The sequence below is a fragment of the Aedes aegypti genome, chromosome 3 (genome assembly GCF_002204515.2).
Source record: "Aedes aegypti strain LVP_AGWG chromosome 3, AaegL5.0 Primary Assembly, whole genome shotgun sequence".
NCBI lineage: Eukaryota > Metazoa > Arthropoda > Insecta > Diptera > Culicidae > Aedes > Aedes aegypti.
This window is the reverse complement of record NC_035109.1, coordinates 65,432,400-65,551,800: the sequence shown is the minus strand read 5'-3', so window position 1 is coordinate 65,551,800 and position 119,401 is coordinate 65,432,400. Positions and strand designations below refer to the sequence as shown.

Sequence of the window (119,401 nt, the reverse complement as noted above, 5' to 3'; positions counted from 1 at the left end):
GACCCACGATCATGGCGGATTTCAATTAGTCAAGTTTTCATCGAACTCTGAAGCTTTTTTGGATTCTCTCGATCCTGCATTGGTTGCTGATCGAGTCGGAAGCAGAACCCGTGTGCTTGGTATCGACTGGGACCTTCAGACCGACGAACTGGTGTTTTCCTTGGACTTTCCGAAATTGATTGAAAAGTTCCGAACCGGTGAAAGTGTGCCTACAAAACGACAACTCTTGAAGTTCATGATGGGCATATTCGATCCACTAGGTTTCCTGAGTCCCATCACCATACACCTGAAGATCATTTTTCAAGAACTGTGGCGATTGCAATCCGGCTGGGATGACGAGATTCCAGATGGTTTGGTTCCGAGATGGGTAGAGTGGTTAAATGAAACTGCTAGGCTGAAAGAAATTCGATTGCCGAGATACTATTTTCCGGAGATTCCGTCGTTCGCTGATGCTGAGTTCCATGCCTTTTCTGACGCGAGTGACAAGGCTTTCGCTTGTGTAATTTATATGGTTCATCGGCAAAGGATACGTCACATGTTGCCTTGGTTTATGCTAAGTCAAGGGTCGCTCCACTGAAGTCTTCAACTGTGCCACGTCTGGAACTTCAAGGTTGTGTGCTTGCTAGTCAGATGATGAAGACGCTTCAAGACGAGATGAAAATAGAGGTGACGAAATTGTTCTTCTGGACTGACTCCAAAATTTGCCTGAGTTGGTTGAAGACGAGTCAGAAGCTTACGTCGTATGTCGGATCTCGCATTATGAAGATCAAGGAGAACGGTCACAGCGTTGATTTGTGGCATTGGGTACCATCACAGTTGAACGTTGCCGATCTTGGAACAAAGTCGAGCAAATTTAGTAATATGCAAGAGTGGATGAAAGGTCCGGATTTTCTACTTCATGTCAGCACCCGCTGGCCCATCGACGGACCGCTTGAATTGACGCCTGCCGAGTTGGTAAATTTTCACTCCGAACTGACTGTCGATGCCACCGCTGATTCGTTGTGCTGCACTGTATCTGAGGAGTACCCTATTGATTTACCCGATATCGAGCGATTCTCCGATTTCAATCGACTTATTAGGTCGACAGCGTATTACCTGAGGATGAAAAAGATATTAGCATTACCAAAAAATGAAAAGCCAAAACGTTTATTCATCACTGTGCACGACATGACTGACGCAAGAAATGCATGGTATAGGAAAGTACAGTCGGAGGTGTTTGGAGATGAATTGCGTAGCTTAAAGTAGACCGGGTATGTTAAGAACAGTAGTCGCTTGAAAACCTATTCGCCGTTTATCCACAACGGAATAGTCCGTATGCGAGAACGTGTGCAAGACAACAGTAAGCCGTTTGATGTTAACAACCCCGTCATTCTCCCCGATAATCATCCATTTTCGATGCTACTGATCCGCATGTGCTTCGGGCTCTTCCGACTGTTCCGCAAATCGGTAATCTTCCTCCGGAAAGAACAACACCGTTTGCATTCCCGTTCACCAATACCGGAATAGATTATTTTGGACCGTTGGTTGTTAAGGTTGGACGTCGCTTAGAAAAAAGATGGGTGGTTCTTTTTACGTGTCTGACTTCTAGAGCTATACATCTTGAAGTAGTACCTTCGCTGGACACAAATAGCTGCATTATGGCCATCCGTCGCTTTATGTCAATCCGTGGGTTACCGCAATGCATTATGACAGACTATGGGACAAATTTTACTGGCGCAGATCAAGAACTAAAAAGGCTAGTAAAAACATTAGATCAACCGCAGATCGAGGATTCGATGAGTGTTAGAGGTGTACAGTGGAAATTCTGGCGTAAATGGTTATCGTCTTACCGTCCAGAACTGATAAGAAGCCGCAAGTGGCCTGATAACAGAAAATACCACGAATATCATGTTGGTGATTTTGTAATGATAGTAGATGAGAATTTACATCGAGGATGCTGGCCGAAAGGAGTTGTCGAGAAGATTTACAAAGGACCAGATGGAAAAATTAGAACGGTGTCCGTGAAGACTTCAAAATCATCGTTCACAAGACCTGTTAGCAAAATTGTATTGCTACAAGCGAACATCTCGTTTCCGGGCTCGGAGAATGTTGCCAACACTGGTAGCAACTGATTATGTTGCTCGGATATCGTTGGCGCCATAGCAACCGGATAACAAATCTAAGTAAGCTGCGGCTGAAAAAAAAAGATTCTGAACGAAAAATTCAAGCGATCAAGACGTGCGAGAAGAAAAACTTATCAAACTTGTTAAAATTAGAAAACTTAATGTTAAATTAGTTCTAATCCTAAATGTAAAATAAATTAGTTAAAATTACTTTGAAGCATTTCATTTGAGTTTGGCTGGTAAAATCCTACAAATAGTATTTGTAGCAGCTGTTGCAGGTGAGTGCTGACGGTGGCCTTCAATCTGTGGCCATTCCGTTCCGCCGACTGGATTTTACCTTGGCCCTTCTTCTCCGGCAGGTGAGTGCTGACGGTGGCCTTCAATCTGTGGCCATTCCGTTCCGCCGACTGGATTTTACCTTGGCCCTTCTTCTCCGGCAGGTGAGTGAGTGCTGACGGTGGCCTTCAATCTGTGGCCATTCCGTTCCGCCGACTGGATTTTACCTTGGCCCTTCTTCTCCGGCAGGTGAGTGCTGACGGTGGCCTTCAATCTGTGGCCATTCCGTTCCGCCGACTGGATTTTACCTTGGCCCTTCTTCTCCGGCAGGTGAGTGCTGACGGTGGCCTTCAATCTGTGGCCATTCCGTTCCGCCGACTGGATTTTACAGTTAAACTTGACAGCTCGAAAGTTATTTTCTGCTCCCGTGAATTTGAGAATAACTAACCATCTGTCTGATATGACTAGTGACCGAGAGGTATTTTAGAGTTTTCAGGTATAACGAGTAATGAAACACGTCTAGTTTCAGTGGTAGTCACAAAACTTCTGCTTACTGTATTTCTCCTGTTCCTTACATAGGCTCTGTTTCTCCCTAGTTCTCTTTTTCATTTCTTCTCACTCTCTTTCTAACTCTGAGCGAGTTCTCAAGCGTTCGCACTACTACAACTCCTCCATCCTTTAGTTCGAAAATAGTTCATTTTACTTCAAACAGATTATCTTTAAATTCACTACTTATTAAAAATCTTCGAATGCACTTTATGCTTAATAATCAAAAATCGAAATATACAAATATATACAATTAGAAAATACTAGTTAATTTGAATCTACTAATAGTAGAGAAAATCACTCCTCCTACGCTTCTTGCTTCTTCTCTTTGATCTTCTTATCGAAACCACTGGGAGTGGATCTGATTCCTGATTAACGTCAGGATCATCGTTTGAAAATATGAAAGAATCGGCCGGATAGCCATAGAATTCAAAATCTGGATTTGAAACATTTCCGAAATCTTTCTCTTCTTCTTCTTCTCTTCTTCGTTTTCTTGCAGTAGGAACTTCACTATTGCTTCTTACAGGAGACGATGACAAAACATGTACAGATGACGAAATTGGTGCTTGACTTGCTAAAGATGACGAAATTGGTGCTGCTTCCGGATTTGGCGACAAAATGGGTGCTGGATCGTTAACTGGGGCATTCGCACTCTCAATTGGGAAAACTAAGATTCCCCTGCGATGAGTGCCTGTCGATAGCTTAAGCTGACGCTTATGCGCCAACACTATCCTTCCCCCAAGAGAAATCTGGAAAGTAGCATCAGAAACTTGTCTTAAAAATGTGGCTGGCAACCAACGTCTGATGTCTGTGGTGTTTATGTTTTTGTAGTAAATCAGATCTCCATTTTTGAGTGTGGTAAATGCATCAGGCTTTTTATTACCTTTTACTGTGTGTAAATTAGGTTCATCATGCGAGTTAGTCAAATGGTTTTTAAAATTATTCTTGGGATTAATTAAGTCCAACATAGTCTTTGGTTTATAAGAGAGTAATCTTTCTGAAGGGAATTGGCCTTTGTTATCTAGGCAAATGTTGCGGTAGTTTGACAAAAAATATGCTATTTGTTCTTCAACGTCCAAACTCCTCATTTCCGGGTCAAGGAAAAACTTCTTCAAAACATCTTTGACTAACCGTACAGTTCTCTCTGCTTGCCCGTTGCTTTCAGGATGATATGGTGGACTTTTCATCACCAAAATCCCCTGGTTTTCCAAAAATGTCACAAATTTGTCAGAGTTGAACGGTGGCCCTCCGTCCGTGACAACAACGTCTGGCAAACCGTATCTGGCAAATATTCCCAAAAGAACCTTCAAAACCTTATTGCAATCTGTTCCGTTCCGCATGTACTCCAACTCGATCCACTTGGTAAAGCTGTCAACGACAACCAGGAAAACTTTTCTGTCAAAGTGGAAAAAATCAGCATGAATCCTGCTGAAGGGTTTCGTCGTTGGAATCCATCGGGAGTAGGCAGGTTTCTTGGTGGTCGCAGTCATCTGATGGCATATCACGCAGCTCTTCACGTAGTCCTCCACGTCCTTGTTCAGTCCGAACCAGTAGACTGTCCTCCGCGCTAGTTGCTTGATTTTGCTTATCCCTGAGTGATTCATATGAAGCATTTTAAGTACTTTGTTCTTCATACTCTCAGGAATCACTACTCGATCCTGGAACAAAACGCAACCTTCGATTTGCTCAAGCTCCTGGTAGTGGGAGTACACGTCGACAAAACGCTTTTCCAACCTTTGTGGCCAACCTTCTTTCAGGTATTTTAAAATCTTAAGTAAAAAGTCGTCATTTAAAGTTTCTTTAGCCACCTCTTTGTAATCGATTGGAAATTCGTTGGAAAAATTCAAATTCTTGACATATTCCCGTGCCAACTCTCTGGGAACTTCTTCAGTCAAAGGAAAACGACTGCAAAAATCGGCATTACCCATCCTTGAAGAAGGTCGATAAACAATATCGTAATCGTAAATAGAAAGCTCCATAACGTATCTCTGTAAACGCGTCACTGAAATAGAATTCTTACCCTCTTTACCAAAAATACCGATTAGAGGCTTGTGATCGGTAAAAATTGTAAAATGTTTTCCGTAAAGAAATTTATGAAACTTCTTCACAGTGCTCACAACTGCTAGCGCCTCGAGATGCAAAATTGGGTAGTTTTTCTGGGCGTTATTCAAAGAAAATGAGGTGAAGCTTATTGGTTTTTCTTCGTCGTCAACCAAATGAGCGATTACACCTCCTAAACCATAGCTACAGGCATCTGTTACTACAACTATAGGCTTATACGGGTCAAAATATTCCAAAAGGTTTGGGTTTAAAAGAAATCCTTTACAATCGTTAAAAGCTTTCTCACAGTTGTCAGTCCAACAATACGTCACGTTTTTCTTTAAAAGATTGTAAAGGCAGCTGATGCGAGTGGACAAATTAGGAATGAACTTTGAGTAATAAGTTACAAGTCCTAAAAATGCCTTCAATTCCGACACGTTCCGTGGAGCTTTCGCTTCGCGGATTGTTCTCACTTTGTCGGGGCAGGGAAGCAATCCCTTGTCTGTCAAAACATGCCCCAGGTAAGGCAACTGCGTAACAAAAAATTTGCATTTTTTTAAATTTACTTTTATGTTGGCTTTGGCAAGTCTTTCCAAAACCAAAAAAAGTTTCTTCCTGCAGTCATTAAAGTCCTTACCCGCTATCAGCACATCGTCCAAATAAACTGAAACGTTCTCCAAACCACAAAGAACTTGGTCCATGACCTTCTGAAATATAGCTGCGCTAGATGAGGCTCCTTGAGGGAGTCTATGGTAGGTATAGAGGCCCTTTATGGTATTGATTACCATGAACCTCTTGGAACGGTCGGTCAAAAGCAGCTGGGTATAAGCACCCTCTAGGTCCAAGGAACAAAAAACCGTTGAACCCGAAAGTGTAGCGAAAAGATCCTGTGCTACAGGTAAAGGATACGTATTTTGAAGCAAAACTTTATTGATGGAGACTTTGCAGTCTATCACCAAACGAATACTTTGATCCTTCTTCACGATGGCAATAACCGGTGAAGCCCATTCGCTGGCTTCAACGGGTGTGATGACTCCTTGTTTCTCCAAGTCTGCCAAATAGTCAATTACTTGTTGTCTCAAACGTAATGGAACTTCGTAGGCCTTTTTAAAAATGGGTGTGTCTTCCTTCAAGATTAAATCTCCCTTATAACCAACTATTGGACTAGAAAAATCTTTGGTAAAAATTGTCGGAAACTTACTTTTAACTTCCTCAACAGCTTTTTGTTCGCCAGTCAGGTCAATGTTCCCCACAGTCAACGGAGGGTTGGTAAACGTATTTCTCCAACCGGTGTAAAACTCGTCCAACCATGTGCGGCCAACCAGCGAAATAAAATCGTTTTTGCAACGTAAAACAACCATGCTGAGCTGTTTTCGATTCCCAGCGAGCTGTACCTCCACCAAAATTTTTCCAACAACTTTGAGTTTGTTGCCGTCAATCACAACAAGTTTTTTGTTGCAATGCTGCAGTTCACAGCTTGCGAAATTTCGAAGGTACAACTCCTCTGAAATCACACTCTCCGCTGAACCGCAGTCGATCTCCATGGTCAAACGTTTCCGGTTTACTAAAGCCTCAACATAGCAAGGATCACTGATCTTGTTGACGGACGAAATCATAAGACATGGCATGCCGTCAGAATCATCTGAATTGTAGTCTAAGTCTACCTTCAACCTTTTGAAAAGTCCTGAATCTTTGGATGCTTTGGAGCTAGAAGATGGCTTTGGAGTGTCTACAAACTTTACACTGGCTTGACTTTTACGCGGGCTTCTGCCATGTAAACGGTAGCAAAACTTTCTAGTATGTCCAGCTTTCTTGCAAAAAGAACAAACGTAAGTTGGTTTATCACCTGAACCTCTTTTGCCTTGGTATTTGTTGTTATTCCTACTTCTGGACGAAAATGATCGGTTCCTGTCAAAACTACGACTCCTGCTTCGGAATCTGTTCCTAGAACGCGAAACTTCCGGTCGGGGACCTAATCTTGCTACTACGCTTACACGCCTGTCATCATCATGCTTCAGTTTTTGTGTTCTATTTGCTGAAATCTCGGAATTCAAAATCAGCCTTTCCGCTTTTGCAGCAGACAAATCTTCCTCATCACACAATCGCTTTTGTAACTGAGGGTCATTTACTCCTATTACAAGTATGTCGCGAATAGCCCTGTCTTTAAAATCTCCAAAGTCACATCGTTCCGCTAAATTCTTAACGGTTATTACAAAATCTTCCAAAGATTCATTCCGGCCCTGCCTCTTCGTCCAAAATTTATAGCTGTGCACAACAGCTGAGTCATTTTTATCATAGCGTTTCTTCAATTCATCAGTTAGTTGTTTGTAAGTTAACTCATTAAAATCTTTTCCAGGAAAAAGCCTTTTTAGTTCGGTAAAAACTTCTTTACCGCAAACCGCTAGGAAAGATGTTTTGTATCTATCCTCTGGAAAATCATTGTGCTTAAAAATCCATTCCAGCTGTTCCTGATACTGGCTGAATGGCATAGAAAATGGCACGTAAGCATCCGCAATCGATGTTAAAGTCATCCTTTCCAAAGGAATGCACAAGAAAACAACACAAAAACAAAATTAAAATGGGACTAAACCGATAGTCAATTCAAAATAAAATAAAAAAATCTCGCAGAAAAAAAAATATCCCAAAAAGGTAAACAAAACCACGTACCTGATGACAAAAAACGATCCGTGAACAGCCCTGTAGGCCAAAAGTCGCACTCCAAACAAAATCCAATTGGAATCCTTCCCAAAAGCAGCAGCAGCAGTCAAAAGCATACAAAACCTTCAGATGCGCTTGTGCATCCACAATCCAACGGCGAGTTCAACGGCAACAGCAGCAACAAAACGATGATGGCGAATCCAGCTGTAGCACAATCACCACAATCACAATGGCAAATTCTTTTTCTCCTCCGACGAATGGCTCCAGCAGTAGCAGCACAATACACACAATCCCGGTCGGCTAACCACAAAAATCAAACGGCGTCAACTCTGGCGACGGCGATTCGATGGTTTTCGGAGGAAACACCCGAGATCGATGACCTCCGATGCACTTTCGATGCACTTTTTGTTGACACTTTCGCTTTCACCAACCTGCCGACTTGCTCCGTCGTTCGTCGTTCGGGTTGTCGGTATTGGTGTGTTCGGTCGTCTCTGCTTTCCACTCTGCTTCTTCGGACTTGTCAAAAATCAGCTTGAAATTCCCCTTTGCGTTCCCGGTCGCTGGGATCTTCTGGGGAGCTGGTACGCACACTGAGAAACTTGTTGCTGGTGGTTGTAGTCGTCGATAAAAATTTGGCCGCTCCTTGGATAAAATTCGTGGCAATTCTTTCCGAATCCACTAAAATTGCACTAAATTCACACGCGAAAAAAAATTAAACTTTCTAAAAAATTCTATCTTCGTACGTCACTGATATGACTAGTGACCGAGAGGTATTTTAGAGTTTTCAGGTATAACGAGTAATGAAACACGTCTAGTTTCAGTGGTAGTCACAAAACTTCTGCTTACTGTATTTCTCCTGTTCCTTACATAGGCTCTGTTTCTCCCTAGTTCCCTTTTTCATTTCTTCTCACTCTCTTTCTAACTCTGAGCGAGTTCTCAAGCGTTCGCACTACTACACTGTCAACTTTGTTCTGAAATAACTACTCGAATGTCAAAGCTCAAATGGGTCGACCGCGATGTTCAATTTAACCATTTAAGGGGAAAATAACTATCGAAATGTCAAATTTTAACTAATAGTTAAACAAACTGGTGAAACGGTTCACAGCCTAAGTGAGGCAAGTCAGGAGGCAGTGTGGCTTCGGAAGCTGCTCGAAGATTTTGGCGAACCACAATTGGAACTTGTGGAGATATCGGAAGACAACCAAAGTTGTATTAAGTTCGTCGAATCGGAGAGAGTCAGTCGGCGATCGAAGCACATAGAAACCCGAGAGGCCTACGTGAAGGAACTGTGCGACCAAAGGGTGCTGAAGCTGGTGTACCGTCCCACCGAAGAGATGGTAGCTGACGCACTTACCAAACCGCTAGGCAGGATCAAGTTGCAGAAGTTTTCTTCAATGCTTGGTCTTGTAGCTGGCAATCGTTGAGGAGGAGTATTGAGGCCGACAACAATTGCTAGATCATCGGCCAAACTGAACGAACCCCCAATCGGCCGAACCCCTTCACGCGTGCTGACAGATGGAGGTAGCAAAACGGAATGGAAAATATTTCGGCGCGCAATCGCACCGACTGCTGTGATCATTCTTTTTCATCTCTTTTTTATTATCTAGTTACCTCTCGTCGAGTAAAGACACGTTGCGTAAATAAGTATTTTATGTTCAAATCTAATTCTGGCGTTATTATTCCATTGAGAACTCTGCCCAATACGAGAGGGGGTGTAAACATAGTAGCCGTTAGTTTACTGACGTGAGCGCCCGCACAATCTTTTCAACCCCATTCCACATCAAGACACCAAAGTGTACAGACCGTTTCCTGTTAATAAACATTATTCGTTATTGTTAGAACCCGTGTCCTGGTCATTTCTCCCAGCCCTGTCCGCCTCAGATTCCATCAGTTATGAAATTTGTGAATGGGCCCTTTGTTGTTTTAATATGAGATAACTGCTTTATCAGTTTTGACTTTTGTGCCATTTTTCCTTGCGCCTTAGGGTGATCAAAGTAATTGTTACAAATTGTTTGCAACGAAATACAGTTAACTCTCCCTTACTCGATATTCCGTATCTCGATATCGAGTTAGAGAACCATAGTAAAAGTTGGTTTTCATGGCTAACTCGATGGTCCCTTGGATCGCAGTTGCATTGGTTTTGTGTTCTGTAACTCGATACCTCCCTAACTCGATGGTCCCTTCAATATCGAGTAAGGGAGAGATGACTGTATAATAAAATCACTGCAGCACGCAACACTGCCACAGCATCATGAAAATCATTAAGATTGTTGCCATCAGAGCAACTCTACACATGCCAAAACTGTACGAAAACTCTCGCACTCTCACGCTCTCGAAAAAGAGAATCGAACATTTACGACGACTAAGCTCACGAACTTGTAAGTTGCTGATCATTCGTTTTCTGCTGGCTTAAAAAGTGGACGTACTGGAGGTGCATGACTTGCGAAGCTAGTGCACAGATTGAGTGTGAAAAAATCAAATCTCGGCTCAAAGAAAAATCATCAGGTAATTCGTCACGACGTAGTCCAGAATTGGACGTAGTGCTAAAATCACCATTTATGCTAGCAGGTGTCCGACGACTCCGATTCGACCATCAATCGGAAAGACACGCTCAACCCGCATGGAAAACGGTGAAACGACGCTCACCAGTATTCCAAAAGGTAAAATGGCGTCATATTACAAAGAAACCTAGACGATAATGTCCTTTCACCAACAGAACCCGTCCACACGCACTCGTTGTAGTGCTAGCCAACACTTCGATTTGCAACCGAACGACGTTCATCTAAGGTAATGGCAGCATATTTCCTCATATAGGACTTCTAACTATAGCGTTTAAATTCAGCCAGCAGAAACAAATGCCAAATTAACTTGGACAGATCGGCAAACCGGTTGGAAATTACCAGGCCGCGCATCACGGAGACGAGAAAATCGAAAGGCTCTCTACGGAGGTAATTTCAACCAAAAATTCCAATTGGAATGTGATTATAATTCCTGTTTTGTCAAACAGGGAGTTTTGTTCGGAATCCTCAAGCGTGATCGCCATCGGCCGAGGGCATAGTTACGCCGCGCGTCAAGCGATGCGCAACGCGACGCGTTTGCGTCTGAACAGTTCTGGCAGGCGTCAATGCAAAACGCATGGTGCAGCGCGTATACATGGCAAAGTGAACGCGATGCGCGTGCAGTCGCGTCGAACCATTCCGTGAAGTGGTTTCACGAGCGTCCGATGCTGTTTAATTTTGTTTAGATTGGCGTTCGTTGCCAAAACTTTAAGTTTATAGTTTTTGTTAGCTAAAAAGCTTATCGTGAAGTATGTGTATATAAGCAGGACCATCGTGTACAATTTCTGGAGACAGGTTTCAGCGGAATTCGGTACTACTGCAGGTTCCATTATGGAAGAATCATGGGACACCAAGTGGCGCATCAGCTACAAGTGACTGAAACTTTGATAAAGTTTTATGGGACAGACCCCCCTGTTGTTAGTTGATAGGTCATACTCGGCACTATTTTTTATTTTCGTACAAAAATCTTACCATGGGAGAATAGTCAAAATAGTCGTAAGTACGAGAATTATGACCGGTCTGAATTCTATTTTTATTTAGTTTAAATGTTGTTAATGATAAAAAAAATGTTGAGCTAGCTTGCTAAGACATTTATTCCTTTGATTTTTCTGGCGGATATTCGATTATGTAGCTGTGCCCGAAGCGATTCAAAACGCGTCACTATGTCATACCTCGCGTCACACAACGCCTATTTGAAAATCTTACAAAAGCGCGTCACGTATTGCTTGACGCATCGCGTCACTATACCATCGGCCATCGGCTACGAAGAGTGTGCGAGAGCAAGAAGCACACACCAACACCATTAGCGCTATCGAATCGCACGACGGTCACCGAGTCACACACACACGAACATCCATGTCAAAGCTCTCAACGAGCGTGCAATCTCGAGCCGCAAGATAACGACGCAGCTACGGGAGCGGGAGAAGCAACAGGGTGTGACTGTGTTTAGAACATCAGCGTGATCACACGCAAGTGAAGGGAGTGATCGGTGTTGAAGAGCGAGAAAAACGTTTGAGTGTGCGTCGAACAGTACAAGTGGCCGGAGAGCGATCAGCGTAGTGAAGACCGACAGGACCGTTGGTGTGTCGGCGTGCATCCCCGGTTGCAAGTGGTATCAGGTGAATGCATCGCATAGTGAGGTCGGCTTGCAGTTAGTGGCAGTGTGTGAGTGCATGTGCAGTTGAATCTGCTCGAATAGTGAGCGCTCGAGAAAAGCGCGTTCTGAAAAGCAGTTGAGAAGAGAGAAGAAGAATATCATCATCATCGCATCGATGCGGGGCCCCGGCAGGTGCATCATCATCAACAGCATCGGTGCAGCAACGTCAGCATGTGAGAAAGGCACAGGTGTAGTACCTGATATATAAGGTAGGACAGTATATAAGACCTATTGAGCACAAATAGATTGTGATGCTGAGAATGAATATGCTTATGCTTGTTTACTTTATTGTTTATGGCCACCTATTGGCTGAGCGAGAATTTCAAATCCTTTAAGAGCGCCATTCAAATGTTACAAATCTCAATCACCCAATTGTGTTGGACCGTGAACATGAGTTGACTTATGCGAGTTGAGCACTTGGTGGGAAAATCATTTATTATTGAGCCCCAAATAATAAAGTTAGTAATATAATTTGGACAGACCGTTACGCGTATATAATTTGGCCATTTACGGCAAAATCAATTGAAGGTGGCCAAATTATATACGCGTAACGCTCTGTCCAAATTACATAAAACACCCCAATACCGTGGTGAATCAAAATCCGGACGGCACCAATATCCAGTCCCTCTGATTTTATATATCGAATTATATATGGAATATATTAATAAATGTAGGAAATCCTACATTTATTTGTTTCTAAGTAAATGAACGGTCCAGGATGAAAACTATCACCACTGGGAGATAAAGGAGGATCTTCTCTTCATCGTAGCATTGTTGAATAACGTGTAAATCCATTTGTTTCCTCGGTAACATCAAGTTACACTCGTTTACCAATGGCTTTTAGGGCGAGATCACAGGTCATGCGAGAACTGTATACAGTTATAACTTTTTCATAGCTAAACAACTCAATTGGCTTGTTTAACGGTACCAAGTTTTTTTTACAAATCCTGATTCTACGTTAAAAATTGAAGTAGGGTGATCAAAGTAATTTGGACAGAGCGTTACGCGTATATAATTTGGCCATTTACGGCAAAATCAAATGGAAGTGGCCAAATTATAAACGCGTAACGCTCTGTCCAAATTACATAAAACACCCTAGAACCCAAAGTTTCAAAATCCGGAAGATTGCGCTCTAGAGGAATATACTCAATTCAACCTCATAAATTGTTAGCAAATACCTACCGGAACTAGGTGCATTAGAGTGATGCAAATTTTTAAATTTTGGCTCCCCTATGCTTAAACGATTTTTATTATGGTAAATAGCATCCTCCCAAAATATGAAATGATTCGGAAGAAATTTGACTGTGCACACGCCATTTGAAGTTTATATGGAGATTACTATAGTAGTCCACCTCGAACAAATTTGCAAAAAAAAAAGATCTAGTGGTCCGGAAGGTATATGGTACGATAGGAGTGACGTCACATGTTTACAATGAAACTTGATATTTACATCAGTAAAGAGACTGCCTTGTATTTTATGCCGTGGCTAACCGTGAAGAGAACTTTGACGTAATTAATGAAGAAAATCATCGTGCCTTCCACAGTGCTCATCTTTGCAAAAGAGTCCGCCTTCTCATTGCCATAAATTAAGCAATGCGAGGGGACCCATACAAAGGTAATCTTATATGTGCACACATCTGCTTTCTTATTATTCTAAGAAAGTAAGATGCTTGCTTTACAGGTTTCATCGAACGGAGTGCGTCAATGGAACTGATACTATTCGAGAAGATGAAGAGGGGATCTGATAGTGGAATCGGCCGAAAGCAAATTGATATAATTGATACTATATTCCCCAAAGCGAAGTTGATTGCTGCCAGCTCAGCAACGTACTGCCGTGAATCGCAAGTCAGTCCCATCTATAGAAAGTAGGCATTGAGAAAATGGCCTGTGAAGTTTCTAAACTCGTTTTCCATACAAATATTACGAGAATTCCAGCAAATTCGAACACGATCGAATCTTAATGAAACTTTCACAATTTGCTTTTCACTACTATATATTTCCAAAAATATATAAAAGTGATTAAAACACGTTTCATTTCTGTGTTATACAGTGCGGAAATCTGAAGTGGGACTGATATGCGGTTACTTTTCATTATAGGACAGTTTAACTTGCTGTTTTTTCCTATTTTTTCAAACATATCCGATTATCTCATTAGTGCAGCTGAAAGGGTATTGAAAGATATGTTGAAAACTGATCGCAACTCAATTTCGACAAAAATGCAGATGGGACTGACTTGCGATTCACGGCAGCGTAAACCGTGCAACTTTCCTGAAGTTTTCGGAAGGCGTCAAAGTTTTCATTGAAGACACCGAAGCCAGTGGATCCATTGATCAGTGAAATATCACCTGTAGAAATCGACATTCTGGTACTTTGTGTTGAAAATTCGTAAAATAGTTATACATCGAAGTTGATCAGAAATTCCTTGAATGGCTTGTTTCATTGGCAGTTGATGTTTCACCTTAAGATGAAACAGTTTGGAATCAACTTCTAAGATTGCACTAAATCTTCTAAGGCACAAATCTCGCGAAAAAAGCATCCAACAACAGTGCACTTTTTATTTTGGCTCTGTGCACTAGCAGAAAGCTTAAAATAAGAAGATCAGAATCGTTTGCCAACTATTTCTCCAGTTTTGTGCCTTTGAAAACGTGAGTAGGGGCACAAGTCGGCCATCTTCGGATTCCGAGATGTTTCACCTTATCAACTCTAAAAGAAATAACTACCGAAAAGCTAAACATTACATATAATTTGCAATTGGATTAGTTGGACAAATTGATGTGAAGATTTGCGAAAAAGTTACACGTCTTCTCAGTGAGAATCGAACTCACGACTCCCCGATCTCTAGTTGGGGCGCGTTAACCACTACGCCATGAGAGGACTCATAAACGCAGAAGTTAACCTGAATTCGATTTCAGCTCAATACTCACGTGGTCCTCTTTCGCAAAGTGCACCTCTTTCGGAAGAATTAGATGCCCATCCAAACACAACGCTTTCTATATATATCCAATGCCTAGCCCGAGAGCGCATTGTTTTTTAGATATAGGAATAGCACACTACACTAGCCAGCAACTGCGCTGGCTGAGGTTTCTATTGTGTGGGCTTCCAATGGGTCGCGACGTTCTCAAACGACCGGTTACGGAACATGAGTCCGTTGCTCGATAAATACTTGTTTTAATTATGAATCGTGGTTTACGGCCAACCAGCCGAGTGGAAGTTTAACAACTACCGAAAAGCTAAACATTACATATAATTTGCAATTGGATTAGTTGGACAAATTGATGTGAAGATTTGCGAAAAAGTTACACGTCTTCTCAGTGAGAATCGAACTCACGACTCCCCGATCTCTAGTTGGGGCGCGTTAACCACTACGCCATGAGAGGACTCATAAACGCAGAAGTTAACCTGAATTCGATTTCAGCTCAATACTCACGTGGTCCTCTTTCGCAAAGTGCACCTCTTTCGGAAGAATTAGATGCCCATCCAAACACAACGCTTTCTATATATATCCAATGCCTAGCCCGAGAGCGCATTGTTTTTTAGATATAGGAATAGCACACTACACTAGCCAGCAACTGCGCTGGCTGAGGTTTCTATTGTGTGGGCTTCCAATGGGTCGCGACGTTCTCAAACGACCGGTTACGGAACATGAGTCCGTTGCTCGATAAATACTTGTTTTAATTATGAATCGTGGTTTACGGCCAACCAGCCGAGTGGAAGTTTAACAACTACCGAAAAGCTAAACATTACATATAATTTGCAATTGGATTAGTTGGACAAATTGATGTGAAGATTTGCGAAAAAGTTACACGTCTTCTCAGTGAGAATCGAACTCACGACTCCCCGATCTCTAGTTGGGGCGCGTTAACCACTACGCCATGAGAGGACTCATAAACGCAGAAGTTAACCTGAATTCGATTTCAGCTCAATACTCACGTGGTCCTCTTTCGCAAAGTGCACCTCTTTCGGAAGAATTAGATGCCCATCCAAACACAACGCTTTCTATATATATCCAATGCCTAGCCCGAGAGCGCATTGTTTTTTAGATATAGGAATAGCACACTACACTAGCCAGCAACTGCGCTGGCTGAGGTTTCTATTGTGTGGGCTTCCAATGGGTCGCGACGTTCTCAAACGACCGGTTACGGAACATGAGTCCGTTGCTCGATAAATACTTGTTTTAATTATGAATCGTGGTTTACGGCCAACCAGCCGAGTGGAAGTTTAACAACTACCGAAAAGCTAAACATTACATATAATTTGCAATTGGATTAGTTGGACAAATTGATGTGAAGATTTGCGAAAAAGTTACACGTCTTCTCAGTGAGAATCGAACTCACGACTCCCCGATCTCTAGTTGGGGCGCGTTAACCACTACGCCATGAGAGGACTCATAAACGCAGAAGTTAACCTGAATTCGATTTCAGCTCAATACTCACGTGGTCCTCTTTCGCAAAGTGCACCTCTTTCGGAAGAATTAGATGCCCATCCAAACACAACGCTTTCTATATATATCCAATGCCTAGCCCGAGAGCGCATTGTTTTTTAGATATAGGAATAGCACACTACACTAGCCAGCAACTGCGCTGGCTGAGGTTTCTATTGTGTGGGCTTCCAATGGGTCGCGACGTTCTCAAACGACCGGTTACGGAACATGAGTCCGTTGCTCGATAAATACTTGTTTTAATTATGAATCGTGGTTTACGGCCAACCAGCCGAGTGGAAGTTTAACAACTACCGAAAAGCTAAACATTACATATAATTTGCAATTGGATTAGTTGGACAAATTGATGTGAAGATTTGCGAAAAAGTTACACGTCTTCTCAGTGAGAATCGAACTCACGACTCCCCGATCTCTAGTTGGGGCGCGTTAACCACTACGCCATGAGAGGACTCATAAACGCAGAAGTTAACCTGAATTCGATTTCAGCTCAATACTCACGTGGTCCTCTTTCGCAAAGTGCACCTCTTTCGGAAGAATTAGATGCCCATCCAAACACAACGCTTTCTATATATATCCAATGCCTAGCCCGAGAGCGCATTGTTTTTTAGATATAGGAATAGCACACTACACTAGCCAGCAACTGCGCTGGCTGAGGTTTCTATTGTGTGGGCTTCCAATGGGTCGCGACGTTCTCAAACGACCGGTTACGGAACATGAGTCCGTTGCTCGATAAATACTTGTTTTAATTATGAATCGTGGTTTACGGCCAACCAGCCGAGTGGAAGTTTAACAACTACCGAAAAGCTAAACATTACATATAATTTGCAATTGGATTAGTTGGACAAATTGATGTGAAGATTTGCGAAAAAGTTACACGTCTTCTCAGTGAGAATCGAACTCACGACTCCCCGATCTCTAGTTGGGGCGCGTTAACCACTACGCCATGAGAGGACTCATAAACGCAGAAGTTAACCTGAATTCGATTTCAGCTCAATACTCACGTGGTCCTCTTTCGCAAAGTGCACCTCTTTCGGAAGAATTAGATGCCCATCCAAACACAACGCTTTCTATATATATCCAATGCCTAGCCCGAGAGCGCATTGTTTTTTAGATATAGGAATAGCACACTACACTAGCCAGCAACTGCGCTGGCTGAGGTTTCTATTGTGTGGGCTTCCAATGGGTCGCGACGTTCTCAAACGACCGGTTACGGAACATGAGTCCGTTGCTCGATAAATACTTGTTTTAATTATGAATCGTGGTTTACGGCCAACCAGCCGAGTGGAAGTTTAACAACTACCGAAAAGCTAAACATTACATATAATTTGCAATTGGATTAGTTGGACAAATTGATGTGAAGATTTGCGAAAAAGTTACACGTCTTCTCAGTGAGAATCGAACTCACGACTCCCCGATCTCTAGTTGGGGCGCGTTAACCACTACGCCATGAGAGGACTCATAAACGCAGAAGTTAACCTGAATTCGATTTCAGCTCAATACTAGCTAGTGTAGTGTGCTATTCCTATATCTAAAAAACAATGCGCTCTCGGGCTAGGCATTGGATATATATAGAAAGCGTTGTGTTTGGATGGGCATCTAATTCTTCCGAAAGAGGTGCACTTTGCGAAAGAGGACCACGTGAGTATTGAGCTGAAATCGAATTCAGGTTAACTTCTGCGTTTATGAGTCCTCTCATGGCGTAGTGGTTAACGCGCCCCAACTAGAGATCGGGGAGTCGTGAGTTCGATTCTCACTGAGAAGACGTGTAACTTTTTCGCAAATCTTCACATCAATTTGTCCAACTAATCCAATTGCAAATTATATGTAATGTTTAGCTTTTCGGTAGTTGTTAAACTTCCACTCGGCTGGTTGGCCGTAAACCACGATTCATAATTAAAACAAGTATTTATCGAGCAACGGACTCATGTTCCGTAACCGGTCGTTTGAGAACGTCGCGACCCATTGGAAGCCCACACAATAGAAACCTCAGCCAGCGCAGTTGCTGGCTAGTGTAGTGTGCTATTCCTATATCTAAAAAACAATGCGCTCTCGGGCTAGGCATTGGATATATATAGAAAGCGTTGTGTTTGGATGGGCATCTAATTCTTCCGAAAGAGGTGCACTTTGCGAAAGAGGACCACGTGAGTATTGAGCTGAAATCGAATTCAGGTTAACTTCTGCGTTTATGAGTCCTCTCATGGCGTAGTGGTTAACGCGCCCCAACTAGAGATCGGGGAGTCGTGAGTTCGATTCTCACTGAGAAGACGTGTAACTTTTTCGCAAATCTTCACATCAATTTGTCCAACTAATCCAATTGCAAATTATATGTAATGTTTAGCTTTTCGGTAGTTGTTAAACTTCCACTCGGCTGGTTGGCCGTAAACCACGATTCATAATTAAAACAAGTATTTATCGAGCAACGGACTCATGTTCCGTAACCGGTCGTTTGAGAACGTCGCGACCCATTGGAAGCCCACACAATAGAAACCTCAGCCAGCGCAGTTGCTGGCTAGTGTAGTGTGCTATTCCTATATCTAAAAAACAATGCGCTCTCGGGCTAGGCATTGGATATATATAGAAAGCGTTGTGTTTGGATGGGCATCTAATTCTTCCGAAAGAGGTGCACTTTGCGAAAGAGGACCACGTGAGTATTGAGCTGAAATCGAATTCAGGTTAACTTCTGCGTTTATGAGTCCTCTCATGGCGTAGTGGTTAACGCGCCCCAACTAGAGATCGGGGAGTCGTGAGTTCGATTCTCACTGAGAAGACGTGTAACTTTTTCGCAAATCTTCACATCAATTTGTCCAACTAATCCAATTGCAAATTATATGTAATGTTTAGCTTTTCGGTAGTTGTTAAACTTCCACTCGGCTGGTTGGCCGTAAACCACGATTCATAATTAAAACAAGTATTTATCGAGCAACGGACTCATGTTCCGTAACCGGTCGTTTGAGAACGTCGCGACCCATTGGAAGCCCACACAATAGAAACCTCAGCCAGCGCAGTTGCTGGCTAGTGTAGTGTGCTATTCCTATATCTAAAAAACAATGCGCTCTCGGGCTAGGCATTGGATATATATAGAAAGCGTTGTGTTTGGATGGGCATCTAATTCTTCCGAAAGAGGTGCACTTTGCGAAAGAGGACCACGTGAGTATTGAGCTGAAATCGAATTCAGGTTAACTTCTGCGTTTATGAGTCCTCTCATGGCGTAGTGGTTAACGCGCCCCAACTAGAGATCGGGGAGTCGTGAGTTCGATTCTCACTGAGAAGACGTGTAACTTTTTCGCAAATCTTCACATCAATTTGTCCAACTAATCCAATTGCAAATTATATGTAATGTTTAGCTTTTCGGTAGTTGTTAAACTTCCACTCGGCTGGTTGGCCGTAAACCACGATTCATAATTAAAACAAGTATTTATCGAGCAACGGACTCATGTTCCGTAACCGGTCGTTTGAGAACGTCGCGACCCATTGGAAGCCCACACAATAGAAACCTCAGCCAGCGCAGTTGCTGGCTAGTGTAGTGTGCTATTCCTATATCTAAAAAACAATGCGCTCTCGGGCTAGGCATTGGATATATATAGAAAGCGTTGTGTTTGGATGGGCATCTAATTCTTCCGAAAGAGGTGCACTTTGCGAAAGAGGACCACGTGAGTATTGAGCTGAAATCGAATTCAGGTTAACTTCTGCGTTTATGAGTCCTCTCATGGCGTAGTGGTTAACGCGCCCCAACTAGAGATCGGGGAGTCGTGAGTTCGATTCTCACTGAGAAGACGTGTAACTTTTTCGCAAATCTTCACATCAATTTGTCCAACTAATCCAATTGCAAATTATATGTAATGTTTAGCTTTTCGGTAGTTGTTAAACTTCCACTCGGCTGGTTGGCCGTAAACCACGATTCATAATTAAAACAAGTATCTAAAAGAAATATTTGAAGAATTTCGTGGAAGGAATCTTGTAAGAATCCTTTAGAAGATCGGCTAGATCTGGTGGAAAAACCTCTGGGAAAAATCCTGGAATATGAGAAATCCACTAAATGCCGAATTACAAGGATTCTCTGCCAATTTTCATACTTTCATACAAAGTTGGTCATAATTGTATGAATGGAAGGAAAACTGGTGACGATCGAAACAAGTGCTCTAACCTTATTATCTGAAAAAAACAGTAATCCCTGTGAAAATTAGTGAGATAATTTGTTAGAAATCTCTAAATTGATTTCATGAGGGATGCAAAGAGTAGTTCCTAAAAATATTCCAGAAGAAATGTTTGCATGAGTCAATCTTCTTCCTGAAGCTTTCTCTCGAGGAATCTGGAAAGAAATTTCAGAAGGAGAGTAATCGCATATCAGTCTCGAGGGCCTTTAGAATTTTGCACCAGAACTCATTCCAATGAGAAAAGGAAATATTGCACCTAAATTTCAAAATACTAATCTCACAAAGGAAGCATTCAACAACAATGTATGTTTTATTTTGGCTTTGTGCACTACACTGTAGGATCAAAGTACCCTTTAAAGGGTAAAAAAGTACCCTCTTTGAAAGAAACTAGTTTAACTCATAAAAAGAGTAAAGGGCCTTTACTCATTAAAGAGTAAACGGCTTGTACGTCAGATTAACGAGTGAATTTTACCCATTATCCAGAAACATTTTTTCTAAGAAACAGAGTAAAATTTACTCTTTTTGAAATATATAAAATGCAAATCGATTTTAATGTTTCATTTCTAAGATAAATAATCAATAGAAAACTATGACCATAAAACATTTTATTGAATAATATAATAACACATAATTTAGTCCGATGCGGGAGCATTATTTATTAAAGGCTGACTTGCTGGCCTAGTACTGCTGCTACCGGAGGTTATGTGCAGCGGGACAAGCATACGAGACTTGGCATCAGAAGTCTCGGGCAAACATCCTGTGAAATTTGATTGTTTTCATAGTAAGAACACGATAGGAAAATAATTTGAATGCACATACCTTGAAATTACTGGCTATTCTGGTTTTTATTAAATTGTTACGGGTTTGTGTACATAAACTATTATATCTTGTGCAGGGTCTGAGAGAGAAGTTAAATCTATTTTTAAATTGCAAGGAAATTTTCACCCATTAAAGAGTAAATGGCCGGAATATATAAAAGGGTACTAAACACCCATTATTCGAAAAAATAATTTACCCTTTATTTTGACGTCTTCATATATCAGAAAATAATGGGTATTTTTTCCACATTAAAGGGTAATGACGAGTTTACAGTGTAGTAGAAAGCTTAAAATAAGAAGCTCGAGAACGTATCCCCACTATTTCTTTCAGTTTAATGCATTTGAAAACGCGAAAAGGTGCACAAGTCGACCTTTGTGGCGCCAACTTAGAATTCCGAGATGTTTCCTTAAACAAATCTTTGAATCAATATATAGTAAATAGTGCGTTTTCGGTTGGGCATATACAATAGAAAGCGTTGAGTTTGGATGAGCACCTAAACCGAAAGAGGTGCTTTTTGCGAAAGAGCACCACGTTGTTGAGTTGAAATCGAATTCAGGTTAACTTCGAATGGATTATTTGCTTTGCTCTTGTTCACAGGTGATCAGCAGTAGTTTTCTCATTTTATTTTGCATGGGGAAAGGCACCTAACTTCAAATATCTTGTGAATGAAAGCTTTAATCGAAAAAAAAAAAAAAAATATTTGGTAGGCGTGATAGCCATTATCATCCCGTACCTACAAATAATTTTCGGTTTACCTTTTAGCGAATTTTCGTGCATAGCTAGCGCATGTGCGTTACGGTGTGGCGAGTAGCGAATAGGCCTATTCACATGACGTCTCAAATCAGCTGATCGGGAAGAACTTTGACAGTTCTTCTATGAAAATGACAGGCCCGTGTTAGCACCGGTCCTCCACCGATGTAAACAAATCCATAGACGGATCTGTCACATGAAAAGGCCTATCAGGGCATGCATGTAACCCATTGGAAGTCGACGTGTAACTTTTTCGAACTGCTAAGCCATAGCTGGTACAGCAGTGGAGATCGTTTGATTTGAATAAACTATCAGTTTGTTAATCTACTGACTGCACACCAGATCAAACGCGCGTTTTATTCTATCGTTTCACCGTATCACAAGTCTCAGTCAAAAAAGTAATCAATTACCGTGTAGAACCCAATCTCCCACCAGATATTACAGTACCTAAAGACTTGAGAAAGGAATATTTCGGATCGATCAACAATTTCGAACAGTGCGCACTTTAGTACAATCCAATTGCTTTTTTTTCATCTATCCGCCTTCCTTTTTTCACTTACACATGTAATGACTTTGTCCAAAAATACTTTGTAGTTAACATTAGCAAACTTAAAATCACAATGGCATCACGTGGCCTATATAAAAAACAGCTCTTGTTGCAAGATCATTCAAATATGGTTGCTTGAGTGTAAAACAGCAGAAAAAGACTTACTTTTTGTGCATCTAATTGTGTATGTTTGTTTCAAATTGATTGTTAACAGTTGCAATCCACTCGTTGCTTTCCGGGGGATTAGCGAGATAAGTCATGGAACGCTTCCAGTGCTTGTTTCATTCAAAGTACGGGTTCTGTCCTCATCGGTTGCTTCTCTTCCTCACTGTGAGCAAGTTGACCATTGTGCCGCTTCTGGTTGATCGCGATAGGTTGCATTTCTTTTTCGATATCATCGGGAAGCTTGTTCGGGTCGTCTATAAAGCCACTGTAGGGGGGAGGTCCCACGAGGCTAAGGATGACTGGTAGTAGGACAAGTCCGTGGAACAGGCCAAGCAAAATAACTAGAAGGAATATCTTGAAGAAGGTGCGATAGGTGTACGCCTGAGATCCAGAGAGAACACTGAGCGATAGAATGGTTGATCCTCCCCCGTAAAGTACGGCGGCGCCTATGTGAAGAACGGTTTCCAGCGACCGACGGTTGCGATTGCCATGACTAATGGTTAGGAACGTGTGACCGATATGGGCCGCATAGTCTACGCAGAGACCAACTGCTAGCTGAAGCGCAATACAAGAGCATATGTCCAGGGTCAGACCCCACCGTTGCATAAATCCACCTACGTTGACCAGCGTCAGAAGGACACATATGAAAATCCAGAAACAAATCTGTGGATTGACGATCAGCACAGCCGAGCAGAACATTACACCGACCATGGCCAAGGCGATGTTTCTGTAGATCTCCGTATCGATGATTTCGTCGGTGACCCAGTTACCGAAGATCTTCGCCCAGAGCGTATTGAACGGTTCTCCCGTTGTAAAGTTGCTCTCGGCGAGCAGAACTTCGACTGTGTACTTGGCGGGGATGTATTCTTCTCGTTCACTGAACGGGCGGAATTTGAAGTCGATCGTAGTGACGGTAATGTTCGGCGCCGGTTCTCCACACTGCAGCTTGGATGCGAACTTGAAGTTCATTTGATATCGGCCTCCCTCGTGACTGAATAGGAACTTCGATAGGTATTTGCGGAAATCTGATTCACTCAGCACGACTTCACCGATATCTGTGAACAAAAGGATTTGTTAGATTACGATTTGAGATAGAATAAATGTGTTTTACCTTGATCATAGTTAGAGTACACAAAGTCTTGGAAGGGTTCAAGCCAAGAGTCCACGCTATGCAGTATATCAGTTCTGTTCTCCAGCTTATGAGTTATCGTGAGTAATTCCTTTAACTCTGCGGTGTAGTTGTAGTTGCCGAAAAGTAGCATTGCTTCGTACCCATTATTAGGGTAATGTTCGCGATTTTTTACTATAAATTGGTTATAGTAAGTTTCCTCCGGGATGAACCAGTTCGGGTCGAACTTTTGACGAAGTTTCATCAAACTTTGAATGTTCAGACCTGTCATGCAGATGACTGCAAAAATGATGAGCGTTTTTCCAATGTTCGTAAGAATAATGTTTGAATAAATAAATTCGATGAAGCGATGCATAAGGTTATACTGGCACCATAACTGCGTTGATTTCTCGTCATGGATCTTCCATGGAACGAATGAATTTCTACGGGCGGCAATTCTACGCTCGTCAAGGGTGAATATAGCGACGTAGAACGTGATGACGAAAAAGAACATCATCAGCACACCGAATGCTGCGTAGATGCAGAACGATTGCAGCGAAGGCAGCACGGTAATCGAACCAACGGCGAATGCTACGATATCGGTGAGGGACGTCACCGTGATAGATGCCCCAGCGTGCTTCAACATGAGACCCATCCGTTCGGGCAACGGTAGATTTGCGTGAGTTTCGTGAATCTTACGATAGCAAGCCATCATAACGAACATATCGTCTACTCCCAGTCCCATCAGCAGAAACGGTAGACACGTGTGCACGGGACCGTACGAGACGCCTAGAATCGAAACAATGCCACTGCCAGCTATGAAACCCATCCCAACACTGAGCAGGCCAACGGATCCTAGTATTATCTGGAAATTAAAAAAAAAAATTACATGAGACATTGGTCTGGGATATTTGGTATAAAGGATTTTGACATGAAGGACATTTGACGTAATATTCAGTCTCTAATGGTTATTTGGTATGAGATTGTTTCATCGAGATGCCTTCAAAAACATGGTTATTCGTAGCACCTGCGTTCAGTAGAGCCTCCCGTATCGGTACACCTGGAAATCACCACAGCAGACGGAATCACAAATCGACCACGTTTTGATCGACGCCCGCAATACAACTAGCGCGACTTACACAACCGAACGTCGCCACCTAATACGCGCAGCATCTCGAGGTAGCGTTGCCGGAAGAGAGCGTGCTTGACGAAGGACTGCTGGCGTACAACAAAAGCAGCCATCGTCGGGTACGTCAAAAAGAGAACATGTAACGATTGGCTTGGGGACGGTTCAAATATGACGTCCATCGTTTTTCGGGATTCCTAGACCCCCCCTCCCCCCTGTGTCACGCTTTTTCCAATACCTAATACACGCACTGTCACACTTTCATAGACCCCCCCCCCCTCCCCTAAATGATGGACGTCATTTTTGGATGACCCCTTGACGAAGAATGCAGGTAGGTTTTGGAGGAGAAGGATGCAGTGCGGGCTGCAATGCTGCAGCAAGGAACACGACAAAACGTGGAGCGATATAAAAGGAAGCGAAAGCAACAAACCCGCCTATTCCGGGACAAAAAGCGCCGCCTGGAAGAAGCGGAACGTGAAGAAATGAAGCAGCTGCATCGATCACAAGAAACGCGAAGTTCAACGCATTCCGGAAAGGCTTCGTGTCGCTTCGAAGCCGAAATGTGTAGGGATAAGGAGGGGAGCATCTTGACGGATCGACGCGAGGTAATCGAAAGGTGGAATGCATGACTACGATAGACAGCTGAATGGCACAGAGAACACAGGCGCTGAGGATCACAACAGCGGAGGAAATGACTACGTCAGCACGACGGATGAAGGGAACCAATTTGTTCCCACATTGAAGGACCCCAGCAACCAGCTCAAGAAGAACAAGGCAGCTGGTAAAGATGGTATTGGAGCTGATCCCATCAAAATGGGACCGGAGAGGTTGGTTTCCTGTCTGCACCGCCTGATTGACAGAATCTTGGAAACAGAACAGCTGCCTGAGGAGTGGAAGCAAAGGGTCAAATGCCCCATCTAACAAAAGAGCGCGACAAGCTGGAATGTGAAAACTACAGGGGATAGGCAAAATGATTGAGATAGGCAAAATTTTGCCCAAATTCAAATGCTTATAACTTTATGAAAAATGGATGAAATTGGATGCATCTGGAAGCAGTCGACGGCAAATTTGGTCCAGTTTTAGGAACTTACTTGGCCATGCATATTGGCCACTGGACACCGGAGATGTTCCGGATTTTCTGAGGTCATGTCCAAATGTCATTTTTTCTGTCGCTTGTATTTTTGTGTGGTGTAAAGTTAGATAGATGTTTGCAATTTTCCTAGAAACTAGAACTAATAGGAAGTTGAATGCCACCGGACGCATTAAGATTGGTTGGAAATCTTCAAGGACAATCTTTTTTTTCCGGCTGCTTGGGCACGTCAGGAGTTAATCATCAATATTAACCTCCTTTTCCCGAGCAGCCTAGATAGCCGCGTAGTGTCGGTAGCGGTTGTTTCAACTGGCTAAGAATTAACACTACGGACTGCCTGTTCCGGTGGTAAAAGTCCACCTCACAGGTGACCCCTAATTTATGGTGTGATGCGTACCGTGCCTAAGAATGAATGGTTAGGGGGGTCTAAATCAAACCTAACCGCAAACGGAGCCTGTGGGGTACCAGGGCGCCCTCCACAGTATTGAGTCCTTCCTGTGCTACCCGGAGCAATGGTGCAGGTGACCTTGTGTTTCTCCGAGATAATCGGCTGCCCTTCTTCAGTCTCTATCCTGAGGCTTAATAAGGGTGGGATTATGAATATGTTGACATTTAATTTAAATTATCACCTATATGGATTCGCATTATGCGTTTTACACAGTGTATTCTGTGCTCTTTCGCCTTTGGCGACTTTAAATAGATACCGATCTGGTTTTTTCGTTGCTGGTCTTTTTCGTGCTGAGATTGCAAAAAGCTTAATCCTGCCTAGTTTGGGTAGTGGCTACGGTTAGGTTAGCTCAGATCAATCTTCAGCATAAAAGAACAGCAACGATCAATCTTTGCAGACTCATGCAAAATGGTGCAGCCCAAGTGGCGCTAGTTCAAGAACCCTACTTTCGTAGAGGGAACTTCTATCTAGGTAACCTTGTGGAACCAGTTTTTGCTACTTTCAGCAAACTTGAAATGGCAAATTCGCGCTCCATGCCCCGCGCATGCGTGCTCGTTAATGAAGCAATCGTTGCTACACTCATTTCCGAGCTAACTACCAGAGATGTATGTGCTGTCACAATCGATGTTTCTGTTGGTGACCTCAACAGGAAATACGTCTATTGTTCGGTATATTTACCACATGATGAACCATCCCCAACGGATGACTTCAAACAAGTTGTCGCACACTGCGTAACAAAAGGCCTTCCGCTGATTGTGGGCAATGACGCCAATGCTTATCACATCATCTGGGGCAGCTCAGATATCAATTTGAGAGGCTCCTGAGCAGCACAGATGTTATATTTGAGCATTATTACTAATATATAACCTGATCGGGTCTTATATCTATCTATCTATCTTCTATATAAATAAAAATGGAATGGTGTTTGTATGTCACGAAATGACTTACGAACGGGTCAACGGATTTGAATGATTATTTCTCCGTTTTGTTCGTCAAGGGTTCCGACGTGTTTGTGTGTATAAAAATCCCAGGATGTTCACCGAGAAAGTCGGAAAAACATGCTTGAACGGAACTGTCTTTTCGTATGAGACGATCCACAGCGTTTTTCAACAGCCTACTTGATGGCAAGACAAAGTTTGCCGGGACCACTAGTATGTTAATAATACTCAATTATAACATCTGTGTTGCTTGGGTCCAGTCTGATGGAATACTTAGGTAGTACAGATCTTGGATTACTTAACATAGGCAATCGCCCAACCTTCATGGTATCTAATAGAGAAGAAGTGTTAGACATAACGCTCTGCTCGAATAGAATGTCACGAGTTGACTAATTGGCATGTATCAGATGAGGAATCACTTTGCGACTTAGCGTTTTAGGAATCGACGGTCAACAAACTGGGAACTCTACACTGAATTGGTTGCGACCAAATTTCATGGATATTCTCCGTCCATTGAAAATCCAAGTGATTTGGATGATGCCGTTGATACTACAACATTCCTAATTATGGAAGCTTTTGAAGAAGCATGTCCTCTGCGCATGTCTGTGAAGACTACATAAGGGACCACATGGTGGAATTCCGATCTGCCTAGACTCAGGAAACAATGTAGAAGAAGTTGGAACAGACGCCGTTCAGCTGGATCAGAGTGGTTCAAGTTGGCTCGCAAGACTTACAAGAAGGCTATTCGTTCTGCAGAACGATCCGACTGGAAAAACCTTTGTACAAAAGTTTCCAGTTTGAGTGAAGTCAGTCGGCTGAACAAAATCCTTGCAAAATCTAAGGATTTCCAAGTGAACGAAATTCGCTTACCTAATGGTGACTTTACTTCTTCCGATGACGAAGTTTTAGAATGTTTATTCAATACACCAAATGCCTTTTCATGTACCATCTATAGTCTCTGGCCTCGGCTCGCAGTATCGTAGCTACTGAATCGATTCAATGGGCACTTAATAGTTTTGCTCCTTTCAAATCTCCAGGAGCGGATGGGATTTATCCTGTTCTGCTTTAAAAGGGATTTGAGTTTATCAAACATGTTTTGAAAAAGCTACTTGTAAGCAGTTTTACTACCGGGTATATTCCCAGATCCTGGCGTTATATTACTGTAAAGTTTATTCCGAAAAAAGGACGTGCGTCGTATGAAGAAGCGAAGAGTTTTAGACCAATCAGTCTGACCTCTTTTCTTCTGAAATGTCTGGAACGCATTATTGATCAGCACATCCGTAATGTTTATTTGGCAAACATGCCTCTTCATGTGAATCAACATGCTTGCCAATCTGGAAAGTCCACTGTGACTCATTTACACAAAGTTGTATACGATATTGAGAAAGCATTCGCTCAGAAGCAATCCTGCTTGGGTGTTTTTTTGGATATTGAGGGTGCTTTTGATAACGTGTCTTTCGATGCCATATTGGAAGCCGCACAAAACCATGGGCTACCTGCAATGATTACCAATTGGATTCATCAAATGCTCAAAAACCGACATCTCTTCTCGACATTGCGTCAAGCAGCGATTCGAAAATTGAGTGTTTGCAGATGCCCCCAAGGGGGAGTCTTGTCACCACTTTTATGGAATCTCGTAGCAGATACGCTATTAAGGCAACTCAATAATAGCGGTTTTCCAACTTATGGATTTGCCGACGACTATCTAGCTTTGATAGTTGGTATGTGCATAAGCACCCTATTCGACCTGATGCAATGTGCTCTTCAGGTAGTCGAGGGTCGGTGTCGCCAATATGGCCTTTCGGTTAACCCGTATAGGCCTGAGTGAAAACAAAAATTCTAATACCTTCATCGCTCAGCGAATTTTTAATGGATTCAAATGATTTTTTGTCAGTGTACTGGCCCACATATCTAGTTTCTATAAATGGACAGGAGAACGCGGAAATATCCCTTTGATCGGAGTTATTCGGGTGGACCACTGGGTCAGGTCGGGTAAGAAGGGCACTGTGCGTTTGTGCCCCTGGAGGTAGGCAAATTTCAAGTCAATTTCAATTCTATAGCCGGTTCTTCCGGACATTACGTCCGAATGTCCACATACGGTGTATTTTAAACGGTGCAAAACTCTTCATTTATAATGTTGAATATCAGATCTTAATGACTTATGCAAATTAAAATGACTGTCATTGCAAATAAATAGAGGTAACTTGGCATGTCCCAAAAAATAGTTCTTTTTTACCCGACTTGACCCAGTAACCTACCAGAATAACTCCGGCCACAGGAATATTTCCGAGTTCCTATGGCCACTTCTAGAAACTAGATATGTGGCCAATGAACTAACAAAAATTCATTTGCATCCGTTAAGAATTCTCTAAGCGGTACTCAGGCCTATACGGGCTAACCTGAATAAAACATCTATTGTTCTTTTTACGGAAAGACGAAACCGCGATGGAATTCGACCTTTACGTATTTTTGGCACTGAGATTAATGTAACTGATCAGGTAAAGTATGACGGAGTCGTTCTAGATTCCAAACTTTCATGGACACCTCACATTGATTCCAGAGTCAAAAAAGCTTGCATGGCCTTCGGTCAATGCCGGCAAACTTTGGTAAAACTTGGGGCCTCAAACCTAAGTATATCAAATGGATTTACACAACAGTTGTTCGACCAATCTTGGCATATGGATGTCTCGTGTGGTGGTAAAAGGGCGAAGTGAGAACAATCCAATCAAAATTGGGCCATCTCCAAAGGATGTGCTTGATGGCGATGTCTGGTGCGTTCTCTACAACTCCCACAGCAGCGCTCGAGGCCCTTTTCGACGTTGCGCCACTACACATACATCTTAAACAAGAAGCACTTTCTTGCTCTTACCGTTTATGGGTACTGGATCTACTCGAGAAAAATACAGTGAATCGTAGATCTACACACACTTCGTTGTTCCCACTTTTGGTGAATTGGGACAAAATTGTCCTTGCTCCAAGTGATCTCATTATTGCTTGTCACTTTCCTTACAGGACATTTACCACACAATTCCCGTCACGAGAAGAGTAGACGTCGGGCTATTTGGAAAGAAGTATATCAAACAATATAGTATGTTACACTGGTGGCTCCCTTCTTGAAGGTAGAGCTGGTGCAGGAGTATATTCTCGTGAGCTAAGGCTGAATCAGTTTTACTCACTTGGTAGAAACTGCACCGTTTTTCAGGCGGAAATATTTGCTCTTATGTGTGGAGTGCAATCAGCACTTCAACAGCGCGTAATAGGTAAAGTCATATACTTCTGTTCAGATAGTCAGGCTGTTATAAAAGCTCTTGCTTCGGCCAACTCAAGGTCGAAGCTTGTTATCGCATGTCGAACTCAAATTGAGGAACTGAATTCAGTTAACTCTGTAAACCTTGTATGGGTACCTGGCCATTCTTCCATCGCTGGAAATGAATTGGCCGATGAGCTAGCTCGCGATGGAGCATCGCATGACTTCATTGGCCCTGAGCCAGCTATTCCAATTTCGAAGCGCTGGGTGAAGCTTCAGATAAATTCTTGGGCGGCAACTCAGCACAGCCAATATTGGAATAGTTTGGAGTCGTGTCGTCAAACAAAATTGTACATTACTGAGCCATCTCCAAGGGTGGCGAAGTATTTAACAAATCTGTCAAAGCAGAATTGGCTATATTCAGCGTGCTGATTCATTTGTGTGCGATAGTTGTGACTCTGATTATGGAACTTCGTATCACCTGATATGTAACTGTCCAGTTTTGCGCAAATGCGATTCCAATTACTTGGTAAACACTTATTAGGTGAAACTGAATTCAGAAGCCTGAGTCTTCAGGACATTCTGTTATTCTTAACCCGCTGAGGTAATGAGCTATAGGCTCTCTTTACGCTCATGCGTTTTGCAGTGCCCTTTTTAGGGCGCTGTTCGAACCCATTGTGGTATGATTACTCTTTTTCTATTTATGATTCAACAAAAACATTTTCAATAGTTGGAGTACAGAACTTATTGGTTACCTCCATGATGGAATCAGGGTTTTTTATCGACTCAATTATCTGAAAGTCGGCCGTAAGGTGCAATTGACGGAGCATGATTTTATTGCAAAATATGAGCCCTGTCGCTCGAAAAAAAGAACTTTGCCGAGATTAACAGGTGTTCAGTAAAAAATAAAAATAATTTCAATACATTTCTGTAATTAAGGTGAAGATGCATTGAAGCGAAACCTCAAATTTTCAAAAGCATAAATCCAGTGAACTAAACAGTCGCTCAAGCTGAAAACCTGATCGATTGGTCATCATTAGCGTGTGACCAATCGATTCGGTTTTCAGCTCAATCCACTGTCTGGTTCTCTAGATTTGTGCTCTTGAAAATTTGAGCATTGGCTTCGATGCATCTTTACCTTAAAGTAAAGAGCGTATTTTTTCTCTCAAAGAGAATTGCTGGACTTCCTAAAAATGGATCGCATGTTCCTTTTCGCTCGGGTGCTAACAATTCAATCGAAGATGGCGTCGAAACAGCAAGCACTCCGTGAGCGTGTTGTATGGTTTTACGAAACGCATGGTCATCGTGGAAAAAAATTCTCGGCAGACCACAGTTTACGCGATCCTGACATCCCTGAGCGTGAAGCGGTAGGCCGGTAGCGGCTGTCTGGTGAAGATAATGACGTAAAAGAAGAAGAAGAATAAAGCGTTGCCTTATCGGACAGAGAGATTTTAAAGCTGTGGTTCAACACTAGCGGTCTGTCCATCAATAAACTGGTGTACCAGGAGGAGTGCCTTGAGGAAATTCCTTTGCCAGGTGAAACTCCTTTGAATCCACTAATAACTGTATAAAAGTAGTGGTACACAAAAAATATTCTCCTATTTGTTGGTGATAGTGAAATTATAATTGATAAGATGTTGTTGCCAGTAATCGCTACCTCAATTTGAGTATTTTCCCCTTCGACTAAATAAGATTGGTTGATGTCGTACGTAACCATCAACGTATCTGACAGCCCTGCAAGCGAGCAGCCGGCGTAAAATTAGAAAAATAAAAAAAGCGAAATGCTGTGATCAAGTGATTGTTTTTAGCACGGTTTGGTGAAATTTTAAGTTGTTTTCATCAGAAATCCACCAGTAATTGTTCTTCAATTAACAAGTAGTGAAAGTAAACTGTGTTGAAGGTTCTACGTTTAGTGAAAGTGGTAAAATTCGGCGAAAAGTGTTCTTCGTTCGCTGGCGGATAAGTGTAAACAATTGTACCAAAGTTAAACGTCCGCGTTGGAAATTAGCACGGTTCATGAAATTTCCACCAGCTACTAGTGTTAAAACTACGGAAATCGTGAGGCAATAGTGTTCTGATGTCTCGTTAGCAATTTGGGAGTGAACTTAGTGTAGGTAAGTGAAATATTTTGAGAAATAATGTGGACTTCCAGAAATGTGTTTTTATATGTGAGGAAGCCATTATCACTGCCATGACAGGGATTCCTTCCTATATGTCCTTAAAGGTGCATCATGCGAATAGGCAAATTTAATGCGACACCAGCATAGAGGTCGCTAGGTAAGAAGGAGAGAAATGTCATTGAAAATGTTTGTTTACGTCCAAAATTCAATTTTGCGACCCAAAAATTAGCTCATAATCAATTAATTATTAAACTATTTTCCATTGGCATAATCATTTTGACCCTTTATTCTTGCGATACGCATGATTTCACAACAAATTTAGCCACAAGCAAAGAATCCGGATGTTTATAACCTATGTTGCCAAACACCAATTTTCCAATTTTATCCAACAAATCGTACATGAGCACTGACCGGATCTGTACATTTAGGAAGGAAAAAAAGTTTATCATGTTTTTCAATGCTCTCTGATCATCTACAACATAACTATTTCGAGAAAAAGTGTAATATGTGTGCTCCTTCCTATGCTGCACACGGTGCGTTCTCAACCCAACCTCTTTTATGACGGTTCTCCTACTAGCCACCAGATGTCGAAGTGATCGTTCAGCTTTGAAAATATTAGCCTATGGGAAGTATACGTATACGTCTTCTGGCCGGACTCTCCCATTACGCCTAGAAAACGCTGGAGTATCTTGAGCGAAAAAGATACCGTACGTGCCGAAAGAAAAACACCCGAAGAAGAAGAAAAAAAAAACAGCACAGGAATATTTTTTTAGTATGTGTAAAAATTCCACCAATTTTGTGTTGGTCCAGAAGAGCCTGATTTGATGTGAGTTGTACTCATTCCTGTGTAAATTTTTTGAAGCGTGTTTGTTTTGATTCATCATCGTTTTGTAATTGCACGATGATTTTAATTTAGTCCAAAATAATGTTTACGCGCTTTTTACTCAACAGATGGCAGTAGCGTTACTTGAATAGCGTGTCGTCGGCAAAATGCATGGCAAAATAAAGAGTCGATCATCTTTTTCCTTTTAACCATCTTTGGTTCGGCGCTCTTGTGAGAGCAACACGTTTAAGTTGCGTCGTACGGCTGACCAGCTCCCCTTCTCCGATATTCATAGACGTTTTGTTTAGAAAAAAACAATATGTTTTTTTATCAAAAATGCTAGTTCCCGAACTTTTTTTTTATTTAAACGTTTTATTCGATAAACAAGTTCAAACAGTATCATTGTTCTATTACGCGACTTTGCATGTACACAATAATTGAAATACTTGCATGACAATTTCGCTATAGGAGTTTAAGATTATTCCTCTATCCTGCTCGCGTATAATCTTTTTTTTTATTCCATGATCCCATTTCCACGAAGAGCACGGAAAATACTGTATGAAAATACAAAAAAAAAATCAATGAATCGATATTCCTCAACTCGATATGAACTCATGTAACCATACTATCGAACAAGCTTACTTATGTGCTCCCGCAAACAAATTTCTGAGGTATGTTTGATCTATAATTTGATAAGTTGATTTCTTCAATGTTGACTCATGTAGGTTTGATTTAAATGAAATCCATCACACCTAGTTTAGACTGATATGTTGAGAAAAACTTCTGGTAGGTAGTTCATTCATCTTATGATTACTACTTTTACAAGAACAGTACCCAACATTTCGAGATACATGCGAGAGATTGTGAAGATCCCTGCAAGCCTATTAAAACACTATCCAACCAAACATCTTCCCATTCCTCAACTAACACAAACGAATGTCGAATCGACTACCAAAGAATGCATAAATACTTGTGTGATTCCAAAGCACTGTTTTTGTAAAAAAAAAAAACGGGAACAGTACAGGCCTTACAATATCATTTTAAACTGTAAAACTTGTGCATTCTAATAATGTTTACAATGATATTTCTGGAATTCCCAGGAATATCGAAAAACATTCCGAGATCCGGAGTTTTTCAGATCCCGGGAAATCCCGCGATTTTTTTGTGAGCGAGGAAGTGTTCATCTTGTGTCCGCTCTAAATCAGTATTTTTGTATCATTACAAAGTCCAGTCAAAGTCAATACATCACAGCCAGTAGCAATGTCAATACATCATAACTAACAACGCCGTTGTCAACGGGATTACCTCATTATCCTACCCAGCCCTGAAACATTTGTTATCTCTAATTGCGGTCAAATGCTCCGTAATGCTTGACACGTTGCATGAGCCTAATAAATAGACGTTTAAGTAAAAAAGACTATTCTGCCCAATACCCTTCAGGGGACGGACCTGGTGTAGTGGTTAGAAAACACGCCTCTCACGCCGAGGACCTGGGATCGAATCCCATCCCCGACATAGTCTCTGAAAATTGCACTGATGACTTCCTTCGGAAGTGAAGGTAAAGCCGTTGGTCCCGAGATGAATCAGCCCAGGGCTAAAAATCTCGTTAATAAAGATAGAAAAAAAACTCTTCATGCCAAATAGCAAATTCCCGTGAGAAATAAGGTTAACTAAAACCATTTGAACTTCTTACCCTGAATTCAGTCCAGCTGAACTTTGATAGCACCAACTGCATGTAGATGAACATAACCACTCCTCCGAACACCAGCTTATCAATGTCCTTGAACATCGAATCGGCACTGATATCTCCGTAGCTACGCCCCGCGGCGTAGAACATCTTCGTCTCATCATCGGTATAGTTCTCACCCATTTCTCCAAGTTTTTCCAAAAACTTGCCCTCCCATAGCATTGCCTCCTCCGTAACCCAATCTTCCGTTCCGGCAGCATTCCCACTGACATCGGAGTCGACTTCGGAGTAGTTGACGTGTATCATCCAGTTCGAGTACAGGGCCGTCGCCGAGACAATCCGCCCCGTCCAGTCGCGCTGTACTCCGCCGAGCAGTTCGGAGAAGTCGATCGTGTGCCCCGTGACGGGACTGATCTTGGTGCTGTTCAGTTTATCGACTATCTGCTCTTTGGTGAGGTTAGAAATGGCTTCCCGGTCGAACTTCCAAAGTTCTAGGATGCTACGTTCCAGGCAACCAACTGGAAGTCTGTTGATCAGTGGACAGTACATGAAGCTCGGTAGATCAACGCTGGGGTTGAAGAAAGGCTTTTGCTTCTTCGGACGTTTTGTAGTTGCTAGAGATTGAGAGTCTTCCCGTTTTGTGCGTTCATTCGCGGTGTATTCAGCTATCAGTGGAACTCTGGAAGAACGAATAACAATATTTGAAATGTTCTAATAGCGTTATGATTTTGATGATCCTCACTTGAAGCAGACTTCATTCCAGTCAACCATTTTACCATGACTATTGATTACAGTCAAGCTCACAATTTCTTCCGTGATCTCGGCAAGCTGTAAGATACAGAAAATAAGATAAGAATCCATTCTCAAATCCCAACGGAATAACTACCTTTTGTAATACTTCCGGCGTAAGTACATCCGGTGCGGTCAACATGACCGTTTCGATACGATTGCCCTCCTTGAAGTTGTCGATCACCCAGTTGGTATCGTGCAGGAATTTTGAGTTTTGCGGCACCCACAGCTTCATGGGGCTTTTCTCCTGGTGGAATCGCAAGAATCCCAAACTACAGAAGGCGACGATCAACCAACAGGCAATGATCGTGCGCCACGGGTTGTTAGCTATGAATCGGCCCAATCTGCGAAGAAGAAGAATGTAAGCGTGGGTTAACTAGCTGCTGTGGTAATTATTTGTACAATTATGAATTTCAGGGCTGTTAATGACTGTGTGTCTTGCAAATGGGAACTTAAGAGACCTTTTGCCTGAAAAAGAGATTAAACAGGATCCAAAAAGTGACCAAGGAAACAAAAAGTAACAGTAATCATACGATAAGAGTTTGATTTTCCATAGAATCTGGCCAAAATTTTTTCTAAGAATATGTTTGAGACTTTTCTTAAGGAGTTCAATTAGTATTTTTATGGGATTCCTAGATATTTTTCCAACATTTTTGTTGTTGATACCTTCAATAATTCAAATTAGAGTTTTTTCTATGGATTACCACAGCAATTCCATCACGAATTCTTCCAAGGATTCCATCATATTTTTTTATTAAAATCCTAAGTCCTCTAGGAATTTGTCCAGTGATTCTTCTATCGAATTCTCTAGGACTTACTGGCATTTAGAACAGACATCAACCAGCAATTTCTCTAGAGATTCCTTCGGAGATAATATAATATGATAATATGGATAGTATTAACTGATATGAAAGTTCAAGTGAACTTTTGAATAATCAAAGGAGATTTTACTTGAGTAACTAGTCGAGGAATGTTTGTAAGAATTGCAGAAAAATTCCTTGGATGAAATGCTAGGAAAAAGCGACCTCAAAAGTTCGTTCACGAATTTTACGCAAAAACGATCATTATACATAGCCTCTGCATTATTTTTGCTATGGAGCTTTGAACTATGAACGATATCCACCTCACTTGTTACAATAATTCCAGAATTTTCCCAGACATCATTTCAAGAATTTTTTGAAGTTTTTCTTCAAGGACAACAAGATAAATTTCTCCAGAAAGTTGTTTGTAGTACTCCTGATTTCTTGGTGGATACTACCAATGTTTCCTTTGGAATTTCTCAGGAGATTCATACTACAATGATTACAAGGATTTCTTAGAAAGATTTTTCAGAGGGGTATTCATGAAAACCTCCAAAATTCTCATCTAGAATTTCTTCTAGAAATTCTTCTGGACATGTTTTTAGAACATTCATTTGGAATTAACACTAAAAACTACTCAAGAATCTAAGTACTCCTAGATCAATGATATTACTACAGAGGATTCTTACGATTTATTTGAGAAATTCTCCAAAATGGCAACATCAATTTCCTCGTGAGCTTTTCTTGGAATGGATCATTAAAATAACCGAAACGGCCGCTTTCTATGCTTTCCATAGATAGCGCCACCGTAGCCTTGTGTGTTTGACAGAACAGCAATGCTGTCACAATGTTAAATCTCATATTCAGTGGCGCCGTTGTTTTGATGCGGTGAGCATTGACAAAAACTACCTTCAATGATCCATTTCTTCAATCAAAAATAAAGAAATTCTTCTAGATATTGCTAATTTATGTAAAATAAATATTTTTCCCAATTTTTATTTCATTCATAAAAGGTTTCGAAATATTTAGTGTACAAAATTTACAGGAACTCAATCAAGTTCTTATGGAGGATTTTTTTTCAGAAACTTCTTGCAGTAATTCGTAAATTCAAGAAGTAATACATTCAGAAATCACTGTTGCGACCGAAATGACGAACCAGCCTAACACCAGTCATCGAGGTTGGTGCTATCGGTCATCAGCAATCCATCCACAGTACAAATATTACGTAACTCTTATATAAATTGAATTCATTGTTCTTTTGCTCATCATCTTCTCAAACACCCCATGCTACCGGTTGAAATATCAGTATTGTTGAATTCGTCTAGTAAGACACGTGTTTTTACTGAAAATCTACTCCGAAAAACTACCATCTCTCCGTCGGTCAGAATCACGATTTTTTTGGACCCTTGCGCTAACATATGGTCCTTCGGTAGCCGGATAGCGAGAAATTCGCCGCGAATCGCGTCCTAAGTGATCATCAGTGTCCGTACGGTGGCCTCGTCGCAGTAGTGTCAACTCCAGTGCTTCTGCCAACCCAGACAATAGTGATCAAAAGGACAGTGTGAACCAAAAAATAGTGACTGACTCTATCAAAGTTCGTGAAATCCGCAAACATGGAAAAGCTTTTTCGTGAGCGCAAGTCGCTTGAACCGCGGCTGACGCGAATTTCTGGAGTAGTGACAAAGTTAAGGCCTGAAGAAGCCGAAGAAATTGATGTGCAAAGTGAGATTGATGCACTAAGCGAAGTGTGGTCTAGCTACGGTGTCGTGCACCGCAGAATAATAGATGCATGTTCTGATGACGAAACGTATGATAAAGCTGTGAAACATCAGGAGATCTTTGAGGGAAATTACATTTCGGTGAAGAATCGGTTACTTAAGATCATGAAAGCAGTCAAGAACCGGGACATTTCGGCTTCTACACAGCAATCAACCTCTCAGGATATCATCCAACAACTCGCCGCCCAACAAGCAGAACTTCTTCGTGTGATGTCCACCAACATGGCTGCTGCTAGTGCTTCTACCTCGTCCGCCATTGCAAATCGCGAAGCTAACCAAATTCCACTCTCGGACCTCAAGCTCCCTCAGATGAATCTGCCGGTCTTCAACGGCGACTATCTTGAGTGGCAATCGTTTAGCGATTTGTTTGATAGTATGGTGCATCAGAATACATCGTTGAAAGACAGTCAGAAATTGTACTTTCTAAAAACAAATTTGGATGGCGAGGCCGCGTCGTTGATCTCGCATCTTAAGATAGAAGACGCGAATTATCAAGCGGCAATGGATAAACTAAAATCTCGGTACAATAAGCCACGAGAAATTGCTAATAAACATATTCAGCGGTTTCTGACGCAACACGCCTTGACGTCATCTTCGGCTCAAGGATTGCGTACCTTGCATGACGTTTCGGATGAAGTCATTCGGGCTCTCAAAGCCATGGGAAGAGAGGATCGAGATACATGGCTGTTGTTCATCCTCAGTGAGAAAGTTGATCCCGAAACAAAACAGCTGTGGTGCCAGAAAATTGCAGAAATGCGAGATGCTGATATCACTCTGCAAAGTTTTCTAAACTTCATAGAATCTCGAAGTTTCGCACTGCAATCGGTGCAAGCTATTAAACCGAAACCTAGCACCCCGTTTAGGCCACCACCAAAGTTTCCACCACGAGGTGCAACATCATATGTTGCCACCCATATTCCTTCATGCGAACTATGTGCGAAACCACATTTGTTGTACCAATGCGGAAGGTTTCTGCACATGAATCCCAACGATCGAATTGCTCATGTCAACCGATTAAAACTCTGTGGAAATTGTCTAAAATCCCATCCTGGTGAAAGCTGTAGAGCAGGTATGTGCCGCAAATGCAACTCACCTCATCACACATTGCTTCACTTTTCCACATCATCAGCATCCAACGAGGCCCACGCAAATGGAGGAAAACCGCTGCATTCCTTGATTTCGGCCATAGAAGAACCTTCAGCTCTCGATGTTTCCAATGTCCTTCTTGCGACTGTCGCCATCGATGTCTTGGACCACTACGGGCGGCCTCATGCTTGCCGTGCCGTCTTAGATAGTGCATCTCAAGTCAACTTTATCAGTGACAGTTTGTGCCGCAAACTTGGCACCAAAACGAATGTAGCAAGCATGGTACTTGAAGGCATTTCATCAACGCCTGCTCACGCCGATAAATGTGCGGAAATCGTAATTTCATCACGATGCACAAACTACCGGGCAACTGTGCCCTGTTTAGTCCTTGAAAAAATCACAAAAACACTGCCCTGTAAACCAGCTCACATCGACAAATGGCCGATCCCGGGTTCAATAAACTTAGCCGATCCACTATTTCATCTCCCCGGTCAGGTCGATGTTCTACTGGGTACGGAATTATTTTTCCAACTGCTGGAGCCTGGTAAAGTCACTCTCAGCACCGACGATAGCTTACCAACACTTCAGAACACCAAGCTAGGCTGGATAGTCGCCGGCCGCTATCACGACTCAAGCCCGATGATCAGAACTCACCCCTCAACATGCTTATTGACCACTTACGAGGACGATTTGTCTCTCCAGCTTCGCAAGTTTTGGGAGCTTGAAGAGTACAGCGCGAACACCAATCATCTTTCCGACGAAGAAAAACTCTGTGAGCAACATTTCACCGATCACACCTTTCGGAATGACTCTGGAAGGTTTGTCGTCAGGCTCCCCTTTCTCGTGGATCCCAGCCAATTGGGAGAGTCACGGAAAATGGCAGAGAGAAGACTCCATCACATTGAGCGAAAGCTCGATCGTAATCCACCCCTCAAAACTGAGTACCATGCGTTCATGCGCGAGTACCTTGAGCTCGGTCATATGTCCCTCATAGAGGAAACGAGTGCCGCATACAAATCTGTTTATTTACCGCATCATTGCGTTATTAAAGCAACAAGCTCGACCACCAAATGTCGGGTTGTATTTGATGCATCGGCAAAAACGACTAGTGGTCTCTCGTTAAATGACGCACTCATGTGTGGCCCTGTTGTTCAGGACTCGCTGATAAACATTTTAATAAGATTTCGCTTCCCAGCAGTCGTTCTGGTGGGAGACGCAAAACAAATGTACCGCATGATTTGGTTGGATGAAGTTGATCGGGATTTTCAGAGAATACTGTGGAGATGGAATGTAGATGAGCCGGTTAGAGAATATCGGCTGAATACAGTAACTTTTGGAACTAAGAGCGCATCGTATTTGGCCACTAAATGCGTTCATGAATTACTAGAGTCCAATAGAGAAAGGTATCCAATGGCAGTTGAAAGGGCTATCAAAGGCATCTACGTTGATGATGTTCTTATTGGAGCATCGTCCGAGGAGGAAGCTAAAACGTTAAGGGAACAGCTTACGGAGATTTTTGCTGCTGGTGGGTTTCACCTGAGAAAATGGGCCTCAAACAGTGCAGGTGTGTTGGACGGCGTTCCAGACTCAGACTTGGAGCTAAAAATATCAATTGAAGAAGGAGGAAGCAGTACCGTCAAGGCCCTCGGAATGCAGTGGCAGCCGTGCAGTGACGTCTTCCTCTTCTCTTATCATCAAAACGAGATCCTTCAGCCCACAAAGCGCAGCATATTATCACAAATTGCCAGTCTATTCGACCCTCTTGGCCTTCTTGCACCAGTCATTGTTAAGGCCAAGCTTGTGATGCAGCGAATGTGGGAGCTGAAGGTGGCCTGGGACTCGACTCCCCCCGGTGAGTTATCGAAAGATTGGTTTGATTTGGTCCAGAGTTTCCCACTTCTCAATACATTTCAGATCCCTCGGCGTATTATCGATATGCGCAATTGGTCACGACTATACCTGCACGGCTACTGCGATGCATCCGAGGTGGCAATGGGGGCCTGTCTCTACGTTCGCGCCATTGACGATGAAGGAAACACGTCTTCTCATCTCCTTTGTGCCAAATCGAAATTAGCACCAATTGGGAACGGCAGAGTAACGACACCACGACTGGAGTTATGTGCTGCCGTAATCCTAGCGCGCCTAATGGCAAATGTTCAAGCAGCATTGTCAACGACTACTTTTTACGAGATTCGAGCATATTCCGACTCCAAAGTTGTATTGGCATGGTTGTCGGGAGGCGCAGCGAGGTGGAAAACCTTCGTGGCAAACCGGGTGGCTGAAATCACCACTCACATTCCTGCTATCAACTGGCATCACATAGGAACTGAAGAGAATCCCGCGGACTTGATCTCACGAGGCACCTTTCCTGAGCAGCTACAACAAAACTCTCTCTGGTGGTTCGGTCCAGATTGGAATCCAACAGAAATGGAAATGATAACCGCACCTTGCGACGATCTGGATGGCAGTGCATGGCGTCAAATTGAAAGAGAGCAGCGCAACGTGGTATCAGTGTTTCTTACTGTATATGAAAATCAGTTTTTGGATAACATGATGGTTCGTTACTACCCGAACTTCAAGCTTCTTCTACGTGTTACCGCTCGCATGCTTCGTATTGGCCACCGTGAGTTCCGGGATAGTGAGCGGCTCTCGCCTAGTGAAATCGAGTTTGCTTTCAACAAATACCTACAACATACACAAAGACAACATTTTGCGAACGAGATCGACCGACTGCAGAAAAATCAAGAAGTCAACCGAGGTAGCTCATTACATCAGCTTCGTCCCTTCATGGACGAAAACGGACTTGTTAGGGTGGGCGGCCGTCTCGAGCAATCTGATCTTAGCTACGATAATAGACATCAAATACTATTGCCACGACACTCAATTTTGACTTCACTCATTCTGCTGGATCAACATCAAGAACAACTTCACTGTGGGCCTCAGTTGCTCTTGGCATTCTCTCGAAGGAGGTTCTGGATTCTTCGTGGCTGTAGTGCCGCGCGCAAAGTATGTCGCGATTGTGTCTTGTGCAACAGATCCAGACCAGTCCGTTTAATGCAACAAATGGGACAACTGCCTGCAGATCGGGTGAAACCTTCACCACCTTTTTCGGTAACTGGAGTCGACTATGCCGGCCCCGTCAGCGTTGTGGGGCGGAGATCTCGCGGTGCGGTACCGTCCAAAGGATACATAGCACTTTTTGTGTGCTTCGGAACAAAGGCCGTGCACCTCGAAGCAGTGTCTGACCTTAGTGCATCTTCATTTCTTGCGGCATTTTCCCGATTCGTCAGTAGATATGGACTTCCCTCTAAAATGTATTCGGACAACGCAACCAATCTACGTTCTGCCGCAAAAACACTTCGTCAATTGTACCGCCAAATTGATGTTGCTGAACACAGCTCCGACGTGTGCGATTACCTGGCTGATAAGCGAGTGCAGTGGTCATTCATTCCCGCCCGTTCTCCTCACCATGGAGGTTTATGGGAAGCGGGAATAAAGGTAGTGAAGGGATTCCTCAACAAGATTGGTAACAACTACAACTACACATTTGAGGAACTTAGTACTCTACTTGCACAAATCTCCGCTTGCATGAATTCACGCCCGATATGTGCTATTTCGGACGACCCAAAGGATCCTCAACCACTCACGCCCGCCCATTTTCTGATTGGGCGTCCGCTGAATGCTCTACCGGAGATTAATCGTCTTGAACATCACATAGGATCGCTTGCGAGGTGGAAGTACGTACAACGAATGGTGCAAGAGTTCAGAGTACGATGGCAAGAGGAGTACGTAACATCGCTTCAACGTTTAAGCCGATGGCAAAGTGCTTCATGTAATATCGAAGAAGGCGATTTTGTGATGCTTGTCGGAGCTGACGATAGACCTCAGCAATGGCCTATAGGCCGGGTCTTAAAACTATTCCCAGGCCCTGATGGACTCGTAAGAGTCGTTTCCGTGAAAACTGCAAGTGGGATATTTCGCCGTGACATAAGAAAGATTCGACGGTTTCCATTGGACAGCGACGAATATGTACCTGGACGAAATGGAAGGGAAATTCCTGCAAGTAATTTGGTGGGCGGCGTATGTTGCGACCGAAATGACGAACCAGCCTAACACCAGTCATCGAGGTTGGTGCTATCGGTCATCAGCAATCCATCCACAGTACAAATATTACGTAACTCTTATATAAATTGAATTCATTGTTCTTTTGCTCATCATCTTCTCAAACACCCCATGCTACCGGTTGAAATATCAGTATTGTTGAATTCGTCTAGTAAGACACGTGTTTTTACTGAAAATCTACTCCGAAAAACTACCATCTCTCCGTCGGTCAGAATCACGATTTTTTTGGACCCTTGCGCTAACAATCACTTTTGCAAAAACCTAGGAGACAAGTTTTAGATTAACTTTGCTTTAACTCTTAACGAAAATCATATTATAATAATTTGAAGACTAATTTAAGGGGACAGAATCCGTCATTGATTTCGGAATTTTCAAAAGCAGTTTTTCGTTCAAAATCAAGAAAATTTACAGGAAAATGTGTTCACTGTATTCTGTTCCCCTAACGAAACACAGTAAACACATTTTCATCGAATAGTTTTTAGTTTTGAACAGAAAAACTGCTTTTCAAGTTTCGATGATGACGATGATTACGATGACGGAGCGTTGATCGTTAAGTAGTACTTCTGGTTAAATTTTGGATTAGTCACTGAAGGAACCCTTAAAGGGCCAAAAACTCTGTAATAATTTCTTAGGAACTTTTGAAGAACCTTATGAGAGTACTCTAGGGAGGACACCAACATTTAATTCTTAAATAAAATCTCTAGTTAAATCCAAAATAATTGCCTGGATATATTCTTGCAGTATCATTTAAGAATATTGTTTAGTAATGCCTGATACAATTACCCAGTATAATCTGAGAAGTAATGCTTGGAAAATATTCAGGGGGACTACGTAATAAAACAAAATTATCTCAACAGCCCTGCCAACTTCCTGGAATAAGCAAAGAAAGCATTCCGGAAGAAATTCCTAGGATGTTATCAGCAAACTTCTCAAAGCAAACAACTGGGAAAATTCCTGTCGGTGAAACTCATGAAGAAATGATTAAGAAATTTTTAGAGGAATCTCTACCAATGGCAAAGCTTGGAGATATTATTAGTAAAATTCCTAGTCGTGTTCTTGGAAAACTTGTAAGACGATTCCTATTGTAATTCTTCGATAATTTTAGTTTTTCAGAAATAAAGTTAGAGTAATAATCCCTGAAGTGGGCCTTCCTAAGCCTAGTGATAAGTCCGCTGCTACAAAGCAAAGCCATGCTAAAGGGTTCTGGGTTTGATTTCCGGTCGGTCCATTATCTTATCGCAATGGAAGTTTCCTCGACTTTTCTGAGCATATAGTATCATCGTGCCTGCTTCATATCAGCATCGGGCCTGAAAATGGTAGCTTTAGCAAAGAAAGCTCTTAGTTAATAACTGTGGAGCATAAAATCTGAGAAGCAGGATCTGTTCCAGTGGCATTACGGTATTACGTTCTGCCGAGAAAAAGAAAATAAAAAAAAAAATCTTTTAGTACCGTAAAATGGGGTGTTAGGGGATGAAAAAAAAATTCTACCTAAATTTCGAGCAACTTCTAGTATGTCAATAATTGAACAAAATACAGTCCTACCATTCTCCCGACGTGTATATCATAAGCCAATTACAATGAAGATGATCCTATGGCAGATTTTTGAGATAATCATAAAAACGTGTGATTTTGGACAAAAATGCAAAATGGGGTGTTAAGGAATTTGAGCTTTGTAAATAAAACTATATTTTGTCAACAGCAAAAAAAATAGTATTTTGGTCAATATCGATGATGTGTTCAATCTAAAGATGATATTACTTCCCGAGCAACACACATGTTATAATTGAATATTATCAACTTATATATGACTAAATTTGGTTATATATCAGTTGATAGTAATAAATTATAACATGTGTGTTGCTGGGGTTCAATATAATTAAAATTGGAACTCCTGCAAACGTTTACCGTTTTAATTTACCTACTAAATCTCTCATACATATTGATTCGTTTTCAACCAAGCTATAAATGCATCGCACAATTGTCTTGAAAGGATTTGTATACTTAAATGTAGTATTCGTATCCTAGAATAGTGCAGAGTAAACTTGTCATGACTTGTCAAAAGAAGGATAATTTCAACAAGCTTTCAGTTTGAATAGAGTAAGTGTCCAATTTGCCTTTTCAATAAAGCACCACACCAAATAACGGATTTGCATGTAACACCCAATGGCACAATCGGAAAAAAAAAAATCTTAACGAAAAGTTTCCAATATAAAGCGGAAATCGCACACACTATACTACAATGTACTCAATGCTCGACAACACTTAACACATGACCACGAGTAAAAGTTTTCCAAAAAGAGATCGGAAATAACCTTATATTATTATTGTTTATCTAGGACGTAGGTAGTTTTTAAAAAAATCAATGGCTCCAAAACCATCTCATATAAGATAACCATTACTATTTCCAAACTTTTCACCAATGCGATGGAACAAGTTTTGAAAATACTATCATGGAAACCCCATATTTAGATTAATCAGTTTTTATCTTTTAGGTTATGGCCTTCAGTATATTATGCTCAAAACGGATTTTAAGTTTTCATCCGACGTTTCGGACATGAACACTTAAAATCCGTTTTTGAGCATAATAGAGTGAAAGCCATAACCTAGAACATATCTATCACAGTCGTATTCCCAATTCAGTTTTAATCTACATTTTCCTAACAATTTTACCAAATTTTGAGATAAGTCTTTTCTGGTGATATTCAGTGACTTACGAAATAGATCCCTTAACTTTCCATGCAGGTTAACTTCACGGAACAACCCAAAGCTATATTGAAATACATAACGGCATAAAACAAATGAGTTTAGTAACTTAGAAAAGTTAGAATAGATAATCCCTTAACACCCCACTTATTTTCAAAACGAGACTTTTTTCATAAAAGTTTCTCAAAATCGAAACCCAGATATAATTTTAAGAAGTTTTTGTCTGCACTATGATCTTAATTAAATTTATTTTTCTTCTACGTTACTCGCAAATTTTTCTCAAATATATTTCATGGTTTTGTAGATGAATGTATTTAGCCCATTAAATTCGAACAAAAAAGTTTTGAAAAGTTTTCAATATCTATCAACCACAATACTTCATATTATTAGATAGCTCCTATTACATAATGCAGCTCACAATCCTCCGAACAAATTGAGCATTTCAGATGATTTTTATATCGATTTTCCACGTTTCTGTGATTTGTCAAACTTGACTGAGAAGTTCAATCCCTTAAAACCCCACGAGTCCTTAACACCGCATTTTACGGTAGTTATTGTAGAAACTCCTTAGAGGCTCTCATTTTTTTATGAATTTTTCGAGGAGTTCCTGGATTGTTTTATTTTAACAATTCTAGTGAATCTACTGGCGATGTCGCTGGCCGTAAGGCAGCGTCCATAAATGACGTAGCATTTTTTGGCCAATTTTTGACACCCCCTCCCCTATCGTAGCCTATTTTCCCATACCTAATACATGGTTCGTAGCAAAATCGAAGACTCCCCCTCCCCCCCTAAAATGCTACGTCATTTATGGACGGTCCCTAACCATTTGAGTTGCATAACTATTACATAGTGGACTGTTCGTAAAACCATCGAATGAATGTTTGGCGAACTCCAAAAAATCTCCAAGAAATATGAATTATTTTATAAAAATGTGGGTCGGAGACAATTTTTGAAAAAAAAAATAGATAAATAAATAGAAGAGTAATTCTCGTATATTTTGTTTCCGTTAGCCAGAGGGAGGAAGGGTCCGACCCCCTTCTGGTTTTGCCCATGCAAGAAAATATTCTTGAGGGGTCTCTCAAAGAGTTCCAAAAAAAAGATCAATAAAGAAATCTCCGTAAAAATCACAGGAAAATTATTGAACCTTCTATTCGACAAATCTAGAAAGAAATAACTGAAATCCTGTGCGATAGTCGCGTATTAGTCGTTGAAGGTTGTTCTGGAGCCAGAATTTTGTACCACACGCAACTAAAGTAAGCTTCGAAGTTCATCTAAAAATCTTCTGTTTTTTTGCTATAACGAATATATATGAATGCCTTAATAATACCTTATAAAAATTGATCATTATAATGGTAACTAATGTCATAAGGTATATGATGAAAAGTACCAAAATACTACAAAATTATGAATGGAATGGATCCAAGAACGTTGAGATTGCTGAGCACGTGACTACCGTACACGACCACCAACAACGCTTGGGAATTCCATGCTGCTCAACATGAATAAAAGTTAACGTTCGTTGCTTTATTCTGTCATATTTCAAACTTATGAAATTAAATCGTTTCTTATTTGCGGAATGCTGTTTCATATGGAAGAAATTATAAACTGCTTATATCCATTCACTGCAAGTAGAATAACGGAGAAAGTTACTTTGGAAACCATTTTGGTCAAATTGAGACCTATTTATTAGAGTCAGTTTTTAGAGACATGCATTAAAATAGTGACAACGGTCCTGCAAAGAGACCTGCTACCAGCCCTGACTATGGTAATCGAGATCGGAAGAATGACACGGCGGAACCCAACGAGAGGAGGGGAATTACCAATTTTTCACCTCAGTCACGCACTGCTAGACACAATGTCACGCTACCGGAATTGAGACGCGTGCGAGGCGTTCGGATGGGCGGTAAAGTTGCAATCTTTCGAAACGGAACAAAAGAACGTCATTAGAAGCGGAATCTGGTTCGGCTTTTTATACCTACGACGACCTTAACCTCACTGGTGCTTTCAAAGTTGCACCGCCATCGATTGTCGTTAAAGGCAGATAGGTAGTGACGTTAGTTGATGGTAGGTACCGGTTATACTCTATCAACGATGATGTGAGATCACGTTTTCAGTGACGCGTGCAGTATCAAGTACTTATTCTTCGCCTATAAGTCCGCCAACATGTGCAATAGGGTGGTACATAATGATCAAACTACTAAAAATCTAACCTAAATCTATCTCAAAAGCTATTTTGAAAATTTGAGTGTAATCCATCAACTCTAAGTGAGGGCTAAACAAGCTTGATGTTTGTATGAAGAAAATCGACGAAATATATAGGAATGCAATCACATCTTCTTTCATTACATTTTACATCTAGGAGTACAAACAAATGAACGAGGGAGGTGTTCAGTTACTTAAGATTCTTACAAATTGATTTTTCACCTATCAAATGGACCACCTTAATGTGCAAGAAACGGCAAATAGCAAGGTGGTCGTGGTCGCTTAACTTCCCCAAAAACCGAAAGCCAAGTCAAGTTCAATGTCATGGATTTATTTGTCCACCACGAAGTACGGTGCCGTGAGCTGAATTCCACTTCAATATCTATTCAACTGGCGTCAAGCATTCCGTGGCGGTTTGGGCGTTAAATTGTAAGGTACATAAATATGGTAAATACGGTATCGAAACTTGAGGTAGAATTTAGCCCCGTTATATATCCGCGGCAATCGGATTTCATGCAGAAAAGGTTAAAATCGGTCATGCTGGTGGATACCGCTTCGCTCCGTAGACGAACGGTTATCCAATAAAACGCTTTTATTTGCTTTTCCTTTTATAATGATATTTTGCAAATCGATTCGAAGTTTGTTGGCTCTAATAAACTGATGACGTTTGGGAAATTTTGGGGAAAGTTGGGGATTTCATTCTAAACGCATTAAGAATAAACAAAACACCGTACGGTGAGGTAAATTTTACTCCAAGGCATGACAAAACTGATAAAACTATCAAGCAACTGTTGAAAGAACGCAATTCAATACTAAATACCTGACGTAGTATTTATAATACACGCCTCTTATACCGAGCTCCTAGGATCGAATCTAATTCCCTAGAAAGTCACTTTTGATGTTACGTTATGTGGACCATCATTCTGTTCAAAGTGACCTTTTCAAAAAGTTTACTGATGGAAGGAAACCAAGCTGATTGGACCATAGCTAGAAGCAACTGCAGGATTTTTGTCTGGTTTTAAAATTTGTACAACCATAGCATTTTTTCATTTGTCAGAAAAATATGCTAACTGAAAACATTTGTTAAATATATCAACTAAGAATGGTAAGCTACTTCCTGGGAATTTCTTGATGAGGATGTAGAAAATTCCATCATCGCCAGGAGCTTTTATGTTTTTGATTTTTTTAATAATATTTCTCGCTTCTTCCAAATCAGTCTCCCAGGAATTTTCGGAAACGTTCTCTTGATTGAGAATATTTTCGAAGTCCTGAGTAACTTGATTTTCAATTGGGCTAGTAAGTCCTAAAAAAATTGTGTGCGCTTTCAAACTGCATTTCCAGTTTTTGAGCTTTTTTGCGATTAGTTAGTAATCGTTTGTTTTCCTCTTTCAATGCCGGTATTGGCTTCTGAGGTTTTTTCAAAATTTTAGATAATTTCCAAAAGCTTAGCCCCCTGAGCCAGGGTCCAATTGAGAAAGCCAAAATTTTAGATGATAATGAACAGGAAAAAAAAACAATTGGCATTATTATAAAGTGAAAAAATAATCCTCTGAGTCAATTAACGCGACTTTTATTATTGACAAACTAAAAACTCTTCAGTAGTTACGTTATGTTATGCGTACAATAGTTGTGGGAAAACCTCGCTTGTCGTACACAGTATCAGCGCGGCGGTTCTGACTTCGGTGAATCGTGTGACAATTGTATGGCTGTCTATCGATTGATTACCGCTAGTACCAGCTTGTTGTGCGATAAGCGCAATTTTTCAACGCCTCCATTGCAAAAAATACTGTGGAACAAAAAGCGTTAACATTCTGGAAATGTGGTTAATAAAGTTTATAATAACACAAACAATGCTCTTTTAAATGTTTTAGCATACAGAATTATGCTCAAAACGGACCAATAAACCGTATGATGCGTCAGTATAACATACATTGCGAATTCATTGGCATTGCTATGTCCAAAGAGCAGCTCAATAAACGACTAAATAACAATAGAAGTAATCCATAGCATGTAAGAATGTATTGTAATTATTGTTTGTAGTCTATTTATGCTTGACGACATAAATAAATAAAAGCAGCATAATAATTGCATTGTGATCTTTAGTTAGTAGTGATTAGTCATATAATATTATAGGATTTGTTCATACTTTCAAAGTGCATTCCTCTAAGAGGACCAGCATTCCATCTGTGCCTAGTTTTTATCCACAAATTGATTTCGGAATACAATTAAAAAAAATCCTAATTTTTCAAAAGTTGAAAGTTTTCCCTCGTGGTTCCTCCCAAAAATCATTCATTTTGTCAAATCTTGTTCTCTGATATTTCACTGAATGTTCCACTATTAACGAATTCTTTCAAATAGTTTTCCCAAAAAAAAATATTACAAATTCTTTCACGTAGTTTATCGTAAGTCCTACAGGAATGTTTTTAAAATACATCACTAATTGCGTGTATGTTAAATTTCCTCTCAAAAAGTTTGCTAGGGATTTCTGCAAGTAGGGAAAAAATGGTTTCTACATCAGTCTGTAGGCCTTAGTATCATGAAACTTCGGAGTTCACGAAAAACATATTCTAAGACAAATAAATATCTTCAGTAAAAAATTCATCCGTTTCAACTCCAATCAATGTCTATCAGAAAAGTCTAAGGAAAAAAGCATGAATTTTTGTAGTAAATCCTTCAAAAACCACTCAAGTTTTTCTGTAAGTTATATATTAGAGTGGTTTAAAAAATCGTTTTTGCTCCACACCGCTCATTTGATTCAAGATCAAATTCTGAGTGTCCTCCCAAATTTTGAGCTCATTCGGATGAAAATTGCGACTGCACAAGCCCTTCAAAGTTTATATGGGAATTACTATAGGAAAAACAAAACAAAAGGTTCAATCGGTCATACTGTTTGCTTGGTAATGTAAAATACATTCATCAGCTACAACTTTGCCGAAGACCGTTTTTAAATCGGACGTCTCAGTAATTAGTTATTGATTTATATCTAATCGCAAAGTTGTAGCTGAAGAATGTATCTTACATTATCAACAAAGCTCTTCAAGAGCACATGGGCAAACACTATGACCGATTGAAAGATTTTCATGCTTTTCCCATATGGAGTGGTATGGAGCAAAAACGATTTTTTGAACCATTCTAGTATATATCCAGAAATTTCGTCATACATTTCTAAAACTTCTACGGCGTGTTATTGAATTTTCCGCCTATTATACATTTTTTTACGAATTCAAGCTGAAATTACCCAACAAATTTCTTCAAAGGTGTTTCCAAAATTTGTGTATGAAATCTAATGTAAATTGGATATAAATATGGACTGCTTTGTAGAGTAATTTGTAAAGAAATCTCTACAAAATTTTTTTGATGTATTCCTGAAGTCGGTTCTGAATCAAAAATAACGAGTATATAAGATTTCTAGAGCCCGAAGGAAAACCTGGTGGACTTTTCGAAGAAATTTTTTGATAAGTTCAAGAATAAATTTACAAATTCTTCATTGAATCTGTTGAAAAATTTATTCAAAAAATATCCAAAAAAATAGCTGAAGAAAAAAATCCCTGGAAAATTCTTGGATGAATCTCAAGTATTTTTTCGAATGAAACCTAGGAAGGAATCCTAGGAGAAACAATACTATAATTCTCCAAAGAAATCCTTGAACAAATTGCTAGAGAAATTTTTGAGTTTTTCCACGTAAGAGTTTTTGAAAGAACAGTTGAAAGTATTCCGCAATAATTGTTAATGGAATGTTTGATTTTATCAATTTTTCTTAGTTCTTAGCATTTTTAGGAGAAATTTTAAGGTATTATTTCCGAGAGAATTTTGAGTGAATGAGAGGAGCAACATTAAATAGATTTTTAGAGAAGTCTAAAGGTACATTTGCAGCATTCTCTGCGAAAAAATGCAGATGAATCTGCGGAGAACTTCTCTGGGAAATCGCCAAGAACGTTTCCCCAATTGAATCTTGTTCAATGTTATTGAATAAAAAAAATAAAATAAAACTTTGCTTATGAGAATCGTGAGGAATATTAGGTGGAATCCTTAGAGTAACACCTGGGAGAATCATTTTTTTACAGAAAGTCCTAGATAATTTTTGCTGTGATTTTTTAAGCAAGGTTTCGAGAGGTTTATTGAAAGATTTGTTGAAGAAAGATGAAGAGAAACTTTAGGAGGATCTTCAAAGGTAAAGTTAGAAAAACTGTTGTTGAACTCTCTGAAAAATGTGTGGAAGAATCCTTGCATGGTCATCTTGAATTTCGCTGAGACTACTACAATTTATTGTAATATTTCTTGAAGAAATTCTTAGTAATCCTAGAAAATCTTAAATAAATTACTAATGCACAACTGAATGATATTTTAAACTAACAATGGGAGTTTACATGTGATAAATACCTACATAGAGGACTTTCATGGAGAAACGTTTCAAATAATTTCAAATCAGCATAGTCTAAAGAAATTTGTTGAATTATAATTAATTATCCTGGAAATGATTTTCTGTTGATATCTCAGGATAAAATTAGTTAAAACTGGTAAAGGAGTTCTGGAAAATTTACCAAAATCACAGATGTGTAGCGATATGAGACAAAATTACTAACAAATGAAGTAAATACAAATCTATGCAAACTATGAAATCCTAGCTGCGCCAATGGCGAGTGCATTGAAATTGCCTTCTCGTCACGATTTTAAGACTGACTAAGAGTTTAAGATCATCGTCTATAATCACGGATTCGAGTTTTACTTCACATTTTGGTATTGCAATGCCCCTTGTTTCAACAATTGAATTTGTTAAAGTTTAGAGAGCATTGTCAATATCAAGTTTTGTTTGCGAAGAAATGTTAACATCAAGATTACTATCAATGTATGTTTCATATGTATTCCAATCGGGTGGAAAATAATTGAATTTGGAGCTGCTAGGATTGAGAATCGTTTGAAATGTAACAGGGACATTATCAGAATCAAAATCAACATGTGTAATCATTTGGCCACAAAGGTGACTAGAGTCGGTTAAGACCAAATCAATCGTGGAAGGGTTTCTAGAAGAGGAACAACAAGTAGGACTATCAGCTTACTGAAATGAGAAGTATCCTAAAGAGTATTCATCAGATAAAATTCTGCCGTTGGAATTACTTTGCGAATTATTCAATGAGCGATGTTTGGTATTAAATTCACCAATAACAAACAAAAAATGACTTATTGCGAGTCAATTTCCGCAAGTCATTTTGAAGCAAATTAACTTGCTGCCCAGATCATTGAAAAGGCAACAGAACACCTAAAGTTTCGAAAACTTTAGTTTCAAATGATGAAAACAGTTGTTTTATACGCCTATGAATGATGATTGCAACTCCCCCACATGCACCATCAAGTCGATCATTACGTTAAAAAAAATAGTTTGGATCTCTTTTGAGTTTGGAACCAGGATTTAAATGGGTTTCAGTTATAATTGCTATATGTACGTTATTATCTGAAAAAAAAAATAAACAGCTCGTCCTCTTTACTATTCAAAGAACGAGCATTCCAATTTAAAATATTTAAATTATTATTAATTGAATCCATTAGAAAAACCTAATCCAATAATAATTTTACTAGCCAATTTTACACCAACTTGGACTGATTCAGTCATAGTGGTGGCTTTGAACATTGCATCAATCATCATCACTAAAATCTGAGGGAGACATATCATTTGAAGTGGATGCATTATCTTATGATTTTCCGTTAGAATTTTCGGTAGACGAAGAGGCGGAGTAGAAGTTGCCTGTGGAGGCAGGGTTTTTTCCATTTGATTTGAAACAATTAGAACGGGTACTCATAGTATGAAAAAAGGAGTAGTTCAAATTACCTGCTACGATATCGGCATAAGATTTTCTTTGGGTAGATTTATTCTACATTGAAAGATTAGAACGGCTACCCGACGGCAGTTAGTTTAGTGAATGAGCATGATTATAATTAGTTTGTGAATCAGCATGATTATAATCTTCCTGAAGGGTATAGTTCTGAATCAAGCGATCATCAACTGAAAAATGAATATTATTCGATACTCTACCAGAGGAATTCCGAAAACGACGAAAACGTTATCGTAACGGATATTACCATTCATCTGCCTGGAACGAGCCTCGACGACTCACCTACGCGAAGGGCAATCCCAAAAGTTAGATTATGAGGGCCCCCACAATTCGAGCATACAAATTTTGTGGTATCTTTCTTCACAGGACAGACGTCCTTAGTGTGAGAAGAACCTCCGCAAATCATGCATTTGGCATGCGGCAATATTTTGTTCCATGTACCACTTTTGGCACCGACGGCACTGAGTGGGGTTGTGGAAATTTTCTCCAGATTGCTGGAAATGTTCCCATGTCACACGGACATCGAACATAAGTCTAGCTTTTTCTAAAGTTCTAATATTATTTAGATTTTTTTTGTCAAAGTGAACTAAATAATATTCTTGAGAAAGCCCTTTCCGAACAATGTCAGATTGGGTTCTCTTTTTCATAATGATTAGTTGGACTGGGGAAAATCCAAGTTAATTATTTACTCTATATTTCAACTCTTCAGGATACTTGAGAGATCTTTCAAGACGACTTTGAACAATCGTTCAGTTTTGTCGTCATAAGTAAAAAATTGTGCTCCTTCTCCTCAAGATGTTTGAGAAGAAGTTCGCGATTCAAGAGTTTCCGACAAAACGCGACAGTCTCCTTTCTTTGCGATTTGGAAGGAAACCTTGATTCCCCTAATGGAGTTCAAGATCTCTTGCCTAAATCCCCCAAAATTCGGAACAACTGACCACGATGGGCGGCACTCTTCGTTTCCTCACTTGAATCAAAGAGTCTCGGCTAGAGGCTGCTTGGATTTGATGTTCGGAATTTGTCTAAGGCATCGAACTAATTGCCCATTTCGATGCATTTATCAACATTAACCATTTCATTTTTCGAAGAAAGTGTACATTCCGAAGAAACGTCCTTTCTTTTATTTTTGCCAGGATTAGTGTCAGTTTTAAATCCCACTTTACTGGAAGGAAGTTGTGAACTCAGAGATTCACCCTTTCTTTTGTTCGTGATTGCAACCATGTGCAGTAAATTAACGAAGTAAGAAGTAACCTCCTAAGAGGTTTTTCCCAAGAAGGATTACCAACATTAGCTTTTGCGTCCAACTAAAAATCGAAAGCATGGGTCCAAAAAAGGATCGAAAAAGGATCAATAGATAGAAAAAAGTAGCACTGGAAAAATATTAGTTTATTTCAACCAAAACTTCACTTTGAATTTTGCACAAACAAAAAGTTAGTTTGCTTTTACTTAGCGTGTTGGTTGAAACAAACTAAAATTTAAAGTAAATGTTGTAGAGACCTTCCAGTTAAATTCAAACAATATTTATTTGCAATAACCATTCAATTTGTTGTTTCATTTTGACAGTTCCTGAAACAAACCAATATTTTTGTTGTTTCAAACAAATCGAATAGTTTGGATTGACCAATATTTGGATTGAATCAACTAACTTTTTTGTTTGAATCAAACAATGAATATGTTTATTAGAAAGGGTTTCCTCCATATTTTGTTGTTTTTTTTGTAAATGATTATGCAAAATCAACTTCTTTTTGATTTTTTTTAAATCGGCATAAGAACTTATAATGAGAGCGTATAAACATTAATTATGATTCCATAACATGAGTTTACATGAGAAATTCGATGCCCCGGCGACCTTTATGGGAAATGATGTTCTCATCTGAAAAGCAAACGAAAAACAGTAAATACAATTCCATATGAAAATAAAACAAAATATGCAACAAACCTTGTTCATGGTTCAGGGTAAAATCAGAGTAAAATTAATTGGTCGGCATTTTTACGTGTTTTACCTCGAATTGGTGTCACAAGCCTGCTGCATCTTCATTCCGGTTCCGGAATTGTAACCTACGATAAATCATTTAAATTTATTATTACCAAATTAAATTTTGGCTAGCGAGCTAAAAACTACTTACATGAAAGTAATTTGTTTTTGGTTTTTCCTCAAACTTCAATTATTTCTCTAATTTTGGAGCAGAATACGCTATTCTTAAACACGAATTAAACATAACAAGTCGAATAAACCATGATGACACAATGGAAATGGAAGCGTGCTCTCTAGAAACTACAAATTAGGGTTGATTTAATCTTTGTTCTGGTTTGTATTTTCTTCAAACAAATTATTGATTTACATTAACCTAGTTTTTCGATTGACATAAACTAGAATTGTAGTTTGAATCTCACAGCTCTGAACAAATTGAGATATGGTAAAAACAAACTGGATAGTAGATTGAAACAACTAAATAGTTACTTTGAAGCAAGCTTATTTTTTTGTTGACATATTTTGAGTAAAAATCACCCAGACATTTAGTTTGTTTCAAACTAATGACATAGTTTTGAAACAACAAAACAATAGTTAGAAACAACTAAAATACAAGATTGAAAATCAACCAAAATTTTGGTTGTTTCAAACTATGCTCATTTTTCTCCGTGTCTGTATCGCGAATTATACCTCGCATAATTTATAATAAGAGCCTGAAAGCCAGTTGTGACCAAGTGTGTAGCTCGTTGTTTCTCGCAAGGAGATCATCATCTATCTCCCTTTAGTGTGAGTTTGCCCATGTGTTCAGAAACTATGATCTGCACATATGGTTATCAATGGCTTTTAATTCTTGAGCTATCTACATAGTTTTAATAATATTCATAATAGTCTTCGACGTGTTTATCACGAGTACAGCTTTTACAGTATTACGTTTCCATCTGCTGTCCTTTAATCCAAAACATTCTTCCAACGAGATCGTCGGCGAAAACTGGCTAAATAAATTTATTCAAATTTGCATTTCACATTCTTAAGCCTAGTATCTTTTTATGTAAAGCGACTCAAAGGCAAAGACCGAACTTTGTTCCCTTTGGATTTAATCAGCACCGCTAACGCGACATAGATTTTGGATTCCGGTTTCCATAAGATATGTAGGTAGATCAAGCCCCATCGCGTTCAAGTTCAAGTTCAAGCGGTAACAGGTCAGCTGTTGCACGCGTGTGCGATGGGCCAACGGTCATTGTTTTTAATTTTTAAATGACATGGCATTGTAATTTTGAGCAGTGCGTCTATTGATATTTTTTTTAAATAGAAGTGTTGTTCAAGACTAACCGACATTTAAATAGCTCAAAATTTAATCTGTTACTTAAGGGTTTTTTTTATGAAGTCTAAAATGTGTGGCCCACAGTTCATCACAAAATTGGATGGCGGGTCACTGAACTTCAAACTTGTTTTCTGTTGTAAATTATGTTAGAGTGAACTATGCTTAAAGCCTAACAATTCATTACCCATTTTGGTAGAAGGCTCGGAAAACTGATTATGGTATTCAGATCATTAACCTGAGAAAACAGATCACCTGTGACTGTATATGTGCGATTGTTCATACGAATCCTCATCTTTCAGGTCAATCACTTTAAAAATGCATACCTTCCTAACATCACGTTGACCACAACTGGTTCGATGCTGTATGTGAGGTATGTTGTTCAATAAGATGCTCTATACAGTTTTGTTTAAAACGACTCACTAGAACAATAAACCATCTATGGAACACGTGGCCGTTTCCAGGGCGAAGTGGTTAAAATGCCAAGGACCACACGTCCATATAAACAAAAAATCGTATGATACTAAGATAGAGATAAGGGAGTTGATCTGTAAATTTTGAACACGTGGTTTGGAAACAAATTAGTCATCAATAAACGTATCGGTTTTGACTGGTGCGGATATATCTGCATGCTTCGTGTGGTACTTATTTTAGTTTGGTTGTGATAATTTGGAAATAGAAGCTTTAGCGATGATTGGTGAGCTCGTTTTATGCTATTTTTTACTTATTTATTAGATTTTGGAAAATTGAACATTGCCATATTTGGAGGAGTTCCCCAAACTTTTATTAGAGAGTGTAAACAGACTACCTTCTTCTTTTTCTTGGCATTACGTCTCCACTGGGACAGAGCTTGGTGTTCAATGAACAGTTGCACAGTTATTAATTGAGAGCTTTCTTTGCCAAAGTTGCCATTTTCGCATTCGTATATCATGTGGCAGGTACGATGATACTATATGCACAGAGAAGTCAAGGAAATTTCCATAACGAAAATATTGTGGACCGACCGGGAATCGAACCCAGACACCTTCAGCATGGTTTTGCTTCGTAGCCGCGGACTCTAATCATTCGGATAAGGAAGGACCCAACAGACTATCGTGCAGTGTTATTCGGCTGCTTTTTATAAGAATACAATTTCATACAATTAAAACGCTGTGAAAAGATACATTTAAAAATATTCTTGAACACAACATAATGGATTACTTGCTTAGCTCATGTCCAAAGTTGATCAGCAGAATGAACTTATATATTTTATACATTTTTTTTTTATTTTGTGTTTAACTCAACATTTCTATAAATTGAAGCCTTTTTTCGAAAACATATTATGCACAACCTATATCAAATATTTTTGGAAAAAATAGCCATACAAATATTTTTCGGTTTTTGTTTTAGCGATTTTTTGTGCATAGACATTAGCGCAATACGTTATTATGTGATTATTAGCGAATCAGGCCACATGTGTACCACATTACTCCTGAAATTATTCCAGCTATTTCTTCAGATATTCTTCCAGATAACCATTTGCTCATACATAGATTCCAGTGAAAATTCTTAAAAAGATTTAGCAATGCATTCTTTGGAAGATTCTTCGTAGATTTTGCTGGAGTAGTTTTTGGAGCAATATCTTGAGGCACAACTGGAAGAATTCCTGGATGAAACCCCGGAAGTATTTCCGGAAGATAACCCGTGAGTACTAACTGGAGGAATCCCTTGAGGAATTCCTGAAGGAATTTATTTGGGAATACCTGGAGGAAATTTTGAAGAAAAAAATAGAAAAAAACTTAGAGGAATCCATGCAGAATACCTGGATAAATTTCTAGGGAAATACTAGAGATTTCTAGAGACATTCTAGAGAAAGAGAAGAATCTCGGGAAGAATATCTGGCTATTCCTGGAAGAATTTTCGGTAGAAGCCTTGAGAAATTACCTGAAGAAATCTCTTGAAGAATTCGTGTAAAATCCTCGAAGGTATTTCAAGAGAAATCCTTGAACATTTTCAAAAGAATGAACTGACGAAATTTTCTGAAGATTTTTTTGAGGAAGAATTATTGAAAACGTCCTTGGGAAAATCTTTTGCTTTTGGAATTCTTATTAGAATTCCTGGTGGAATTTGTGCAGGAATCCCTGGTGGAATTGCTAAAGAATTTGTTGGTAGAATTTTAAGAAGAATATCTGATGGAACTTCTGGAGGAATTCATGATAAAATTGCTGGAAGAAACTCTTGTGGAATACCCAAAAAATTACAGGTGGAATTATTGGAAGAATCCCTGATGGAATTCCTGGATAAATCCTTGGAGGAATTCCTAGAGGAATCTCTGGTGAAATACCTAATTAAACTGTTGGAATCCCTGGAAAAAATTCTGAAAGAACTCTCTAGGAACTGGATTAATCATTTGTTGGAATTCCTTGAGGTATCTCTTGTGGAATACCTAATGAACGACCTGGTGAGATTACTGAACTAATCTCTGACAAATACTTAAGGAAATCCTGATTGCTGTTCTAGGGGGGATTCCATAAATTGATAAATATTGCTAAAAGAAACCACAGAAAAATTTCTATTACAATCAATGGTGGAATTTCTGGAGGGAATTCTGGTGGGATTCGAGGTGAAATTCTTGGGGCAACTCCTGGAGAATATAGTAACTAGTGAAATCCTTTGTTGAATCCATAGAGGAACTTCAGAAGGAAAATACTCAAACCCTCATTCCTGTTTTAGGAGCGATCCATGTTGGAAGTCCAGGTAGAATTGCTAAAGAAATCCCTAGTGAAGTTTCTATCAAAATCACTGGAGAAATCTCTGCAGGAATCCTTGGACAAATTTCTATAGGAATTCTCGAAGAAATCTAGGGAATTTTGGGTATAACGCCAGGAATATTGCCTGGAAAAATCTCTTGAAGAATTTATGCAAAAATCACTGGAAATATTGTAGGAAGATTTTTATAGGAATCTCTGGAAAAATCGCATTCCTGGAGGAAATTCTGGTGGAATGTGTGGGGAAATTCTTGGCGGAACTTCTGGAGAATATAATACCTAGTGAAATTCTTGGTTGAATCCATATAGGAAATCCTTGTTGCTGTTTTAGGAGGGATTCGTGTTGAAATTCCTAATGGAATTGCTAAAAATATCCCTAGTGAAGTTGCTATTACAATCACTGGAGAAACACCTGGAAAAAATTATGGTGGAATTCGTGGAGAAATCCTTGGTGGAACTCCTGGAGAATATTATACCTAATTGAATCTGTGGTAGAATTCATAGAGGAACTCTTGAAGGAATCTTTGAAGAAATTTATGAAGAAATCTTTGGTAAAATACCTAAAGAAACCGTCATTGCTGTTCTAGGAGAAATTAATGTGGGAATTCCTAAAATAATTGCTAAAGATATCCTCAATAAATTATTAAGTTTCTATTAGAATCACTCGTGAAATTCCTGGAGGAAATTCTGGTTGTGTTCCTGGGGAAATCCTTGGTGAAAATCCTGGAGGAAGCTCTGATGAAATTACTGATAAAATCCCTGGTGAAATTTTTAGAAGAATCTCTGGTGGAATTCCTGGAAGAATCTCTAATGATGATACCTAATAAAATTCGTAAGTAAATCCATATAGGTACTTCGAAAGGAATATTTGGTGAAATTCCTGGAGGATTCTTTGGTAAAATACACAAAGAAATCCTTAAAGCTGTTCTCAGAGAGATTTATGTTGAAATTCCTGATAGAATTTTAAAAGAAATTCCTAGTGAAGCTTCTATTAAAAATTTCTGGAGGAAATGCTCGTGGAATTCGCGGGGTAATCTTTGATGAAACTACGGGAAGAAACTCTAGCGAAATTTCTTGTCTCTAGTGGAATATAAAAAATATCTCTGGATAATCTTTGGTGGCATTCTTGTAAGAATCCCTGGTGGAATTCCTGAAGGAATCTCTTATGGTTTACTTAATGACATCCTTAGAATACCTGGAGGTACTTTGGTACTACAATCTATGGTGAAATTCTTGGAGGAATCTTTGGTAAAATAATTATAGAAATCTTCATTGCTGATCGAGGAGGGATTCATGGTGGAATTCCTGATAGAACTGCAGAACAAGTCTCTGGTGGAATATGAAAAAATCTCTGGTGGAATTCTTAGAAGAATATCTGGTGGAATTCCTAGAGATGAAATGAAATTTTTGGTTGAATCCATAGAGAAACTCCTGGAGGAATCTTTGACGAAATTCATGAAGAAATCTTACTTAACATACTTACTCTTACTGGTAACATACTTAAAGTAATCCTCATTAGAATTCTAGGAGGGATTCATGTTGGAATTCCACATGGAATTGCTTATTAGAGTCACTAGTGAAATTGCTGGTGGAAATTCTGCTGGAATTCTGGAGGAAACTCTGGTAAAACTCCTAATGGTGGATTTTCTGAAAGAACCCCTGGTGAAATGCTTGGTTGAATCTCTGATTGAACTTTTCAAAAGGACCTATCGAACATTGAGAGGATCTCTTTGTTTGCTTTCTCTTTAATCAATGTGTTTTTGTATGAAACGATAATCAAAGACATAGTCTTTCGAACTATAGCGAAAAACTTTCCAAAAGCTTTGGTATTGCACTGTTATCATCGAAAGAGAGCGAGAGTTAAAAGAATCGCTCATTGTTTCAAAGGTCCTTTTGAAAAGTTACGCTAAAAATCATTAATGCAGGGCTGGAAGCGCCTGTGTATCTTGAAAATAGAAGCTCTCAGAATCAAAAAGAGACCAAACATGAACCACGAAACAAAACATAAGCTTAACAGGAGCCAAGAAATATTTAGAGTATGATTCCTCATAGAATCAACCATACATACCATACATACATATATACGACAAGTATTACTGAATTTCTCTTAATTAATTCAGATTGTTGTCCAAAGATTCAGAAAAATTTCTTCAAAAAGTCACTTAGTGATTATTTCCGAAGGAAATTTTTAGGAATTTTCTCAAACAATTCCTCAGTTTTCTTAATATGAATTCCTCCAAGAATTTTGTTTCGAATACCTACCTCAAGCATTGAAACTGGATTTTTCCTAAGCATAATAAATACCTTAGAGATTATCAGGAATTCCGATTTTTTTCAAGAAAGTCCTCCAGGATTTATCCAGTGATTCTTTTTTCGATTTCCCTAGGATATCCTCAAAGACTTCCGTTCAAAACATCTTCAAAAATTAAACCAATAACCAGAGATGATCCAGTCCAGAGATGAGATGAGTCCAGAGATTTTTTTAGGAATTTCTACAAAATCATCCTACAGATTTTTTTTAAATTTCGACCAGGAATTTGTCTAAGAAGACCTTCAGAAATTATTCCATGAAATCCAGGGATTATTTCAAAGTTTTCAAAGACTTATTCATGGCATTCTTCCAGGGATTTTTCTCCAGAAATACATTAAATGATTTTTTCCCAAGGACAAGGATTTTTTAAAGGAATTCCTCCAAGAATATTCCTAATGAGCTTCTCCAAGAATTTTGTTTCAGATATCTCGAGAGTCAAACCTGGATATTTTTAAACCAAATTACTTTAGACATCATCAGGAATTCCTTTTATCCTTTTAGTCTTAAGTTCTTCAGAATTTTATCCAGTAGTTCTTTTATCGATATCCCTAGGATATCTTCAAAGAATTCCGTTCAAAAAATCTTCAAAGGTGCAACCAATCACTTCTCCAGAAACAACTCCAGATATTTCTTAGGAATCTCTCTAAATCTATCTTTATTTAAGATTTCTACTAGGAATTTCTCTAAGAATACCTTCAGAAATTATTCCAGAGATTCTTCCTGGTATGTTTTCAGGGAATATTTTAGTAATTCTTTAAAATATTTCCCTAGGAAGTTTTTATGGCATTCTTCCAGGAATTTTTCCAGCAATTTATAAGAGATATTTCTGAAGAACAAGGATTTCTGAAAGAAATAGACTCCTAAAGAAGTTTTAGAAGACTTAGATAAATTGCTAAGGTAATCGAAAACAAATCAATCAAATCTCTGGATAATATTATCCCTCTAATACCCAAATTTTTATTTTCGATCTAAATATCATTTTTAGTTATCTAAAATCGTTCTGAACACGTTTTGGGCAAAGATTTATTTTTATTTGCAAATCTATGAATTTTGGTTTTTGATTTTTATAATTTTCACTTTTGAACATTCCTATCCTTTTTCATTTTTTCTTGAAGCCTCTTTTAGTTACTGATTTTTGTCAATAATAAAAATTCTAGTTTTTACAGTACTTTTAAAAACATTAAATTTTTAATGTTTTCTGGAAATACTTTTATTTTCCGTGTGATTTACGGAAAAAACAGGTTTGAATTTATTTTAAATACCACCAAGCTGTTCTTCTGTAAAAGGTTGATAGTAGAAAAATATAAAATGTACAATTTTTCTATTACACGTTAAATGAACCCCAGGCATTTGTAAGTTATATAAGAATACAATTTTTCAAACAATTTTCAAAAAGTTTCATAAGTCATAAAAAACTTTTCTTATATGCGTGTTATGAGTCAAGGTTTAAGCCAAAAATAAAATTATTTTGATTTCCGAGCTACGAAAAAATACACAAAATTCCAAAGTGTACCATCTGGAAAATCTCATAGAGTAACACCAGGATTAGTAAAAAAAATATAGCCTTAGAAAACCCTTAAAATTTTTTTCAAAGGATTTTTTTCCCATAGGAAACTACTGGCGCCAGGAGCGTTGGAGTGCTCAACGATTTTATGGACCAATTTCTGGAGAAATTCCTCTAAGCATCCTTTGAAAACTCGATGGAAATTTGTTTAAGAGAATTCGTAGAGGAATCTCTAGAATAATTTCTGAAGAGAACCCTGTGGGAAAGGAGTTTTTGATAACATTCCTGATAAAATCTCTGGAGAAGTAAGTAGTATAACACTTGTTCCGTAACCGGTCGTTTGAGAACGTCACGACCCATTGGAAGCCCACACAATAGAAACCTCAGCCAGCGCAGTTGCTGGCTAGTGTAGTGTGCTATTCCTATACCTAAAAAACAATGCGCTCTCGGGCTAGGCATTGGATATATATAGAAAGCGTTGTGTTTGGATGGGCATCTAATTCTTCCGAAAGAGGTGCACTTTGCGAAAAAGGACCACGTGATTAATGAGCTGAAATCGAATTCAGGTTAACTTCTGCGTTCATGAGTCCTCTCATGGCGTAGTGGTAACGCGCCCCAACTAGAGATCGGGGAGTCGTGAGTTCGATTCTCATTGAGAAGACGTGTAACTTTTTCGCAAATCTTCACATCAATTTGTCCAATTAATCCAATTGCAAATTATATGTAATGGTTAGCTTTTCGGTAGTTGTTAAGTAGTATAATTTTTGAACTTTCCCTCGAGAAACCTGAGAAAATAAAGGCTTTTTAGAGACTTGCATTAAGGTAAGACGGGAGACCGTGTTATTTTTCCTATCTTTTGTCTCACTCCAACAATTTTTATCAAAACTTTGCAGAAGCAAATCACGAGTTTTTGTGAATCGATGAAGCTGAAAATTTTATGGGTTGTGCAGTACATATATAAAATTATATGATATTTTTTCACATCGATATGTGGAGCGGTACTTGAGATTTGCTTCTTCAAATGGATAGGGTGATTATAATGACGTCCCGTGCGGCCTTAACCCTCTAATACCCAAATTTTTATTTTCGATTTAAGTATTATTTTTCGTTATCTAAAATCGTTTTAAACACGTTTTGGGCATTTATTTATTTTTATTCACAAATTTTTAAATTTTGGTTTTTGATTTTTATAATTTTTATTTTTGAACATCCCTAGCTTTTTTCATTTTTTCTTGAAGCCTTTTCTAGTTGTTGGTTTTTGTCAATAATAAAAATTTAAATTTTTACGGTATTTTTAAAAATATTAAATTTTTAATTTTTTTTTCGGAGCGTATTTTATTTTCCGTGTAACTAATGGAAAAACAGGTTTAAAATTATTTTAATACCACCAGGCTCTTCTTTTGTGATAGGTTAATCGTAGAAAAATATAAAAGGTACGAATTTTTATATTACACGTTAAATGAAGCCCAGGTATTTGTAGGTTATACAAGAATGCAATTTTTCAAACAATTTCTAAAAATATAAAAAAGTTTCATAAGTCATAAAAAACTTTTCTTATAAGCGTGTTATGAGTTGCGGTATAAGCCAAAAATAAAATCATTTTGATTTACGAGCTACGAAAAAAATCACAAAATTCCAAAGTGTACCCCGTCTAAAGGCGGGGTTGGGTATTAGAGGGTTGAGGGGACGGACCTGGTGTAGTGATTAGAACACACGCCTCTCACGACGAGGACCTGGGATCGAATCCCATCACAGAGATAGTCACTTATGACAAAAAGGTTGTAGTGACGACTTTCTTCGGAAGGGAAGTAAAGTCATTGGTCCCGGCCTAGGGCTAAAAATATCGTTAAGGATAAAAAAGACTTGCATTAAAATAGAGACTAAATCACTAAAAAGAGACCCGCTACCAACCCTGTTGATGGAATACCTGAAAAAAATTGTGACGGAATTTCTGGAGAAAACCTGGTAGCAAAGAGATTTCTGGGGAAAATTTTTGAACTGTGTTTGATGTCCAAATTTAATCACCTCTAAAACTAACTAAAACTGCATTTTAAATCTCATCATCTTTCTGGCTTTTGCACATAACCCAAGTAGCACTAGTAACAAATGCAATATTTTAGAAAAATAAAACAAATTACATTGCCGTTGCATTTCAGATAATTTGTAGCATATCTTATTGATGATTGGCTACTAAACTATTGCATTGTAACTTACGCTTTGTTTACATTACATAGGTGTTGCATTTTTACTTGCATGTAACTTAACCTAGAGCTGTCAAAATGAATAAGTTACATTGAAATTGAATCTGTGGTTGCAAAGAAACAAATAACATGCTAGGTTACATACAGATTGCTAAGCCACATGTGTGTAACAGCATGAAGTTTGTTTACCATTTGTCATAGGGGAAGGGGTGAAAAAATGAACAGGATGGTAAAATGAACACCGAACTTGTTACGCATGAACAACAAATTTTAATAATTTTTATTACGCACGGATGATTTAGAGCATAAATAAGAGTGTTTTTGTTAATACGGAGATAAATTGAAGTCAGAACCACGTTCAGAAATAAAAACTGATGTAATTTTAGGCACGGAGATGTTGAGGTTTTTCAATGAGGTGAATATCGTAATGACATGATGTCAAAGCAGAAACCTTTAGAACTGTTTTCGAAGAGATTATAATCATAAATAGATGTTTTTTTAGGACTGTGATAAAAAAATTTAAAAATGTTTGTTTTGCTAGTGTATTTTACCACCAACATAAAATGAACATTTCCACAATATTTTAATGACGATGAAAGTATGTGAAAATTTAGCTGTCTTAGTCTTAATTCGTGTCGCTGCGTTAATTAACATCTCTGATGTTGTGCGATAGAACTAGTTATAATTAATAAACAAATTATTAATAAAGGACAATTTCTGCGAGTAGACATATCACAGAACATCGAGTTACATTTGTAATGTTCTCTTTTCTACTTTTGTGGGGAACGCCAAACTTTGAGCCGATGACACAGAATGACGAGAATTCGTTTAAGGGGGCAGGATCCGTCATCAACTCGATAATTTTCAAAAGCAGTTTTTTCGTTCAAAATCATGAATATATTCATGTGTTCACTGTATTTTATTCTCCAACCGAAACACAGTGAACACATATTCGACGAGTAAATTTCAGTTTTGAACAGAAAAATGGCTGTTGAAGTTTCGATGTCGTAATCATCCAAATCTTGTTTGGGTCCTCTAGACAATTCGTAATCAAGCGTCATCATTCCACCGCAAAATCGCTCGTGTTTGGAGGTGATGTTTACTTCAAAATTCCGAAATCATCATCTCCAACTTAATTCTAATACCCTCCGGCCACGAATTATTGTGGCGCGTCGATCGTCGCAAGTTTCTTGTTAAACAGTCAATCCCGAAAATGATTGTGTTTTGTTATGCTTAATTACTTTTAGACGACAGAAGTCAGTGGCTGTCTTCTTTGTTGAAATTTGTTCTGGGATTCCAACTCCCACAGGGTCCACTTATTCACTGTCATAAAACTTATCGAAGGACCTAAACTCCAATCAACTCGTTGGGGCAAAACCCTCACCCCCCTATTTCATAACACCAAATCAGCTGTTGAATTCGAATTCTACCAAACGTACACACTTAGATTAAATTACTGGGGTCGGTAAAATTTTACTGGGTTCTGGAACTACCGAAAAAGTCAGTCAAATGAAAACTGTCGCCACGCTTAATTGAAAAACAAATTTCACCATGTTTTATTTTTTATCGATATATGATATAAAAAGAAAGCTGTCTGCAAAATTTCAGTGAAAAATTTCTGTTTTTCGATTTCTGACATTTATTTTTTTGTTAACTGACTTTTTCGGTAGTTCCAAAACCCAGTTATTTTTACCGAACAGATTGAGTGTGTAATGCCACGCTGAAGTAACGCGAAAATTAGAACCTTATAAATGTATTTTTTTCGCATCAGCATGTATCTATTATTGAACAATAACATCAGAACAAACGCCTGTAGGTATGAGAAGAGAAATCACTCATGTTACTTAGGCCCTATTGAAGTGACAGCACAGAGATGCTACCATTAACGACGCGGTTATTTCTTCCCAAATTTAAACCCATCTTCCCCCTAGTAGTCATTTGTCCATACACAAAATTTACAATTTGTATGGACCGTGGTCATTGGGCAGAATCTCTCCCCTCCCCCAATAAATGACTACGTGGTTTATGGATGACCCATAAGCACGCATTTTTTTGATTGATTTATTAACCCTAGAAATACTCAAATGGATGGATGTTGTTTCTACTATTTGATAGAGAACATATTTGTATATCCGATTATAATAAAAATAGCATGTTTTCTCATCTAAATCGCTATTTTCCTTATCATGGGCATATTACCCTCAGTCCCTAATATTGGCACAAATTGATTAATTTCTAAATTCAATTCGTTGTTTCACCTCAGGACGCAAGATTGCATTACTTCCTAGCGTCTTGTAGTGAAAAAATGTTAACATACCCGCATCTTGTCTCCTTTATTCACAGAAGAGAGGATCGATGAAGAGAAATCGATCATACGACTTGCGCCCTTTTTATAGCACACGCTTGAATTTGCCTTCTTTCGAGCTATTTGAGCCATTTGAGCACGCCACAAACCATATGCTTTCTTGAACGGAGCATTTAATTTTCATACTTTTGTAAGGTTCCAGTCGATTAGCTTAGGAGATTTTTGCACATTATTTGATGATTTATCGCAAATTCATCGTTTTTCCCATTAAAAGCAAGACGATATCGTTAAGGTGTTCATTTTAATACCCCTTCCCCTATTGACAGCTGTGTAATTTATTGGCAGTTTCAGTATAGTTACACATCAGTTTCAAAATAACATAAGCTTTCTGGGTAACTAATGTGTAACAAACGAGTAACTTGCTGACAGTGGTCAACACTACATGTCAAAAAATTTCATACGTATTGTGAATTTTGATATAAGAACTTTACTATTTTATGACTAGTTATTGTTTTCATAGATATTTTTCCAGTGATTAATTAAAATTGTTGAATTTACAATTTGCAGCCTCTCTAACAGCTCTTCAATAGTTTCCATCATTTTAGATTGGCTGTCCTCAAACAGTTATTCGGAAGTGTTTCTGCAGCAAGATGAAATTAAATGGCGATTTATGATAGGCAACCGAGAAAATCCAACTGCGGGACACGAAACAACGTGATTTTAGAATCACAATCTTCACAAACAATTAAATTAAAATCAAAAACACTGCTGATTTGAGTAGTAGTGCCAATTTTCATTTTTTTGTGTCAGTTCTAATGGAATAAAATCTCAACAATCCAGGTATCATGTGTTATTCAATATAAAATTATTATCTATTTTATGAGCGCGTCAATTTTGAGCGTCAATGATTGATTTCACCACAAATTTAAATCGGCATGTTAAATTTAATATGTAATTGTGAATAATTACGCGTTCGAAAATCATAAGTATTGTTTTTATTGACATTCAATTCTAAAATGGTTGTTCGGTTCCAAAACTGTAAGAAAGTAACAACAACTTCAACGCCGTTTCATTTATTTTGTCGCAGGAAAACCCATGCGTAATTAATAAATTACATAGCAGTCGCTCGTAAACTTCTTATGTAACGAACAAACAAGTTACATAAGGGTCGACTTTTTGCACTTTTTCGGTTACATTGCAGTATTTTTCCACGTTGCAAATGTATCATATTGTACCTTTTGAATATGTTAAGTAGCCGTTGCTGTAAGCTACTTGTAACAACATATGCTGCTTGGGAAGTAGTCAGAGTCTTTTTCAAAGTCATTAATTATAGTCCCATACAAAGTAGTGATAATCACATGCTTCACGAAACTCTCAAGTCACTATCGATTAATTGTTCCGTTTTGTTTAGAATAAAATGAGCTTTCCTCCCTACTAAAAGTTCCCGTCACAAATCTTGGAAAATTACAAACGATCGTCATTGATTTAACGAAGCTGATTGTCACGCAAGGCAAAAAAAATACAATAAACGTATAGGTAGCTATATGATTCACTTACCTGTAGAAAAACTGGCCGATCGTGATAGACACATGGTAGGAGAGCCGGCCCAGCCAGCTGAGGTGCTGCTGTTGTTGCCGTTGCTGTTCGTCCGAAAGTTTTCCATTCTCGTTGGGCATCGTTGCATCTGGTACCGTTGCATCTTCCTGCATCAGCGACTGTCGCCGGTTGGCCTCTTTGGAAACGATGGTGACCGGAGGCTTCACGATCCGATTGCCATCCGTTAGCGGAATGGTGGCTTCCGTTGGTGGCATTTTGGTTGGAGCGCTTTCCGTTTTAGATTTTCGAACTGAATAACAAATGGGAAAATAGAATCATGCCCTAGGAAAAGGACAACCACCATTACTAGTTTATCCAAAAACAACCAGTTGAAAAATTTAAAGCGAAGAATTTTGGATGGAGAATGCATGTTAAAAAAATTGATTTAAACGAAATGTAATATTGCAATTTAAACGTGTGTTATAGCTCTCTAGAATACACTTTAATTCAATCTGCAAATTTATTTCTATCTCAGGATTTAAATTTAATTAAATATGAAATTCCCTACTTTATTCGATTTTTTCGAAGGTGTGACCACCCTGACATTAGAATATTAACAATTTTCCAAAGAAAAATAAAAAAATACACTTGAAATCATATGAACATAAATCAAGTTTAGCGGTTTTGATTTACGGCTTTTTGGTTTTTGAGTGCTCATTTTTATTTTTTCATGTGCGTGTTTCTAATTTTGATGTGTTTATTTGCATTTTTTCATTGGAATTATTTTGGTTATTTTTTGCTGATTATTATTTATTTCATTGTAGGTATATTTAAAAAAATACAATTATTTTTGTTATTTTTTTGAGTTTTAAATTTGTTAATGCTAGTTTAAGTTTTTTATAGCTTATTCATTATTTTTTTTGAAATTTCAATTGCTAAAATGTTTCAAACTTATGCTTATGTCACATTGTTTTATTGGCTCCTTATCGATAACACATTTTACACTTACAGTCCTGTAACTTATCCCTTCAGGAGAACATTGGTGACGGAATGGCCGTATCGTCACTATGTGAGCCGCGATGTCAAGGTTCCCGTTCCTTCGCTCATGGAGATTGACGGCAAACGTACGCGCTCTGTAACAATAAACATCAATTGTAATTCAAATTTGCCACTTGACACGAGCTCAGGGGGGAATTGCTATTTGCTGTCTCTTCCACTTGGGCTCGTGCATTTCACTTTCACTCTTGCTCAGCGGAATCGGTCACGATTTGCGAGCAATTTGGTTGCGGATTGCCGGTTCCCGAGCAGAGGGAAATTGCTGAAGAATACCGAATTAAGGTTTTTCAAACCAGATAAATGATTTCCATCTGAATGAGGCATCAAACAGACATCAACAGAAATAATATTTCATCCATATTCTACAAACACCAAACTGATAATTACATCAGGTATTGCAATACCTAAATAATACAAGATAAATTTTCATACTGAAGTGAAATTTTTAATAGCTTGTTCAGATTTTTTTTTTATATCATTATCCAAATTATCAAAATTGAGATGTGGACAATACCTAATTCAGAAGTACCGTAAAACGGGGTAACATTGATAATGCGGGTAACTTTGATAGTGCGAGACTCTCAATATACTAAACGAAATAACAAAGTTTCTGTTAATCTGTGAAGCAAAACGAATGCAAAAGTAAAGAGTATTAGTATGACACTTCATGTTAAAGCTATTTTCGTTGAAATCAAGTACATTTGAGGATTTTTATGCAAATATTGAAAATTTATAAGATTTAAGCAATTTTGAAACGCTCTCAAACAATATGTTCTACGATCATTATTTCATGAAGTCATAACGAATTCGTCACTTATACTTGACAGCCTAGTTATAGTAGAACATGAATTCGGGCTAAAAACTCTGAGCGAAAACTATTTTTACAAACTGGGGCCATTTTTGTAATCTAAGTCAGAAATTTCCATATAGCGTTAAACGCCTAGAGGTATGCAACGCCCTATAAATGCTCCGTAATTCATTCAATTTTGTTCGATTGATGCTGCATGATCAAAGTTACCCCAAAACAAAAAAACGACTTTCGATTATATGAAAAATTATATATCCATCCAGAACAAATCTTTTGGCAATCTATCAACTGCAGTCGATAGTTAGGATACCAGTACTTGTTTTAAAAATATGAATTAATTTTTTTTGAAACAGCATGCATAAATATTCAAGTTTCCTTCGAAAAAACTATCAAAGTTACCCCGTTTTACGGTACTGAAAAAAAATCTTATTATGGTATAATTCCAAAATATTGTATGCTATCAACAAGTGCTGGTTATCCGTTCCTGTTCGGGTTGCAGATTGTCGGTTGGCCATTTCTTGGCTCCTTTCTCGGCTGCATTGCGGGCATCGACTGAATGATTCACATGGGATAAGTGGTGGCATGATTTGCGAATTTGACCTCCCGTTGGAAAGTCATTCGCTTAAATTATTAACCGTGAAGTGGAACTTTAGGGTATTTTTTTTTGGTGGACTAGAGAAGGTTTTATTGATGTGTTCGATGGTGGACTGTTATGTGATTGAAGGTTGATGACTCATGGTATGCATTTAATTTGCAGTGAAATGGATAGAGATAATTAATTTTGTATTCTGGTAAATGGGGCAAATGGACGTTTGGCATAACTAGAGCTTCTTAAAAATACTACCTTTTCTTATATGAAACTGCTTTAGGCAAAACGTCCATTATGTCAAATGGGCTATCCCCTTTTATAACATTACGTAATAGGGTGACGACTGTTTACATCGTTCTTAAGGAGATTATAGAACGAGGCCACACCTCAAATTTTCAAGAGCACAAGACATGAGAACCAAACAGCGCTCCACGTTGAAAATGTATCCCATTGGTCACCACCAACAAGCAAGTAATTTGATTGATTTTCAACGCGAACTGTTGTCAGATTCTCCAGTCTTGTGCACTTGAAAATTCGAAGTTTGGCTTCGTTTTATAATCACCTTAAATGCTAACTGTTGGCGCCAGAGGCAAAATGTACAGACAACATCCTTTCGAATATCCAGTTTCTCTCACTGGCTGACGAGTGGCGACACTGATGTTTGTTTTTCACTAACTGATCGCGCATCGCTCGGTTCTCAAATTTCTCAAACTTCCAACACAAATGCATGGAAGAATGGTAGTCGGGAACTGTCAAAACGTATGGACAATAATTAAAAACATAAATTACTTACAATTAGGCAACTGTATCATATAGGTAGTAATTAGAAATCAAGCATAATGTGAATATATCACTTTTTGTGTTTAGTTCATCTTCCGCACAGAAAGCACTGCTTCAAGATTTCATTTTTACTACCACTGAAAAAGAGTCATCTATTGCCTTTTCAGTTTTGAATATTGCCCTATTGTTCGAATAGCTAAATGACGAACCCATATCATATTATAACACAAATAATCGGGACGCTAACAGCACCAACTTCAAACAAGGAAAGGTTGAATACGTATCAAGACTGCGAGAGGCAACTTTTCTTTAAAATACTGGATGAAAATTAGAAAAAAAAGAAAAAGGCATTTTTGAACCCTATGTGCAGAATCTTAAACAGAGAAAAAAAAACAAACAAAATTAGATTTGAGTATTTTGTACCTTTTAATTCCGTTCGATTACTTATCTTTTGACAGATAAGCGTTTTTCAACTTGCAGTCTTTTTCATAGACAGATACTGGCATCCACTAGTAGTGTCTGTCTTTGAGAGCAAAGAGTTGTGTTACTTTCATTCTTTCGTTCATAAAGATTTAGTTTGGTGAATTAATAAGACAGAAGTCGAATTACGTGTGTTCAAAAAAAAAAAAAAAAAATCAGACAGCTTTTGTAGACTTCGGAATGTAAACAATTATTCAAAACTATTTACATATTATGCATCCAGACTATCATTATTATTGACACTTAAATTTCTGAAGATCAACATCCATTTGTGTTCAAAAAGTATCAAGACACGAAGAGATTTTTTTTCTCATTTTGCATCGAAATCGCGATTTGTTCCCTGGATTCCAGAGCATCACAATGCGCCGGTGTTCATAGATATGGGATACGTAAAGTTGATGCCTTTACAAATCCCATAACCAAAGCCCAATTAGGGTTTGTCGATCTGGAGATGCTAGGCGTTGCTCTTTGTAATTATCCTTATCATGGGAAATATCGACTGTCCTTCACTTCTGGGAAACGTTCAGTTGCCGTACGCGCCGCTCCGCCCAATGAGAGAACGTGATTAGCCACAATTTAGTAGTATTGATCTGTAGAATCTTCTGAGACTATGATACAATCATGAAACATGCTAATTATCATCAAGTTTGTGCTGTAAAGAGAGTACGATATGAAAGATAGTATTCAATTCGTAAACTGTGTTGCTTAATAAACTTCAGATGTATTCTGTGCTCTTAGAAAATGTTTAAATAAGGTACAAAGTCTGATTTTGTCCAACATTTTTACAAGAATCCGAAAAAATAATTCATGCGACTTTGTTTTTCTCGTTTTTTACTGTCTATAAAGGAATGGGCCAGTCTATTGTAGACCCGCAGATACACCCTTTAACATGGAAATAATTTTATTACAAGACATGATTTGTTGTTACATTTTTTGCACGGATTTATGAATATATTTTATGAATTACTTTGTTAAACTTGAATAAATTATTTCAAAATTCTTTGCAAAATCATTCTTTACATTCTTGTTGGATTCCCGAATGATTTTTTAAAGAATTTCTAATTTAACTTTTCGACTAATATAAAAAATATCCTAAATAGTATATATTACTAACAAGTTCTTCGATAGCTTGCTAAGAACAAATATTTAATGAATTCTTATCAAATTTTTTGATCATTTCTCCTCAAGAAATTTTCCAAAAATACTCTTCAGGAATTTGGAGAATCGGCTCGCTAAGATGTATCGAACATCAATCATTATAAGCGGATATGACTATTCCACGAGGAAACTGTCAAAAAGAAATTCACCAAGATTCCGTCACGGCAACGATCTTATTAGGTAGCGACCAAATATGACGTAACGCTAAAATTGTCAATTTTGAACACTTTTTTAGTTTTTATTTTTTATGCGATCCGTAACGTTCGAACCTACATTAGGCGGCGTCCATTTATTACGTTACGCTAAAATTGGAAATTTTTGATCCCCTCCCCCCTCCGTAACGCTTTTTGTATGAAAAGTTTTAAATTTTTGTATAAGCCGTAACGCTTGAGCCTATTCCTCCCCTCCCCCTAGAGCGTTACGTAATTTGTGGATGCCGCCTTACAGAGGTCGCTTATTGTCCTTTATAAAAATTCTGAATGAAGACCTCGATAGATATCGATAGATATCGAAGACCCAAATGCAATCAAAAAAGTGGACTGGAGCGAGAATCTAAATTTTGTTCCACGCCAATGTACACACTTGAATTATTTTACAGGAATCCGTGAATTTCACCGTAATCTCAACTTTTTACAGTTTTCGGTAAAATTTCGCCGGATACTGCTAAATTTCGACGGAATTACGGTGTTTTATTTTATCGAACTGTTCAGCTGCTGAGATTATGGTGAAATTTACGGATTACGGTAAAATAATTTAAGTATGTAAGGATGACAATGGGAAGAAATCGTATAGTTTTTATTACATAACTTCAAAATGATTTCCCCCAATAATAGAAAAAACCTTTAAAATTAAAAAGGGAGCTTCCTTGTAGCTTATTTTGGTGTTCCTAAATCTACCAAGGTTTTATAAAATGGCGTGCCAAATTCAGGACTTAAAGTATAAATGGAGAATTACCCAACCACTCGACACATAAACAATATATTTGACTAATTATATATTTTAATGTGCTATACATGGGTTGAATGTTTTCGTTTAACATATTAACAATATCCAAAAGAATTCTGATTCACAAAGTTTTCCTTAGCGTGACGAACATTGATACCCCTACCCTATTCCACTCTACAAAATATCAACAGTAATCTATCGAGGAAGGGTTTCACAAAGGTAATCAGTGATGAAAATATTCACCAACCAACGCAAAACAAACATGACAGTCTCGCTTGCCAAACATACCGAAAGTTCGCGAACATTTACTCGCGAGTAACCGAATAAGGTGTGATTTATTATGGATAAATCAATATGGCGATATTCAAAAGTGAAAAGGCAATAAATGGCTCTTTTTCAGTGGTAATAAAAACGAAATCCTGAACTAAAGAAAGCACCACCGAAGATGAACTAAACACAAAAAGTTATGTATTCACATTACGCTTGACTTCTAATCACAAAGCTTTTGAACCAGTTTCCTAATCGCAAGCAATTTACGTTTTTCATTATTTTTCATACGTTTTGACAGTTCTCGACTACCATTCTTTCATGCGCTTGTGTTGGAAGTTCAAGAAATTTGAGAATCCATCGTAGCGCGATCAGTGAGTGGAATACAAACATCAGTGTCGCCGCTCGGCGGCCAGTGAGAGAAATGCAATGTTCGAAACGTTGTTGTCTGTACTTTTGGCCGCTGGCGCCAACTGTTAGCGTTTGAGAACGATGTAAACAGATATTACCCTATTGCATACCTATGATATCGACAGTAAACTACAAGTTTGTAGTAGCTAGTAGTAAAATCGCAATTGACTCTGGACAGCTCCGAACACGCTCACAAATCACTTTAGCTTCATTTACTCGCGATCACGATAGATGCGACTAAATCGGCATTCTGATGCTCGCTAGCATTTTGTTTTTTTTTTTTTTTCAATTTAGCAGACATGTTCGCCACTTTCACTGTTTGTGATGTATTTTAAACGATAATCATGGTGACATTCTTCGTGATTACCTATGATAAGCACGAAGGATTTCACCAAGGTTATCGTCTGGTAACCACAGGATCTGGCAAAGATGCTGTTTCATAAATTGGAATTTGTTTACAACTCACCGGACTACTGGTGGCCAAACTAGACGACGTCGGTGGTCTAATAACTTCCGTACAAATAACAAATTAAGAATTAACATTTTGTCTGTCCGATGGGGTTAAATTGCCACGTATTTCCACTGTTTTCTTGCACAAAGCCATGATTTATTGTTAGTATGGTAGAATTATAATAATAATTTCTAACGTAAACAACAACATTCATTTTTGACGGCTTGAGTGTGATTGAGTGATTTTGCATGAAAACATCAAGCGTGGGTTACTAATGAGTTTGCTCTCGCGGGAGAGCTTATTGATTGAGATTTTAATGTGTGTGTCTTATCAACACTGGTTGCACATTGGTTAGTAGAGGATTCCAGTGGTGATCTTCTATTTTTAGGCAACAATGGCGCCTGCCACGTCAGAATGCAGACCAATGAGGGAAAGCGGGAGGAATTGATGATGTATTAAACTGGCTCCCACAGTAGACCGTATAAACCACTGCGTCTACGCCAGTTCATGCGGGAGAAATGTAATACTTTGCAATTCATGAATATTTCTGATTAAAAATGATAACAGAAGAACGAATGTGATTTAAATACTGCTTAAACCAATGTATCATAGACACGTCTTTCGAACGCCGACTTAGGAAGAAATTTTGATTTTGAAATTTTCCATCAGATTGTTAAAGGGGAAATACGTTTGGCCGCATGAACATTTAGCATAAAGACATAAGATAAAGCATAAAGATAGGCTTAATAAATTGTTTTTCTGAGATACGGTGTTAAAATAGTTATTAGAAAAAAAAATGTTTCTAATAGTTCAAAAATTCGAAAAATTCCATGGATACATCCATGCTACACTTGGCATTGGGGGTTATAGTCGGTCATATTATCTTAAGCTACTTAATAAAAATAATTTTAACATGACGCAAATTCCTTCAAAATATAAACTCTGTGGCTTTCAAAAAACCTCCTGTCGAAGTGAATCAAAAGTACCAAGAAGAGAATCCAGCTCCTCAGAATTATTTGAGGAAATCATGCATGATTTTATTAAGTGATTCAATGAAAACGGAAAACGAAAAATATTACAATTCTTATGTATTACCCCAAAATATATGTTTTGAAAGCATTTTCAAAAAGTTTCGAAAGAGGTTCTTTTAAAATTTATTCCTAGAAACAATTGATAAAAAATATTCCTAAATAGATGCTCAAATACATTCATAAAAATAAGAATCATACTCTAGCCAAGGTATAACCGGTCATTTCTAAAGGTTTAGTTTGCAAATAAAATCTGGTAATAGTAACTTTTAATTGCCGAATACAACATAGGAGAATACAACACTCAAAAATTATTCTTTGTTCTGTGATTTATCGTTAAAAACTTATATTATAGATTTTGGATAATTCTTAAGAGCTCATGTGCTTCATACTAGCATGGTTTGATTAATCAAACGAATTTCAAAGACAAAAAAATAATTAGGATGCATTTTTTTAAACATAGTGCTTGACAACAGAAGATATAAAGATCCAACACAATATATAAAAAATCCTATTAAAGAGAATGCACGAGATGTTCAAAAATGATACTAAACTTTTAAACCTTTAGCTTACACCATACTAATATTAACTTAATAACTATTAAAAATTAAATGGAACTCTATGGACGATTTTTATTACAAGAAAACCATGAATTAATATTTTGATACTGACATGAGACTGTTCTGGTGATGATCCAACTTAAAAGTTAGCCTAAATTGACATAAGGCCGATTCATAATTTTCTCCCGAAATTTCCGAATCCTGGGAGCTGCCCCGAATTAATTTTTCGAGAAAATCCGAAATTCTCGATGGAATCAATTAACCGCTAGAAATCAACCAATAATAGCATCTTATATTCAGAATATCCTAAATATTGTACAGGATTGTATATGAAATTTGTCAATAATCTTGTCTGAGGTAAACGAAAATGATCATATAAGTTTTAGTCATCGGATTGTCGAGGATGTACAAACAGTTCGTCAACATGTCGTTTTGAAGCTATCAAAGTCATTCAACAACAATCTTACCAGGTATTACCCGTACGTTGTATAAATTTGCTCCGTTGCATGAGTTGGCTAGAAAGCACAGTCCATTTTCGGGATTTCTGGAACCAGTTTTACAAAGGTCACTTGCTGTCTTTTTTTGTATTCCTTTCCTATCACCTTTGTATCTACTATTCATCCGTTGTTCACACCGCTTTTAGTTCTTGGCATCAACGTTCAGGTTAATTAATAAATTCATAGGTGGTTACTAGTTCCACGGGTTTAGTGGTTTAGTTGAAAAGATGTTTAACTGCAAATCTAGTTGTGCGGTGCGGATTATTTCAATTTATGCAAAGAGCTTTTGTTGTCTGGATTTATTCAATTATTTAAATGATTTGACTTTGACTTAATTAGATTTAGACTTGATTGTGAAACTATTGACTTAGAGTATGAATACTGTGAAGTACAAAAATTGAAATAGGGACCCAGATACCCAAGTAACCACAAGCATTATAACATTGCACGTATTCTACTGCATATCAACACCATTGATGCAACATTGCTTTTATTCAACAAATTTCAAGAGCTGTCAAGCAATAAAGCATTAACCCTACATTACAAATGTATCAATGCACTAACATCACTTTATAAATTGTACTGCTGCATTAATATTACTTTATAAGTTGCTTCATTGCTTTATCGTCCTTTTTGCATTAATTTAACTGTAAAAGTGCCCTTTTCCACTTTTAATCTACTTTAATGGTAGGCTTACGGCAATGCAGCTGCATTATATATATGCAATTGGAGCATTATCATGGTTACTTGGGTAGCCATCGCGGTAAACGTGCAACTATTCAGCAAGGCCAAGCTGAGGGTGGTGGGTTCGAATTCCACCGATCAAGGAATTTTTCGCAAAAATAATTGTCTTGATTTCCTAGGACAGAGTATCTTCGTACCTGCCACACGATATACACATGCAAAAATGGTCAATCAGCATAGAAAGGTCGCACTTAATAACTGTGGCAGCGTCCTTAAAAACACTAAGCTGAGAAGCAGACTCTGTCCCAGTTGAGACGTAACACCACACGTTTAGTTACTCCCTAAAAAGTCCAACGTGCTTAGATTGATTAGTAGCTTATCAAATTATTTCACAGTGATTGGCACTTGGGTGTGTGAAATTCAATCAAAACCCAAAAAGTTCCGACATTCCATTGATCCACAATTACCTAGATGCTAATGACTGCTGCATACGGTGCGAGACCAGATGAATCACCCTTCTTAAATTCAAACAGAAAACAGAGACAGCAAACAAACTGTCGTCTGTAATGGCAGCGCCAATCTTATAGTCAGTTCCATTGTGCCTCAACACAAGCCTGTTCATTGTAATTTGCCTAAGTAAATATGTATTTTTGGGGGTAATTTTGATCGCCAAATTAGCATACCTAACATTTGTCATCCCATCCCGTAAAAGCGTGCCCCGAGGTTGGCCCTTCCGAAGCTATGCGGAAGTCAAACATCTCCCGAATGATTTTGGGAACATGATTACCGACACTTCACTTCGCCGCGATGATTTTATGCTGAGAAAAACATTCGCAATGATTGTATGTCTTCAATGAGTCTTTATGACGGGTACGAGACGCTCACATTCGCAGGGTAATCAACCGGCAATTATCTCTACGCCTATAGGCCAAATAAGGCATACACTAGGGCGTCCTAGAAAAGAGAAAACATGAACAAATTCCATCCAGAATGAGTCGATAAAACTAGAAATCGTGCTCGATAATCTTCGGTTTGGATTAAATTTAACACATATTTAACATCAATATGGTAGATAAATTGTTTTTCGTAGATAAATCGATAAATTCGACTGAATTTATTTGATAAATACAACGGACTTCGTTTTTTCTTGGACACCCTACCATAGGTCCAGCACTGATCCAACTGTCTGGGAAGAGATTCAGCATTGTTCGAGGAACGTCCGTCGATGTGAGTGACCACGAATCATCTAACTACAATAACCATTGAAAGTTAATCGTGTGACGAGCACTACATTTGAATGACACTACCGTGGTTGGGCGTGGAAATGGGTCAAACTATAATTGAATCTACATAGCTGAGCAAACACTCTGTAAGTTTCTCAAAGTTTTTTTTTTTGAATATTTACATTGAAACATCAATCAAGCCAAATTTGTAGTTCACCAATCAAATAGAGACTAATGGTTCAATGTCACCACCAACGACGGTACCAGAACTCAATCATTCTAATATGCTAGGTCAGTCAGGTGAGGATTACGTTTAATCCGCCGGATAATTTGAAACGAAAATTATCCATAGCTTGATGGGCGAAACATTAACCTTGAAGGTTGTTTTGCGCGGTGACGTCAATAAGAAGATTATTACGGCAGGATTAAGGCACCTATCTGTCATGGCAAGGCTCTGAATGGAGTTCAGTTCGCCTACAACTACAGTAATCGCCTCCAGTGTCTTATTAATGCAATGACAAACCATTAATGAACTTGTAAATTGACTCATCCGAAACCGTTGTACAGATGTAAGTGGCCATGACATTGGTCACTATTTACGAACTTTACGTTTTCCATGACGGCATGACACCGAATGCCCATGTGCGTCTATTTGAATATTTAGCTTATACCTACCTATTAAGATAGTACAATAGGACGAGTGCATTAAAATGGTTTAGTACAGGTCAAGTGAATTCTGTCATGATGGCTAACTTACGTTGAGAGTACACTGTTATCAAACTAGGGCATTGTTTTCAAGACGCCTCAGCTGTGCGAAGTGTTAGATTGGAGCGGGCGATAGTGGATGATTTTTACCCTAGTTTACTAGTCAAGGTCAGGGTCTCTAGGGTTCCGGTATTGATGATTGTGAATGTCCCGTAGATCGGACTATGAAATAAAACGTATATTATCGATAAAAGCGACATTAGCCTTAAAATGCGTATTAAGTATCGGCTACGGAGGCTTATTGTCCGTCAATTGAAAGTTCATTCGAAAGAGGTCAATCAACGTTCAAAGTTAAGAAAAAAAAAAACGTTCTCAATCAACCAGGAGATTGCAATTCTGTTTTACTAGACACTTTGCCACTCCTGGAGGTGGCTCAGTAATTACAATTTTGTTTAATGAGAAATTGGAATAGCTGACCCAAGGTCAATGAAGCCCTGCGACGCTCGATTGCTAGTCAACTCATCAGTCAATTCTTTTCCAGCGATGCACAGTGGTACCGCCCATAGGTCATAAATCGAAAAACCAAATGTCTTGGTTGTCATTCCTTTACCTTTTCATGGATCAATTATGATCTCAAAAATGTAAAAACAGGAATATTATAGACGTTCCGGTATGATATGCATAGTAAGGCTATGAATGATTGAGTGTATTTTTCATATGTGAAAAATACGTTACAAATTAAGCAATTTCAGCACTTTGTTCGTTGTCTTCGCAAATCAGAATCAAATGATTTTTAATCAGTTAAGATTACAGAACATTAGTACAGATTTATATCTATCACTTCCGATACGTTTTAGAGTGTTATTTGACATCTAGGAGTCAGTATTCATGTGAGTAATGACGATAGAAATATACTCACCTAGTAACTACATCACTTTATTTGAAGTACGTTTTTAACTATGTTCTTAATCACATTTAATCAAACTTCCGCCACCAAATGATCATGTTTGAGTAGGAAAATGAACCTGTGAAGGTTCTAGCTGCAAATATTTGCAAATAAGTTAGCAGCGTGCCTTCAAAGTTGAGAGTTTTTACCAATAAAGGCAATGGTAAAAATATTCATAGAATTGATTACATACCAGTAGGGGGAGATCCCCCAGTGCCGGACAGCACCCAATACCGGACAAAGTCGAAACATTGAGAAATCATGGTCCAATCAAGATGGTGTATTAGTAGAAAAGAAAGCTATTATGTAGACTAATGTTTGTGTAGAATAACACATCCTTGAAATATGCATGCCTTTTAAAAAAAGTAGAAAAGTTTGAAAATCTTTAAAAAATTGACGTATGTTTTTAATTTTAAGCCTATTTAGTAATTATTTTGAATATGAACAAGCAAGCATGATCGAACATAATCATTATTTGATAGTATGAATGTATTTTGTACCATAATTGAACTAAATATTGACAAATTACAATTTTGGTTAAGCACCTCCTGTCCCTCAGTTTCGGACAGCTTGATTTGTAATATGATATCATTGTAATTATTGCACCAGCGTCTCAAAATACTTTCATTTTTCATGGGTTTCGTCGATCATGGTATTAAACATGCAATAAAATTAACTAGAATGAACATTCAGAACAACATCGTAAAATGTGCTATTTTTCATCATATATGAAAGAGGTTTTTGATAGGCATCTTGCAAACTAAGAAAAACTCAAATTATTCTTGTAAATGTTGCAAATGCATTGAATTTGTAATTATAAACTATTCCCATAGTGTACACATTCAATGATGTTCAATTTTACAGAATTTTAGGCATTTCCAGATCGTGTCCGGTATTGGGTGCCACCTTTCAAGATCGATCAATTTGGTACTAAAATATATCATCAAAATGCAATGTCAAAATTCATATTTATATTTTCAAATTTATTTTTGAACACTATAAAAATGATAATATTTATCATAAATGGGTAACACGAGCCCATAAAATCAATATTTTTCGAATTATGAATTTAGTGGCTTAAGTGTCCGGTACTGGGGGATCTCCCCCTATATTTGTAGCTAACTGGAATGACTATTCAAAATATTTAATTTTTCACTACTTCGATTAAACAACTAGTTTTAGTGAGATCGCTGGGACAATAAAATCCTATTACATTAGTATTGGTACAACAGCCATTCTAATATGTATGATATGACTTCCCAAAGTGTGGGAGGAATGGCATGAAATTGTTCTTGTATTTATTTTGAGCATCAAAACAAGATATTAAACGACATTCCAGCATCTTTATAGATAGTGCTAAAAAAATAAAATTGTGAGAATAAAAAAGTATTAAGAAGCAACAAAATATTACCAAATAATTCATTATTTATTTTTCAGTTCTAAATATTTGAAACTTAAGGTTAATTACATTAAGTGACATGTTCGTTATTTGGTTTTGGTAGAGATTTGATGTGAAATTGGCATTATTAATTAATAAGTATGTCAGAAAAGTGTTCATTAGCTTTTTACATGCACATACCAAAAAGTAGGCTTCTGAGCAAGTTCGACATTAATAATCCTAATATATTGCTTTCAATCTATAGATTTTCTGGTACTTATCAATAAAATATTAAATACTTTTGTAAATCTTGGAAACGGAAAGAGAGATGATTTCAAGTCAGTTTTTTGCACATATAATAATTCATATAACAGAGCATTCGCAATATGTTCTCTGTATCCTAATTAGAATTTTTGAAGTGATATCAATAACGGCATCAACCTCGATGAAGTTTTAACAGTCAAAAATAATTAATTTGGCAATTTCTGATGGTATTTATCGTCGGATATTGAGTAAAATGATTTATGACCGCTTCGTAGAACAAATGGAACCACAGTGCGATGTAAGGATATACCCATACAAAGTTTATGGAAATTACTAACTTGTTTTTCAATACGCATCGTACCTTCGTGTTATGCGTACACAAATTCTCTCTACTCTTGGAAGTTTTTAAAACTACCTAAAGCAATAAAATAGTACATCTCAGTGCTAAAAAAACGGTACTTTTCAGTGCTACTAAAACGGTACTTTCCAGTACTATTTTTCTACTGTTGATCCCTGTACGATCCTTGTTAGAAACCGTGTCTTCGATTTTGAGTTGGATCCGTTAGCGAAAGCTAGCGGTGGTATTTCGTATTGGGAAAACCCGCTTAGAAGATCACTTCTAAATATGGTTGCAACTACTAACAACAGGAAGAGTGAATCTCTGAATTCACAACTTCCTTCTAAAAAAGTGGGGTTTAAAACTGTCACTAAACGTGACAAGAATGGAAGAAAGAACGTTTCTCCGGAAAACGTGCTTTCTTCCTAGGGTTTTTTTTTTGTTTTTTACAAGGGGGAAATCTGCAAACAGATCCCCTGAGAAGGTAACTCAGGGAATGCGGGGATGACGCACCAACGACGACCCGCTAAAACCAGCCTATGCACTGTGCTTGAGCAATTCTTTTAGAATTGCTCAAGTGGTGAACAGTGCATCGATATTACCCTTGGCCTCAGACCCTTATCTCCCCGGAACCACCTTACGGTATTTCTTCGGGGAGGGGCTTGTGCATATAGCACAACACGTGTAGCAGAAGTAGCCTAGGCAAACTGCTTCTCCTAGCCGACTTAAACAATGTTACAAGAGACCAGCCTTGGCAGGGCTAATCCTCTGCAGCCGACTCTTGGTCGGCGCGCCATAGGCGCTGCAATTCTAACATAAAGTGAGTGACAGCCGTAGTTACTGCATTCCAGCACTCGGCATTCGCACACATTCTCTCTATTATATTGTCGGGGGACGTGTTCCCAACGCATGTAGTGAGCGTGCGACCTCTCACAACAATCAAACGGGGGCAATCGGACACGACATGCTCCGCTGTTTCCTCCACACCAGCACAATTGGGGAACGAAGGAGATTCTGAGTGCCCGAACCTATTGAGGTACTGTCTATAGCAACCATGTCCTGACAACAACTGCGTCAGGTGGAAGTTCACATCCCCATGGATTCTACCATACCAATCTGACACATTTGGTATTAGCCGATGGGTCCATCTACCCTTAGTGGAGTTATGCCATTCCTGTTGCCAGCTTCTAAGCGTTTCCTCTTTACACGTGTCGCGGACTTCTGTGGTACCCCTTTGGTTGAAGCATTGAACATCTTCCTTGATGATGAGCCCGATGGGCGTCATCCCGGCATTGATGCACACGGCTTCTTTAGATACCATCCGGTATGCACTTGCTACTCTTAAGCACATAATCCTGTACGTGCTTTCCAACCACTTTAGGTTTCTGCTCGTTCTAAGCGCTTTTGACCAGATTGCGCTGCTGTCAACTCTACTTCCTCCATCGATTCACCATAGACCACTAGGGTGATATCGTCGGCGAAGCCAACAATCTTAACACCCGTCGGAAGGGGCAGTACGTTATCGTACATCGCATTCCATAACAGCGGGCCCAGGATTGAACCTTGAGGTACTCCCGCGGTAATTAGAACGCTTTTTTGCCCCTCCTCTGTGTCATACAGTAGAATCCTAGCATCAAAATAGCTTTCTAGAAGCTTACACAACTGCACCGGTACCTTGAGGCGGTTAAGCGCGTGTGCTTTTGCTTCCCAGCTTGCGCTGTTGAACGCATTCTTCACATCCAGAGTGACAACCGCGCAGTAACGGATGCCGCTCCTTTTATGCTCGATTGTCACCGTTCTTCCAAGGGTGAAATAGATAATGTTGATAATTGCATCGAAATGAGCAATCAGTTCGAGGCTCTAAACAAATCTTTGATTCATGTGAGGAAGCAAAGAGTGCCGCCTATCGTGGCAGTTGTTCCAAATTTGGAGGATTTAGGCAGGAGATCTTGAACTCCATAAGGGGAATCAAGGTTTCCTTCCAAATCGCAAAGACATGAGACTGTCGCGTCTTGCCGGAAACTCTTAATGATCGCGAACTTCGTCTCAAACATCTGGAAGAGAAGAAGCACACATTTTCAACTTATGACGACAAAATTGAACGTTTCTTCAAAGTCGTCTTGAAAGGTCTCTCAAGTGACCATAAGTCACCTGAAGAGATCAAAAATGGAATAAGTGATTTACTTGGATTTTCCCCAGTCCAAGTAATCATTATGAAGAAGAGAACCCAACCTGGAATTGTTTGGAAAAAGCTTTCTCAAGAATATTATTTAGTTCACTTTAGCAAAAAAGATCTAAATAATATTAAAGCTTCAGAAAAAGCTAGACTTATGTTCGATGTCCGTGTGACATGAAACCTGGAGGAAATTACCAGAACCCCACACAGTGCCGTCGGTGCCAACACTGGGGTCATGGTACAAAAAATTGTCGCATGGATGCTAAATGTATGATTTGCGGAGGTTCTTCTCACGCCAAGGACGTCTGTCCAGTGAAGGAATATACCGATAAGTTCATATGCGCCAATTGCGGGGGCAATCATAAGTCAAATTTTTGGGCTTGCCCTTCGCGTACGCGAGTCGTCGAGGCTCGTGCCAGGCAGGTGAACAGTAATATGCATTACGATAACGGTCGTTTTCGGAATTTTCCTGGTAGAGTATCGAACAATCCTCATTTTTCAGTTAACGATCGCTTGATCAAGAATCATACCCATTAGGATGATTATAATCATGCTGATTCACAAACTAATTTTAATCAAGGCATAGTGGTGTTCAAAGCCACTACTATGACTGAAGCAGTCCAAGTCGGTGTAAAATTTACTAATCAAGTTGTTATTGGATTACGTTTTTCTAATGATCGACTTGAAGGGGCATGTCGGGGAGTTGCAATCATCATTCATAGGCGTATAAAACATCAACTGTTTTCGTCATTTGAAACTAAAGTTTTTGAATATTTAGGTGTTTCTGTTGAAACACAGTTTGGTAAATATACTTTCATAGCTGCCTATTTGCCTTTTCAATGCTCTGGACAGCAAGTTTAATTGCTCCAAACTGACTTGCAAACATTGACTAGCAATAAGTCAAAATTTTTTGTCAATGGTGATTTTAATGCCAAACATCGGTCATGGAATAACTCTCAAAGTAATTCCAACGGTAGCATTTTATTTGATGACACCCTTATAGCCCTCATGTTTTTCCCTTAAAGCCCCCATGTTTTCCTCTTCTAGAAACCCATCTACTATTAACCGACTCTAGTCATCTTTGTAGCCAATTAGTTACTCATGCTGATTTTGGTTCTGATAATGTCCCTGTTACATTTCAAATGATCGCCGTTAAGTCAGAGGGGACCAAGTACAAAACTTGGGAAATTTGGATTATTCTCTCATTTAATGCGAAATTACGTTACCTCCGTTACATTTTGATCAGATTTGAAGAATACTGAAAACTGCGAGAGATATGTAAGAAATTTACTTTGCATGATCAACAAAAATCGATAAAAGTGTGCAGTCAGAATGGACCAAGTGCTTTTTACCATAACAGCGAAAATGATTAGCACGCTGAGGAATGCGAGGAAATTAAAAACATTTCAGGAGATTTGTCAGATTTTTCGACATCGAATCATTCTTCTACTTATCCATCAATAGAAATTTATGAATATTACTTAATTCGATGCATTTGATTTTGATTTTTGAGCATTTACCATATTTGGATGGGTGGTCAGAAATTGCAACAAATTCTGTGCAGACAGAGTGGACCAAGTATTGAAAAGCAAAAAAAATGATTCATTACTGCATTTTTTGAGTCAATTTCAGAGTCCAATAGAAGTTTACGGTAGATCTATAGTGTATGTAAGGCATGTCCTAGGTCCCGCTTAATGGACCAGCATATTTTGGTCGGTACTCAAGATTTTCACTTGGTCCACTCTGACTGAACGCATATTTGAATTTTTCTGGTCTTCAATGCCCTGACCCTGCGAAACCTTAATGTTCAAGCTATCGTAATGTCACTGGTTTTGATATTTACTATATGGATTATTTAAGAATTTACGATACTGTTTTCGAAGGGTCTTGATAATTTGTTTATCTTATAGATATGCACCCAATTTGACCATGCAAGCATTAAATGATTGTTATTTTCCAAGAAATTGTTCAGTCAGAGTGAACCAACTCACTGAACGGTGATCTTTAGTTCAGTCAGAGTGGACCAAGTACACACAGCCCATCAAAAAATCGTTCTATTAGAGGTTTGGATTATGATTTTTCATGATTATCACATTACATTATATTGTTTGAAAGTAACATAAAGACGTGTAGAAATATTGAACCAAAATTTAAACGAGTTCAAAAATTACAGAGCGTTAGACTTTGAACTCATTTTTCTCAAAATATCAAAAATGTCACTTGGTCCACTCTGACTTAACGCCGACCAAATATCCCATGAAGCGATTCTCAGTTCAATCAGCTCAACTTTTAATTATTTTCGAGCCAACTGGAATATATATGAATATTGACTCTAATTTTGATGTTAACATCTCTTTACAAACAAAACTTGATATTGACAATGCTCTTGAAACTTTAACAAATTCCATTGTTGAAGCCAAAAGCATTGTAATTCTAAAATGTAAAGTAAAATTTGAATCCGTGGTTATCGTCTAAAAACGTCTTGAACTCTTGATCCGTCTTAAAAACGTGAGGAGCAGGCAATTTCAACGCACTCGCGATCCTGCTATGAAAATTATATGGCAGAACTTGCAGAAAGAAATCAAGAAACGATTTTTTCAATTAAGAAACAAAAATTTTGAAAAAATAAACCTCAGAAGAAAATACCGGCATTGTAAGAGGAAAACAAATTATTACTAACCAATTGCGAAAAAGCTCAAAAGCTATGCAGTTTGAAAGCGCGCACAATTTTAATTTAGGACCTACCAGTTCAATTGAAAATCAAGTTACTCAGGACTTCGAAATTATTCTCAATCAAGAGAACGTTTTCGAAAATTCCTGAGAGACTGATTTGGCAGAAGTGAGAACTATTATTAAAAAATTCAAAAATATGAAAGCTCCTGGCGATAATGGAATTTTCTACATCCTCTTCAGAAAAAAAAAACTTCCAGTAAGTAGCTTATCATTCTTAGTTAATATATTTAACAATTGTTTTCAATTAGCATATTTTCTTGACAAATGGAAAAATGCTAAGGCTGTACCAATTTTGAAACCAGACAAAAATCCTGCAGAAGCTTCTAGCTATGGTCCAATCAGTTTGCTTTCCTCCATCAGTAAACTTTTTGAAAAGGTCATTTTGAACAGAATGATGGCCCACATCAACGAAAATTCAATTTTTGCCAATGAACAGTTCGGAATCCGCTTCGACCACTCATCCACTTTTACGTGTAACAAATTTGATCCGTTCCAACAAATATGAAGGCTATTCTACTGGTCTTGCTCTTCTAGACATAGAAAAAGCATTCGGCAGTGTTTGGCACGAAGGTTTGATTGTAAAATTAAAGAACTTTAATTTTCCAACATACAATGTTAGAATAATTCAAAGTTATCTGTCAAATCGTACACTTCAGGTTAATTATCAGAACTCCAGATCTGAAAGACTCCCTGTATCCCTAATAGAAAATCAAAACTTTGTCTTGAGAACAAACTTTTGATATTCAAGCAAAATTTCAGGCTAGCCATGTTGTATGCTGTAAGGTACCGTGGGGTAAGTGGATACAGAAAAATCAATAGTCAACTTCATTGTTATGTACAGCTAACGTGAATAATGTAATTCAAACTTTTTTCTGTGGATAACAAATGAAGGACTAATATTCTTCAAATCGTCATTTATTTCGATTTTTCTGATTCTTACGTATTGAGTATGAGGGACTTGAAAATTTGCGACAAATCATCCACTTGCCCAACCATAGTGGGGTAAGTGGATCACCAATAACAAACATCTGTTCTCAAAACAAATGTGGTTTAATTATGTGTAGTACGAATGCTATTACTCTCTTTCTTGTTATTAGTGCTAGTAATGTTACATTTTAATACTCTGAAATTATAAAGTATCTTTATTTAACCAAAATATATGCATATACATATTTTATACATTAGTTCACACTAATTCGAACAAAACAAATATTGGAGCTAGAATAATTTGAAGAAAATTCATCCATTTTTACACATAAGTTATATAGAAGTATTGTAGGATTATTCCTAACGATGTTTTATAAAAACACTCGTAGTTTAAAAATATAAGCTACATTTACTATTGAATAACAAACTGAAATCCTTTTATTCTTTTTATGAATATATTTGTATCATCTGTCTAGAACAATTTATATGCTCAAATAAGGTACGATTATATGCTTTCAAGTGGAAAATGATTATATTTTGCTCTTCTACAACTTAGCTTAGACAAACCACGAAAAGTTTCGTGTAAAGTGTACGTGTAGTACCAGTTTTGCAATAATATCAGTGTGGGCGTAAGAATATAACCTAAAACGAAGCAATGGTGCGAAAACATTCAACATATTCAAGTATTTATGCTTCATATTGACGAATGATCCACTTACCCCACTGATACACTTCCCCCACTGTACCTTACCAATATGGACTAGCTGTTGTAATACCAGGAAGAAAGCTCTGCAGAGAAATTAAAATAAAATTTTGAAAATGATTCTGAGGCTTCCTCCCTGGTATAGTACCAATGAGTTACATAGAATATCAAATGTTGAAACATTGGAACAAATGTCAAATAAAATAATTAATAATTTCAGGCAAAAATAGTTCAAATATTCTATTGCCACGAATAATGCGTTATATGTTCAGGTTAAGTTAGGTTAAGTAAATGCAAAGCGTTTTTATTCGCTTATAAGCAGGTGAAATCAACTCACCTGCAAAAAATCTGAACTGCTACGGCAAATGAAATGTAATATGTTGTTAACAAAATGTTAATAAAATCTTAAATTTGTTTTACCAAATTAGGATGATAGTGTTGTCTAATAACACAGAACACCTAGATATAAGAAATAAATGTAATGTTTGGAATGATACTAACAAACTTAAAAAAAAATTATATATAAAAGATACGAAAAAAGGTAGAGCGTAATCAACTCTATATGTTAGAAACATATATGGTGGATGGAAGAAGCTTCGATTTGCGAAGGTTGTTGAATGATGAGTAATCAGTTTAAAGAGATGGTTCATATAAGCAGCCCAACATCAATCAATTATCGATCCAACGCCAATTCTTAGAGCGAACAACTGTTTTCTGCCTGAAGTCTGGTCCTCCAGACATTGAAAATTCAATTCATCGTGCAATATTCAACTCAAAAACATATTTTGATTCCATCTCGAAAACACTAAAGAAATCATTCACTCCTCTCGCCCTACTTCTCTGCATTCCGTTAATCCTAGAAGATAATTTCATCCAAACACAAAACAGCAAGCCTACAAGCTCTCGCTCCTGACCGCGGATAGAACAAAACAGAAATAATGCAAATTCATCGTGAGTGTTGAATATTGACTATCCATAACTAGGACAGGATGATGGGACCGATTTCATGATAAGTCCAAGGTAGTCTGTAAAACTACTCAAGCAAAGCTAAACTTATTTGCACATGGGATGCCATTTTTCCGGCGAGCGAGATGAATTGATTAATTGTTTTCTGGATTCTGATTTTGGAACGAACCGCAGGGAACAAGATTTTTGCCAGTTTGCGGGGATTCCAAAAAATAAAGACGCAGCTTTTGAACACAGTTGATACACGTTTGAATGCCTGTTTGGGATGATCATGACTCGTGAAAACAGGGATTATGCTGTTTGAAGGTTGATCTCATTTCCAGTAGATGTGGAAAATATGGACCACTTTAAAATTAATTGGATGTGGGTAAAAAAATACACTGATGACAAAGACGGCTTGTTTAATCTTAACTTTAATCATTGCGGATGTGTAATCATTACGGATGTAACAAAAAAAAAACGATTCATATCTCAGAAGCGGTCCGACATGATTCCGTCGGACATTAGTGGATTCGTCATTAGACAAAATTCCGCACCTTTCGAGTACCTAGATGCATCGTTAAAGAACCGGTTCAGTATGGCTTGGTTTATTTTCAGAAATCATCATGATCTCGAGCTAGATGGAGCGGTTTGGGCAATCGTTCAAAGTAGAACAAACGCTGATTTTTTGCGAATGGACATCATAGACTCGATTTGTGCCAAACCAGTTACTACGCTTTCAAGATTGTCAGATCAATCATATACACATCAAGATTATAAGGACTGTATCGTGAGTTCGATGGCGATCTATCTCCAAGCTTAGTGTTTATTATTATACCAGATTTTCTGGTAAATATTTGAAATTACGAAAACCCATTTCGTAAAATATTACGATCATGGAATATTAAACGAATTGTTTGATGTCTTCCGAAGAGTCACGTGCTTTGGAAGACATCAAATAACTATTTTTAGCTATCTTGAGCCATGGGGAAACAAAAATAAACTTCAGTTTATTTTTTAAATGCGAGCACACGTTCGCCAGCACCATATATGAATGTTTCCTGCTGATTGAATACATTGGATACTACAATGCAGAGTAGTGTAATGTCCAGCTCAGTAGAACTAATAAATGCATTTATTAGGCATTGTTAGAGGGATAACATAGGCATTATTCCAGAGACAATTATTAACAACTTGTTACTGATTTTTTTAAGAAAAGCTAAACTTTGCTGGTATTTTCATTTTGAAATATGTTTATAATCCCTCTAAGAGGATTTTACGATGCGGCTATTACATTTATTTTCTCCACAAGTCTAAAACTTTTGAAGTTGTGGGGAGAGTAGATTAAGGGTCAAAAAAAACGACATTCATATCAGCTTGAATAACCTACATACCGTAACCATTTGTCTACACTTCTCTTACAGGACCTACCTCAATATATGTCTGCTTGCAAGGGTAATATTATTAAAGATAAGGTTTGCAAATAAAAATTAATACAGCTGCATATATGAGCTATACATTATGACCAGATAACAATGTGTCGGAAGCATGACAAAGGATGGTTTCTAAGCCATAATGATTATATGAATAATTTCTCTAGAAGTAGCCATTTTCAAGTTACATCGAGTTTAATGCAAAAAATATTATTTAAATATTAAAATAGGCCATTTTCATTAGTTATTCGTGATTCTCCATCAAGGAAAATAACTAAGTGGAAAAAATATGGTCTTTACTCTCGAAAACGTATTATTATTAATGGAGAAACGCGAAAATAAATGAATGAAAATGAATAAAATATTTTTTCAGTGTATATTTTTTTCTTATAGTCCAAACGGTTCACTAGAACTTCTTCATAGAACATTTTTCTCTGAAATTTCGGAGTTTCGGAGATAGAATTTTTCAAATAAGTTGCATGCAAAAATTTATAGGCCATTTTTAAAAGTTACACTTGAGTCAAAATGATCAATTTTTCTATGGAAAACACTTATTCTACCATACCAAAAACAAGTGCCATTCCTTGCTTAGCGCTTGAACGAGTCGGTCGACAGGATCCCGGTCTCATCGTACGGCACTTTTTGCAGAGTTCATTTAGGCCTTTTTCCCCACCGCCCGCGTGGGTTTTTGGTTTAATTAGTGAGTTAAACAAGTTTCAGTTTTGTGCAAAGTGAGTGCTTAGACGATTGCGCTTTGCGAAGGAAGCGAACTAGTGAAACTAGTATCGTTCCACCGCAATAAAATCATCGCCCATCATCAATTATCGGTGATTGATTTTTCTCCCGCACCGAGAACAACAACAAGGCAGAAGGCCGACCCGGTCGGTCTACTACCTACGGCGCGTGGACGTTCTCCTGCTGTAGAACGGATAAGTATACATTATCTATTGAATTGCTTTCGCATCTCCGAACAACAGTGTTGAGTTCAAGGTTGTTTTTCGCTTCTCCTCTGTCTCTCTCCCGGTGCAATTTTGCCCGTATAGGGGAGTTGGGTACAAAATAGCCCACTGATTGGTTAATTCTTTTTTCTTTTTTTTTGTGAATTTGATTTACCCATTTAGGGGAGGTGTGTACAAAATAGTCCACTGATTAATAATTTTTTTTACACATATTTTTTTTTTTTGTTTTTGTTTTTTTTTATTATTATTTTTTTTTCTTCATTTGGTTGCGGTTAAGCTTTTTTCCGCATGGATGAATCGGATGGAGGCGATACGCCTCCTAGAGATCTCGTTGCTCGAACGCGGTTCTATCAACCGTCTTCGGCTGGGCCTTGGGTTGTCTATTTCCGGCGCAAAAAAAAGATTTTGAACGTGCTCTCGATTTCTCGGGAGCTGACGCGTAAATATCCTGGGACCGTTATTCACCAAGTGAAAGAATCCAAGCTGCGTGTAACTGCACCTAGTTACAAAGCAGCGAATGAAATTGCTCAGCATGAGGCTTTTACTGTGGAATATTGCGTCTATGTACCGGCACGAGAAGTCGAGGTGGAAGGGAAAATTATCGACGCGAGTCTAACATGCGAAGACATTAAGACTGGCAAAGGCGTCTTTGAGAACCGGTCCATTCCTGATGTGGCTATACTGGATTGTAAACAATTACAATCAGTTTCCATGGAAGGAAATAAGAAAGTGTTTTCGCCGTCAGCCTCGTTTCGAGTGACTTTCCCCGATTCCGTCCTCCCGAAATTTGTTTGTATTGACAGTGCTTTTTACCCAGTGCGTCTTTACGTGCCGAAGGTATTCAATTGTACCAACTGCAAGCAGCTTGGCCACAGTGCTAGCTATTGCGACAACAAGCCCCGTTGTGGCAAATGCAACCAAGCTCACTTGGAAGATGCTTGCACACAGGAAGCCGAAAAATGTAGCTACTGTCGCGAGGAACTTCATGACCTGCAGAAATGCCCGGCTTATAAAAGACGCATTCGAAATGAGAGTCGCTCAATTGTGAAGCGCTCCAAGAAGACATACGCGGAAATGGTAAAATCTTTAAATCCGTCCGCAAAAGAGTCTTCATCAGCCATCCCAGTTGGTAACTCTTTTCAAGAGTTGTCTTCCGATGAAGCGAACGACGACGAAACAGATGGGGGAGATTCTTCGGAGGTACACGCACCCGGTAAACGAAAGTCTCAATCTTCTCCGGGACTGCGCCGAAAGGTAATGAAATCTTCCCTCAAAAGTTTGCCTAATTCAAAAGGAGGTGGGGCAAATTTGAAATTGCCGAAGAAACAGGTCTTTGATGCTTCCGTTCCGTGTTGCAGCAAAGATCTGCCGCCCCCGCCTCCACCGATTAAATATACTTCAAAAAGAAGCTCTAGACAAGATAGCAAGAAAAAAAGCTACTGAAGTCCCTCGCTCTTCCTCGAAAACCCCCGGGGCCAAGCGAGGACTGATAACTTTTACGGCCCTTGTGGATCGCATATGCAATGCCCTCGGAGTTTCAGATTCATTCAGAGGCATACTCGACCTTTTTCTCCCCGCAATAGAAGAGTATCTCAGGGAATTGACTATTTCGTGGCCCCTCCTTGCTTCGATCATATCTTTCGATGGATAATTCATCGAGTGAGGTACAAGATATGATCACTGTGCTACAGTGGAACTGTCATAGTCTAAAACCTAAATTAGACACATTTAAGTTTTTGCTTCACAACTCCGATTGTGATATATTTGCACTCTGTGAAACATGGCTTTCTTCTGAAGATGATCTTAACTTCTACGATTTTAACATTATACGCCAGGATCGAGATGATAATTACGGGGGTGTGCTTTTAGGGATCAAAAAGTGCCACTCATTCTACAGAATCCCCATCCCGACTCATCCAGGCATAGAAATCGTTGCTTGCCAAATAAGCGTAAAGGGTAAAGACCTTTGCGTAGCTTCTGTTTATATTCCTCCAAGAGTTTCAATAAACCGCCGTCATCTCTGGAATGCAGTCTCCATGCTCTCATCTCCAGTTTTAATACTGGGTGATATGAACTCACATGGTACTGGATGGGGCGAATCTTATGACGATTATAGAGCGGCTATTTTCTATGACTTATGCGACGATTTCAACTTGAACATTTTGAACACAGGTGAAGTGACACGTATTTCATCCGACGGCAAAGAAAGCCGCCTTGACCTGTCTTTGGGATCAAGTTCACTATCATTCGATTGCATGTGGAAGGTTATCGATGATCCCCATGGTAGTGATCACTTGCCCATAATAACCTCTATCAGAACTAATTGTGAAAGGTCAGAACAGTCAATTCAGGTTCCTTTTGACCTCACTAGGAATATCGATTGGCAAAAATTTGCATCAGCGGTAACCTTTGGTATCGAATCATTCAACACTCTCCCACCGTTGGATGAGTATCGATTCCTAACAGAATTGATTTATAAAAGTGCATTAGAATCCCAAAAGCAACGAGTTCCAAGTGCATCCTTCAAAAGACGACCAGCCACACCTGGTTGGGATGATGAATGCACTCAGTTGTATCGAGAAAAATCTAATGCCTTTAAAGCTTTTCGTAGATATGGTACCTCAGAACTTTATTTAGAGTACTCGAAGCTCGAAAAAAGACTGAAGAATCTTATTAAAGCGAAGAAGCGCAGCTATTGGCGACGTTTCATCGATGGCCTCTCACGAGAAACTTCAATGACGACGCTTTGGAGAGTGGCTCGCAACATGCGAAACCGCTCATCCTCAAATGAGAGTGACGAATACTCCAATCGTTGGATATTCAACTTCGCGAAAAAGGTCTGTCCAGACTCAGTTCCAGCTCAACCGCCATTCTGGGAAACCCAGAGAGACGATGCGTTGGACAGTCCATTCACTATGCTGGAATTTTCTATGGCTCTTCTTTCATCAAACAACTCCTCTCCGGGACGCGATATGATTAAGTTCAATCTTCTGAAAAATCTCCCTGATATCGCTAAAAGACGGTTGCTTGACCTGTTCAACTTATTCATGGAGCACAACATTGTTCCACCTGAATGGAGACAGGTCAAAGTAATAGCTATTCAAAAGCCTGGGAAACCAGCGTCTGATCATAATTCGTACCGCCCGATCGCTATGTTATCATGTTTAAGGAAATTGTTAGAAAAAATGATCCTATCCCGACTCGATCACTGGGTCGAATCAAACAACATGCTTTCCAGTACACAATTTGGCTTTCGCAAGGGCAAAGGAACAAACGATTGTCTAGCGTTGCTTTCATCAGATATTCAACTAGCCTTTGCGGACAAGGAGCAATTGGCTTCGGTTTTCTTGGATATTAAGGGCGCTTTTGATTCAGTTTCCATAGAAATATTGTCAGAAAGCCTGCACAATAGTGGATTACCTGGAATATTGAATAATTTCTTGTACAATCTGTTGTCAGAAAAACACATGAGCTTCACTCTCGGTCAACTGACAACTTCCAGAATTAGCTATATGGGCCTTCCCCAAGGCTCATGTCTGAGTCCCTTGCTTTATAATTTTTATGTTAAAGATATTGACAACTGTTTGGAAGAACCATGCACGCTAAGACAACTTGCAGATGATGCTGTGGTTTCTATGAAGGGCCCACGAGCGGAAATCTTGCAAAGACCATTGCAAAATTCCCTTGATAATCTATCCACTTGGGCTAGAAATTTAGGGATCGAGTTTGCTCCGCAAAAAACTCAACTGGTCGTATTTTCAAGGAAGCGGAATCCTGCCCAACTAAAGCTTAAGCTTTTGGGAACAGACATCGACCAGTCTTTGACTTCAAAATACCTTGGGGTCTGGTTTGATTCAAAAGGCACTTGGCGAACTCATATTAGGTATTTAACGGAAAAATGCCAACAAAGGATCAATTTTCTACGAACAATTACCGGAACATGGTGGGGTGCTCACCCGGAAGACCTCATAAAACTCTATAAAACAACCATTCTCTCTCTTCTAGAGTATGGCTCTTTCTGTTTTCTCTCAGCAGCAAACTGCCACTTGATTAAATTGGAACGAATTCAATATCGTTGTTTGCGTATCGCCTTAGGGTGTATGCACTCGACACATAATGCGAGCCTAGAGGTTCTGGCAGGGGTTTTACCGCTACAAAACCGATTCTGGGAGCTCTCGCTAAGAATACTTATTAAGTGTGGAGTGAGCAACACACTCGTCATCGAAAACTTCGAAGAATTGCTCAAACTGAACACTCAGTCAAAATTCATGAGAGTTTATCTCTACTACATGTCATCTGACATTAGCCTTCCATGTTATAACCCTCCACGTGTACGCTTCACCAATGACAGTTCCTCTGTTGAATATGATCTGTCCATGAAACAAGCTATTCATGGAATTCCAGATCAACTTCGATGTATAACTATTCCACGTATTTTCAATGCAAAGTTCCAGAATGTCGATTCCTACAGGAGATATTTCACTGACGGGTCACGTATAAATGGATCCACTGGCTTCGGTGTCTTCAATGAAAACTCTTCCGCCTTCCGAAAACTTCAGGAACCTTGCACGGTTTATGTTGCTGAGCTGGCAGCAATCAACTTCGCTTTGGGGATGATCTCAAACATGCCCGCAGACCACTTCTTCATCTTCTCGGATAGCCTCAGTTCTATTGAGGCACTTCGATCGATGAAACCTGTAAAGCATGCATCTTACTTTCTTACAAAAATAAGAGAGCAGATGTGTGCACTGGTCGAAAGATCATATAAGATTACCTTTGTATGGGTCCCCTCACATTGCTTAATTTATGGCAATGAGAAGGCGGACTCTCTCGCAAAGGTGGGCGCTGAGGAAGGTGAGATATATGATAGAAGAATTTCACACGATGAATTGTTTCATTTAGTACGTCAAAGTTCTCTTCACGGTTGGCAAAGCGACTGGCTAAATGACCAACTGGGACGGTGGTTACATTCCATAATCCCTAGAGTTTCCTTGCGAGCGTGGTGGAAAGGTTGGGATGTAAGTCGAGATTTCATTCGCGTGATGTCAAGACTTATGTCCAACCATTACTCGCTAGACGCACATTTGCACAGGATCAACCTCGCGCTGAGCAATATATGTAATAGGTGTGGTTCCGGTTATGATGACATCGATCACGTAGTTTGGCAGTGCCCGGATATGGACGCCTCCAGAGCACAACTTATGGATACCCTTGTGGCCCGAGGTAGACAACCCTATGTTTCAGTTAGAGATGTGTTGGGCTCCCGCGATCTCGTCTACATGTTGTCGATTTACGATTATCTTCGCTTGTGTTGTATAAAAGTTTGATTCTCTTGTGTTCTCTTCCCCAGTTTTTTTTTTTCTCTCTGTGTTATGTCCCATTTGTGTTGGATTGATGTTCCTGGCCATCCGGCAATCGAAAACCCACATGAAGTTGGTATACGCCATGATACGACAAACGAGCAACCATGAAATACCACCCGGATGAGCTGCAAAGAACCCTGTAACCCAATCCCAACCTAGCCCTTCCTAAAAATATTTGTGACCACTAACCTCGAGCTGCCACGAGTACCCTGGCTCCAACCCGGACTAAACTTGGTACTTAAGAAGTTAAACAATTGTAAAAAAGTACAAAAATGAATCTCGGCTCCGTAAAGCGTTAAACGCGATAGAGCCTTAAATAAATAAATTGGTAAAAAAAAAACAAGTGCTAAATTTAATCCAAATCGGAGATGGTCGAGTTCTGTGACTGACCGATTTGACATGGAATCCGTCTGCTCTAACATCAAGATATATCTTAAATCTAACTACAACATACAAAAATTTTCAAAATATAAAGACATTAAAGTAATCACGTATGGCGAAATAAGGAACCACTATGTCCATAACTGGTACACTTACCCTAAAGAGACATATTCTTTAGCAGAAATATAAAGGATACGGAACTTTTTATTTTCTAAAATTAAATTTTGTATTTACTAAACTGTCATCTATTATCAGAATTGCGCAAAACTCTCATCCAGGAATTCAGGCCTAAGACCTAATTTGAAATTAGTATGTATCATTCAGCAATGTGCACTTTGGCGAATGTCCAAGTTACGGAACACTAGCATTTCTGACGACTCATTCGCAAAGCTCAAATACAATTCGAATTCATAGCTAAACGCTTGAACTCGGACATTTCAAGCGTGTGCTGGAATAAGGGCGTAAGTCGCATGATCGATTTCTCTTCATCGATCCTCTCTTTTGTGAATAAAGGTAACAAAATGCAAGTTTGTCAACAGTTTTTCACCACAGGACGCAAGATTGCATCGCTTCCAAGCGGTCTGAACTGAAAAAATGCTGACAAACCTGCATGTTGTTCCCTTTATTCACAGAAGAGAGGATTGATGAAGAGAAATCGATCATGCGACTTACGCCCTTATTCCAGCACACGCTTGATTTGTTTTTCAATTAAAACACTAAAATTCACATGTAGCTTAGAAGCTATGGTCAAGATTAGAGTCGCCATTTTCACAGCGCATTCAATTTAGTATGGAAGGATTTATAGAGAACTAGGATCGTAGTGTGCGCGTGAATTCAGCTCTCGTGCTTTTTTTTCGGTTCATCTGGTCATTTATTCCAACACCGAAGTTCTCCCGTAGAATTTAGTGTTATTTCAAGTGGCCACACTGTTATATACATATATATATATATATATATATATATATATATATATATATATATATATATATATATATATATATATATATATATATATATATATATATATATATATATATATATATATATATATATATATATATATATATATATATATATATATATATATATATATATATATATATATATATATATATATATATATATATATATATGCCTTGGCAATCGTTGCTAGTAGGAAGATGAATAAATTGATGTAGATGATTGGTACACCACGTGTTACCAAGGTGATGGTTTGATGATTGACATAAGGAGGATTGCACCTTTTATTTAAATGGGTTGTTGTGGTAAGTTTACGGTTATTAGTAAATTATGAGTATAAGATACTTGACATTAAGTGTGATAAAGAATCTATAAATAGTAAAGGTTTTTTTTTGCGAAACAATTTTGAACTGTAGCAGAATAAAAATAAGTTTGAGGTGATTATGTTTGTTATGTGAAAAAAAATGCTTCTTCGATAAAATACCCATTCAAGCATGAATTTGTCAACATCCTGCTGGCATACGGATTAAAGCTGAGCTGCAACTTTGTTGAGAGATTTCCAATTTATCCTTATCTTTTCAACATTGTATTTAATTTGGGGATTTTATATACATTCATCTTAAATGGTTGAATAATGGATGAGGGATCAGATTTAATTTTCTTTTCGTTTCAGAGAGCGAGTAATGGCGCTTAAGCCAAGGCTTTAAAACCAGAGCATACCAAACAAATATCTGTGTCCCATCCCAAGGCGAGAAAAACAGCAATGGAGTGTGCATTAATTAGTTTTATCCGCCACTTCCAACGAATACCTATTTCCCTTCAATGAAATGGTTGGTAAGGATGACCCCGTTTCCTCTCTTATAAAATTGAAAAGTTTTCGCTCATTATGTTATTAAGTCATTAGTGAATAACCTGATGGTCGTGATTTTTTTAATTATCTTCAAACTCAAGTCTGCACAGTATGCCTGGTCATTTTAATATTTGTATCATATTATCGATATAAATATCAATGTCGACAACAAAATACATGAACTATTTCCAGTATTTGCATGACGCTTTTCAATACTGGCTGTGCAAGCGCATAGATAGATAGATAGATAGAAGGATTTATAGAGATCTACCGTATTCAAGATTTCTATCCCTACGTGGATATTCAATCCGAAAAATATCGCTGGAAATTGTTATTGGACTAGACTAACTAGAAGATTAGAAATAAATTAAACACAAAATAATTTATTTCTAATTAATAATAATTTTAGGCTATAGGACCAGGCTTCATTACAGCGATGCAACAACGAATGTCAATTGACTTGCAATCTTGGACAAAATTGTAGAACATATAATTTCAATGATTTATTAGATTTTAAAACCTTGGGCTGACATTATGGTCAAACATATTTTACCATACAAACCTAAAATCGCGCAGAAAATGTCAAACGTTTGATTTGACCGAAATTTGTCTAAAGCTACTGAAAGTTATTACTTCGGTGTTTTATGGGAAATGGTAGGACCAGAAAGCAAGAAGTAGAAAATCAATCTATCCACAAATTATTTGCATGATGACATCAACAATTCTCCCGGAAACACAAAACACAAAATATCAGCTGAAGATTTTTTTGTTACAACACCTTCAAACTAATTAAAATAAAGAACTTGGAAATTGATCGCATTTAAACGTATTGAACTGTCGTGAATCGCAAGTCAGTCCCATCTTCATTTTGGAAAAAAATGAGGAAAAAACACCAAGTCGAAGGGTTCAATAATGAAAAGTAATCGCATGCCAGTCCCTTGTAGTAGTTAGGTTATCATTTTTTTTAAACTACCAGAGCCAACAAGGCCAAGCAGTAGCACTAGGGTAAAACTATTTTAAAAATCCAGCAAAAATTCATCATCGCAAACAAAGCTGGACCACTGTGGTCAACCACTTAAATTGTAAAAGTAATTACCTTATTAAAAACTAAGAAATAAAGAATAGAATGCAAAAAAAATGCCAGTCTCTTTGCAAATTTCCGCAAAACGAACAGTGTTTCGGTCGACTTTATATTTTCCTCGGGAAGGTAACGGAGTGAAAAACAAATTGTGGAAGTTTCATTGAGATCAAAACATGTTCCAATCTTCTGGATTTTTGTTTTTTAATATTTGTATGGGAAATGAGTTTGAAAATTTCTCAGTCAATTTTCTCAATGCCTACTTTTTACATATGGGAATGGGACTGACTTGCGATTCCCGGTAGTAAAGGTATCTTGAACATTGATATTTATGGTTTTCATAAATATTGTATTGTTGGTGGATGGGACATTTCGCATAAAGACGTTTCGCATAAGAACGTTTGGCATAAAGGACATTTGGCAAGAATTATATGCCTTCTTTAAAAGGCTACCTGTTCTTGAATGAAACTGCTTTATGCGAAACGTCCATTATGTCAAACGTCTTTATGCGAAACGTCTCCATGCGAAATGGGTCCCCCTCGTGTTGTTCAGAATCTTGCTATATTCAGATTCAAAGAAGAAAATTAAGTATGTAAAGTTGTTTTCGAAACAATAATCGTATTGACAAGAAATCAATTTCATCTAGAAATGGTATTTCCCGATTTTTAATTTTAGACTTGCTAAAGCACAAAAATTAAATCTGATAGAAAATTTCAGTTAATCCGTCGTACTTGGTTATAACATTTTAATTGCAAATATTTTTGAAGAAAACAGACCAGCGAAATTGAAAAAAAAAAACAATATAAATTTAACCCGAAATTACAGTACCAGAAATCCTATCAAATATGACGCTAGAATTATCAACCAAATTTCTTCGAAGAAATCTTCAGAGGTTTATTCAAAAACAAAGTTTTTAACATAAATCTGGTTGGGATTACAACAATTTTTCTAACAAGGCTTCCTTTAATATTTTTTTAACAAAGCAATTATCGGAAGGCTAAATTTTCAAACATAATTTTATTCAATCATCCTGAGGGTGATATACGCAAAACTGTTAGCAGGATTTAGACAGGCTTTTCACAAAATTTTAGTCCAGATTCTCAAAGAATTCCAGGAATAACATGGGCAGGATTCTCACAAAATCTTCATTGACTTCTAGCTAGGATTTTTTTTATCAAATTCTATACGTAATTTTGTAAAATTCTAGGCAAGGTTACTGTTAAACCCTAGGTAAGGTTTTGAGCAGGTTTTTTAAAATCCTGGACAGCATTTTCAAAAATTGCAAACTAGAATGCCAAAATTAATATTGGGTAAGATTTTGAAGGTATCCTAGGCTCGATTCTAGAAATCTCGAACATATTTATCGCTTAATTGTGAGCAAGATTTTCACAAAAGCTTGATCAGGATTTTGACACATTCTGGATCATAATACTAGGTGGGATTAGGGCGGAATTCTGAGAATGATTCTTATAATATCCTAAACATTATTCCCACAATATATTTGAATCGACCGTTTAAAAGGTGGTGAACAATGATGAGAGAGTGACGTCTGTTTGCATGTGATTATAGTATGATTGCGAGTAAGACTCATAATATATAGCAAGGCGCTTAGCAGCAAATGTCTTGTTTTCGATTTATCTTTGCTCCAAAAAATCCTTTGTTTACTGGCTCTTGACAGATTTCATGCGAATATTTGTGTATTATGATACCGTGGGGCAAGTGAGTAACAAAAATCGTATAGTTTAAGTTCTCTGAATAATAAAATATGAATAAATGAGGCCGTGTATATTTTTAAATTGACTCCCATCAATTATAAGCGGTATTTTATAATTGAATTTTGTGCAAAACTCCAGGCAAAAATATGGAAACAGTTTTGAAAAGCGACTCCCCCATTTTCATAAATAAATTGAAAAACAAACAGTTAGACTTAAATTTCAAAATAACTTTATCATTTGTTAAGGAGTCTCGCTAAACAATAACATGTCAACGATGAACATATTATTTTTGTCATAATTTGTTACTTCTTACATCATGGGACAGCATTGCATTGCATTTCTGTGTTGTAGAATTTCTACCGTCTGTAATTTATGAAAATCAGAAGTAACGTAGGATAATAGTATGTTCAGGCTTGATTTGATATTACGTAATATAGGCTCTCTTGATATCAGATATCATACATCTAGTTTTCTCTGGAAATAACAAGTATAACGTTTGATACCAAGATAACCTATAATACCTTATATCAGCTCTAGTGTGAACGTATCACAAATCCTCGGGAGAAATCATTTCTCGGAACTGAATCCTTCAAGAGTGAAAAGTATTTAGAACTTTTCATAGATGGATAGATCAAACCCTCTTTTTTCATTAGCTTTAACATCGACATGATAGAATCTCTGTGCAGTTTCTTAGATCGAAACTTTTTAAATAATTTTAAAGTTTTCTTTTTAGTCAGATGTTCAAAGTAGACATGTAAAACCGTAAAGTTTGGTGATATTTTTGAGATGTTCCATAGTTTCTATTACCTTTTAATTTAATGCTTCGACATTCAGCCTTACTAAGTATGGCTATTTAAAGAGCAAACACAATTTCAACCTCTAATAAGAAACTTTTCACTTACACCACGTGGTTACAAAATTGATGGTATTACAATTATGCTTTCTTGAGGTACACATCAAATAATTTTACAACTTTTTAATTTCACTTTAAAATTATTAGGAAGGGCAACTCCGATGTAGTAACGAAAATAATTCCCCGCATCATTTGTTCACCAAAAATATCAAAATAATATTGCACGCCATCAATTTGTTACGAAGTCATATTTGACAAGTAAACAAACGCTTTATTATGCTGTAATGGTTGATTTATTTTTTAATTTCTGGACTGTCGTAATGTTCTGAATGGCCTCGAAGGTTTACACATGAGTTTGAAACGTAATTTCATACCTACATTCACTAAAATATACAATTTGTTTTCACTTACCCAATTCACCCACTTACCCCGCGGTACCTTATATAATATGGCTCGCCACACAAAATTGTTTCTGCGATTTGGTCCGTGGTTCAAAAAGCTTGGGCTATAGAGGATTCTACTTAAAAAATAAGGCTTATCTATTAGTCAGAAATTATTTCATGAGGTTTACCGTAAGAAGTAAATAGGTCATACAGAGTATCACCGGCTCTACGTAGTTTTCTTCAGGAACTCAACTCGTTCATAAATTTATGATGTTTATTCCTTTAACAGTTACTCACAAAAAGGCAAAACTGTGAGAGGTTTTTAATCTTCATGTACCATAAAAGATAAAATAAAAGAAAATGTCTTCAATATTCGAATAAAAGATAATGGAATCTTTTTCTACAATCTAGTAGCTTAACCATATGTTATATCTTTTATTCTTACACACTTTGAACTGTGAAAAACCCCTGGGTCGTATGAGCAATGGGGCACAAGCTATTTCACTCAGTGTTACTTAAAAACCACAGATTTTAACACAGAATCCTTGCACATCCTTTCAGTCGGTACCGCAATCGTACATAAAATGGATTACCTGCTTTGCTCTTGCCCACAGTTGATAATCAGGAGTTTTCTCGTTTAATTTTGTATGGGGAAAGGCATCTAACTTCAAATATCTCGTAAATGAAAGCTTTAGCTTAGCTTAGACTGACTACACATATCAATGGTTGCTATTCCGTGATTGACCGAAGTCAGTGAAAATGCACAAAGAATCAACTAGAAGTTCAGCTGGGATTGGCCATAATCTTCTCCAGTGCGCATAATTCAGTGCCTCTATTTATACAAGGTCAATAACGGCGCCGGCCACGTCCTTGCAGTCAGGTGGGATTGAGGGAAGGAATGTTAGTGTGTAACCTTTGCTATTTGGAGACCGTGTTTGCCTCTGCATCTCCACAAAGGTTACTGGGAGGGATGTTTGTTAATGGAGAGGATCGTTGGGTCAAAGGATTCACTTTGATAAGCGATTAGACCATGATAAACAATGATTTGTGAGATATATACATGCTTATACGTAAATATAATTGTTCATATAATTTCTATGTAGATGAAAATTATGCCGACACTTGAGGTGACGAACCATTCAAAGTTTGTTGAACAAATACCTAAATGTAACATTCCTACAGCTGTCAGTACGAAAGCATGTGTTATTATATTTTACTCATTTGAAAAGAAACAAAAGACTCAATTGGTTGGGACATCATAGAACACTCTTATTCTTATGCCGACACTTACAGTGGCGAACCATCCAAAGTTTGTTGAATAAAATGAACCTTTCGCAAGTCTACACTTGTAGTGTCGAACCATTCAAAGTTTTTTTAATTACAAAAATAAAGGTATATAAGGGGTGTTCTGAAAAAAAAAAAAATGTTAAACATAAATAAATCATGAATCAGAGTTTGTGTCGGCACTCACAGTGACGAACCATCCATAGTTTGTTGAAACATCATATTTACATCCCACCATTGTAACGATTAAGTGTGCAGTCATACATATTTTATAGATTAGAAATAGTAGCATGAAACGAGCTCACCAATTGATCCGTTATCCTTGACTGAGCAGCCACAATCCACTTTCAGCTTCACTCGTTTGCTCGGCTAGCACTCAGAAAAAAAAAAAAAAATAGGCGCGCGACCCGAAAAAAAACACGGACGACAGCTCGGGCTTTCTTGACGCACTGCCCAGGAGCAAGCGTCAAGGTCGTCGAAAGATCAAAAAGAACGAACCGATCGCGGCACTTTTTAACTTACTCCAACCGAACTCCCCAAACACGCCACTTTTTCACTTACGAGATCGACGCGCGACATGTTTGATCCTACCCTCGTCGCTCGCTCCGGCAAAAGCAAGCGTCAAGGTCGAAAGATCAAGTAGTTCTGCTCAAATATCTCGTAAATGAAAGCTTTAATCGAGAAAATATTTGGTAGACGTGAAAGCCATAATCATTGCGCACAACCGTTATCAAATATTTTTTCGAAAATAGTTACACTGAACGAAATCTCCCGCCATATATTGAATGATTTTTGCCTCATCCGAGCCCCATACCTATTTTCAGACACATTCAAGATGATTTTCATCTTCGGTGAAATCATCTGTTTACAAATCGCACTGAATGGAAATCATCCTATCTTGAAAGTATTTTCATCCTTTCAAAAGATGCTTGATTTTGAATGATTTTCATACGTCAATGTAAACAACCCCCATCACATGCTTGGTATAAATAAAAATATTTAAATCGATTTCAAACAATAATAACGTCAATAGTTTTATACACATTCTATTTTATTGTAAGTTATCAACATCAAAAATTCTCAATAATCCAGGAATAATTGATCTCATGGCCGCATGAGCCGCAGGCACCTGCATGAAGCGGCTGCTGATGTGACTCCAGAATTTGAACGGAAGGCCTTGGGATTCACGATTTGTGTATTTTAAAGCAAGCTTGAAAGTGAGAAAACATAATTTCAATGGAAATAATTCTGGATAAATCCTTCACAAAATGCAATTACCTGTAAAATCCACGAGGCAAAACTTGAACCACCACGCTGCTGCCACCATATTTTCGGTAAACATTTCAAGAGTAATTTGACGTTTAGGATCGTTAGTTTTCCGTATGATATTTCAGTCGATAGTTGAATGATTTTTGATTAGGGACATGGTATAAAACAAAATCCGTCAATTATTGGATGTTACTCATTTGTGGTGTCTTAATTCAACTGTCTACTTATTGTCATACGGAATCACAGTAAAAGTCATTTCAGGATTGAATGATTTTTGTTCAGAAGTCGGTGGATGTGTCATATTCTTCAATAGTCATTCAAAATAAGGAATATGAATATTTACAGCCATGTATATTACAAATCATTCAATATAAGGAAGGAGCTTTCGTTCAGTGTAGATGCATTTCGCCATACAAATATTTTTCGAGTTACCTTTTAACGATTTTTCATGCGTATACACTAGCGCATGTGCGTCACGGTGTTACGAGTAGCAAATCAGGGCATGCATGAAACCGATTGAAAAGATTTTTTTCTAAGATTCCATTCTGAATACAAATTGAAAGTTTCTAAAGGTATTTTCTAAGGTTCCAGTTGAAACCTTTTGAAAATCCTAGGCAAAATAGTCCCAGGAATACATTTATATTTCTATCGAGATTATACATTCATGATATTACTAGAAATCCATAACTATTCCTCTTCACATCTTATGATTCTACTCGAAGAAGTCCACTTGGAATACTGTCAGGAATCACCTTGAAAGCCCGATAGGAATCCGTTTGGATTCGCTTCAAGATGTCTTTTTGAATTTAGTACCGATTTTTTCTTTCAAAAGTTTGTTATGATTCAATTTTGTATAAAATATGCTGAAGATATGATTTGCTTCACGAGTTTTTTGTGCATGAGGTGCGTAGCGAAAAACCGAAGTAATACTATCGGAACACAACACCGACAATCGCACTCGAGATCAAACTTTCCAAAAACCTTCTTAAAAATATAAAATCAAATTTGTTCATTTGATTCAAGAATATACATTGAAATGTAAAATATAAAGCGATTTAATTTTGGCGCAGATTTTTTTTTCGTACGACGAATGGATCATTAAAATAACCAAAACGGCCGCTATGGAAAGCATAGATAGCGCCACCGTAGTCTTGTGTGTTTGACAGAACAGCAATGCTGTCACAATGTTAAATCCCATATACAGTGGCGCCTTTGTTTTGATGCGGTGAGCATTTGCAAAAACTACCTTCAATGATCCATTGAAGTAAGGGCCCATTCACATATTTCATAACGCTAAAGGGGGTGGGTGGGTGTCTTCGCGATGTTACGGCTCATACAAAATTTCTGAAATATTCATACAAAAAGTGTTACGAGGGGGTGGGTGGGTGTCGAAAATGACCATTTTGAGCGTTATGAAATTTGTGAATAAACCCTAACAGTGCCAAATAATGATTAGGGGAAAAGCACAAATTTTCAACCCATCCATACGATTTTTCCCTACTTTGTATGGAAATCCGAAAATTGGCACAGAATTCTTGTAGGTCGAAAATTAGTGCTTTTCCCCTACGAACCATCAAAATACAAAAAGTAACGAGAGATATACGTCAATCGATGTTTGAGTACCGGTAAAAGAACGATATCAGTATCATTATTTCCTCGCTTCGACTGCATCGTTCTATCTCACATAGATAGATACGTTATCCATTGTAGCAACAAACTGATAAGATCGTCGTGCTCAACTCATTCCACCGAGTTTCACAATCAATCAAGGACATCGTCGGAAACACTGATGGGTGTCATTGATTGGTAAAGAGGTTGTATACTTGTACATATGAATAACGTCTACTATAGTTCAAGGGCCACGCGCTCTGCCCATATGTAATTACTTTCTACGTTTCTCTTTTCTTTATCCACACCGGTTAGTCTGTATTCTTTGTTAAGATGTGCAACGTGCAGAAATTGCATTCCGATACGTTGCAGCGGCTCTCATAACCAGCTTTAGGGCAAACCTGTTGAGAAAACTTGCCGTACATGAGGCACTGTATGCTTGTGGTTATGCAACTTCGTTCTTCATATCCTCATTATTGGCCATAGTTGTCGCTATTAAACCTTCACATTTATCACGAACTTCAATCCTTGGAACGTACGAGAACCACTAGCGTATCACTTTATCGATCTGTTGTGAATCATCCGTCTGGCGTGCTTTGTATATGTAACAAGAACATCACACAGAAACCAGCTGTTCGCATCCTCATATGCTCTACCAAGAAGAGCGTATCAACAGAAGTATAAACTCGCTTCGTTCCCGATTCTCGCCTCGCAATGAGCAATGTTCTAGCACTAGTATAAACAGGGAGTCGTCGCACAGCTCCTTTGAACAAATATCAAACACCAACCTATCTGTGCTCTGGGAATACACTTCTCCCTATCGCCTCCGACCACCGACCGAATTCTATTCACAAATAACAAATCGTCTCGTGCAACTCAGTGCGCAATCGCGATAACCGTCACCGAAGAAGCTAGATAGCACGGAAAACGCGTCCGCATCCGACGAAAGCCACTCAACAACTGGCGTGGTTCGGGAACCGATGGATCCGCGGCCCCGCGCCTTACGATGCGGCAATGTGGACGCCGCCGGTAAGGTTTATGTTGTTTTTGTATTGACCGAACCCGCGATGATTGATGCCGGCTGGCTGGTGCAATGGGGATCATGAATACGATTTGCGCGAACGATTTTCCTAGCGCCACCATCTAAGAACGCGGTGAGAACTGAAAAGTAACTGAAGGGTGGCCCATTTGAATACATTTTGAACAATGTGTCGTTTAGCCCTCAATTAATAGAAGCAGGGTTGGTAGCGAATAGTATTCTAAAGAAAAATAAATTGAGAGACTTCTTGCATGAAAAAAGATACCAAAAAAAAAAGACTAGATAGACTGCCAAAGACTAAAAACGTATCAAAAAGAGGCCAAACAGGAGCTAAAAAGATATCAACATGAAAACAAACTGTAATCAAAAAGAGACCAAAAACAAACCAAGAAAACAAAATATAAATCACACGGAATCAGGAGAATAAAGTTCTTATGAGGATTTGTCGAACAATCCAAGTGCCCACAACTGCATATTTGTAACATTTAACAAAAGTAGGCATTGAGTAAGTGGAATACCGTAATTTCGGGTGAAATTGATCACTTTTCACTGTTTTTCATGTCTGTTTTCTATAATGTTGCCAATTCCAAACAACTTAATGCAGGAAAACAAGTACGACGATGAGCCTCATTGGTTTGTATACTCAAATTTTCATACAGTTGTAATTTTAGTGCTCAAAATCGCCTCTAAAATAAAAAATCAAGGAATTCCATTTCGGGGTGAAATTGATCACCTGTCAAAACAATTATTATTAATTTTGAAAACAACTTTTCTTATTTAATTTGGGCCTCCTGAATCCAAATATGCTTGCCGAATTCTAAACAATGCAAAATTTATGGAAATAATAAACAATTAATTTTCAACAATACCGCAGAAAACGCCTAAATGTAGGCAATTTCCGAAGGAATTTATTGACATCTGTTAAAAATTCAATTATTACAACAAAATGAACAAATTGGTACGAATTTTGATGATAAAATTCGTTTTGGGGATATTTTTCAAGCATCCTTACAATTTTTCAGGTTGACACCATGTCCAAATCCTTGTTTAAAACTATAAGTTTATTAATGTCTGCAAATGCCACGCAGAACACGATTATGGAATTTTCTATTATTTTCATAGAAATAAACATTCCTTAACACAAAAAGCTTCACAACATGCAATTCGACAATAGTTAAGTGAACGTTGTTTCATTTACATAGGTTGCATTGATTTCTGTGCTCTATTAGAGGGAAATAAAATCGTGTGACACAGTGATCAATTTCACCCTACTGATCAATTTCACCCGAATTTACGGTACCAAGTGTGCGTTATATGGCAGTTTGTATGTCAGTATGGTATAAAATTTCGTTTACAGACGTTTGGCATAATATACATTTGACATAATCAGAAGTATATGCCTTCTTTAAAATGCTACCTATTCTTGTATGAAACTGCTTTATGCGAAACGTCCATTATGCCAAACGTCCGTATGCGAAAATTCCTTATGAGAAACGTCATTATGCGAAATGGATCACCCCCATTATGAGGTTCATGTACAATCTCAATGTGACTGTTATGCGATTACAATTACCAATGTAAAAAAACAACTTTGTATTTTTTTTTTCAAATTTTGTAGAAAAATCTCACATTATTCAGTAAGTTGATCGAAAGTTTTTATCATTTGATGACTCTCCACGGTAGTAACTCTAAATTTTCAGAAATGTCGAATGAGACAAATATGCAGTTATGGGCGGAATATGTATACATCGTTTAGTGTCTATTAAATTACACTGTTCGACAAAAAAATTTTTTTGGATGGATCAGGGACACGTTTATATGGGTCTTGAAGTGCAAGAAAAGTGTAGAAAGAGGTCGTTTTCAAATGATGCTGCACCTTTGGATTATTTTTTGATAGAGTTTGAAAATTTGGAATTTTTTATCACAAACAGTGTAATAAGATAAATATCAATATCTTTTGAAATTCAATTATTCCACCATTAAATTTGTCAAATCAATATTGTTTAGCACTGGATGACTTCAAGGAAACGTGCACTATTTCAGAAGAATATTGGCATCAATTTTGTACATGAATTTGGAATGTTAACGATCATTAAGCAAGTATGTGAGGATGTGCACCATATAAATGCTACTTTTTTCTATTTCACACATCTGGTTCATTATATAATAATTATTATAGGTTCAAGAAGACGTTTGATTAGGATTTGATTCTTTGCTCCATTAGATAAAGCAATGAGCAATGTAATCCAGTTCAATGGGATGTTTTCTTCAAATGGTTTTAGTTGTAAGCATATTGGAAACATAAAGAAGTCGACCATTAAGGTTAACATTAAACTCGTTTCCCATATGAGGCCAAACGTGTCCATTTATGAACCCCCATTTCCATATCCTCTAAACGAGTAGAAATGCTTTTCGATTAAGTGAAGAAACAATTTATCCATACATTTATGTTAAACAATTTCGCAAAACTTCACGTAATGTCTGTTTTTCTTTCTTTAAACAGGAAGACATAGAAAAACAAGTGTTTTACTCATTTAGTTTATACCGCAATTATTTTTGAAATTTGTTCTAAATATTAAAACTGAAAGTTTGATTAAAATTGCCGAAAAATTTGTGAAATGTAGAACCAAAAAAAAATCGGGAATGGTTTAACCAGAAATTGTTTCGTCTTACAAGTAAGAAGCAGGCATGTTACCACTAAATCAGTTTTCACAAATGAATAGTATGCACAATCTGAATCAAAAAGAGCTCATGCCTGCCTTAGGCTTTCGCAAAAAAAAAAAAAATGTGGCAATGTTGATTACTAAATTATTTGTTGCTATTTTTTCTGTAATTTTTCTAGGGATATTCTGATGAAAATGAATCTCACGATAAGTAAACTATACTTAATGAGTACCTATCAAAATATTTAGGATTCGCAAATAACAATGTTACCACATTTTTTTACATACGTCGTCTCCTGATAAACCAGCTAGCGCATGTAAGACCACTAACATGTCAGAGTCCAACCTATATAAATTTTGTATTTCAGCTGAGAGTTTATTAAACCAACCCGCCCATATAAACATATGATCACATATAAACACATCAATTTTCCGTAGTCGTATCTACGTTGAAATCAAATGTTACAGGATTACTTTGCTCATTGCTTTATCTAATGGAGCAAAGAATCAAATCCTAATAAAGCATCTTCTTGAACCTATAATAATTATTATATAATGAACCAGATGTGTGAAATAGAAAAAAAAAGTAGTATTTTTATGGTGCACATCCTCACATACTTGCTTAATGATCGTTAACATTCCAAAATCATGTACAAAATTGATGCCAATATTCTTCTGAAATAGGGCACGTTTCCCTGAAGTCATCCAGTGCTAAAAAATATTGATTTGACAAATTAAATGGTTGAATAATTGATTTTCAAAAATTATTGATATTTTTCTTATTACACTTTTTGTGATTAAAAATGCCAAATTTTCAAACTTTATCAAAAAATAATCCAAGGGTGCTGCAAAACATTTGAAATTGGCATCTTTCTACACTTTTCTTGCACTTCAAGACCCATAAAAACGCGTCCCTGATCCATCTAAAAAAACATTTTTTGTTGAACAGTGTTATCTCTAAACGATGTGGCAACCGTCTCGAAACCTCAACATTTGCTGGAAAAATAATAGAAACATATATTTTCCTTAAAATCTTACTCCCTTTTACCAGATTTCATCACTTTCCATAAGAAATCAAAGAAGGTGACGAATTCAGGAACCGAAATTAAAAACATGGCAAATACTGCAGGTGATCCAGTATTCGCCACCCTTATTTTCAATGCAAAACCATTGTTTCTGACGATTTGTGATCTGTTTCTGATTTTATTTTTCCTGCTAAACATGGATTGAGTTCGTTCAACGTACTCAAAAGCCTTTTAATTGATCTATAAAACATATTTTTCTTAGGGCGGTGAATACTGGTACACCTACTCTATAGAAGTTTTTTTTTTTAATTCCTTGTGACATTACGACAAGTATTACTGCTTGCATTACTGTAAGTAGAATTAGTTAGTTAGCAATTAGTTCTCTAACTTTGTCCGAAGCTTAACCAATTTATCAATTTAGCATCAAGATGTTAGTTTCTCATCTTTCCCTAAGCACTGTAAGGTAACGGTCGTATTTTGGAAGTGGTTTTGTGTTTTTGCCTCAATGGGTTACATGCATGCCCTGAATCGCTACTAGCCACATAGTAACGCACTGCGCTAGTGTTTATGTACGAAAAATCGCTAAAAGGTAACGCGAAAAATATTTGTATGACGAAATGCATCTAACGATTTATTTCTCGAAATTGGGAAGTTTTTTCGATAAAATATTTGGTACCGGTTGTACGTGATGATAATGACTATCACGCCTACCAAATATATTTTCGATTAATGCTTTCATTTATGAGTAATTTGAAGTTAGAAGTTAGAAACGAGAAAACTTCTGCTGATCAACTGTGGATAACAGCAAAGCAGGTAATCCATTGTAGTGTTCTGTTCTTCATTATCTTGGACACCCAGCATTTACATTTGATTGGAGACAAAGCTTAACCCTCTAATACCCAACCCCGCCTTTAGACGGGGTACATTTTGCAATTCGTGTATTTTTTCGTATCTCGGAAATCAAAATGATTTTATTGTTGGCTTAAACCTTGGCTCATAACACGCATATAAGGGAAGTTTTTTAAAGCTTTTGAAAGTTTTTTGTATTTTTGGGAAATGTTTGGAAACATGTATTTTTATATAACCTAAATGCCTGGGGTTAATATAAAATATGTGTAATACAAAAAATCGTATCTTTAATATTTTTCTACAAATAATCTATCACACAAGAAGAGCCTGATGGTATTGAAATAGTTTCAAACCTGGTTTTTCCGTTAGTTACACGGAAAGTAAAATATGCCGGAAAGTAAAATCATTGCCCAAAACGTGTTTAGAGTGATTTTAGATAACGAAAATATCATAGATCGAAAATAAAAATTTGGGTTTTAGAGGGTTAAGATACTTTTTGTTTAATATGCTATCAAATATCATCCAAAGAACGTGGTATTGTACGGCTACATGATAAATGTAAAATGATACTACATGTGTAAAAAATCAATATTTTTTATTTATATTACTTATAAAGCAAAACCTTAGTGCCAATCTAGCATATATTTTTATGTTCACCGTCATAAGGGGCTGCTTTATAACAAGGTTTATCACATGCTGATTATTAGGGGCCCAGATAGCCGTAGCGGTAAACGCGCAGCTATTCAGCATGACCATGCTGAGGGTCGTGGGTTCGAGTCTCGCTGGTCGAGGATCTTTTCGTAAAGGAAATTTTCTCGATTCCCAGGGCATAGAGTATCTTCGTATCGTCGATGGGGGTGACAATGGGTCTAGGGGTGAGATTGGGTCAAAACGGAAAAATATGACTTATGAAATATTTCAACTAATAACGCTGATAATACTAAAATTATTAATTCATATGTTAGGGAACATATTATTACACAAAAAAAAATAATAAAAAAAATAGTAAAAAAAAATAAAAATAGTAGTTTTTGTTTACTACAGTTAAACCTCCATGAGTCGATGTTCTATTACTCGATATCGACTCATGGAAACACACTTAAAATCAAATTTCATGGTTACTATGATGGTCCCCTCAAACAGCTTTCCATTGCTTTGCTGTTCCATGACTCGATATTTCCATGAGTCGATGGTCCCTTGAATATCGACTCATGGAGGGTTGACTATATATCAATAAACTTGTTCGTTGAAACTAGATAAAATTTACAACATTAAATTTCTCCTGTGCAAAGTAGCACGCATTTACTTTAACCTCTATCGTTATATTAGTAGAAGGCTAAAAGTCTTTTCATTACACTTCACACGTTTTTTCCGGAATCTATTTGATTTTTCCACAGAAATTTCATTTTTTTCGGTACGGTGTCTAAAACTTCAAAAATGGGGGTGAGATTGGGTCAAGCAAGAACGATAGTAAATGGAATTGCAAGTCCACTTTTTCGACTTTTTACGGTGCCGGGTGTTCTCTTTTTTCATTAAGATGTGTTTATTCTTTCTAAATACAGCATCTTTTGAACATCAAACAAGTCTACTTTGGTGCATTGAATAACAATGCAACGCATTTTGACAACTTCTCAAACCAGCAAATGTGTTTCGTGCGCAGCAACATCGTAAAATTTTATCCAATGGATTTTTTTTTCATTTCATTATTTATCAGTGTTTTCATATTATAAAAATATCTCACGGAAGTACAAATGAGTTGGATCGCTGAAATACTGGGATTATGACGTCAACATCTGCCTGAAATGTATTGATCGTGGAATGTCGCACCGAAATTTAACTATTTGCGAAGGTATAAAATAATCACTGTTTCAGTACACCTTTGGGGAAACTGAATAGGCTTTATGGAAATGGTGATGAGACTTTGAAGACAATTTGAGGAAAAAAAAAAAGAAAACTTATGTAAACTTGACTTTAAATGTTTGGTTTACATATTTTTTCTCATTGCTCTTCAATTTTTTAGTATAATCGTTCTTTGAAGTGGGTTTAGCATACCTGTGAAACATCTTAGATATTTTTTCGTCTTGTTTGCATCGTATTTCATCAATATTGTTCAGCTGTGAATGGTTTTGCAATCATATTCCTCTGTCTCAGTGGGGACGTTAATGCCAGGGGGTGGCATGAGACAAAAACTACCACACAACATTGATTCAAGATGGCGTCCATTGTTTTTGTTTTGATTGTTTTGGGAGGGACAAAACATATGTTTTTATGGGTAGGAGACATCAATGATACCTCGCTGATTCTCTACTCACCACATGCGCTAGTGTCTATGCATGAAAAATCGCTAAAAGGTAACGCGAAAAATATTTGTATGGTGAAAAGCATCTAACGATTAATTTCTCAAAATTGGGAACTATTTTCGAAAAAAAAATTGGTACCGGTTGTGCGCAATGATTATGACTGTCACGTCTACCAATTTTTTTTTTTTAAATAACCTAAATTACTGTTGAAAAAGTTGAATACTGTCTCAGGTTAATATTCTGCTTCCTTGTACAACATATGACAGAATGTCTGAAGAAATTTGTGATGGAGTAATAACTAGAAAAATTTTCTGTAGTATGATGTACTGGAATGATATCACGAACTATCGGGGCGTGGGTTTTAAGTAACAATTTCAGCACCGGGTATGGAGCATGGAGAGCAGGGAATGGCAGAAAACCCGGAGCGGTGCAAAATATGCATGTGCTGCACCCGGCTTTTTCGTGCGTCTCCTGTTTTTGTTGAGTAACACAAAAGAAGGTGCGAGTATTGCCGCAACTGTGTGAGAGACAGAAGATAGCTCCAGCTCTACTCTTTAAAACTCATGGAGTAAAGCACAATGTGCTTCGTGTGGTGCTTTTCATTGAAAACATAATCGAGAACGGATGTGACTGACGGCGGTGTCGAATTATTTTTTGCTTGCTCTACACTTCAAAATCATTTAAGGGCTTATTCACTAATTTCATAACGCCGAAAATAGCCATTTTTTCGACACCCACCCACCCCCACATAACGCATTTTGTATGAATATTTTTCGAATTTTGTATGAGCTGTAACATCTTAAGGACACCCACCCACCCCTTTCAGCGTTATAAATAGG

General features: G+C 38.1%; 1 protein-coding gene and 1 long non-coding RNA gene across 4 annotated transcripts; one reads left to right on the top strand and one right to left on the bottom strand.

Moving 5' to 3' along the window:
* The first annotated feature begins 10,087 nt into the window (after positions 1 to 10,087).
* LOC110679192 lies at positions 10,088 to 10,593 on the top strand. Its single transcript, XR_002502295.1, has 3 exons — positions 10,088 to 10,282; positions 10,339 to 10,409; positions 10,465 to 10,593. It is a non-coding gene; the product is annotated as an uncharacterized LOC110679192 (long non-coding RNA).
* An 11,909-nt stretch (positions 10,594 to 22,502) lies between these two features.
* On the bottom strand, positions 22,503 to 111,667 carry LOC5578798 (patched domain-containing protein 3). Of its 3 annotated transcripts, none has more exons than XM_021855100.1 (8): positions 111,475 to 111,667; positions 71,509 to 71,632; positions 70,521 to 70,841; positions 36,184 to 36,430; positions 36,040 to 36,125; positions 35,304 to 35,976; positions 23,822 to 24,683; positions 22,503 to 23,765 (listed from the first exon to the last, which is right to left on the bottom strand). In XM_021855100.1, exons 3-8 carry the CDS (start codon positions 70,772 to 70,774, stop codon positions 22,831 to 22,833), a joined length of 3,057 nt encoding a protein of 1,018 aa, XP_021710792.1. In that variant the 5' UTR covers positions 70,775 to 70,841; positions 71,509 to 71,632; positions 111,475 to 111,667; the 3' UTR covers positions 22,503 to 22,830. The 3 variants fall into 3 exon arrangements, with proteins under 3 accessions (XP_021710792.1, XP_021710793.1, XP_021710794.1); XM_021855101.1 differs by having other exon boundaries at positions 71,526 to 71,632; XM_021855102.1 differs by having other exon boundaries at positions 70,521 to 70,809; positions 71,526 to 71,632.
* Positions 111,668 to 119,401: the final 7,734 nt, after the last annotated feature.

Bases quoted from the DNA above. Each gene is read 5' to 3' on its own strand.
- LOC5578798 (XM_021855100.1), bottom strand. From the start codon at position 70,774: ATGCCACCAACGGAAGCCACCATTCCGCTAACGGATGGCAATCGGATC. The intron at 36,126-36,183 runs GTAGTTATTCCG...TGTATCTTACAG, and splicing joins CGCCGGAAGTATTACAAAAG to CTTGCCGAGATCACGGAAGA. The intron at 24,684-35,303 runs GTAAGAAGTTCA...TTTAATTTCCAG, and splicing joins TCAGCTGGACTGAATTCAGG to ATAATACTAGGATCCGTTGG.